General features: G+C 46.5%; 2 protein-coding genes and 1 pseudogene across 9 annotated transcripts; all 3 read left to right on the top strand.

Moving 5' to 3' along the window:
* The first annotated feature begins 31015 nt into the window (after positions 1 to 31015).
* On the top strand, positions 31016 to 66891 carry sparcl1 (SPARC-like 1). 6 transcript variants are annotated; one of them, XM_039752714.1, is made up of 12 exons: positions 31016 to 31115; positions 41970 to 42106; positions 48318 to 48382; positions 51335 to 51394; positions 52343 to 53077; positions 56473 to 56560; positions 58330 to 58451; positions 58587 to 58707; positions 62448 to 62584; positions 64529 to 64686; positions 66335 to 66483; positions 66628 to 66891. In XM_039752714.1, exons 3-12 carry the CDS (start codon positions 48329 to 48331, stop codon positions 66654 to 66656), a joined length of 1653 nt encoding a protein of 550 aa, XP_039608648.1. In that variant the 5' UTR covers positions 31016 to 31115; positions 41970 to 42106; positions 48318 to 48328; the 3' UTR covers positions 66657 to 66891. The 6 variants fall into 6 exon arrangements, with proteins under 6 accessions (XP_039608648.1, XP_039608646.1, XP_039608647.1 ...); XM_039752712.1 differs by having other exon boundaries at positions 42000 to 42106; XM_039752713.1 differs by having other exon boundaries at positions 42000 to 42106; positions 48321 to 48382.
* A 2627-nt stretch (positions 66892 to 69518) lies between these two features.
* On the top strand, positions 69519 to 80469 carry LOC120527061 (glycine-rich protein-like). 3 transcript variants are annotated; one of them, XM_039750095.1, is made up of 9 exons: positions 71093 to 71185; positions 71329 to 71424; positions 71680 to 71712; positions 74479 to 74520; positions 76633 to 76665; positions 78690 to 78851; positions 79244 to 79288; positions 80057 to 80101; positions 80187 to 80469. In XM_039750095.1, the coding sequence occupies exons 1-9, from the start codon at positions 71105 to 71107 to the stop codon at positions 80199 to 80201; spliced, it is 552 nt and encodes a 183-aa protein (XP_039606029.1). In that variant the 5' UTR covers positions 71093 to 71104; the 3' UTR covers positions 80202 to 80469. The 3 variants fall into 3 exon arrangements, with proteins under 3 accessions (XP_039606030.1, XP_039606029.1, XP_039606028.1); XM_039750096.1 differs by lacking the exons at positions 71093 to 71185; positions 80187 to 80469 and adding an exon at positions 69519 to 69607 and having other exon boundaries at positions 80057 to 80178; XM_039750094.1 differs by lacking the exon at positions 80187 to 80469 and having other exon boundaries at positions 80057 to 80178.
* Positions 80470 to 131823: 51354 nt separating this feature from the next.
* LOC120529124 lies at positions 131824 to 131948 on the top strand (annotated as a pseudogene).
* Positions 131949 to 144179: the final 12231 nt, after the last annotated feature.

Below are 144179 nucleotides of genomic sequence, written 5' to 3' on the forward strand. Positions count from 1 at the left end.
CAGCATAGATTGATCGGCTACATTAATAAAATTGTTTTTATCAAAAAGTTTGCTTATGTATAACCAACGTGTATCTTACATTATGTGTGTATTTACTTATGTATTTATTTATGAACCTGCCATGTCATTTTGTCAGCGCTACATCTGCTGGCTTAACCTCCGCACGTAACTTACCGGCAGCAGCAGACAGCGCCCTTGAATTCCGGGCCCGACGCTCTTTGGGTTCTTCAGTTAAGACAAACAAACAAACAAACAAACAAACAAACAAAGACGTTTAATTCTGCCGCGAAGTAAATGACATCCATTCCCAACCTGAGCCCCGGCGTACGAACATGCAGGTCAGCCGCACCACCAGATCACGCGTTTTTAATATCCTTACCAAATCAGAGATTCATTCGATTAAAACTTAACAGATAAGTTATTAGTAAACTTCGGTCGCGGGATCGAACGCAGCGCAAAGCTCTTTTCTGATTGGCTGTGTGATTGTCGGCGCACAGTCCATCGCGTTTGCTTTTTGCTTTGCACCCAATGCCGCTGCGATCATCCGTGGAGCCCCCCCGAGACACTAAACTGGGCTAATTATTCGTAACCCTCAGCACAAGCAGGAATTAATCTAGACCTGTGACTTTTGTTCGCTTCTTGTCACTTGAGTGCACGTACTTAATTTGCCAAACGTAAACCATCAGAGGACATTCGGGGCGCTTGTGCGCGTGCACGATGATAACCTACAATGACCGGCGAAGATCTTTCATGAAATAACATGGGGGGTGGGCAACGGCCACCGTCACTTCAGAACGTTACATTGAAATGCTGGAGAACGGGAAGAAAGAGCAACAGCTCAACGGCCTGCGCGGACATCCATGCAAGTTTTGCGGGAGATGTTTCCGGGGAAGCTGATCTCCCAGCGCGGTCACGTCGGGTGGTCTCTGTGCGACTTCTTCTCAAGTCGACGACCTCAAAACTTTGAAGCTCTCAAGGACGCCCTTGAAATGACCGAAAGAGTCGTGCGGGCGTTCAGAAATCATCTCGAAAAGAGGATCGCTAATGGTGGCCACCACCTTGAAGACTTCATTTTTTAAACGCACTGAAAACAGATCTATTTTGTATACTAGTTCTTGGGTCGTAATTCAATTGATTTTATCTTGTAGCGTTTTAGTAGAATAAACGTTTGAAATGTATACAGTATATTACTTTCACGGTTATGAGGAAAATAAATACATATCTATAAATACATACATACCCGCACAAATATATGCAAGGCAGGGACTTAATCGGGAAATGAAGGGAAAAGGAAACGAGCGAGTTGTGGATAAGCGGCGCTCAGCGTAACACCAACGGCAGCGTCACGTGCAGCTCCGTCATCCGCACATCGGAGGATTCAGTTCCCGTTTTTATGTTTGGCCAAATCAGAAGCAGTGAAGTGCGGAGAGGTTCGTGGCTGGTGAGGCACTGAGTCTTAGCAGGGTCAAATTTACAAATCGATGAACCCCAAAGAGTAGCTAATTCACTAATCAATTGGCACATTGGCTACTGGTTATGTTTCATATCTCATTCTTTACACACACATAAGACGGGTGAGGCGCATATTTGGCTGAGAAAGACAGAGAGAGAGGGAGTGGAGACAGACAGACAGACAGACAGACAGAGACAGAGAGAGCGCATTTGCTCCTCACCCTCCACGTGTTCTCAATTTGCCGATGCAATTCCACAATTCAAACTCATTCAATCCAAATAAAAGTATAGAGTGGTGTACAAAATAAACGGATTTCAATTTTGACTTTGATTGAAATATTTTGTTTTTAAAAGCTTTTCATTCTGACGCTTTAATCAATTTTAATAGAGACTGTCCCACAAAAGGATAACAAGAAAAACAAAAGAATATTTTATTTAAGGTCAAAATTCAGTTTTGAATTATTGGATTGTTTTGTTTTTTTTTTCCTAATTGTGATCCCATTTTATATACAATTGAAACCTGTTTCTGGTCTTAACCTTTATTTGTAAATGAACTCCATGGCGCCTGACCTTCTCCATGAGATCCCCGTCACTTTCTTGTAAAAGTCCCTCCTTATTTTCTTTTAGTTTTTAAAAGTCTTAATCTTCCATTTTGGCAGTCAGTCGGAACAAATAAATAAAATAAACGGATGGCTGCAGTGCCCTTGACTTTCTGATGTCGCTAACTTATCGGCGCCTCTGCGGAGAAGAACAGCAGCGAGGAGCGCCTGTCGAGCTCACACGCGCCCCCTTCAGGGCAGGACGGTACTGTCAGCCTCGCTCACATTGTGCCTTCTCGCTGCGGTTTTCTAAATATGACACACAGATTCATTAACGATATCAGCCAGAGTGTGGAGAGTCCTAGTGTGTAATAAACGTGTCTGCAGACTTTATATTGGTGACATACATACAGAGAGACAGCGACAGCGTCAGTGTGACAGGAGAGCGCAGTCCGAGGAGAGGTGAGAGTCGTCACTGCCGCACCTCGCGTTTCTCCCGTGTATTTGAGCAGGAAATGCGCCAATTCAGCGATTTGACTATTAAAATGATCACAATTATTGGAATCATACAGTGGACACATTTATTTTATGTTATCATTATTAGTTTTTTTTTTACTTTTCATGATGACAGATGAGGCTCTGCCTCACCTGACCGCACATCCCTGGTCAGAAGGTTTCTTGTTTCTTACATTTTAGTCATTCTGGTGTCTTGTATTCGTCTGAATTCCTTGTTTCTCGGTGCTAGGATTGCCCGCCAACAATGTCGATCACTTACACGGAAGATTAGTTAAATGCGTATTAGGATTAAAAGTTAAGACGGAAGTAAAAAGCTTAGGGGTGATTGTTGACTGTAATCTGAATTTTAAATCACATATTCATCAGATCACTAGGACAGCATTTTTTCACTTAAGAAACATTAAAGTTAGACCTCTTATATCACTGAAAGACGCTGAGAAATGAGTTCACACGTTTGTTTTCAGTCGACTAGATTACTGTAACGCACTCCTCTCAGGACCACCCAAAAAAGACATCAATCAGTGACAACGAGTGCAGAATGGAGCTGCTAGAATCCCAACTAGGAAAAGAAAATCTGAACACATTTCTCCAGTTCTGATGTCACTACACTGGTCACCTGTGTCATTCAGAACTGACTTTAAAATCCTGCTGATGGTTTATAAAGCCTTAAATAATCTGCTCCATCTTATATATCAGAATGTCTGACACCTTATATTCCAAATCGTAACCTCAGATCTTCAAATGAGTGTCTCCTTAGAATTCTGAGAACAAAACTTAAAAGAAGTGGTGAGGCGGGCAGGCAGGCGGGCGGGCGGCCTTCTGCTGTTATGCACCTCAAATCTGGAGTAGCCTGCCAATAGGAATTCACCAGGCTGATACAGTAGAGCACTTTAAAACACGGCTGAAAACACTTTATGTAACATGGCCTTCTCATAACCATCCATTATCCAACCCACTGAATCTGAACACAGGGTCACGGGGGTCTGCTGGCACCAATCCCAGGGCACAAGATAGGAACAAACCCTGGGCGGGTTGCCAACCCACTGCAGGGCACACACACTAGAGCCAATTTTTAGAATCGCCAATGCACCAAACCTGTATGTCTTTGGACTATGAGAGGAAACCCACGCAGACACGGGCAGAACATGCAGACTCCATGCAGAGAGGACCTGGGAAGTGAACCCAGACGGGTCTCCTAACTGCGAGGCAGCAGTGCTACCCACTGCGCCACCGTGCCGCCCGCCTTCTCATAACCTCACTTTAACTTAATCCTGATGCTCTGTGTATTCAATTCATCATCAGAACTGTTCATGATGGCTCTGAACTCCGTACTGACCTCAACTCTCTCTTCTGTTTCTCTTTCCTGCGCCACCACCACCTGCTCAAAGCATCAGGATGTTCCTACATTGATGGACTAAAAGCCAGAAGTCTAAGTGACCATCATCATCATCATCATCATCACTACAAAGACGACTGTTCACTGATGTGAGGTAGAATGTCCAGAGGGGACTGGGGGGTCTCGTGGCCTGGTGCCCCTGCAGATTTTATTTTTTGTCCTCTGGCCATTTGGAGTTTTTTCTGTCCCCCCTGGCCATCGGACCCCCTTACTCGTATTCGATGTTAATTAATGTTGACTTATTTTCTTTTCTTACTGTGTCTTTTATTTTTCTATTCTTCATTATGTAAAGCACATTAAGCTACATTTCTTTTTGTATGAAAATGTGCGACAGAAATAAATGCTGTTGTTGTATTGATAGACTCTGCTGGAACAGTTGGCGGTGATGATGAGGAAGATGAAAACATCGACTTACAATATCATGAAGAATATCTACAGCCGTTAACACCGTCTGGGCACAAATTACTGTTGAGAGAAGGACGTATCCAAGAAAGGTAATGCAGGGGTTAACAGGAGACAACAAAGGAGATCTCGATATGCCATTCGGATTTAAACGTTAACCGTTTCCCGTTAGAATCGCTTTTGTAACGACAATTAACAAATCTCAGAGACAAACATTCGAAAAAGTCGTTTAATTTAATAGAGAGAAAGAAACGAAATTCACGCACAGGCAGTTAGTTATACGTTGTGTTGGTGCTTATGTAACAATTCCCATTAAAAATAAAAATCTGTTTAAATTGTTCATCTGCATTCCAATACACGAGTGGCAGAACCTCAAAGAGGCCGTTGGGCGCAGTGCGGGCACGGGGGCGAGCAAAGAGGGCAAAGACCCCAAAAGAGGTTTCTTGTTTTTGATAATAAAATATTATTTATGAATTGATTTATTCATTGATTGACGTGGAGTGACGTAGTGACAGCGCTGATGCCTCCCAATAACGAGTCTCAGATCCTCCCTGCGTGTTCGTGGCTTTCCTCCCACAGTCCAAAGTCACGCAGGGTAGATGGATTGGCGAAACTAAACTGGCCCCGGTGTGTGTGTGTGTGGCGGACTGTCGCCCCCGTCCAGGGTTTCTTCCTGCCTTGTGTCCCTATGCTAACTGGGTAGGCTCCAGCAGTCCAACCCGTGACCCTGCTCAGGACATAACGGGTTGTTAAGTGACTGTTTATATGCTGCCAATACATCTCAGAATTACAGGACAGCGCCATCCTGTGGCTCTGAGTGGAATTACCAGTGCCCGAGCCCCAGGCACACGGATGTGACAACATACATGAAGCCGGTTAAAGCCCATGGTGGCACGTCTACAACAATAGATGGTATTGTATTGTAGGTACGCAGCACCTTTACGAAGTACCAGGCCCCTTCACTTGTGTCACATTTTCTCAAATCGTTTCCATTCATTTTTTTTTTTCCCACATCAAGCAAAGCTCAGGAGCTCAGAATGACAAAGCGAGAAGTTGATTTTTAGAAATGTCTGCAAAACCTGAAGAGCCTTTGCTGTGACCCTTGGACTTTGGCTCAGGTGCATCCCATTGTGTTGCTCCCCGCCCGCCTGTGGCCCCCTCAGCTGATCGGACCGCTGACCGCAGAAGGTCCAACATGCCAGGAATCCCCTACAGAGCTTTGGGACAGGACTGTGGCGAGGGACACAACTGAAGAAGGCTGCAAAAAATGAACGTCTTCAGCACTGAAGCCCCCCAAAGACACAGCGGCCTCCATAACTCTTCAAATGTTTAGAAGAATTGCGACTTTTCCAAGGGCTGGTCACCTGATCAGAGCTGAGCAATCAGGGAAGAAGGGCCTTGGGTTGGGGGCAAAAATCCCCATGTGCACCTGGCAGGAGGTGGCAGAAACATCCAGAAAGGCACCCATCAGTGCCACCCTCCGCCAATGTGGCCAGGCAGGGGTCTCTCCTCAGTAAATAAAAGAAAAATACAATGGGGGCTCACAAAAAAGCCCCTGAAGGACTTTGGGACTGTGAGAAACGAGATTTGGGAGCTGATGAACCCAAGATTAGCGTCCTGTCTGGAAGACACCCGGAACTGTTTTGTCACCTGTGTGCTGTCATTCCTGGGGTAACTAATGGTGGTGGCAGCAGCGTCAGGGACTCGGGGATCAAACAGGGCTGAGGGACAGCTGAACAAGGCCGAGTACAGAGACATCCATAATGAAGACCCCCAAACTGGGCCAGGGGTTCACAAAGAAACAAAGACAATGTGGCAGTGGCTCAGGGACCCCTGGGAATGTCTTTGAGTGGTCCAGCGGGAGTTCAGACTTGAAGCCAATCAAACAACGCTGGGCCGACCCAAAAGGAAGCCCACTGAGGGTCTCCATCCAACCCTGGCAGAGCTGGAGACGACCTGCAGAGGAGAAGAAGGGCAGAACATCCTGCAGTCCAGGTGGGCATCGAACCCAGAAGAAGGGTCCACAAAGCTCTGCCAGTGTGATAAGTCAGGTTTTTATTATTTTTAATAAATCATCCTTAATAATTCTGTTTAACTTTGACGGAGAAAATCAATTTAAATGAGTTTAACACAAGGCTGCAATGTAACACAATGAGAAGAAATTGTCTGAAGCCGCTGTGTGTGTGTGTGTGTGTGTGTGTGTGTCACACACCGGAGGGTAGGTGGCAGCTAAAGGGCTGTAATACCATATCAGACCAGGGGGTGGCGGAGTGCGCTGACTGTCTCTCTCAGTTCCATGCAGACCCTTCCTGGGAAATCCCACCGTCCCCCGGCGCCTCTGAAGATGTCACTTTCGACCCCGGGCCCTTAGTGATGATGTCACTTCCTCCACTGGCCTTTACCTCCTCACGGTCAGTTCCGTCTTGGACTCAAACGAGTGAACATCTCGTCTCGTTTTAAATAATACAGAATACGGGTGGCTGCCCCCAAATCTTTATGATGTCTGTGTCTCAATCCATACACACCGTGTGACGCTGTTTTCAAAGCCCACTTGAACCCGAGCCAATCCCAGCCAGCATCAAGTGCAATGCAGGACCACCCTCTGGGCATGGCGGAAGTCCATGGCAGGGTTAACACACACACACACACACACAGACATCAGGAGCCAGTCCACTACTGCATGTCTTTGGATTGGGGGAGGACATCGGAGCCCCCAGAGGAATCCCCCAGGAGAACATGCAGAGTCCACACAGGGGGTCCCTGAGATGTAAACCTCGGTCTCCTTGCTGCGCCACTGTATGTGTGTGTGTGTGTGTGTTGTGACCACAGGGCGGTGCCTGTGAGCCCCGAGCCCCCACAGCGCCCACAGCCCAACTCCAGTTTCAAACCAGCTTTGTCACCAGACACGTTTCTGACTGAGCGCCAGCCAAATCGACCCAAGGGTAGACACAAATGACAAATTGTGTTCTCCTTCCTTCTTCCATGTGACTTCTGCCCACTGTCTTCCCACTTTGAGGTGAGGCGGTGGGCTTCTTATAAGTTCCGGTGTCACAGCAGTGGTCATCTGGAGCACGTCTGGGTCATACAGAAGCCAGGACAATCCTCCCACCGGCACCCCCTTCTTGTGGCAACCAAGGACCCCGACAGGGCTGCTCTTTTACACTCCAAATCCCAGGGAACCCTGAGGGGGACCAGCCTGGATGAACACTGCCAGCTGTCATACGTGCCTGGCATCCATGTTTGCCCAGTCCATCCATTAGCCTTCTTCACTGACTGCAAAGAAAAGGTCATCGACCAGCCATCCCGGCTGGGTGGCAGCTCCTTCCACACTGTCCTTCCATTATGGCCAACCAGCCAGGTCATGAGTGGCTGTCTGTCCTGCTGTCAGGATGTCAGTCAGATATTTGTAACACACACTCACCGGCCACTTTATTAGGTACACATTACTAGTACCCGGTTGGACCCCCTCTTGTAATTCTTCATGGTGCTGCCCACACTCCTCGGGGCGTTTGGTCCACAGTGACAGTTGTTGGTGACTCTCCTGTCCCACCTCCTCCCCAATCCTCTCCTGGGTTGAGATCTGCTGGCTGTGAAGACCATTGGAGTCCAGTGAGCTCATCGTCACTTTCAAGACACCAGTTAGAGATGATCTGAGCTTGGTGACATGGCGGGCTATCAGAAGATGGGGACACTGTGGTCTTAAAGGGATGGACATGGGGTCAGAGATATGCTGTGGCATTTAAACGTTGCTCAGATGGTACTGAGGGGCCCAAAGTGTGCCAAGAAAACATCAACATAACCAATCACACCACCAGCAACACCAGCCCGAAGTGGTCATATAAGGCAGATGGACCCCTGCTTTCAAGTTGTTGACCCCCACATCTGAATGTCACAGCAGAAACTGAGTCTCGTCAGACCAGGTGACGTTTGTCTAATCTGTCTGGTGAGCTCGTGTGACATGTAGCCTCAGTTGCCTGTTGTTAGCTGACAGGAGTGGCACCTGGGGTGGTCTCCTGCTGCTGTAGCCCCCCACCTGCTTTAAGGTCGGGCGTGTTATGTGTTCAGAGCTGCTCTCCTCAGTTGTCACGAGTGTTTATTTGACTTCCTATTGCCTTTCTGTCAGCTTGAAGCAGTCTGGCCATTCTGGCCTCGGGCACCAACAAGGCATTTACACCCACTGGATGGTCTCCCTTTTTTTCGGACCACCCTCTGCAAACCTTAGAGATGGCTGTACGTGAAAATCCCAGCAGATCAGCGGTTTGTGAAATGCTCAGACACCAACCACCCTGACACCTTCAAAGTCACTTCAGCCCCCTTTCTTCTTCCCTATTCTGATGCCCGGTGGTCTTGACAAGGTCTGAGGATGAAATGCTGCGATGTGATTGGCTGATTAGATTTTTGTGTTAAAAGGCAGTTGAAGAGGTGCACCTAATAAAGTGGACACTGAGTCTTCATATATATATATATATATATATATATACTGTATACAGTAATGAGCCGCGCCTGCCTGATATTGTGTTGGTTCCCCCTCATGTCCTATTTTGGCACGGACTCCACAAGACCTCTGAAGATGTTAGCCGTGTAAGTTGTGAGTTGGGGGTTGCGGCCGTCTCTTCTCCAGGTAAACAACACACACAGACGCACACCTGGTGGTCCCTGTGATGTAAAACAAAACGCCACTCATCAGCCAAGACCACCTTCTTCCTTTGCTCGGTGGTTCGGTTCTGACACTCACGTGCCCATCATTGGCACTTTTGACGGTCACTTCGTGGTGGGCCGCTCTGCAGTGCATTCTTTCTTGTAACGCATTACTGTAACTGTTTGTGATGCACCATCTGTTGGAACGCATTTTATAGTTACCTGCATTACACAATACACCGCACTGCAGATGTTAACGCTCAGGTGTGTCGATTTCAACTCGTCCTAAATGGGCAGCACAGCTACTAAATAGTCCCGTGGGTCGTGCCATTTATACCCTCTCAGTTATTTCTTTAAATTGTATTTACATATTTGAGGGATGCCACGCACAGCATGACATAAGGCCTGTAATGAAAACTGTCACTTTCAATCATCAACACTGAGAGGGCGGGCCCTAGTGAGTACCGGTTTTTGATTGGTGCCTGCGCTTAACTTGACTTGCTCATTCGCCTGCTCAGAGCTGTGACTGTCACGTGTCACATACGAGTGCAAGAAAAAGTAAAGAAGTGACTTGAAATCAAGAAACTCCAAATGCATCAGTAGGTGTCTGCGGCTGAAGTGTGGCACTCGATGGCCAAGGGTGTGCTGAGCCCCCCACTGTGACCGTCTCTGTCATTAAATGGGCTGGTGACGCCACCGTCTTGGGCCTGATCCCCCACAGTGAGATGACAGAGAAGAGGCCAGCGCTGCCAGGACAACAATCAGAGCTGGGCATACCCTTGAGGAAGCAGCAGGCACAGCACACTTGGCATCTACACAGTGTCTTGGAGTGACCACCACCACTCTGATGGCCTGAAGTGGGCACAACACGTCTCAGCTCTTGTCAGCTGTTCTCAATCAGCCAATCAATCCTTTCCTTATCTTGCCCACTTTACAGTTGGCATCACTCAGCTAGAAACAGAATGCCACCCCATCTCAGGGGTCAACCAAAGTGCCACTTCTGCGATTTGCCAAATCAGACTTTGAAGGGGGGAAGAGCAGAAGCATCAGAGCTGAGTTCACCAGCAGCACTACCTGCTGTGCCAGGTTGGCACTCACCAGTTATTGAACCAGTGACTAGTGGGCCACCTCTTTGCTTGCTCCAGTTCCCACAGAGGGCCCCGCTCCTCATGCAAGGCGCTATATCGCCTCGTTCACAGTGCCTAGTTATGCTCAGTGCTTGTTGCCCACTATCTTCCTGCAAAGGGCTGTCCTGCCCCCTTTTATTCAGCCGTTCATGTTTATAGCGCCTTTCACGCTCGACGCTGTCTTAAATCATTTCTCATGCCCAGTGCAGCAAATCTGAACAACAACAGACATGTTTGTTTAGCAAAACGCAAAGCCGCTGAGGCTGGTAAATATCCTCCCACCACTTCCAGACATCCTTGGGAATTGTAAATAGTCTGGTTGGCCGTGTGGGCGGCTGTGGGACCACGAGGATTATTTTGGGAGTGACGTTTATGGCTTGAAGCCTAAAGGGCCCGGAGAAGCAAAACTGAGCTGCGCCAACACCCTGAAATGTCAGCCCTCAGTCACACTTCAGAATGAGGAGTTGTGTCTTGTCAATAATTGATTGTTCTTTATTTTATATAGCGCCTTACCTTAGCAAAGCAACAAAAAGGTGAAAAGACGAAGCAAGGCTCTTATTCTGAAGTGGTGACTTTCAGTCAAGCCAGTGGGCCTTCGTTTATCAGCCAGTGAGCACATAGTGAATATAGCGCCTTACATACAGCGCCTTACTCGGGTGGTACAAGACAGGCCAAGGCATGGGGTTCAGCTCCACCAGAGACAATTGTGCTCCTTTATTGTTACTTTTTAAAAGTGTACCTTCATTTATTTAATCATAAAACGTCTTTACCTGAAAAGAAGGAAGAAACGCAAGATAGTGTGACGTCACCTCTACACGAGGACAGTGTGACGGCTGATCAGGGTGACACAGTTAGTCATCAGAGGGGACAGACAGCATAGCTTTGAGATTTTATATTCAACAATGAACACCGTCTCAGGGTGCTATTAAGGGACACTCAGCTTGTCATGGTAAACAGTTAACTCAGGGTCACACGAGGAATCAGACCTGGCAATTCCATATAGCGCCTTTCTCAATGCACTGTACAAGTGAAATGTATTTTTTGTTATAGCCCTCCACCGTGAGTGATGGTACATGGTATACTCTGTATAGCGCCTTTCAATGCCAGCTCAAGGCACTATGCAGATGTGGCACATGTGGAGCTTCAACTTCATTAACTCAGGATTGTACTGGGACTCAATAGAGGAGAGTAAACCTGTGACTGTATGACTTTATATAGCGCCTTTCCTTACAGAGTGCCAGTCCAACACTCTCCGCCAGTCCAGGACCTTCTTCAGTATGGTAAGGAGACCACCTTCGGTTGTACAGACACATGGCAGGGAGGCCATGAGAGTCCATATAGTGTCATCAGAACTTCCCAGTGTGTGTGGGGGGACTCAGGGTCAGTCAGGTGACTCATTAGGGACACACAGAGATGTCACAGTGAGGGCTCGACTTGTGATCCTCTGATTTCATATGGCGTCTTTCAGTAATGAAGACCATCCCAGGGCGCTATGTAGGTACAGTACTTTGGTTTCTGTGTTTCTACAATGGGATCCCTGCAGGTGAGGTGAGTGAGGTGACTCCCTTGTGACTCCTTTGTGAATTCATATAGCGTCCTTCATTAATGGACACTGTGCCAGGGCGCTATACAGAAACAGCACCTCAAAATCAGCGATGGCAGGTGAAGTAAGTAACTCGGAGTCTTTCAGGAATTAGCATTGGGTTCTGGAAGTGAGATCCTCTGATTGTATATAGCGCCTTTAGCTAATGGCTAATGTGTCAGGGTGCTACATACGCACGAACAGGACCTTTGTGTCTGTATTTGTAAATCGTGACTCCTGGGAGCTGAGGGGACGTGACTCACTCAGGGTCACACAGGGCTTTTATTTCATATAGCGTCTTTCAGTAATGAACACTGTGCCAAAGTGACACACCACACTCGTTGGCATACCTCTCTAGATCTGTGATGTCATATAGCGCCTTTAAGTATTGATCGCCCTTTCAAGGCTCTATACTGGTACATGACATCTGTTACTGTAGTCGAGCGTTGTGAAGACTGGTAGGTGACGTGACCGCCTCAGGGTGACACAGGGAGAATGGCATGTGATCGTATGATTGGATATAGCGCCTTGTGAGACGTCGCCCGAACACCATCAGGCCAACACCAGCAGGGTTATAAAACACACATTTATTTTCACCCCCACACAGTCCCGCACCAAGCACCCCTCAACACGGGCCTCTCAAATGTCCGTGGGCCGCCTTTCGTCCACCTCCACCTCTCAACTCTTGCTCCCTGACTGTAGGAAGGCGTCCCCCCTTAATAGTCGCCCGGTCAAGCTCCAGGTGCTTGCTGACGTTCTTATGGCGGCACTTCCTGGTGTGGCGGAAGTGCCACATGATCCACCCGGAAGCAAACTGGGCGTCGCTGAAAGGTCCTTCCTCCACCTTCCCAGGTGTGGTGGAAGTGCAGATCTCCCAGGCTTTATGAGGCTTGGGACACCCCCTGGCGATAGCCATGGGCCCCCACGGGTTTGAGCCTCCCTGCTACTTCAAGGCGTCCCGGCTGGGTCTGTCCCCCAGCCTCCTGCCACAGCCTGTTACGACTGATTACTGTCCCAAGGTGCTATATGGGTCCTACACTGGGACTGCTAGGTGATAAAGTGAAGTGACTCACTCAACAGAGTGGCTTGGACTTGTGACCTTGTCATTTCATGGATTGTCTTCCAACAAGTGGCGCCTGTGCCAAGGTGCTATTCAGGTGCATCACATTTGTTATTACACCTCCCTACTGGGAGTGACGACAGCCGAAATGACAATGACAACTCGAGGTCATATAGGGAATAAAACAGAGGGGACTGGACCTGTGATTTCATATAGCGCCTTTCACTATCTCAGGACGCTATACAGACACATTGCCTTTGTTTGTCAAGTCCTACATTGTGTTTCATGGGGGGGTAAACTAAGTACCTCGGGGTCACACAGGCTCTCCACAGAGACGTTTAAAATTCATATGCAGTAGTGCCTTTCAAAAATGCGCTATACAGCCACTTTGGTTTCTTCCCTATTTCTCCATTGTCATCACTGTGCCCAAGTCAGGGTCACACAGAGACAACTTGAGTAAACTGTCATGGATCTGCCTGAAGGTTTGGGCTGCGCTCAGCACCCCCCATAGAGGAATTACTTCACTCATAGCATGGAGCGCTTTATATGGCGCCTGGTGACTATGCTGGCTGTGACAGACGCCATAAATAAGGACGTCTACTCAGTGACACTAATCAGTTCATTTTACAATCACAGGCTGAGTAGATGGCAGTTAAAGTTAAAACGGCTGATAGCCCCCTCATACTGCCCATTAGGATGTAAAAAAAAAATCAAGTGCTTCTAGGAAGAAAGAGTCAAACAATCAGTGTGCGTTATATAGCGCCTTTCACAACAAGCATCAAGGCAGGGTGATCCCCACATTGTCACAATGCTACAATACCCTATGAATCAGGCCTTCCTTTTGTCTTCTGAGCCCATGGAGCTCATTGTGTTTGGGGGTTTGGTGGTGGAGCCCAACCTGGCAGCACCGGGTACCAGGCAGGAGGTGCCACCCGTGTTCACCCAGGTAAGGCCAGGCAAGCATTTCTAATCATTCTGAGACACAAAGAACAAGCAAACCACCCACCTGCCCACCATGTCCCTCTGCGAATTCATCAGCCCTCATTTTATAAAGCGCCTTTCAAAGCCCACAGGGAATGAATGTAACTGGCTTACGAGACACCCAGGAGCAGACATCTTCTAGGGCCTTGACAAAGTGATTTAGATTCCAACAAAAGATAAATGAAGACAGACAATCAGTCAATCAATCCATCGATCAGTTGCCTTTCATAGAAGTGAAATTCTCACAATAGTAGAAAGCAAAGGACAGAATGACTTTCATAACTTTTTACAGTGCCGTGTAAAAGTATTTGCCCCCTCCTAGGTCCCCTCTATTTTTGTGTGTTTATCACAATAAATGGCTTCAGGTCTTTCAACAAGGTGTGAAATTAGAGAACAGGAATCAGAGAAAACAGAGGACACCTTTTGTAAGTTTTTATGAATATGAAATGAAGTTAGTTACTCAACACCTGGAGTTGCCCCTCAGTTCCTTCCTCAGAGAAATTGATTTGATTGTTTGACTCGGCTATTGGACAAAGTTGGCTCTGATGGCTCTGAAGCTCACTAGATGTTGACCACTAGACCAGGACAATGAAGTCAGCGTCACAAGAACATGACACTTCAATCAAAGGACATTCACAAACAGATGAGTAAAACTGGGTGGAGACTGACCAGCTAGTTAGGACAGGAGAGGGTGACAAGTCTAAGGCTCTGGGACTGCAGTGCACTACAGAGGGGGCATCTGGACCAGGCCAGCCTGCCAAAAACTGACCCCAAAACCACAGTGACGACCCCTTCAAAAAGTCTCACTGCAGGCCTGTTATGAAAACATGTCAGTCTGCTCTCCAAGAAGAAGATCAGTGCAGAAGACCACCACGGTGACCCCCCAAGCTTTTTAGTACAGGAGCGCTTGACTGACAGGGAGCCCACTCTGATCTATCTATCTATCATATAGTGCCTTTCATCTATCTATCTATCTATCTATCTATCTACCATATAGTGCCTTTCATCTATCTATCTATCTATCTATCTATCTACCATATAGTGCCTTTCTATCTATCTATCTATCTATCTATCTATCTATCTATCTATCTATCTATCTATTATATAGTGCCTTTCACTCTATCTATCTATCTATCTATCTATCTATCTATCTATCTATCTATCTATCTATCTATCATATAGTGCCTTTCTATCTATCTATCTATCTATCTATCTATCTATCTATCTATCTATCTATCTATCTATCTATCCCTGTTATATAGTGCCTTTCACATATCTATCTATCTATCTATCCCTGTTATATAGTGCTTTTCCTTCCCATTTACCTACATATCTATCTGTCATGTCTATTACCTGCTGTAACACGAGGTGGGACACTGGAAGGCCACCCAGGTGACACTACACCTGTTCTTGCAGACGCTTTAAAGTGATGTCAGTGGGCACAAGGGAGGAGGTAACCGTCTGAATGCCAGTCCAATGTTGGGTGTTGTCACAGCCTGGCCACTTTAGGGTTGTCCTTTTTAATCTGACATTCCTGCTTTGGCACTGTCACAAGGTAGCCGATCGATTCTGCAGAATTCAAAGGACGGGGCAACTTTTGGCCGTCAGTTTGGGGGCCTTGTTTGGTGTTTATGGGGCACTGATGCCATCTCAGTGCCTCAGCGGGTCGCCCTTTACGCAGAGGTTTTTTTGAGCCACACAGAGGTAAAGTGTTCTCGGAGGACCTGTAGGTGGCGCCGTGACGGCTTTTCTGTGCGAGCTGGGAAGCCCCGACTGTCCCCGGTCCTCCGTTGTCTCCCAGAGGTGGCCCTGAGCCCGACAGTCGTATCGATTATGAAGTGACACGAACGCTGCCATAAGCGAGGGGCCCCTGAAGCCCCCGGCTGATTGTTCAGATCCGCTTCCCTCCTTTACGGGCCTCTCCGGGCTCGACTAGCCGTGTAATTACGTGGGGGCGCTCATATAGCAGCGGCGCTTTTTTGGGACGCTGAATCGGGTGGTCATATTTTGGGAACGCAGCCGAAGAAAGTCAGACGTGGATTTGCTGCCGACGGCCGGATTTAGCCTGAAACAAGCGGCCGAGATTGCGCCATGTCTGTCCCGGCCAGCGGAGGAGGGCTGGTCTGCGGCGGCTGATAATTACGTGTGCTGCGTCGCCGGACCCTGTCATTTGTCCTGATTTAGACACGAGTAGGAAAACGAAGGGGAGGATGTGCGCTGGACAACTGCGACCTCGGAGGTGGCAATGGCTTCTGAGCGACGGCCTTAACGAGATGGCGGGATCAGGAGCTGCGCTTTAGCGTGAGGGCACCGAATCGGAAGTCCTTTAGAAGACCGGGCAACGGGCCACTGACAAGGGTCACTTCACTTTAGGACAGCCGAGCGTCCAGTCACGTCAATCAAAAAAAGGAATGGTCAGTTCAGAGCTGCACACTGCCACCCACATCCACCCCCTCTCCTCTTCTGCTCCCTTTGCCCCCATGGTTGCAATTTGTGTCATCCTCTGGACACTAAACAGCTGCTGTCATATGAAATGCAAGGCGGGGACACTGCAGGCTTTTATGTGACAAATGAACACATAGGTGCAGTGGGGGCCAGCTGGGCAGATGACCCTGGCTTTGGAACTCAAGTTGGCCCAGTGTGAGGTGTGGGCACCATGAAGAGGGCAGCTGTGCCCACGGGCTCTTAGTCATCTGCAACGAGTACAGCTAGTGCCAACTCTGCATCTGATGATTTATAGGGTTGTGCCACTCCACCCCAGGAGCAAATTAGTTTACCTTCACACTTCTGCCTTCTTCTCATTTCTCCAACCACCTTCATGCAAGGCGCTATGAAGATCTCTAGAGCTTCTTGGTCATTCATATTTACAGCCCGATGCCCTGAATATTCGGAGGGGGCAACATCAAGGCAAGACCCCACTGGAGTTTAATTAAGCATCGGCAGGCCTGTCTGTCAAACCTGCTAGGAATGTCAGGCCATGTACATGACGGTCACATGTGGCATGTTAGTCACCTGGCACAGGTGGCATCAATGTGCCCAAAGCAAAGTCCCGCTTGGCAAAAGTGTCATTTACTGCTAAAACACCACATGGCTGGAGCCAAACAAGATTTTAAATCTATCTATCTATCTATCTATCTATCTATCTATCTATCTATCTATCTATCTATCTATCTATCTATCTATCTATCTATCTATCATATAGTGCCTTTCAAATCTAACTTTATTGAGTAGGTCCAGAGCTGGATGTCACATCATGTTTCACATCAGGACTGATTTGGGTTTGGATGCAAGAACACCTTTGTCCTCCAGAGGTCACCCTTTCAGCAGGTCCTTGTTTGGTGCCCATGAGTGGGAGAAGGACGTTCAGCAGCCTGGCGCTGATAGAAGGTGGGAGGTCAGGTGCACCAAGGACAGGCAGACCACCTGAAAGCAAACTTGTTTAAAGAGGGGTGAAGGTAGAGGGCCCAGTAGGTTTAGGGTCCTTCAGAAGGAAGTATGAGCTGCTGGGATGAGGGCAGGACAGACAGGCCACTAATGGCAGATGTGACTGTGGGAGGAAGTGCACTGAAGGTCATTGGCAGGAGAACTAAAGAGGAGGAGGAGGAGGAGGAGGAAGAGACATTCTGTGCACTCCGTACACGTAACAATTAAGGACCCCACAAACCCATAATGGTGAAAGCAGGTTCAGGCAAAGGACAGAGTGGCAGTTGGACTGGTGGATGGAGGTTTTGTGGTGACTCTAAATCGGCTCCGTTGTTCCTCCCACACTGTAAGGACGCCCTGTTTGGTCCTGTGTGTATAATGATGTCCTTGTGCCAGTCTGGTGACCCCTGCTGGGCACACTCTCCCACTGGCTCTGTTGCTGTAGTGCTCAGCTAATGGCTCAGATCATTTGCATATGTTCACAGCTGTTACACCTGCAATTCCAAGGTACTTTATTTACACAGATGAAGATGTTTGGAATTCAGAAGGCATCTCCATGACTGGCCTGAGCTGATGACTGTGTGGGGTTTGGGGGGGGTGGAATGTGGATGGTCCAACCTGGGGGATCACAGACAAAACCTCAGAAGTGCCACACAGTGTGTGTGTGTGTGTGTGAGCAAAGGTAGCTTAGAATTAAAAATGTGTGAAGTAAAAGTGATGGTAAGGACGCTGTAAAGCAGTGGGAGGACAAGTGACACCTGTGGCACTGTCACCAGCACGAGTACCATAGTAATAGTGGGATTGTTACTAGTTGTAGTGGCAGTAGCAGAAATAGTAGGACTACTTGTAAGAGAATTAGGAGGAGGAAGTCAACGTGTTAGTAGAATTAGTAGTAGTGCTGGTAGTACGAGTAGGAGAAGCAGAAGGAGAGGTGGCAGTAATACTTCTAGTAGTGGTGTGAGGAGCCATATTAGTACTAGTCATAGTATCGACAATAGTAGAGGTGTGTGCAGCAGTACTACTAGTAGTGGCAGCAGCAATATTAGTGCTACTAGTAAAGAAAGCAGAGCTGGTATTAGCAGTAGTACCAATAAACTGTAAGTATTAGTAGGTCAGTAGCAGTGGTAGTATCAGTGAAACTAAAACAAGTAGTAGTAGTATTAATACATTTAGTTGCAGTAGTAATAGTTACCAATAGAAGTAGTAGAAGATGTACTAGCAGTAGAAAGGACTGATATTAGTAGTTTTAGTAGTAGTAGAGCAAATGTCCTAATAGCGGCATTAGTACTAGTATTAGTAGCATTGTTAGTATTATTAGTACTATTAGTAGTACTGGTTCAAGGAAAAGTAGTAGTCTTAATAGTTATAGTTGCATTATTATTAGTAGTAGTAGTAGTGGTGGTGGTGGTGTTAGTGGTAATTGGAGCAATTTTAGTAATATTAGTGCTACTAGTAGTAGAGGCAGAAGTAGCAGTAAGAGCAGCAGTAGTGGCATTGCCAGCACTAGCAGTAGTGGAAGTATTAGCAATTTTGGTAGCAGTAGTAGTGGTGGTAATAGTAGTACTAACAACACTCATAATAGCGGTAGTCATAGTACTAGTAGTACTGTGGGTGGCAGTAATGTTAGCGCTACTAGTAATAGAAGCAGGAGTAGTAACCGTGGTAACAGTAGTAGCAGCATCATTAGTACTAGTAGTAGATGGCAATAGTACTATGAGCAATGTTAGTGTCAGTAGCAGCGATATTAGTGTGACTAGTAACAGTAGTAGTGGTAGTAGTAGTAGTGGTAGTAGTGGTAGTGGTAGTGGTAGTAGTGGTAGTGGTAGTGGTAGTGGTAGTAGTGGTAGTGGTAGTGGTAGTGGTAGTGGTAGTGGTGGTGGTGGTGGTAGTGGTGGTAGTGGTGGTGGTGGTGGTGGTGGTGAGTAGTGGTGGTGGTGGTAGTGGTGGTGGTGGTGGTGGTGGTGTGGTGGTGGTGGTGGTGGTGGTGGTAGTGGTAGTGGTGAGTAGTGGTGGTGTGGTAGTGGTGTAGGTAGTGGTAGTAGTGGTAGTGGTAGTGGTAGTAGTAGTAGTGGTAGTGGTAGTGGTAGTGGTAGTAGTAGTAGTGGTAGTAGTAGTAGTGGTGTCAGCAGTTGGAGCAGCAGGCGTCCTGCTGTCGGTGGTGCTACTAGTTGCAGTGCCAGTGGTGCTCTTAGTGGTCCCACAGTAGTAACATTTCCACTAGTGGCAGTGGCAGTGGCAGCAGTCTCAGCACACGCAGGGTCATAAGTACTTTGTCACGATGACATCGGTGGGATTATCGTTGTCCCGTACAGCTCTGGTGTCTGCCCCCCCCACTCCAGGTCCAGACGCCGACTGATGTTCATCACCCTCCCTTGGTCTCCAAGCTGTCAGCACCCTCTGGACCGGATGTCACTTTGTCACTTTGTCATTTATGACTGAATTCTGTTATCTTTGTTCTGTTCCCTGGACTCCTGAATTTCTTTTTCCATTTTTTCGCAGGAATTAGCTGATCCAATTTGCTCTTCATCTCAGGTTGTTTATAGCGACGTTATAAGTGAACAGCACTAGGTGGTCTGAAGGTCGGTGCCAGGCACCTCCTGGTTGTCCCCGACTGAAGACAAACCCTGGCAGTCCTGCTCTCCATCTTCTCAATTTGCTTTCCCTGGTTACTCTTCCTCGCCGTCCGGTTTGGCTCCATTTTGGGTGACTTTCCCGCTTGTTGAATCTCGCACATCATTTCCTGAAGTAAAGTTTTGGTTCGGCCCACACTCGCTGATGGGACAGGCCCTATATCGCGATATCTGCAGGCTTCCAGGAGTTCCGGGGAGCAGAGCTGAACCAGTGGTGTGGACACAGGGGGTCCGCCTTCAGGACCCATTCCTGCACACATCTTGACGTTTAGAACAGCGGAGGCAACTAAAAGCTGGCCCTGTGAGAAGACTCTGCTCCACTGTGGGCACTCAGATGCCCATCAGAGAGCCCAGTGTGGATGTCCACTCCGTGTCCATCTGTAGTTACCCTTAATGATGTAAACAGCAACACAGAGCAGAGTTAGCAGATGCTCAGCCAATGAGTCGGTCTTTGTGTTATATAGCGCCTTTCACCGAGGACCCATCGCAAACAACACTGCAGATGAACGTGACGAGGACAAGGAGGGCAGCTGGCAGCACCTCAGAGCAGTGAAGCAGAGAAGAGTTTCACACAACCAACCTATTCAAACAGGTGGGAGCTCAGGTGGGGTCCACACTGGAGAGACAAATCAAACTGACACGCCAGTAGGGGGCAGACTGCAGGGCAGCTGGAGACATGTGAGGCAAGTGTCTCATTTGTTATGGGTCCTGTCCCCTTGTCTGCCAGTGGCCATTTTACAAGAGCTCAAGCCCACCAACCTGCAGATAAGAGATGGACGCTCTAAACTGGGGTGACCCTATGGCTTACTGTGCAGTAAAGTGGACCCGTCCTTTAGGGTCTGATGTGTGTGACAGGTGGATGCCCTTTAGACAGGGGATACTGGCCAAGTCACCCACACCTCCTTCACAAGCTGGCACCTCAAAGTAGTGTGACCCCTGATGGCTGCCAATGGCCTCCAGGCCCTAACCTGAGGTGTCTGCTCCATCTTGTGCTTCTCTTCATCTCCCGGCCCAGGGTCCCCACAGTGTGTGGCAGCTAAGGCCAGCCATTTAAAGGTCATGTTAAGAATTCCAACAGAGATAATTGCACCAGATTCCTTGGTTAACCAGTCATGGAGGGCTGCCAGTGAAGAGAGGCCTCCTGGCACTGGCCGAGCACTGACGTCAAGGGGCACACTAAACAGCATCCTTCAGCTGCCAGAGTGAATAGCGCGGCTTTGTCACCGATGTCAGGTCAACCGTACGACAAGTCGTCAAATCCGCCAATGAAAACTCTGCGGATAAGAAAAAAAAAATGCTGGAAATAACGAAGGAAAGGGCGGCAGTGCGGCGGAATGTGGGAATACGAGAGGAAAGACACAAAGTGATGGAGGGCGGCGTTCACCTGAGCTCATCCTGATCCTGGTCTCTGTGAGTGTGTGTGCTCAAGGCGCTATATTAAAGAAAACTGGACTGATTCTAATGACACCCTGACAAGCTGAAACGTTCTGAAATCTGAGCACGGAGAGGGAAGAGCGAAGGGCATCGCGTTTCTTTAAAAACATCGCCCAGTGGCACCAAAACCTGCGTCCAAACCAACCTGGGAAACTCACCCACCTGCCGGTAACCACCTGACATGTCCCAGGATGGCCACTTCAGGCCCTCTAATTGTGAATATTATGGGATGTTTTGGCTGAACGTTAGGACCCATCAGGGTGCCCCCCTGCTGGCTGCCAGAAGCCCTTCCAGCTGTGCCTTCTGAATGGAGATGAAATCGGGGCAATTTGTTTCAATTCATCCATCCATTGTCCAACCCGCTATATCCTAACTACAGGGTCACGGGGGTCTGCTGGAGCCAATCCCAGCCAACACAGGGCGCGAGGCAGGAACCAATCCTGGGCAGGGCGCCAGCCCACCACAGGGCACACACAGAGCACATACACTAGGGACAATTTAGGATCGCCAATACACCTAACCTGCATGTCTTTCACAGACATGGGGAGAACACGCAAACCCTCCTAACTGCAAGGCAGCAGCGGTACCCACTGCGCCACCGTGCCACCCATTTCAATTGAGTTTTGTGCATATAGCGCCCCTCACTGAGTCCTGGCCCAGAGTATATTCAGGGGTCGAAAACGGGACCTCGATACGTCACGGCTGTGAACGTCTGACAGGTTAGGTGACTTGTTCAGGGTCACACAGATCAGCCGGCTAACACTACCTAATGTGTGCAAAGGGCAACTTGGCACCCCTCGCCAACCTGACTGGGACGGCATGAAGTCCAAAAGAGAAGGGAAACACCTCAGAGTTGAGCGTGTGATCCGAGCAAACTCAACTTTGTCCTCTATGAAGTCCTCCTCCATGCAGTTTCCATCACGTGACATTCCCCTCGTGTCTTGTATCACTCAGCTGTCTCCAGGTTGCCCTCGGACCTCCAGTGTCCCCTCCATTCTTGTGCTCAGGTGTGTGCAGCTTTTCAGTTCTGCCCTGCTGAGCCTTTTAAGGTGGCCGACTGTTTGATTTTTGTGTGACGCCCTTTAAAGGTGGGTGTAAACGTCGGCTTCTCCTCATTTTCCTGAATCACGTCCGTTACTTATCTGTAATTTGATTGAAGATGAAGACGTTTTCTAGATAAATGGGATTCTGAAAAATTAATTCCTGCATTTATTTCTAGTAGGATTGACGACTGCAATGTGGTATTCACTGGATGTTCAGGCTGTTCTTTATTCAGCCTCCAGTTCATTTGCAAGAATTATTACAAGAAGAAGAAAATACGAACACATCACTGCAGTCCTCACGTCGTTACACTGGCGCCCAGTTAGGTTTAGGGCAGATTTTAACATATAAAGTCTTAAATGGCGGAGCTCCGGCTTACTGAACTTATCATGACTTACAAACCTGGGCGCACATTAAGATCTCAAGATGGCGCTCAGCTTGTGACTCCAAGGATTAATAAAATAACAGGAGGAGGTCAAGCTTTTAGTTACAGGAGCCCCCTAAACTGTGCGGTGGTCTGCCTGCTACTATAAGAGCTTTCAAAGACTCACGACTTCAGTTTAGGTCACCCTGACTAGAGCTGCTGATTAACATTAGCACTAAAACATCAGTAACATGAGAGTTAGAATTTGTTTCTGACCCTCCTCACCTGCTCTGTTTCTCTTCTCGGTACCCAAATGTGCCACTTGGTGCCACTGCCCACCTGCCTGCCAAAGGTAAAGTCATCTCTGATGGAGGAGCGCAGGAATCATTTGATAGAGGGGTCCTGTCATGGATTGGCTGGCCCAGCACTGACTCAGCTGTGGAGTGGCCAATAGGGGGAGGCGGCGTGATGGTCTCCAGGACTCTGAACAAATCCAAATCCTACTATGGGATGTCATCTCCTGTTGAGTTCTGCTCTGTACTTGTCCTATTTCTATTGTATTGAGGATGACTTGTGTTCTGTTCTGTGTGTTGTGTTGACCCCACCATTTTTTGACACCCACTGCATGCCCAGCCTACCAGGAAGGGGGTCTCTCTTTGAACTGCCTTTCCGGAGGTCTCTTCCTTTTTTATTTAGGGGGGGAGTTTTCTCCTTGTCTTCCCAGAGAGCCAAGGTTTTGCTGTCAAGAGGCAGAGCTTGTTAAAGCCCACTTCTTGTGTGATTTTGGGCTACACAGAAATAAATGTCTTGTCTCGTATTTAGCGCTTTGCCCGTTACCCAGAATATGGACATGTCTGAATGTTTATTTGCGTTCCCACTTTCAGAGTGGAGTACTTGAGGAGTCTCCTAATCCTCATCTTCATTTGCAGTGATTGGTTGTTCACTTGATACCCTCCTCGTCTCCTGAGCCGCTGGTACCCTCGTGTCTTGTCACATGTCTTGTGTCTCTCCTCGGTCCCTCGTGTGACATTTACTTTGAGCCGCCTTCTTCTTCCAGCGCTGACTGATCTCCCATGCAGTTCTGCCGCGTCCACCGCCTGCACATTCACGCCGTTGCTTTCAGCTCTGATGGCTCGCCTGTGGCCAGAGAGGTCCAACAATTCCATGAGCCGATTCAAGGTGGGCTCCTTCCTGAGATTCCCCAGCATCTCCTTCCCCAGGAGCACATCTCCTTAACCCCTCTGCAGAGTTTTGAGGTCTACTTTAAACACTTTTTCATTTTATCATTTTTTGGCTCTCTGTTGGGTGTTCCGAATGTCTGAGCCCTGGTACAATACAATACAATACAATCCAGTTTATTTTTGTATAGCCCAAAATCACACAGGAAGTGCCGCAATGGGCTTTAACAGGCCCTGCCTTTTGACAGCCCCCCAGCCTTGACTCTCTGAGAAGACAAGGAAAAACTCCCAATAAAACCTTGTAGGAAAAATGGAAGAAACCTCGGGAAAGGCAGTTCAAAGAGACCCCCTTTCCAGGTAGGTTGGGCGTGCAGTGGGTGTCAAAAGTAGGGGGTCAATACAATACAATATACAGAACAGAACAATTCCTTAAGACAGCATAATAAAAATTTTAGAATTACGGTTTAACAGTAGATGATATGACATAATTAGGTTTGGATATTTTTAGAGTCCTGGAGACCTCATCCATCAAGCTGCATCTCCATTTGGCCATGCCACGGCTGAAACATTGCTCCAATGAAAGGACCCCTCTTTCCCATGATTCCTGTGATCCTCCATCAGGGATGACTTTACCATAGGCAGGCAAACAACTTGGCAGGTGGGCCGTGGCACCAATGGCCAGATTTGGGTACCGAGAAAAGAAACAGAATAGGTGAGGGTTAGTATTCAAATATAATTATCATGTTACTTATGTTTTAGTGCTAATGACTAACAACAGAGATGCAGTCTGTACAGTTAATCAGCAGCTCTAGTCAGGATATGCTAAACTGAAGTAGTGAGTCTTCAGCCGGGATTTAAAGGCTGAGACTGAAGGGGCATCTCTTATGGAAGCAGGAAGACCATTCCACAGTTTAGGGGCCCTGTAACTAAAAGCTCGACCTCCCACTGTTATTTTATTAATCCTTGGAATCCTAAGCAGACCGGCATCTTGAGATCTTAATGTGCGCTCAGGTTTGTAAGTCATGATAAGTTCAGACAAGTAAGCGGACCTTGGCCATTTAATGCTTTATATGTTAAAAGGAGGATTTTGAAATCTGCCCTAAACTTAACTGGGAGCCAGTGTAAAGATTTAAGAACTGGGTTATGTGTTCATATTTTCTTGTTCTTGTAATAATTCTTGCAGCGCATTTTGGATTAACTGGAGGCTGTATAGAGAACAGTTTGAACAGCCAGTGAACACCGCATTGCAGTAGTCAATCCTACTAGAGATAAATGCATGAATTAATTTCTCACAATCCTGTTTATTTAGAAAGCGCCTTAATTTCCTAATATTTTTAAGATGGAAAAAACAGGTTTTGGACGACTTTGTAATATGCGCTTTAAATGACATGCTAGAGTCAAAGATAACTCCTAGATTGCGGGCTGATTCAGTAAAATTAATTGGGATTCCAACTGAGTTAAATGACGACAAAATATTGCTGTGATCAGCGTCATTCCCTCCAACAATTAACATCTCTGTTTTATCTGTATTTAAAGACAAGTAGTTCTCATTCATCCATTCCTTTAATTCACTAACACAACTAATTAAAGACAACATCGGAGAAACTTCATTTGATTTAAATGAAAGGTATAACTGGGTGTCATCTGCATACGAGTGAAAATTAACATTATGTTTCCTAATGAGAGATCCCAGTGGAAGCATGTAAAGTGAAAACAGTAAAGGTCCCAGTACTGAGCCCTGCGGACACCATATTGAACTTCTGTGTATAATGATGGAGTACTGTCAGCACATTTCTGTACATACTGGAATCGATTTGATAAATAAGAACTGAACCAAGCGAGCACGGGGCCTGTAAGTCCAACATCGTTTTCTAGCCTGTGCAGTAAAATAGAATGGTCAATGGTGTCAAATGCTGCACTTAAGTCCAACAACATAATTACAGTGGAATTTCCTTCATCAGAGGATATCAGAATGTCATTTACAACCCGTGTTAGTGCCGTTTCTGTACTATGACCAGTGCGAAAGCCAGACTGGAATTTCTCAAATAAATTGTAATGCGTAAGGTGTGACTGAAGCTGACTGGCGACTACTTTCTCTAGTATTTTAGAGAGAAATGGTAAATTTGAAATAGGCCTATAGTTATTTAGTATGTGTGGGTCTAGGTCTGACTTTTTAAGTAATGGTTCCGAATGTCTGAGCCCTGGTGCTTTTTTGGGTGCCATTTGACTGGCACGGCCTGTCTGGTCACACTTGGACCCTGCAGTCGTGCAGGATGAAGTTCTGTTTGCTCCATTTGGTTGTGTAGGCACTTCCAGGACATGGTGGGCTGTGAGGGGTAATCAAAACCACCACCACCCGCCTCTTTGGAGTGTTTGCATGCCCCCCCCCATTTAAAAACCAATGAAATCCGACCCCCATCAACCGTGGCGTCCGTTATTGAGAGCAGACTCCATGGTGACAGCTCACTGTGTCGGGGTACTTGAGGAATCTTCTGATCCTGCCCTTCGGTGGTGGTGGTGGTCCGATCTTCATTCTGTGTGATTTCTACCCATCTCATGTCTTGTCAAAGGTCCCTCACGTGAGGTTTACTTCACATCTCTTCTCTTATAGATCTGGAGGGCCAGGGGGGCCAGCATTGCTTCATTGTTCTTCCCCCAAAGTCATCTTCTGCTCTGAGGGAAACTGAATTGGGGGTTAGTGAAGGACAAGGTAACCGTAAAGAAAATGGGCTTCCCAGGAACGAAAAGTTCCAGAAAGGAATCAAAAGTGCCCACCAGAAGGGAAAAAACTTCAAACTCTGGCTAGTCACCAAAAAGACAAATGACTCAGTGCCATCCTAATGTATGGGCACTGGCCGGGGGTCCCAGGAGCATCCTGATGCCAACATATCTTTCTGCTTTGGGGGCCTAATGCACTACTTTGCCCAGGGGGCTATGATGCTGTTACTGTTATTAAAATAAGATTTAACACAGAAAACTGAAGCTCCACAGCACACAAAAAGCGAAGACCACCAAGACCACCACATCCCCAAAACACAAGCCAAGAATACGAAGTCCAAAGCAGAGCAGGTGGTCAAAAACTCTCAGTGGAAACTCAGCAACACCAGCCTGTTTAATGAACCACAAGGAACTTAGCATTTTATAGGGCTGAGGGTGGTCCCTTGATGGTGATGGGCAGGTGGACCACCCACAAGATACATGGGACACGCAAAGAGAAACACAGACATAAAGAACCCAAACAACAGAAATGAGACATTCGGACCCCAACAAGGTGGGAGAGCCCTGCTTGAGGCATAAACAGGGACCCTCGTCTGTGTCCCCGTCACCCTCGTCACCGCCGCTTGTGTGAGTGTGACGGTGGTTGCTGTCCTTACTTTTCTTATTCTCCCTCACCGGTGCCAGCACGGATCAACAGGCAGACCCCTAATTACACGATCCTCTTTGATCCTAAAAAGAACAATAGATCCAACTTCCCGTCTATGTGCATGAGAGCCAATGACCAAGAAACGTTCCTCCAGATGTAGGTGGGCAGTGGGTGGGCAGTGGGTGCCCGGCAGTAAGGAGATTGTGGGTTTGTGTCTGTGTGGAAAGTGCTAGAGAAGTGCTACACAAATCTAAACAGTCGTCATTATCACAACGCACAGAATTCAGCGAGCAGGAACGCCGTTATTCCAGACCTCACAAGTGGAAGCGAAGCTCGTCTGTCTGATTTCATGTGTTTTATGTAACACAACAGAAAGGGAACAAGAAAAACGGGATGAGACTGCAGTCGAACTTGGCATACCTGAGAACCCCTCATACGGTGCCGGCTGTCACAGAAACAGGCGACAAGGTCCTGTTTAATTGACGTGGTCCGGCAACTCAATCAGCAGGTCCGACACGGGACCCCACCAGCAGAAGTCAAACTATGACAGGTCAGGTAACAAATCAACAGCCACTCCACATTTCTCCAGAGAGTCCAACTGCAAATTCGCACCAAAGCCTTGATGTGAGAAGGTGGAACATCAGATGGAGGTCGGAAAACTCGGGCAGCGCGGGAGGGCACCGACCGTTATGCTCTTGTCGCCCTGAGATTGTGAGAGAGAGGTGTGAAGTTTGTCACATCCAGCCTACTTGTCACCAACATACACGAGACTGTGGCTGCAGCTCTCGGACGATGTGGCGCTTCACGCTAGACAGGAGACACGTGACCTCCGGGTTTGCCACGTGATTTTTTTTTTTTCCGGGGAGTTTAGGGTGTTGTGGGCGCCGTGCATTCCGAATGATGAATTTAAAGTAAAGGCTGGTTATGTGGGTGCCAGAATGATGGGATGAAAATAGCGGAACAGGTCATCAGGGCGCAAGGAATAAATATCGGAAGAGCATCACGTGGATCGCCCGCTTCCTTCACCGTTTCTCCTTACCTTCCATCAGCAGAGTCTCACTTCCTTAGCTGTGTCACATTTAGGTATGCGACACTGACCCAAAACTGCCACCTACTGACTAAGGGACTATCAGCACGCTGAGCGAACGGACCGCAACGAGCGCACCACAGTAGTATGAATGCGTGTTTAGCCTCAGACCGCGCGTGCGCTTTGCGTTGCGATCTGCGCGCCTGCTTCACGTTATACGCACGTAGAAATCCTTCTGCTTAGACTGCTGTAGTGTTCAGGTGAATCCATTAGATGGCAGCAAAGTCCGCGAGATAAACGCGCGCTCGCCGCCCTTCGCCCTTCTACGGTGAATTTAACGCCTCGGTCTCTGCCCGTCGTCACCGGAGATGTGAAGCTGACAGGAGAACGCGGTGACAATGACAATGAACAACCGCGTCAGCGCTGCCAAACGGCCTACAAATAGCCGGCGATGCCAGCAATGGTTTGCCCTAGACGGCCGCATACAGTGCGCTACCACGAGAGCTCTTATATTTTCCGCACTTTTAGAAATAAAAAGAAGTTTAACATTTTGTACAAAGTTAGTTTATTTATTTATTTATTTTTCTGAAAACATGTGGTCTACAACCATAAGGAGCCACGAAGAGTTAATCCACTGCGAGATTCAGGGCAAAACAACTTAACCTGGCAGTGGTGGGCACACAGTTATAATAAATCACGGACGAGGTACGAGCCCACTCACAGATAATTCGTACCCCCACTTTATCAAGTAGTGGGTCACAGGGGGCTGGAGCCGATCCATGCATCGAGGCAGGAGCCAACCCAGCGTGGGGTGCCAGTCCCTCACAGTGCCCACTCAAGTTCAGACACACACGGGGCCAGCTTACTTAACATACGGCCATCTTTGGGCTGTGATGAGAATTGAGGGGTCAGAAGGAAATCAATACTAGCAATGGCTGGCTGTGGCACTGAAACCCCAGATGTCTCCTCCATGGTGATGCCCTCTGGCTCACTCACTCACACGTCATGTCTTTTAGTGCTGTTGTTGCAGAAATGGCAGTGCAGACATGAGGAGAACACAAAAATGACAACTGGAGTTGGATTAGCAGATGTCATGAGCTGAGCCCCCCGAGAGCTAAGAGAGTCAAATGTCAATGACAGGCTTTGGATGTGAGATAACAGGGGCTTAACCCCTGACACCCCCCACATGATGCCACTGATTTAAACTCTGGAGGTGTGCAGCGGGTTTTTACCACCCATGGACCCCCTTTCTTTTCCTGTTCTCTTTTTTCCTGTGTTCTTGAAAGGCGCTATATTAGCTGGATTAGATAGACTGATTAGCTGGCAGGGCAGGGAGCTCAAAAGAGTTTGAACCCGAGGCCGCCTGACCAGCTTCTTAGGCTTTGCTTTCTTGTGCTGTGGCTGCTGACTGACCGGTGGAAGTGGACAGCTGGACTCGGTGACCTCTTAACTTGGTCATCTGAGGTGCGGCTGAACACCTGAGGTCTGTCACTTTATGCCACCAGGATGCCAGTTCAGTCCTGATGTCAGTCACCTTGTATAACAACAATTGTCTACCCATGAAGTAAAAGTATAAGGCAGACTACAGAAAGGCGCTATATAAAGACAGATTGTCTCCATGGCTGACCACTTATTGGACCCTCAGACTCCATGATATTCTCATCCAGACATTTCGGGTCTCACCTTTCACTGCCAGCACCTTGACAAGGCGCCAGTTAGGAGTTTGGGGTGCATTACTGGTCGCTCCTCCCAGATGACCGCTGGCTTCACATTTTGTGTTAACAGAAAGCTTGTAAAATATAAATATTTAAGTGTTAAAAGACCCATAAAAAAATTAAAGATCTGAACCACCATGGAAACGGTGCCAGTCTGTCATGCCAATTAGCTGAACATAGGAGGAAACTGGAATAGCTGGGAAAGGGACACAGAGAGAACATGCAAATGACAAATGACACTGGCCACCCCCTGTGTGTCACATCTTTATTCACCAGGGGGCGCTCTCGTCTGATGTGCAGACCCCAAAGCTGAGGGCTGAAATCTGCAGTAGGCCACCACGGCTCCTGATCTGACTAAGCCCCCTCAGCTTTATCTGCTTGTTGTGGCTAAAAACGTGAAAAGAAACCAAAAACAAAAGCAGAAGACCAAGGACAGGCAGACGAAGGGCAAAGATGAGCAGATGTGGGCCAAGGGAGGCACCCACCCACTCGGCGTCACTCATCGCCACAACAGAATTTAGCCGTTGGAGACCACAACCGTCATTGTGAATTAGAGGAGACACCCCTCTCTGGTTTATATAGCGCCTTTAATGATTAGCAGAATCTGCCAAAGCTTCAGCTGCAGACCCCTGAGTGACAACAGACAAGCGAGGGGGCAACAGTGGGGCCTCATTTCATTATTTGTGATGACATTTCAGATAGATAGATAGATAGAAAGGCACTATATGATAGATAGATAGATAGATAGATAGATAGATAGATAGATAGATAGATAGATAGATAGATAGATAGATAGATAGGACAATATACTGCAGAAAGCCATCAAAGGCCCTGTTTTATAATTAGATTTGAAAGGCGCTATATGATTGATAGACAGACAGGTCAGGCACTATATAATAGACTGACACAAAGCACACTATTTAATAAATAAATGGGTAAGAAAGGCACTCTATAATAAATAGCTTATAATGGCACTATATTGTCATCTGGCCTACTAATCTGTCCTTTTCTGGCCCTCACAGTCCCATCCACCCCCCGTGCCCCCCAGTGCCCCCCCGACGTGACGCCTTTCTGTTTTGAAGTTCTAATCTCCGCTCTCTTTTTCTAAGCCCACTCCAGCCCGCCATTTGTCTTTCCAGTTGGTGAAGCAGGAGCAGCAGAGTGTGTAGCTGACGTCCTCGACTGTCCCTTTGCCTGTGCTGACTGCTGACCCACCCGCTGTCCCGGCTTGTGGCCCCCCGCTCAGGTACGTCTGCTTCATGGGCTCCTGTGGACGGTGGTGTTAATGGCTGTGTGGAGGTTTGGTGTCGTCTCATTTGAAAACAGACATGAAGAAAGTGTCCGAGTGAGAGATGGGTGGCACTGGGTGATTATTGTGCCAGGTTTCAGTTCTTTCTCATCGTTTCCCCTCATAATGTTGTTTCCAGGTCACTTTTGATGGCTGTGGATGATTAATTTTTGTGTTTTCCTGATTGCTGCACTTTGACTTTGTACACAATGGCTGAAGGGTCAAAAGAAAACTGAGGAGAAGAAACCTTAGGGTGGCACCCTCAACATGCAACTCATCACCACACCGGGCTCATGTGTTTGTACTGCTGCCCCACTGACCTGGTGTGCTGGTGGGAGTTTTGTGCCAAGTGGTCATCAGTGTGGATTGAACATTCTCAGCCTGTGCCACATGGACTTTCAGCCGCTATGGTCTACCAGGAGCCCCCACCGCTAGAGAGTTTTGCCCACCAGGGGCCCCCATCCAGCCTTTTTTACCCTTATTGTTCCACAACTCCCCAGGATCCTGTGGGTGCCTCATTATATTCAACGGGCTGTGCTGCCCATCTAAGATGGGGTGGACTCTAAATAGTCAATGTAGACCTCAGCGTATTCAGCATTATCATTTGCAGTGCACCACCTGTGGGAATGTATTTGGTAAGGCATGTAGTAATAAAATGTACTGCATTTGTCATTCCAACAGATGGTGCATCACAAGCATTTTGCAATGATTAAATGCATTACTACAAATATTTGCGACGTGCCATCTGTTGGAATGACAAATGCAACACAAACATTTCTGTTATGTCTCATTTGCTATGGGATTTGTAAATGCAGTGAACATGTGTGTGATGCGCCATCTGTTGGAATTGCAGAGACACCCAGATACACAGACACTCTGCCACCTGTCCTTTTATTTAGGTGGATAATGGGGGCCAGACTTTGGTACGCCTGCCCACACAGTGGATATTAAATGGGGGCGCAGATATGACAGAAAGCTGGACAGATGTCTTCAGGGAATGTCAGCCAACAACGAGAACCGTAAACGTGAAATGGAAAACTTTTTAAAGGATTAAAGATCCCGAGGTGCTAAATGATTTGCTCCATGAAGCAGACTAAAAATGCAATCGTTGTGTTCCTTCTATTCTCACACAGTGGCACGGGGGTCGCGCTGCCATTTTGCAGTAAGGTTTGTGTCGTGGGGGCTCCCAGCATGGAGTTTGCATGCAGTGTTTCCGTTTGGTGGTCCGAATGGTTAGGTGGGCTGGTGGGTGACGTTGTGTGTGTGTGTGTGTGCTCGCCCTGAGATGGACTGGCGCCTCGTTCAGGTGTTGCTCCTGCCTTGTGCCCTGTGACTCTGCTCGGGGTTAGTGGGTTTGCAAGATGGACGTTCTTAAAGCTGATTGTGAAAATGGAGAATATGAACTGAATTGACGGTGGTCCAGTATTCTGGCTCATTCCCCCGGGGTCTTCAACTCGGTGACTGCAGGGTCGATAGGGGACGCTTTGCTCGCGAACGTCTTCTTTTTCTACCTCACGCTGCAGTTCTCAGAAGTCTCCAGCAGGTGTCCTCAGCAGCGCAAAGCTGCCGTTTCGCATTCTGAGTGCCGTTCACAAAAAAAAAATTACATGTAGTGTTTAACTTTGTAACGCGTTAATGGAAAACCTCTGGAGAAAAGGCAATGAAAGATGGCACCCTTAAAAAACGGAAGACGCTTAAAGGAAATGAAACAGGAACGAGTAAAAGCCGCCCGCTATAGGCCTTAAAGAAGAGGCTTCCGTGTTAATTCCGCCGGCCTGTCCCCGTCGTACTGTCGCATTGTCGCTTCCCGCCCGCCTACGACATTCCAAGGTGCCGCTCAGAACTGCGACGAGGGGTGCGCTTCGTCAAATAGCGGGATTTGTCTTCTTCAGAAGTGCGCATTTCAACTTCACCGTTACCGTCTTACGTCATCAGGACATCGAAAATCGGCGAGTCCGGCGAGTCCACTAAAACACTTAGAAGTCCGAGGGGACCCGCAAACGAATCGACGATTCAGTGTGAGCTCTGCAGGTCTGTGGTCTCAAGATGGCCTCAAGATCTCCAAGCCTGATGGCAGAACGCATTGATGTCCTCGCTGCTGTGCCCTTGCGGTGTCTCCCTGATGGTCACTTTGTGGGTGACTTGCGTCCTTGAGGACGTTAAGGGCCCTCCTGAGAGCTCTGCTGTTATGGACGTCCTGCAGTGCAGGGAGTGCCATTCAGATGATATCTGGTGCCAATGTCACCACCTGCTGTAGAGCTTTGGGGTCTCGTGCTGTGCTGTCCCTCCACCAGACTGTCAATTGTAGAAGTTGATGAGGTCGCTGCTTGGCATGCCATACTTCCTCAGCCATCTCAGACAACACAAACTCTGCCAGGCTGTCCCCACCAGGTCTGTGATGTGGCCACTCGCTCCACCTCAACCTCTCCAACGGACAATGACCTTTCTCCTTCCGTGTGTCAATTAATCATCTCCTTTGTTTCACGGCTGTTAGGAAAGACCTTACTGTGCTGACCGCACTTCACAAGGACGGCCACCTCCATCCTGTACGCTGACTCGTCACCCCCGGGCATCGGTCCAGTGACGGTGGGAAGTGACACAGTCCTGAGTGAAGAGCGGGTACGTAGGGGGACTCGAGACACATCCTTGTGAGGTTCCTGGGGTCTGCCTGTTAAAAGTCCGGAACTCTGTCACCGAGAGCAGGTGGCACACTCAGAGTGGAGGAGGGCATGTTGGTGAACTTAGCTGGCATCACAGTGTTTAATAAAGTGCAGTCGGGCATAATGTTCTCCAGGTGTGTGAGAACTATAATAATATGTGCTGCTGTGCCAACTGCGTCCTCTGTCCACCTGCGTGGTCTTTGTGCAAACTGCAGGGGGTCCGTCATGCCAGGTGTGAATGTATGAATGTGGCACCTCGAAGGGTGGCATCACTATAGGAGTCCGTGCAGCGGGCCCATCGGCATTAAGTTAGCTTTGCTCCTTTTGGCAGTGTTAATTTATTAAATGCAATATGAATTAATATATTCATTAATATTTCATTTAATAGTCATGTATTTTTATATATTATTATTAATTCATTCATTTTAAATTAAATGTTAATTAGGGTTAAATTATTGTTAAGTTAATGCTCATTAATAATACTAATAATAATACATTGGATTTGTTTTGTGGCAGGTGGGGTTTGTGACTTGCATTAGGCTTTTAGGGTCCGTATGTCACCCAGAACATCAGTCAGGGCTGCAGCACAAGCTTTGAGGGCTCGCTCAGTGCTGTTATCAGGGCTGGCTGCCTTCCAGGCGTTTATCCTCCTCGGAGACTTTTCCACATCACGGGTGATACTGTGAACGGGGGCACTGAGCCCCTCATTAGCCCAATTCCTGCCCACTGACTGGGTGTTAGCGTTCGTCAGACTCATCAGGAGAGAAGTGGCTGTCAGTGGTCGACCCTCTGCTTCGCTCTCTGTGTTGTTTCCCTCGCCCTGCCACATCCTCTGAGCGTCAGGAGTAGCGCAATGACCTTCCTATTTAAATCTTGGCGTCTCAAATAGCTCTGTGCAGGTGGTCTCTGGATTTTTTGAACTTGCATTTGCTTTTGTGCCCGCGTGACATTTCGCTATTCGGGACCACCGATTACCTCGGGGGTACTTCACACACACTCCTTGAAATCACGTCATTTTTATCAGGCATAATAAGACTTTTACATTGGCGGGACAAGAGATGACACAGTGACGTGTAATGTCAGGCTCTTTTTAAATGACGTCACAAAAAACCCGCCAATGGGTCACTTGAAAGGGCTCACCTACCGGAGTGCACCTCACTCGCCGCTTCACACGCAGGACATCCTTTCATTTATTTTAGACACGTCGAGTGATTCACTCGGGGACAGAGATGGCGATTGGACTTGCACCCTGGGGACTTCATATAGCGCCACATCAGGTGTCCTGTATTCAGGGGGTACGTTTTATATTTCCTGAATTTCTTCTGTTGCCACATCACTGGGGAAAGTGAAACATTGAGAATCAGGGGTGGTGACTGAACCCGCACCCTGGGGATTTCATATGGCACCTTTGCATATGCCCTAATATTATGCCCCTCTGTAAACACTGGGTACGTCTCTTTGCTGTATCTGTACAGCTGGAGAACCAACAGATGAAGTGGTAGACTGATTTGTGATGTTATATAGCGCCTTTCCATAACCTTAACACCATGTCTGGACCCCAATGACATCAGAGAGTACAACATCTTATTGCATTTCAACAGCTAGAGCACCAGCAGGTAAAGTGACCAGTCACAGACAGTCACTGGGAATTGTATATAGCGCCTTCTCACGTGACCTACCTCCCAGCCCTAGACCCCCAGGCTGCGCCAGTTTGTGTTGTGACACCAGCCTTGAAACTGAAAACAAAGAGAGCTGGACGTTGAACCTGCACCTTCATAGAGCGCCTTTCCATATGCCCCAATGCCACGGCCAATCCCCTGTATGCAGTGGGCACATTTATTTCCTGTATTTCAACAGTTGGAGCGCCAACAGATGAAGTGATGAAGTGATTTCCACAGATGGTGGTTTAATATAGCGCCTTTCCATATCCCCCAACACCACGCCTGGCCTCTAACTGGTCAGTTTCTACAGTGGGAGCACCGGCAGACACAGTGGCCCAGTGAGAGTCAGGGGAGCCAAATGAACTGGCACCCTATGAACGTTATATAGCGCCTTCTGTGAACACCAACGCCAGCCTTTACACCGTCAGAGCGCAGCAGTCTCTGTTGTTTTTATTGTGGCAACACCAAGATGGCGACTGGACCAGCCCCCTTGGGACTTCATATGGTGCCCTGTCTATGAATGCCATCTTTACACTGTGGGTGCTTCTGTTTCCAAATATCTGCAGGTGGGACAACAGCAGGCAAGGTGACTGACACTGCCATTCCGGTGCTTTACAGTCCACTGGGGGTCCTTAACTAAACCTGAATGTGACCCAAGGCCCTGTCCGGCTCTGGAGGTCTGGCCAGCGGTCATCACTGCGCTCCTTCGCCACAAGCAGGACATTCGAGGCCCAGAGGGCTTCGTTGACCCCTCGTTGTTTTGTCCCAACTGAAATCCCAAAGCAGAGTCCTCAGGCTGCCTGTCGGGCCCGACTTCACCTGCAGGCTCCCTCAGGTGAGCTCAGGTGAAGCTGCGTGTTTGAGGGCTTCTCCAAGTCGCTGCCTGTCAGCCCTCATGTGTTTGGACGTCCTGAGGGGCTGACGGCGGTGAGGCTGACTAAATTCCTGCTCAGTGAGAGGCACTCGGGGTCGTGTTGTGGGAATTCACCCGCCCGGGAGTGCCCGTCTGCACCACATCAGCCCGGCGGGGCTCCACCAGTTGCTCAATGCAACCCTTGGGACGTGAGGCACAGCAATGGAGTTGTTTATTGAGCCTTTCTTTCATTGATGAAAAAGTCAACAGGAGAAAATAGCAAAGAGAAAAGTCGGAATTGTGAGCCGAGCACTTGGATCGGACGACGGGAATCAGATACACTTGAATGGGCTCAGTGCTCCCCCCTCAGTGTTATCGAGCACGGCCTGAAAAGATTAGGATTCAAGTGTGACAATTACACAACACCACTGGGTATAACTGAGGAGGGGCTCAGCCGGCTAGTAAGACCCCAGTGCTGGCCTGGACAAGCCGTGGGGCCCCCTAGTGGTTAAAAGGTTAAACGGTAAAACACAGCGCAAGCCCACCACTGACTCAATTAAATAAGACACTTAAAATGCAGAAAGGCACAAATGACTCCATTGTACCCCTAAAGTGAGTATACTGAAAGGCGCTATATAAGAACCTGTGATCCGCTTGAGTCACTTTAATATTAGAGCACACATTGTGGAAATATAAAAATAAAACACACCACCACACCTGAAATTAGTCTTAAGGTGACAGTCCCAAGCTGAAAGGCGCTATATAACGTGACAAGAGTGGACCAAGTCAGGCATTTAGACGCCAGAGCTCATCGTGTACGAGGTGAAGCTTCACTCAATGGAAATCTAAAACATCATTGATGCTGAAAGGCGCTATATGCCATCACCTGCTTTCTCAATTAGTCTTCACCACTAATTGCAGCCTAAGCTGAGTGAGTCACTTCAGTGAGAATGTGAGTTTTATTATTACAACTCTCAATGGCTTTAGGGTGGCACTCATCACAAAGGGTGCCCTATAACACCACACGCCTGCTGGGTTAGTCATCACCGCTAATTATCAGTATGAGCCGAGCAAGGCATTTTAATGGCAGGTCTCACCAATGAAGAATGTGAAAAATATACAGTATATATCATATCTCTGAAGTGTTTATGGGGGGCATTCATTGGGAAAGGCGCTATATAACATCACACGATGACACGTTAGTCCGAGTGTGAACCAAATCACTCATTTAAACACCAGAGTTTATCACGTAAGACGTGACAAAAATGTCCATCATACCTTTAAAAGAGTGGCATTCACACTGAAAGGCACTATATAACGTCCAAATCCTGATCATTTAGTCCTTGGCACTAATTCCTAGTATGATCTAACTCAGCCATCTCAATGCCAGAGCTCATCATTTAAGATGTGTAACTGGGTTCATCAATCCGCTACAATGTGATAGATAGGCATTCACGCTGAAAGGCGCTATATAACATCAGAGGGTCACCAAATTGGTCTTCACCACTGATGTCCAGTGTTAACTGAGTGAGTCATTTCAGTGCCAGAGCTCACCAATGAAGAATGTGAGAACAGTTTAATTGTACCACTAAGGTGCTTTAGGGTGGCATTCATTGTGAAAGGCGCTATATAACATTACAAGGCCGAGTGTGAACCGAATCACTCATTAAAATGCCAGAACTCATGTCAGATGTGAACATAGATTCAGTATACCTTTAAAATGATTAGCATTCACACTGGAAGGCGCTATATAACATCACAGGGTCACTGAATTAGTCCATCCATTTTCCAACCTGCTGCATCCAAACACTGGGGTCTGCTGGAGCCAATCACCAATCCTGGGCAGGGTGCCAACCCACCACAGGACACACACAAACTAGGGCCAATTTAGAATCGCCAATCCACCATGTCTTTGGACTGTGGGAGGAAACCCACGCACACACGGGGAGATCATGCAAACTCCACACAGGGAGGACCCAGGAAGCGATCCCAGGTCCCCTAACTGCGAGGCAGCAGTGCTACCCACTGCGCCACCATGCCGCCTCTCTTAGTCTTCACCACTAATTTCCAGTGCCAGAGCTCAGCAATGAATAATGTGAGAACAGTTTAGTTGTACCACTAAAGTGCTCTAGGGTGGCATTCATTGTGAAAGGCGCTATATAACATCACAAGGCAGCACATTTAGTCCTCACCATTAACCCCTAGTTGAATGCTGGTACGCATTAAATGGGATGTGATCATTATTCCTCCTTGTTATTATAATTACTGTGTTGTTCATTATAACTCTAAAGTGGGTTAGGGTGACATTCTCACTGAAAGGCGCTATATACCATCTCGAGGTTTCTGGATTAACCGTCACCATTAATTATTGATTTGAGTCGACTGAGTGTATTCAATAGCAGGACTCCCAATGTAATAATCCTACCACTAATAATAGTATATTGTGTTTATATAGCGCCTTTCCCAAGAATGAATAAAGTTATTACCTTTATTGTCTGTCACTTATACTGCAAATTTAGTTGTTTTTAACTAATGGCTCATCATAGAGGTGACTTCACTACCTGAGCTCCCATTGTAGAAAGGTGACGACGGCTCCACTAACCCTGTACGGTACTTTAGGGTGCCATATACTCTGAAAGGCGCTATATAACAGCACACCCAGGCATGTTCAGTGAGCCTTTACCTCCACCTGAGTAAGTCATGTCATCACCAGAGCTTACACAGTAAAAATATGGAAACACGTCCATTACACATGTCAAGTGCCTTAGGCGTGTCATTCCTTCTGAAAGGCGCTATATAACTTTAGAAGGCTGCCGAGGTTGTTCTTTCCAGGGATTTGCTAAGTGTCCCCAAGGGAGTCCCCACACCATCAGGGCTCACACTGAAGTAGTGAGGAAACATTTCTATTATATTTGTAAAGTACCTAAGGATGCCATTCACACTGAAAGGCGCTATATGACATCACAACCCTCATCATTAGCTGTCACCTCTGCTACGCTGAGTTTACCTGAGTGAGTCACTTTGCTGATAGACGTCACCAAGTAAAAATATGAAGCCATTTCCATTACACCTGTCATGTGCCATTCTCCCTGTAAGACGCTCTATAGACCAGCATCACAGTTCTGGGTATACCCAGGTGAGTCACTTCACTGCCCACCAATCACGCTGTGAAAATATAAAAAACGTGAGGTCACACCTGGAAAGGATGGCATTCATTCTGAATGGCGCTATATGACATTAGCAGGTTACAGGCTCTCTGCTGACTCGTGGTGTGAGTGTCACGATTTGTCACATTTGATTTCTACAGTTGGCCACCTGAATGAAGGAAGTCTGGAGAGCTGGTCCATTGAGTTGGCCTGCCAATCAGATGCGGCTCACCAGAGGGACCCAAAATTAAAAGAGCCCCCTGTAGGTGACAGGACTGGACCACCACCACCACCACTCAGAGCCTTATCATGTAAAATAATGAGAGGTGACCAGCAGGAAAGGGACGAAGCTTAACATGGACTTCCCAAAGCCCACCTCAGTCCAGGCCTGCAGGGCCCTCACATGAACAAGTCAGACATGGTGCCCACTTTCTTACTTCTTATGGCTTGGCAGTTTGTGACTTGAGTTCACTTTGCACACATGTGGCACCATCAGTACTCTACCTGTAAAGATTTCCAACACTTTGAAAGGCGCTATATAAAGCATGTAGAATCTCCATACTGATTTCCAGTGAACCACCTCCTTGACAGCACCCACCCTGAGGACACATGTGATCAGGAGGGCCATTCCTGGAAAAAAACCTGGAGTGATGTTTGATCTGAAAGGCATTATATAACCGCGCAAACACAGACCCCCTGCATCACTCTGAGCAAGTCACCCACCAATATGAAGACCATTGTGCTGTACTTATGTACCACCCTTAGAAAGGCGCTATAAACCAACACAAGGTCATGAGGTGCTCCAGTCACAGCAGTATGGAGAGGCTGGCACTGTTTTTGTGAAAGGGACTCTGCCAAAGGTGTTATATAAAAGCACAGGAGTGACCGCCAAGCCATGTCAGAGGTCAGTGTCCACCCGAGTACAAATGTGCAGTCAAGTCGCCACACGGGCATCTCTACTGCCATGCAAACCGATGAATTCTCAGAATGCCCACCTTCTGGGCAGCTCCTCTGCATGATCTCCAGGGGGACGTATGCACTTCTATTGGGAATGGTGCCCTTAAAGTCAATACTCAGCAGGCACAAGAAGGAGGCACCCAGGCTGAGAGTGATAGTGCATTAACACCCACTGTCATTAGAGGGAGCTCTTGTCTGGAAGTCATTATGGGGCTTCACCTGCCAGAGACCCTATGACAGGATGGACTGACGAAAATGGAGTGTGAACGAAAAAGAGACAGCTGTGTGGCGGGCAACTGGACAGTCAGCGGGCAGCTCCAGATGGGTTGGCGCTTCTCTATGGTGTCAGGAATTTGATGTGTCCAAAGCTGAACTTCTCATTCACTGATACATTCATTCACTTCTCCAAATCCCACTTTTTCCAAGACACAGTCAGGGAGTTTGGCATCTATCCCAACAGTACTTGGGTGCCAGGCAGTGCCAAGCTGTGAGGGACGCTGGACTACTTTGAAGTTCTGTTGGTTTACTTAATGACTTCTGTGCTTCATTTGCCTTTATTACTTTGGTTGCTTTCTGTTGGAATTTATGTGGGTGTGCGACATTGTCTACAGCAGGTGGCGCTGTCCAGTGCCCCCTTTCGGCATTCAGTGTGTTTACTCCTGCTGAACACTGATTTTCAAACGTCACCATCTTCTTGTCTCGGGTATAGCAGGAAAAGCTTGCTGTGAAAGGCACTGTACAGAATAATGACATAGTATTATTATTAGTGGTATTAATATTATTATGGCAGCTTATCTGTCCTTGAAAATGAGTGACAATGATAGCACTGGATTGGAGCTGCGAGGACTCAACAGTCACAACGAAAAGAGAAATCCGATGAGGAGCCGACACCACGAGATGAAGCACATGGAGCGGCGCCTAACAAGCAGTGTGTGTGTCTCAGGAGTCAACACTGTCACTGTCAGCCGCTCTCCAACCAAGAACGAGGACGTCTGAAACTTGAGGGGTCAGCAATGATGTGTGGAATGACATTAGTGTGTCTGAGACGAGAAAAACGACTGACGACAACTCATCAGGATGACTAAAGGGTCCCAGGCGGCTCGGAAACGCTGCAAGTGTCCATCTCAAGAGCCGAATGGACGACTTTAGAATTGTAACTCTAAATGCACTTCCTCTACTGTCCACTAGGTGTCTCTGACCAGTAGTTGTACTGATACAGATACTGACACTGAGCAGAAGGCATGGAAAGTCAGAAGAAACCATCAGGCGCTATATGACTGACAGAGAGATAGATAGATAGATAGATAGATAGATAGAAGTGAAAGGCACTATATGATAGATAGATAGATAGATAGATAGAAGTGAAAGGCACTATATGATAGATAGATAGATAGATAGATTTGGTAGTCATCTGGCCTGCTAATCCGTCCTTTTCTGGCCCTCACAGTCCCACCCAACCCCGGTGCCCCCCAGTGCCCCCCCCGACGTGACGCCTTTCTGTTTTGAAGTTCTAATCTCCGCTCTCTTTTTCTAAGCCCACTCCAGCCCGCTGTTTGTCTTTCCAGTTGGTAAAGCAGGAGCAGTAGAGTGTGTGGCTGACGTCCTCGACTGTCCCTTTGCCTGTGCTGACTGCTGATCCGCCCGCTGTACCAGCTTGTGGCCCCCCATTCAGGTACGTCTGCTCCGTGATCTCCTGTGGACGGTGGTGTTAATGGCTGTGTGGAGGTTTGGTGTCGTCTCATTTGAAAACAGACATGAAGAAAGTGTTAATGAGAGCGATGGGTGGCACTGGGTGATTATTGTGCCAGGGTTCCCTTCTTTCTCATTGTTTCCCCTCATGCTGCCGTTTCCTGGTCACTTTTGATGGTCAGTTTTATGTTTTGTATACAATGGCTGAAGAGTCAAAAGAAAACCTCAGGGTAGGCACCATTACCATGCAACTCAGGCTCTTGAGTGGCATCACATCACCACCCTGGACCCACCTATGTATACTGTGTGACAGTGGGTGACAGTATGTTGAGCTCAGCTGACCATCTCCTTCTGCGTGTTTTGTGTTCCAGAGCTGCAGTATTTGTTGTCCGACATATTTTCATGGATGCAGATTCCAGTGAAACTCTTACCTTCCTGTCTGACTAATGTGTAACATGTCACCTGTCCCCAATGCCATGACAATTATTAGAACACAGACCTGCTTTTTGATTGGCAAACAAATAGAAGAAGAAATACATTGATAGACAGAAAAGGCGCCATCTACGTTGACAGAGCTGAAAGGCACTATATAATAGATGGCAGTACTGGCCATAGGATTGTCAGGAGTCAACACACAGTGAAAGTCAGATGACGGGCCACACGTTGCCTGATGAGCAGATCATTTTTAATGAATGAATTAATGCTTGCAGCTCCACCTTAGTTTCCAAAAGGTGACACACTTCATTTACAAATCCCTTACCAAATGGCATACATCACAGACATATTTTTGTCATTCCAACAGATGGCGCATCACAAACATTTGTAGTAAGGCATTTTACCTGACAAATGTTTGTGATGCGCCATCTGTTGGAATGACAAATGTACTGCATTTCATTAATGCATGGATGACTAAGTACATTCCAATAGATGGCGCCCTGCAAATGTGACGGCCACATTGATTATTTGAGTTTCAACAGATCTTAGATGGGTAGCACATACATAAATAAATAAATAAATAAATAAATAAATCGAATTTACTTGAAATGAGATCAGCAGCAGATGTCTATAAAGCTGAGTTCTTTCATTGCACCGCATGTTGTTGTGCTTGAATTTATTTATTTACTAGCCAAATACCCGCGCTTCGCAGCCTAGAAGTAGTGTGTTAAAGAAGTAATGAAAAAGAAAAGGAAACATTTTGAAAATAACGTAACCTGATTGTCAATGTAATTGTTTTGTGACTGTTGTGAGTGTTGCTGTCAGATATTCACACACACATATATCTACATATTTTCATGTATGTATGCACACTACACCTTTTGTGGTGCGAGCAGCTGTAGCTGGGGGTGCCAGAATCGATCGAGGAAGAAAACAGAAAAACATTATTTGTACAAATTCTTAATTTATTTATCCATTCTTAAATAATTAAATAAGCAGGCTATTTTGTATCAGTGCAATACGCTGCTTGTTAAAACGGGTGACTCGTAATCTTACGTGCACTTAGTGCTGTGTGGGTATTATGAACTATCGTATCTGTTCAAGTTCTATTTAAATCTACACTAATAAAAGGCCAAGCCCTTACTGACTCACTCACTCACTCACTCACTCACTCATCACTAATTCTCCAACCTCCCGTGTAGGTAGAAGGCTGAAATTTGGTACTTATGTCGGTGGTATGACGCCACTGTTGGCCGCCATATTGAACTTTCCAATGGTCTTTGTTACTTATGGGCCCATCTTCAAGAAATTTGGTACACGGGTTCCCAGCGCTAACTGAATCCTACTTACGTACTTATATACGTCCATAGCCTGCAGCTCGGTCACCGTGTGAGGCGGCGTTGAGTCCCCCATCCCAACGCCTCCCATGTTGTTAGCTGCCTGCCTATTTAAGGCCGTCTGTCACTCCGGTCTCTACATTCCCTTCCTTGCTTCGCCACGGGATTCACGTCTCCCTGCTGATAACTACGGCCTTTTTATTTAATCCACGGCTTCTCCGCTGTTTTACTGTTCATTTATTATGATTATAGTTATTGTGTAGGTATTTTAGACTTACTTTACATTGTTCAGGTCCCCATTTCCTTTATCATTCCAACCGTACCCCCATTAACATGTCTATCGAGGTGATCACCAACGATCAAAGAACTGTCACTTACCGAGTGGTGTCCATGCCCAGAGATGCCACCTGCCTTTTCCATTCTCTGTGTTACATATTGCACGGCCATATCAGGCTCACTCTTGATATCCATTGTGTCTTCTGTATTGAATGACTGGACAGGTTCAAGGTGTGGACTGATGACGTACAGGAGATAATTAGACTACACAGGAGCACTAGAAGAGTCAAATGCTTAAGCCCTTCACCTGTGGATCTGCATGTGAGTTGTTCGGTTGTCGCTTTCAAGTGTACTGAAATGGCCAAATATTTTACACCTTTGGACAACCGCCAATGCCTCTTAAACATCTTAGATTGACAGGTGACGATTTCAGTAGTGGACACTTTGATGTTTCTGAATGTTTAAACTCTCAAAAGCTGGATGTGAAGTTATCGATGAAACCAGTTGTGTGCTTACAACGCTTGACAGATGCCGAATGTCACTTCAACACAAGTCCTACAAATACTGTCGTCATTGAAACAAACCATGAAACTCAAACCGATTACGACAGCAGCAATCCAAGCTGTGAGATTTGAGACAAGATTACTGTTCACATGGCCGACTGTACGTTACATGCTCAAGAGTAAGCTCAGCGCACAGCTTGGTCAGATTACAACCGGAGGGCCGAACTGACAACGTGGCATACAAAGAGATCCTTCACAAGTAATTAGTGGGATATTTTACCTCAGTTTAAAAGGTTTAATTTTCTTCTTAATAAAAAATTTAAGGCAGTACTTCGCCACTACGAAGCGCAGGTATTTTGCTATATATACTGTATATATATAGATATAGATATAATGTGTGTGTGTGTATGTGTGTATATATATATATATATATATATATATATATATATACAGATATATAGATATACAGATAGATAGATATAGATAAATATAGATATATATATATATATATAATGTGTATGTGTGTACAGTATGTGTGTGTATATATATATATATGACAGCAACACTCATCACTCACAACAGTGACAAAACAATTCCATTGACAATCATGTTACGTTATTTTCAAAATGTTTCCTTTTCTTTTTCATTACTTCTTTAACACACTACTTCTCTGCTGTGAAGTGCAGGTATTTTGCTAGTTTTAAATATAAGTCATTTTTTACTCGACAGAAATCTCTTTGGTAGGAATGTAAGTTGAATTTAGTTGTCATGGCATAAATTTTCTTCACCATAGAAATGTAAAGACTAAATTCAACTTGCATTCCTACCAAAGAGATTTCTGTCGACTAAATAAAACCTACTTGTATCCAAATAGAACTTTTTTCGAATCTGAGCGCACATTTTAGATCAACATAACGCATACTACATCGAGCCCCGTGCTGTTGTGCTCTGGCCTGCCTGCCTCAATAAGTCACCGTCGCTTCGCTCTTACTTTTTTACTATTCATTTAATCATGGGCCTCTCTACAGTTTTGTTTATTTTCAGGTTGTAATGTTCATTAAATTTACGTATCATCTGGTCCATTGGCAGGCCATGCATCTCACACCTAGGCCTTCTGTACTGCTCCGTCTGAATCAACCCGCCCCTCAAAAACTAATTTATGGTTATAAAAACCATCTTAATATGCAGAAATACAGTTTAAAGAGCCACTGCATCGTAGATAACTCCTGTAGCCACAATAAATGCCTTTATTGAACAGACAAACCGGGGGTCAACAAGTTCCTCTCTACTGCAGCCACAGCCGCGACACACACAAAAAACATAAATAATAACTCAAACTTGCACTATTATTTAGGAAAATCGCAACATTTTACTCACCAAAAATTCGGATTATTTGTAAACAAAATCCATCCTCCTCTCTTCAAAAACAGTTCAGTCACTCTGTTGTACGGATTATCCGTGAGCCTCAGTTCCACCAAAAGTCCCTTTCTATCGCCATCGAAGCTAATGCTGAAAATCGAACCTGCGGCTTCTATCCAATCAATGGGTCTGAATATGGTGACGTCGCCGTACGCCTGCTAGAGGGCCGTACTAACACCAAGTCAACATCTGATTGGTTGAAGCAACAGGTTAATCGACATTTATTCTGTGTTAGAGTGCCTGCACAACGGATTGTAAAGTCCTCTCTGCCTGGCAACAAATGATGGCTGAAATGTGATTGGTTAAATGTGAAACTACATGCCTGGAAGCAGCACAACCATCAGAAAAGCTATGAAAGGAAGCGGACAGACTATTTGGAATTATTAAGTATTCATGGACCAAATATAATTAACATCAGTTTGTGATTCCGGTATTTTTACTTATGAATATGCTAAGCACAGTCCTTGACCCTCGAATATTTACCTAATATGGGCAGGCACTCAATTACGTGGGAGGCGTGATGATGGGAGACACAACTCCGCCTCAGGCGGCCATCGAGCTGCAGTCTATTACAGTATATGGACGAAAAAATAGGCTCCAGTTATGACCGTTACGCGTAGAATTTCGAAATGAAACCTGCCCAACTTTTGTAAGTAAGCTGTAAGGAATGAGCTGCCAAATCTCAGCCTTCTACCCACACGGGAAGTTGAAGAATTAGTGATGAGTGAGTGAGTCGGTCAGTCGGTCAGTGAGGGCTTTGCCTTTTATTAGTATAGATGAGGGCAGCGGCCATTGTGGTCTCTATGTGTGGACACCTTTGGTCATGACTGTGACATCACCTGTCACACATTGTCATATAAATCCCTTAGTAACGGTAACAACAAAAGTGGCCAAAAATGTCAAACTACTTGAAAAGGAAACCAAAACAAATGAAACATCCTTGGCAATGAAAAGGAGCTGGAAATTCAAAACAGGAGCTCGTCGTCCCATTGCTGGCCAGGCGTCCTCTGCCTGCCACCTGTAGCCAACCACAGAGCCACTTCACAGAGCAGGTGGCTGCCTGGAGGACGCCTTCTCTCCCTCAGCATATGAAGGTGGAAGAAGCCCTTCTGGTACAAAGCACGTGGCCCCCTAGTGGTGACGGCTCTGAGTAGAAAGTGTGGCCCCCTAGTGGTGACAGCTCTGAGTACAAAGTGTGTGGCCCCCTAGTGGTGAAGACTCTGAGTACAAAGTGTGTGGCCCCCTAGTGGTGACAGCTTTGAGTAGATGAACTCCCCCAAATCCTTCAGCCCACCCATTTCTTTATTTCAAAGGAGCCCGAGCTCTGCTGTGCTCAAACGCTGTTGTGCACATGAGGTGCCCCCAGATGGCGCTCTTTCTTCAGTTGATCTTCATCACCTTCACTGCTGCTGAGCCTCTTTGTAGACGGCCAGGGCTAAACTCAGATGCTGTCTCTCTAGCGCCACCTAAAGTTTGAACGCACTCGTCATATCCGGTCACAGAAACACGTCATCGCCTGTTTGCACTCCTTCAGCCGGCTGGCTGCCAGCAGTGTGACAAGGACATGTGACAGTAGAATAAGTTAGCAGAAGTTACCATCAGAATGTAACTTGATAGGACCGGTCAGCTCTGTTGTGCCGAGTGGCCTCTTCTCATCTCAGTTCTTCTAATGTTTCTAATGTCGATGTGGACCTTGCAAGTGTATTTGGAGTTTTTGTGGGTCAGCGTTACCCATCTTGTACCCTCCACTTTGTCTTCCTTTACCTGCTTCTACCACCTGTTTGTCCACTTTGCATTTTTGTCATTGTCACTTGTTACCACTACCATCATTGTCTTCAGGTTGCACAAAACGCACACAACAGAGCTGATGTGACTTGACAAAAGGGTGACGGGCTGAGGACGGATCACCCCACTGAAGACCCACTCAGGATGAGGACCTCCAGCTCCCTGAACCCGCAGAGTTCCACACTTTAAACTGGTGGCTTTGGAAGACATTGATGCCCTGGCATGGGACGTCCCAAAGCCTTGGAGCTTCTTTAGATTTCACCCATTAAAGGACCTGCAGAATTTGGTCCTTTCATTAGGGCAAGGCACCATTTAATAAAGAATGGCTTGGTAATATTTGTGGGTTGGTATATTGCTGATTGGTCACAGATGGTACCTCCTTAGGATTAGAAATAAAGCGACTTGACAAACGAATAACGAGCTTCTCTTTCAAACACAGCAGGAAAGAAAATGAAAGACAAGCTGCTGGCGCTTCTGATCATCTGGTCTGCTTTGTGTGTCCTGGTAAGCCTTTAATCAGCTCTCTTCTACTCTGGCCGTCGTTGTTCTGCCTAATTTTTTTATTTCACTTTATTAATCTCAAAAGTTGGAGTTTGATAATTCACTTTATGAAGTAAAGCAGAGAAACGCAGAGCGAGTCTTTACGACAAAGGCAGCGCGTGAGCCCCCGGGGCCACCCCCAGAAAATGGGGCCTCGCTGTACCCCTCATCTTGAGTGGGATCGTCACCGGCATTTAGAAACCTGCAGGCCTGAAAGACGAGCCGCCGCTGGGCTGAGCGCAACATGGAGGGGGCAGACATCAAACGGTGAATTGACGATGTTGGGATGTTAAATTAGCAGGCGTCATTTCATTGTTTGTTAATTTAGAATTTAACGTTTCTCTTTTAGTTAGCCAATAAAATGTGTCATTCTGCTTGACTTCTCATTGCATCCATAATGGCAAACACGGTGCAGTATCTGAATACAGTAGTACATTTCTCTAAAGAAAAGATATAAATAACTCCGAAACCTGCACATATAGAGCCATATTTAAACTACTAGATTTTTAGGTACCTTACCATGGTGGTGATAATCTAGTTGTAATTTTTTATCAAAACAGCTCAGAGAGAAATGTATATTTCATTTAAATTCAAGATAAATTGTAACTTGAAAATATCAACATAATCATAAAGTTCAACGAAATTTAAGCATACAATATTTTTAAACGTTTACTCTGATTTCAAGGCTAGTCCAGCCTTTAATATGCAAATCATTCAACATCTATCCAATCAATTCACGGCTTAAGAGCGCACCCGCGCGGAAGAGAGAGGCGGGATGGAAAGACGGACGGACGGACGGACTGTGGAGGAATGTATTTATTGATTTGTTTTTAGGGCGAAAAGAGTGAATACCACAGACGGAGAACGATATTTGCCAAGTTGGATTATATTTGGGTTTTAATCAACCTTTAGGAATACATTCAAGCGCTGCAGTCCTCTTGCATTTTGATCGTTTAATTTTTATATTGCTGCGTGTGTGTCCCACCAGTTACCAGGGGGTTTTCAAACTGTGGGGCGGCCCCCCCCCTAGCGGGGCGCGAAGTAACAAAAAGGGGGGCGCGAAAATGTGAAAAAAAAGAAGAATCGAAAATATGAAAAATACACCTATTGAAACTAATACAAATTAACATCAACTACATTCTGATACTAGAAAAATAAATCTGGAGTTAGATAAATGTCGATAAAAGTTAAGTAGGTGTAATAAAATATCCGTCTATGATAAATCATTAATTAGAAAAGAACAAATTGGTATTAGTGAGCTTCTTTCAAAAAAACGTTAGGGGGCGATTAAAACTGTTATGAAAACTCGGGTCGCAAATACTTAAAGGTTGAGAAACGCTGAGTTAGAGGGATATTATTATTAGTATTAATGTTCATTTTATTGCTGGATTATCATCAGTACCGTTGCCTGTGATCTTTAAGCCCAAACTGCGCATGAAAACAAAACTACAACTAAGAAAATGCACCCGACATTTGGAAGTCCGGGACGTGGAGGTCGTCAGACGTTAAGGCCAAACCTCGCTAGTAGGCGATTATAATGGAACAGTCATACTGAGTGCGGAGGGTCGTAGCCACGCGCGTACCTGTGAAGTGGACTCGAGTGACAGGAGCTACGCAGGGCCTCGCACACTCCTATTGTTTTATTTATTCTGTGAGATGTTCTTGTTAATTTGTCTCGTGGTAATCCGTTTGATTTTTACTACCTTTGAAATGATGACAAGTCCGGTAAAATGTCCCCCTTTATCGACAGCTTAGGCCGCTTCATCATGCAACTGGTATCACGACAAAGTGGATAAATGCAAATGAGTTGTGTGGGCGTGTCTATATCGGAATATAAATGTGGGCGTTATTTTAATGTAAATAAGACGAGTCTGTTATTAATCATAAGGTGGGCGTGTCTATATGCTAATATAAATAAAGGGTGTGTCTGTGTGAACTACGAAATGGGCGTGTCTATATTGTCTTATAAACGAGGTTTCTCTCTGTCTTACTTACCTACAGAGTGTGTGTCTGGACTTTAATGTAAATGAGGGGTGCCGCTTTGTTAATTACAAAGTGGGTGTGTCTATATTGAGGTATGCATTAGGGGCGTGTCTAGTGGTCTACTGCTCCTTGTCAGCCCCTCTCGTGGCTTCTATGCATCAGTCAGATCATTCTATGAGGCGCCTCGTGACATTAATTGGTCCAGCTGATCACTAAATCAATGGATCAATACACCTTAATCCTTCATGCCACCTGCTGGCTGATCAGCTCTGTCAGCCTTTTGTGACAATAGATGAGCATTAGGTGGACACACAGTGGTGGCACCAGAGCCGAGTGACCTGCTCAGTGAGTCTCCTGCGGCATAGCTGCAGTTTCTGGCCTTTAGTAGTCTGGGTGAAGTGACTCGTGGGGACATCAAAAGATGACAGGCAGACAATGGGCTGACTGAGCAGCCGCACAATACAAGGCTTAAAGACAAAAGGCTTCAGCCCTGGCCTGGCATTCCTCTGTCCTGCTCTGTTTGCCTAGTTCACTCCATCAAAAGACTTTCTGAACCACTGAAATGAATATTTGTGTGACATGTGAAGAAATTATAATGAAAACGATTTAAAAGATGTCATCAATAAATCCTGTGTGTTTATGAGACAGGATCAGTCTTAGTCCCTCTGACCATTGAGAGCCCCCCACACCCCACCCCTTACTTAATCCAGCCTCTTGCTCACTGTTCTTCTATGTGTAATGCACCTGATGGGGACCCCCACACACACACACATTCCTTGATGTTTCAGAATCAGAGTGGGCTGGGGGGGGCAATGTAACTGGGTGCATCCCAGTCCATGTAGTCAACGGGACAAATGGGGCACCTCAGACTCAGATGCTCATAGTTGACCTGACCATCTCTGACAATGCTGATTTATTTTCATCTCTCTTTAGGGGAAACAAATCCACCAAAGACCCCATCAAGTCAGAGCGATGGTTCAGAATCCACTGAAGGTAACCAACCCTTATAAAAAATCATCTGATTCACATTATGACATCTGTTTAGTTTTATTTACTGGTTAAACTTTAAGACTTCTTCATATCATTAAAAACCACCAGTTTATTATCTTATGGAAAGATAGATAGATGTGAAAGCTGCAATAGATAGATAGATAGATAGATAGATAGATAGATAGATAGATAGATAGATAGATAGAGTGAAAGGCACTATATGATAGATAGATAGATAGATAGATAGATAGATAGATAGATAGATAGATAGATAGATAGATAGATAGATAGATAGATGTGAAAGGCACTATATGATAGATAGATAGATAGATAGATAGATAGATAGATAGATAGATAGATAGATAGATAGATAGATGTGAAAGGCGCTTTATATAATAGATAGATAGATAGATAGATAGATAGATAGATAGATAGATAGATAGATAGATAGATGTGAAAGGTGCTATATTATAGATAGTTAGATAGATAGATAGATAGATAGATGGATAGATGGATAGATAGATAGATAGATGTGAAAGGCGCTATATAACATATAGATAGATAGATAGATAGATAGATAGATAGATAGATAGATAGATAGATAGATAGATGTGAAAGGCGCTATATAATAGATGTGACAGGCACTATGTAATACGTAACTAGATAGACACTCACACGCGCACACACACAATGGTCTAAACACACTCCAGAATGGCTATAAAGGAAGGTGTTGAAGGTGCTGAGCCTCCCTGTGACCTCATGACAGGCCACCTGCTGCTAGTAGATCAGTATTGCCTAGCAACAATAATTACTGCGCCCTGAGAAGTGGGCGTGTCTGAGGGGGGTGACTGGCCAATCAGCACAGAGTAGCCTGGCCTGCATTAAATATGGACATTTCTGGACTGACCACCTTGTGCCTAAACTCTTCCTCTTTGTAATTTGAACCTTAAGGTGCTGGACACTGAGGAGCCCCCCGGACAGACACAGAGAAGTGAAGAGAAAATGGATGACGTGAAGATAGAAGATGCATTAGAAACGGGACTCCAATGGCCCCAGAACTGGACAAATGATGACCTGCTGTCTGTCCTGAAGGAGGAGTTGATCCTTGAGAGCCAATCAGAGGAGGCGGTTGGGTCAGATGAACGCGACCTGCTGTTTGAAGGCAGTGCCAAGCAAGTGGACGTCGGTGACATGGATGTTTATCAGAGAAGAGGCGATTCTGTGCAACAAGTGGGTGTTGAGCCCCTGCTAGAAACTGAAGATGAACCAGAAATGAGTGAAAGAGTAGAAAACACGTCCAGGAATCTCCAAGAACTTGAAGAGGACCGAGGGGCAACTTTGGAAGAAAATGACAATAATGTCAAAGAGGCTCTGAGGAGTGGAGGTGAAGAGTCTGTGAAACGTCTTGACGCTGTTGAGGAAGAAAAGAAGAAAAATAGAGAAAGTGAAGAAGGCAATGGACATCAAGAACAAAGAGATAATCAGCCGACCGTGACACTCGAGGGAGCGGAGGAGGTCATTGAAAGTGACCTTCAGGAAGGAGTGGGCACCACACATGGATTGGCTGAGAGTAACGAGAAGCCTGGGACGAGTGGGCTGCCATCGCTCAGAAGGAAGTGGGCTGACAGAAAACTTAAGAGCTCAGTCTATGAAGTCCAGAAAAACAGAAGGAAGCTTGGAAGGAAGGTAAGATGGCGGGGTGGTCAGGTCAGCTAGGAGCCGGCAGCCCTGAGGTATCCATAAGATTACTTAGTGTATGCCAACCGAAAATCGTGAGGGGCACAAAGTCAGTGGATGGCAGGGGTCCGGGGGCCACATGATGGAGATCTCCACAGCTATTCACATACCAGAATGCTCTGAGTCAGGCCTTGTCTGCTCTGAGTTGGTCAGGGCACTCGGCTCACCGATGACTCATCAGGACTGATGTCATTGAAGTCAGGTAGGAGATTGTCACCGTAAAAGGGTGGTCATGTTTAGAATGGCGCAGTTTGTGAATGGAGCGCGAAACAGGAGAATGACTTATGATGCCACGGAGACAGCAGGGCGCCGTAGTCAAAGTGCAGGGCACAAAGCACTTGCTGCAGTTGTTCACAATGAACTAAGGCCACTCTGGTTGGATACGTCCCCAAACCACCCTCGTCTGAGGGGCAGTGGTCATAACGGTGTGGACCATCAGGGCCCCCTTAGGTTGAGCTCCTCACTGACTCAGGGTGCAGGGCTCTCAGAGATTGGAACCCTCGGCTCCTCCATGGTGGACTGGTGAGGTGTCACCGCAGCTCAACTCAGCTGCCCGTTTGCAAAGTGACCCCACCAACTGTGCCATGTACTGCTGGGCTTTGTGCAGACCCCGAGACCCTCCACTGGAGGCACTTGGACCTTTTCGGTGACACAATTATAATGAATCATTTTTCTTCTTTCTGTACAAAGATTGCATGTTCTCTGGGTGTTCATGTGGGGGTCCCTCCCTGGACTCTGATTTCCCTCCCGCATCCCCAAAGGGTCCACAAGTCACTGGTGCTATGATAACTGGTGAGTGTGTGTGTGTGAGTCTCATGATGGACTTGGCCCCCTCCAGGGTAACCAGCACTGCCCACAACTCCACCCAGGTCAGCACTTGTGGTGGTCCGCAAGTGAGGGCTGCTGCTGCTGACTGGACTCAAATCCAGCAGGCATTCGGTTTCTGTTACATCCGACTCTGGGAGTTCTGGGCATTCTGTTAGGAAGACTTAACAGGACAATCGGATCTCATTGTTTTAAAATAGCAGCTCCTCTCACACATCTCATTTATGACACCACTAGCTGAGCCACCCGTCTAAGTAATCAAGGCAGAGCTCAGTGGTGCACCATCTGTTGGAGTGCATTTCGTAATGCGTGTAGTAGTAATGCATTCCTGTTTTTCTATATGGTTGTGAGACCGTGGGTGCTATCCAGTGACCTGAGATGGAGACTGGACTGCTCTGTCTCTTCAGAGGGTCCTTGGGTGCCACTGGTTTGACTTTGTGTTGCTCACGGAGTCCCAAATGAGGCACATGACGTGCATGGTGAGGGAGCGTCAGTTACGAGACTCCAGCCATGTGGTGTGATTACACGAGGGTGATTCAGCTTACAGGACCCTCATTGCTGAAGACCCAAGAGGCTGGACCAGGCCAAGGGGACGCCCACGTAACATCTGCCTGTGCCAGATAGAGGGTGGGACTGGACCACATGTCTGCCTGGGGGGATGCCAACCGGGGTCTCAAACTGTTTCTTTGTGTGGTGGGTGTGACAACGCACTGTACCAGTGTGTGCTCCCCAACCTGACCTCACCTGACCTGACCTGTAGTAATGAAATGCATTGCATGTGTCATTCCAACAGATGGCGCATCACAAGTGCTTGTAGGAGTAAAATGCACTACTAGAAATGCACCTTCTGTTGGAATGACAAATGTGATGCATGTGCGTCGGTTTGGTTTTGGATTCGTAAAAGCAGCGTTTCACCCCGTGGGCATTTTTGGAAAGGCTTTTGGAACTCCTTAGTGCAGGGGTACTCAGATCTGGTCCGGGGGGTCCACAGTGGCCACAGGTGTTCATTGCAGCCAGTCTCACAATTAGAAGGCAGACCAGGCAGATCGTGAAAGTCGGTGTTTATCTCGTTTTCTGAGGTTGTCATCCACATGTGTTGTGACTTTGCACCTCATTGGCCCTTCATGTCATCGTATTAACAACACAGAACTTCATGATGGATACGCAGGTTTAAATGGCAGCACACTGGCCGGAGGGCTGCTGGTCCCTTTGTCACATGCACCTCATTGTGAGCCGATGGCTGGTGAAGAAAACACAAACCAATTAAAGTTAAAATCAGCCATTAAGGGATTTTAATCATAAGAAACTCAGATTAAGACCCCCCAAAAATGTACATTGCTGTCGTAGTAAATAATGGGGTGCTAATTTAAAAAGTGCTAAAGTAAAAACCCGCAGTGACTGTGGACCTCCAGGACCAGAACCTTCGTGTATCATAACTGCAGACCCTCTCATCCCCAAACTTCTCGACTGTGTGACACAAGTTCAAGTAAATGACACCAGTCACAGCATCGTCACCACAGTAAGGCTCAGGTAAGCCCGGCGGTGACAACTCTGACTGTCAAAAGTGGCCAAGACAGGCTGGCATGCCGGCTGAGATGACTGGTGCCCTCTTACTCTGCCAAGACATCCATATTGTAGAAGGAGAGCGGGAGGTCATCTCCCAGGGCCATGTGCTCCTCCGGTCCACCAGGTGGCAGCACCCTTCTAAGCGTAGCTCCCATACGGACACCCAAATGGCTACATGGAAGCTGAAGTTCCAGCAGGCAGCCTTGTTGGGTCCTTGGAGGGTCCACTGGAGAGAGTCGTCCAGAACCTTAGAAGTACACGGGTGGGGGTCCCGGTCTAAAAAAGAAGCCCCTCATCCATAGCTGAGTGGTTTGGAGTGAGGAGTGCAGTGGTGGCAAAGCTCGCCAGGAGAGGAGAAGGAGGAATTGCGTTGCATGAGTCGCGGAGAAGAAGCCCGTGTGGCGGTCAGGAGAGAAAATCTGAGGGTCCTGTGTAGTGCTGGACACCCCTAAGAGGTTTCACGAATGGCTGGCATGAGGAGCACAAGTCAGCTTGTGGTCATTCAGGCCGATGGCCAGTTGGTGGTGCTGTAACAAGAGGCTGCGCTTTTAAGGTTTGACTGCCACTGGACATCTGAACGCCACCACTGACCAGTCGTATCCTTGCCTGGCAGCAGCCCACCTATCTTTCAATGGGTTTCCACAGCCAGATACTCTGGAGGAGTTGTAGAAAGACAGCAGAATGTGGTGGTCCTCCCAGGTGGTGCAAGTCTTTGAGGTGAGAAGGTGGACCAGTATGTGGACTGGAGATGATCTGAGGCAGCTCTCTGGTGCAGTGATGTTGACGTGGACTGCAGTGCCCATCTCCGGGGTCCACTGGGGGTCATCTCACTCTAAGGTCTCGGACCTTCGCTGTTTTATTTGTATTCACAGTGGGAGGCTGGTAGGATTTTAGAGGTGACACAATCCCACCGCTGACACTACTTTTTGCCTTTTTTTTGTTCTCCTGCATAGACATCCCTGAGGACCCCTGTGCTGATCAAAGCTGCAGATGAGCGTCCATCCCATGCTGAGAAAATAAATTCTTTGGAGGCAAATGTCGGTGAGCATCACATCAAGCGGTGGGACAACAACTGCAAAGGGGGCCGGGCTTGGTGGTGGGGATCAGCAAATCTGCTGATGTGACAAAAATCTGCTTCTGTGCGTTCCGCTTTGCTTCATTAGCCTTCATCACTTTGGCAGCGGGTACCGTCGCGCAGGGCTGAACATGCTGACGGTGGAAAAATCCAGAAAGCAGGCGAGGATGGCAGACTGGAGCTATCAAATGGCTATACTTGGAGTTCTGGTTCTCCTTGTCGTCTGTCTTCACGTCGGTCCATTATGGCAGTTCCCCTATGAAAGTCGCTATATGAAGAAAAACAAGTAACTGACGGCCCACCGCCCTCTTAAACTAGCGAGTGCACTTAAGGCTGCTGTGTCTCGGACCCGGGTTCAAATTTGTACTCACTTATTGTGTTTTGCTTATCCCCCAGATACACACCAGTTAGGCTGACTGGTACCTTTAAGTTGCCAGTTTAGTGCCTGTGCCCAATGAAGTGGCACTGAGTCCAGGGTTTAAAGGGGGCACCTTACATTCTCAAAGTGACTGCGTTGGAGGGTATGCTCTCTGCGAAAGGCACTATCTATAGTAAATCAGATTTCTCTCCCTTTATGCCCATCCACAAAGTCAGGTAAAGTGCCCGGCCCGGACACCTCTGATTAGGGTGACATGTACACTCGCAGCTGCTTGAGATGGCATGAACTCAGACCCCTGTTATTACTCAGCCCCCTTCTCATCCAGCTGTGCTACAGGAAGACCCCATCAGCCCAATGGCCACTAACTCACATGGCAGCAGGCGCTCGTCTCTCCTGCAGCCTCCACCAGGTCAACTTCCTGCCTTGTACCCAATGTCGCCAAGACAGGCTCAAACCTCGCCACCCTGAACTGGATTACACAGGCCTGACAAACGTCTGCTCTCTTAGGGTATGTGAAGTTCATCGTAGTGACCCATCCATCCATTATTTAGACCCCCCTTTAAAGGTCATGGTGACCCAAACCAGTCCTGGTGTCCCCTCTGAGGCTCTGCTGGCCTACTGGTGCATCCACACCGCATCACGGATGAAGTCACTTTGTAAAAGTGATGGGATGACGACACAAAGTGAAAGGCGCTTGATGTTCTGTGAGCTTCATGATAGGCAGGTGGACTGGGGCATCAGTCACCAGGTAGGGGGCACCACGAGAACTGCCATCTGCTGTAGGAAGTACTTTACTGTGGTGAGGCTTGTGAAAGGCGCTATACAATGGAGACTGGCTGATTGATTCTTGTGAAAGGTACTATAAAATGGAGATTGGTTGAATAATTCTTATGAAGGGAAATAAGAAATACTGGTTGATTAAGGCTTGCGAAAGAAACTTTAACAATGGAGATTTGGTGATTGGTAGTTGTGAAAGGCGCTATAAAATGACCATTATGTGACTGATGTTTGTGAAAGGCGCTATGAAATAGACTGGTGATTGGTAGTTGTGAAAGGCGCTATAAACTAGACTTTGATCGATTGGTGCTTTTCAAAAGCGCTGCTAAACAGAGAGTGATTGTTTGTCAGTAAGGCGCTATAAAACAGAGAGTGGATGATTGACGCCTCTAAAATGTGCAGTAAACCGTAGTTTAATAGACTGATGTTTGTGAAAGGCGCTATAAACACACAGGTGAGCTGAATGTCCTGAGCTCTCCGTTTGGGGCTGTCAGGTGAGGCCTCCTGCCGCTCTCTGTGTCACTGTCACTTATTCAGTGGCTATTCTATCCCACAGTAATGAGACATGTCATTTTTCAGCCCCATGTGAACATTTCCGCTGCAAACGAGGCAAGACATGTGACATCACGGAGAACGGCGAGCCACGGTGTGTGTGCCAGGATGTCACGCTGTGCCCACTGGCAATGAATGCGTTTGACCAGGTGAGAACATCCAGGAGGAGCACCTCAGTCTGTGGGTGCCAGCCAGCCTGATGACACCAAAGTTAAGCTTGTTGATGTCAGTGGCCATGTTGTGTCATTTTAATGACCGACCTCTTCTCATTCCTCTTGTTTTAGGTTTGCGGCACTGACAACAAAACCTACGACACTTCATGCCACCTGTTTGCCACCAAGTGCCAGCTCGAAGGGACTAAAAAGGGCCACCGACTCCACCTTGACTACATTGGATCCTGTAAATGTAAATATGGCCTTCCATAACTACTTGCTGTATTGGCTTATGAAGGGTGGGGGTTTTAAACTCCGCCCCCTTGTGTACCACCTGTTCTAGAGAATGAAGGTGGGCCTGGGGGATGGAGTATGAGATTTGACCCCAGGTCCCTTCAGTTTATCTTTATATAGCAGAAACCCCACCAGGCAACTGACAAACGTCCACCGTCACCTCCACTGTGCTCAAGTGTCGCCCCCTAGTGGCCAAGACAGGTTTAATCTGCACTTCTGATTTCCTGGATTTTGATACCCGCACTCAGCCACAGCCTTTCAGTTCCTTCTTTCAATGTCTCCAGAATGTCATTGAGTCCCAACTTCTACTTTAGATTTCACTGGCATTCCAGTAAAGCCCCACCATATTGACCCCTTCAGCCCAATGCCCTCCTGTGTTATCCTTACTTATCCATTTATTTTATCTTTACTGGTCATCATCTTTTCTACGGTTTAGGCTGAAGTGTTGAAAGGTGAGCAGGTGGCCGGTGCTCTCTTGGTAGAAAGGCAGAAACAAACTGTGCTGCTCCAACATGCATGTGGTGGTCACTAAAGATGGAACTTTATTAAAAAACGGGATTATAATTTCAAGCATCCATTCACTAAAATCACATCCTCAAGACTTTTCAAATCAAGTCTTGTGCAGAGTTTTGGTCTTCATTTTAAAAATTAAAGACACAGAAGAACATCCAGAAGAGAATAGCTGGGCCGAATCAGAGCTGAGGAGGAACGCGTGAAGGAGATAAAGGAAATGGAGATTAAGGGGAGGGCTAAGAGTGTGTTAGGTTATATATGGAGTGTGAGGTCAAACTACGGGGGGCTCGTCTAGGGCACGGTGAGCAGTTTGGTGTCCCCAAAGCTTTAGGAAGTGCAGAGGGGAGCAACCAGGCTGATTCAGGACCACAGAGAAGACATAAGGACTGAAGGAGCTGAGCCTTTGCAGTTTAGGGTGAGGGGGATTAAGGGGTGACCTGACCGAAGTGGACTTATAGGCTGTTAGGGTATATAGCGCCCTGTAGGTGTGGCGTACAAGTCATGTTGGTTATATTGAAGATACAGAAAGCATTGATGAGCTGTAATCTGGGGTGAGGTGCACTCTTTGGGTCTCCATATTACAAAAAAGACAGAACAGCACCAGAGAAAGTCCAGGGTGATTCAGGACCATGGAGAGCGGAGGGGACAGAAAGACTGCAGGAGTTGAGCCTTTCAGAATACGAGGTGAATCAACAGAATTAGCACAGTGGATCCCAATTGTTATTCACTAATCTTATGGACTGTAACGCGGGTTATTCTTAAGATATAAAAATCACAAGGTGGGCTGATTTGTAGGGTCCCAGGGTGACTCTGCTCTCCATTTCAGACTCTTTACTGCGTAGACTTGGACAGAATGCCGCAAGTCCCAACTACAGTCCTCATATTTTATACTCCATTTTAAATGTATAACCTCACGCAAACTGATAGGCCATCCAAACAGGCAGGAGGGAAGCTTTAAATTGTTAATTGTAGATAGTTTAAAGTAAAAGTGCCTAAAATGTAAACAGAGCATAATAAGTTTTGGCAGAATAATAAAACCGGACCAGTAAGCCATTTATCTTGCCTGCTTAGGGTACCCGGTGGCTCTCTGCCCGAGTGTATTGATTGGTCTTTGGCCTGAGGTGGCCTGGCATGGGAGAGACGCAGTAGGACCTCAGCAGAGATGTCTCTGTGAACCTCAATCTATCTGGCTCAGGTGGTCTTTGATGCACTTCTTGGATTAGTGGGGTGTCATGTTGTAAGGACCCCACTTTTTCATTTGAGTCCAGTTTAGGCACAGTGGAGCCCCAAATCATCCCTGGCCATTCTTTTCAGCTGCCTGTATTCCCCCAGGCTAGCAGGCCAGATAATAAACCTTCGTGTCTTTTGTCTCCCACAGAAGTCTAGTGATCTTTAGTTATGTCCTACACAAGAGCTGACTTACCTGGTTAAGACACTGTGCCATTAAATAGTATTTCTTAAAAGAGAACAGAAACATCAACTGATATGCTAGATAAGACTCTCCATTACACCTGCAGTTTAGGTCTCCATATTGCAAAGGTGACACAACACCTCCAGAGAAAGTCCAGAGAAGAGCAACTGGGCTGATTCAGGACTATGGAGAGCAAATGAGGAGGAATAACTGGAGGAGATTAAGAGGTGACATGGCTGGAGTGTCTGAATGGGATGGGAAGGTATATAGCAACCCTGATGTGTGTGGCACATGTCAAGAGAGACTTTCTTAACTTATACCAGCGTTTCTCAACCTGCGACCCGAGTTTTCATAACAGTTTTAATCGCAAACATTTTTTTGAAATGTAGATGCATATTTTATTATACCTACTTAAGTTTAATCGACATTTATCTAACTCTATATTTATTGTTCTAGTATCAGAATGTAGTTTACGTTAATTTCTTTTGGTTTCAACAGATTTGTTTTTTCATATTTTTGATTCTTGTTTTCTTTTTTCACATTTTCACGCCCCCTTTTTGTTACTTCGTGCCCCCCTAAGGGGGCCCGCCCCACAGGTTGAGAACCACTGACTTATACAACAGACTGGTGAGGCTATGTCTGTAATATGATGTGCAGGGTGGTCTCCAGTTTACATGAAAGACACAGTAGCACTGGAGGAAGTCCTGAAAAGAACAATAGAGGAGGATTCAGGACCATGGAGAGCAGCCTATGAGAATCGATTGAAGGAGCTGAGCCTTTACAGTTAATGCAGATGGAGATTAAGAGGTGACAGGACTGAAGTGGTTTACGTTACATACGGGGTTGCCAGGTCCTGAAAACAAATTTCCAGCCAAATGAGGTCTCAAAAACCACGTAGTAGTGGAAGAAACTACATAAAGTGACAACGCCAGAAAACAGAGAATCGAAACAACAGATTAAGTGCAAACCATCGAAGAGTGAGGGGGATCCCCTTCGGAGACGTGAGAGTAATAGATTGGGTATATACCATCGAAAAGTGTGTGTGTGTGTGTTTGGGGTGTGGGGTGGTGTCCCCTCAGAGATCAACAAAGTGAATATAAAAGTTTGAAGAGCAGGGCAGAGGGTCCCCTATGTTTCAACCAGAACCTTTTTTTTTTCCTGTGGAAGGAAAACCGTGGACTTGGCAACACTGCTGACGCATGTAGCACATGTTAAGAGAGGCTGTCTTAAACTGGTGAGGTCTCGGCTGCAGTACTGTGTGCACAGTGGTCTCCATATTACAAAAAAAGACACAGCAGCCTAAGAGAAAGTCCCGAGGAGAGCGCTAGTGGGTGATTCAGGACCACGGAGAGCAACCAACGTTAAGCGACTCTGTTGAGTTTACGAAGACGGACTGCGCTAATTCAGCACCACGGAGAGCGAGCAAGTAGGAAAGACTTAAGGAGCTGAGCCTTTAGTTTGTGCAAAACGAGTCTGACTGGTGTGACAGGGCTGAAGCGTTTAATGTTATGAAGGCGATCAGTGCAGTGGATCCCAAGTGTCCTTCCAAACTGAAAATTTTAACAAGAAATCTTGGGATGGAAAATTATGAAGAGGAAATTTTGCAATGGACAAGTGGAGACAAGTCTAGGCAGTGTGGGCCTCCTACTGGCCAAGAACTATAAAGCATCTTTGTGACTTAAGTGGGTCACCATGTTGAAGCTCCTCCGGTTCCTGGGTGAAGGCTTTCCCTTCTTTCCTTCACCTGATGTTTCTTGTCAATTTCTACTCTGCAGACATCGCTCCCTGCCTGGATGACGAGTTTGTTCAGTTCCCCCTTCGCATGCGCGACTGGCTCAAGAATGTCCTGCTGCAGCTGTACGAGCAAACTGTGAACGGCTCCACCATACTGAATGAGAAGCAGAGGGCCAGGGTGAGTAGTGAAGAGGAGCAACTCCTCCGCTTTATCTTCATAAATTATTAGTTTTAAATATTCAGGACAAATTATTCCAAAGAAAGCACACTCATACATCTCCTTATCTGACATTTCCACTTTTCACAACCTGTCAACCATTTCTGGGGAAACACATTTGACTCTGCAGAAAAGAATTAGCTCCTTGACGGTACAGTGTGTCCTCCATTTCTGAACCCATTTCATCCAGTAATGTGTCATGCAAGGCTGCAGACCGTCCACCAGGGGGGCAGGAACCAAAGCTGAATGGGCCATCCAAGGACAGAGTCCACCAAAATCCATCATTGTGCACTGCCTTGGACTTCATTTCCCAGCATGCCTTCCTACAGCTGGGGCCAATCACTTAATGGTGATGGACAGATGCCCCGCCTCTTGGGGAACCACCTGCAAAATACAAGTAACATAAGAGAACCAAAAAACAAACACAGAGAAAAACTAAATAGGACAAAATAAGTAGATAAGACATCTATCTATTATATAGTGCCTTTCACTCTATTATATAGTGCCTTTTATGTATATCTATCTATTATATAGTGCCTTTCATATCTATCTAATATAGTGCCTTTCATGTCTCTTATATAGTGCCTTTCATATCTTTCTATTATATAGTGCCTTTTATGTCTATCTGTCTATCTATTGTGGAGCAACCCGGACACAGACAGGCAGACATTTTGTTTTTCACCACCGCACGTATTTATTATAAACAATATTTACAATAATGGTCACTCAGACCCAGCCCAGAATCAGTGCACAAACCCCAATATTCAGTCCTGGCCACTCAAATGCCTTTCTTCGGGTCGCCTCCACTCTCCTCTCTTGCCTTGTCCTCTTCCACCCGACTCTAGCCTCGAATGAAGGGAGACGGCCCTTTTTATACGCTCCCGGATGAGCCCCAGGTGGTTTCCGGCATTTCCTCGTTGGCTACACCCCAGCGTGGCGGAAGTGCCGGCTGTTCTCCCGGCAGCTCTCCGGGTGCCTTTCTAAATCTTCCCCCCAGAACTTCCTGATTTTGCGGAAGTGCTGAGGTCACAAGTCCCCAAGGCATCGGGGCGCCTCCTGGCAGCCCCCACGTGATCCCAGATGGGCACACGCCCACTTCCGGTCCTCCAAGGCGTCCTGCCCGGGTCGTCGCCCCTGGCATCTGCGACACTATCTATCTATCTATCTATCTATCTATCTATCTATCTATCTATCATATAGCGCCTTTCACTCTATCTATCTATCCTTCATATAGTGCCTTTCACTCTATCTATCTATCTATCTATCTATCTATCTATCTATCTATCTATCTATCATATAGCGCCTTTCACTCTATCTATCTATCCTTCATATAGTGCCTTTCACTCTATCTATCTATCTATCATATAGCGCCTTTCACTCTATCTATCTATCCTTCATATAGTGCCTTTCACTCTATCTATCTATCTATCTATCTATCTATCTATCTATCTATCTATCTATCTATCTATCTATCTATCTATCTATCATTGCTTATTACTTCCCTGCCATTTTTATCCAATGTGACTTCCAACATTTGATTCCATTCATTTGATTTCTTTCAGTTGGCAGGTGAAGTGACTTGCTCGGGGTCACACAGTGTCAGTGGTGAGGTTGGGTCCCGCAGTTCAAAGCCTTAACTAATATGCCACCCTGTCTATGAGGATGTGAAGGACTCAAGTGTTTATAGCGCCCTCTAGCTACTGATTCACAGCAAATGAAAAGGAGGCCACTTATCACAAAGAACGCTGTGTTCTAAAACATGGCCTACAAAGTGCCTGCCGTATTTTGGTATCTGCCAACCGTCTTAATATTAATGATAACAATAATGATACATTTTATTTCTATAGCGTAATTCCCATGCTCAAGGCGCTTTGACACACTGGCACTGACCGGACTTTTTTACAGGTGCAGAAAATCTACGAGAGCCAGAGGGTCCTGCGGGCCGGAGAGGGGGACGAACACCCAGTTGAGGTCCTGCTCAAAGACTTTGAGAAAAACTACAACATGTACATCTACCCGGTGCACTGGCAGTTTGCACAGGTGGACCAGCACCCTGCTGACAGGTGGGCACTCTTAGGAATCAGTCGGGGGGTGGGGGTCCTCAGAGGGCTTTGAGTAGATTTTTGTCTTCTGTTTCGTGAATATGAATTGTTTTATGAGATGTGATCTTCTTCTTATTATTGTGTCAGTTGGTTTCCTTGTCTTTTATATGTTGAGACCAGGGAGACGGGGCCTCCTGACATCACTGTTGAGGTCCCACCCCCAGCAGACCCCACGACTAATGTGATTGGTCCTTCGACTGACGCTGACTGTTGACCTCAGTTTGCTGTTTCAAGCCATCTGTGGAAGTTTCACATCAAGTGTGCGTCTTTCCAGAAGTTTCATAACACAAAAAACTCATTTGGATATTTGTAGAACGGTTAATTCAGAAGTCATAAATGTTTTTGTGTTGTTCTTCTACATCATTTTATTTAACCATGGATGCCACCATTTTGTGTTTTTCTGCCAGCTCTATTGCTGTGGCATTACTCACCAGTAGCTGTGCTGCCCGTCTAATCAGAACAATCAACGTGCGCCTCAACGTGTTCAGCATTAACGTTTGCAGTGCACCATTTATTGGAATGTATACCGTGAAACATGAAGTAATACAGTGCATTAAAATTGTCATTCCAACAGATGGTGCATCACAAACCTTTGCAGTAAGAAGACGCATTACTAAGAATGTTTGTGATGTGCCATCTGTTGGAATGACAAACGCAATGCAATTTATTTTTGAGAAGAGCGACTGGCCTGATTCCTGGGCTACAGGGGTGAGTTATGAGGGATGAAGAGGAGACCTGACTGAAGTGCTTGAAATGATGAAGGGAGTTAGTCCAGTGGATCAAGATGGTGACTTTAAAATGAGGTCATCAAGAACACAGCGGGGGACACAGTTGGAGACTTCATGGTGAATTTCACACAAACCTTTCTTCACACAGAGGAGTAGAGACACGTGGAATAAGTGACCAGGTATTGTGGTGGGCAGGAGGACTTTAAGGACCCTCAAAACTCGACTTGATGCTCTTTTGGAGGAGTTGAGTGGACAGAATTGGTCAGCTTTGGTGGGCCGAATGGCCTCTTCTCGTCCAGATGAGAGGGTGTGAGACTGAAGGGGGCCGAATGCTTTCTGAATCCACTGCATTTCATTTGTGTTTTTATCTAAATTTGTTTGAGATATTCCTCCATAGCACTCGTGTCATTTGTTGGTGTCATTTTCTTGTCACAATTCCAAGGGGACACACAGGTCAGAAGTCCCCAGTCCTCAGTCCTGTGAGCACATGGCAATAAACTTGAACCTGAACTTGAAGCTCAAACCGGAGGGCTAAACTGTTTTATAAGACATTAAACTCGCAATATTTAGAAAACCACAAGGGGGCGCTGAAGAGCCGATGCCTGAGGGCCTTACAGAGCTCTTTAGAAAAACTCAAATTGTGTCAAATATTTACACACGGGGGCCCCACCGGTGGTCCAGTCCTACTACAAGCGGTCTGTCGGGCGGTAGCCACTTCTAATCTTCACAATCTGCAGATTACTCTTCAAGTTCAAGTTTATTGTGATCCGACTGGGCGTCGCTTTCTGGACAAGCAGGTAAAAGGAAAGGAAGGCGAATGTCACTGTTAGGGCGAGTCAGGCAAAAATCTGATGAGCTGCTGTCTGTCCCCCTCGCTGCAGGTCCTTGTCCCGCTCGGAGCTCGCCCCGCTGCGCCTCCCACTGGTGCCCATGGAGCACTGCATATCCCGCTTCTTCACAGAGTGCGACGTGGACAAGGACAAGCTCGTCTCCTTCCAGGAGTGGTGCCGCTGCTTTGCCATCAAAGACGGTGAGAACACCATCAGGCACATGGGGGGTATGGGGCTCAAAGAAGTTCAAAGAGAGTGGTCTGTCAAAGGGTTAATGGAGGACGAGGACAGGGGGTCTCAGCAGCCTTTGTCACACAGGGCTGTCCTTCTCTTTCTCATTACAGATGACATTGACACCAGCCTGCTGTTCTAGACGAGGGAATCTGAGAAGGGGTGCAGCATTGAGAGCCAACAAGTGATGGGGGGGGGGCACTTCACCCATAAAGTAATCGACTGGTGGTCCATTAGGGGACCACTCACAGTCTGAGATGACCTCAAGCTGGCGGACACCACCCTCATATATCGGCCCTGATACTCTGGGCCTCGCCCTGACAGGCAGCCACAAGCATGTGCATGGCAGTCCTCGTGTGTGACTTTGTAATCTCTAATAAAAGAACTCTGATGTCACTCTGTGGGGTCCGAGTGGTCTTTAACAGTCCTGATAGATCTATCTATCTATTATATAGCACCTTTCACCTATCTATCTATCTATCTATCTATCTATCTATCTATTATATAGCGCCTTTCACCTATCTATCTATCTATCTATCTATCTACCTACCTATCTATCTATCTATCTATCTATCTATCTATCTATCTATTATATAGCGCCTTTCACCTATCTATCTATCTATCTATCTATCTATCTATCTATCTATCTATCTATCTATCTATCTATCTATTATATAGCGCCTTTCACCTATCTATCTATCTATCTATCTATCTATCTATCTATCTATCTATTATATAGCACCTTTCACCTATCTATCTATCTATCTATCTATCTATCTATCTATCTATCTATCTATCTATCTATCTGTCTATTATATAGCGCCTTTCACCTATCTATCTATCTATCTATCTATTATATAGCGCCTTTCACCTATCTATCTGTTATATAGTGCCTTTCACCTATCTATCTATCTATCTATCTATCTATCTATCTATCTATCTATCTGTCTATCTATTATATAGCGCCTTTCACCTATCTATCTATCTATCTATCTATCTATCTATCTATCTATCTATCTATCAGTTATTTAGTGTCTTTCTTTTCTCTCTCTCTATCTATCTTCATTGTTGTTCCTCTTGTCCCCGAGTGATGACATGTTAAGTGCCAGCTTCACATGCAAGTCAGTTTTTGACAGGACCCTTCATATGTGGCACTGTTGCATTCCTCATGTTGTAGACTTAGGAGTCCCAAAACATTAAAGTCCCCAAAAGCCCTTCCAAAAATGCCCACTAGAGGGGGATATCACCATGAAACCCTGGCTAGTAATAAAGGCAAATGCAGACTGATAAAAACTAAAAGTTTTATTCTTCACAACAGTTCCCTGTGACATGTGAGGCTCCCATGGACTCAGACAGACATGAAGGATTTACCTGAAGCCACACCACAATCCAAGCCAAAACAAAAATCCCAATGCAGAATTCCAAGCCAAAGTAAAAACAAAGCGGAATGGCAAAAAAAAATCCATAATTCCCAAAATGTACAAAGTGTAGCAGAAACACAGCGACTCTCCCACAGTCTCCCAAGCACATTTTTAATAAAGCGCCAGGCACTGTGAGAGGCCCTCTGATTTTTTTTTTTTTTGCTGTTCCTGGCAGTGATTGACAGATGGCTCCGCCTCTTGGGGGACCATCCAAAAAGCACATGAGCCATAACTCAATCAGCTTTCATACAAAAACAAAATGAAAAACAAAGAGCAGTGCACATAATCAACACAGCAACCTTAATAAAATAAACGGCACCCTGACTGGACCTCGACACCCAGATGTGGGCTCCTGCACTGACTCTCTCAGGAAGTCCATATGTGTCTCGTCTTTGTCGCCACCCAGTGGCTAAGTCAGTGAAATTTATACAACTGACTGTGGAGCGGTGGCAAAATAAAAAGAGACGAGTCAGCACAAAGCATTGGGGCACCACTGTGGAAACCCCCCTTTAATAGTGGACTTATAAAGTTGTAAAGGAAAAGCCACCCAACGGTGCCAAATAAAGGGGCAAAGTCCCCAGTGAGGCGGACCTCCATCACACTCTGTCTCGGCTCTTCTTCCTTTGACCTCTTGGTCTTTAAACGGCAATCCTGGACATTTTGGGGGCTTTAATGGAGGACACAGAAGTGCAGTCAGTTGTCTTCTCAGGACGGACTCAGGATGGAGTCGCCCACCTTGTTGGAGCCCAGAATTCCTCAAAGTGACCCACCTGACATGTTACATGTTGGGCTCCCAGTGAGACTCTCCTGTGGCAATCTGACTGCTAATACTACTGGAGGGGGTGGGCAGTGCCAACCATCGTCCAGATGTGTGTGTGAGTGAAGACACTGCTGCCCCCTACGGGCTTATTCTGACTGCACTGTAGCTTTGAGCTCTCCAGGCCACTAACATGCAGGTAGAGATAATGGAGGGCTGAGGGGTCTCCTCTCAGCCCACTCTGTGCCAGTTGCGATTTGTCTGATTTATTTGGTGTTTACTTGTGCCCTTTTGAGACCCTCAGTAAAGGGACCCACAAGACTCGACCTTCTCTGTACACAAAGACGTCTGGAGTCTGGAGTGCTGCAGTGTCCCCTGGTGGTCACAGCACATCAACGTGACATTTTGAGGACCCCATAGACTGACCATTGAGTGATGGGATGACGGTGGGCTCACTTAACTTTATGGACAGCTGACTTAAGGCTGTCAGCACATGGAGACTCCCGAGACACTCCATGATGCCACCCATGTCAGCTGCCCACCTCTGTCTTGAACTCTCATCATAAACCCCTTCAGGACTCCCAACTATGAAGTCAGCTATCAAAGATGCCAATGCTGAGAGGAGACACTCACTTGTTTTTCATTTTTCTTTTTTTATTTCCTTGAGACAAAAGCTGATTTGAGTCTGATGGGCCGTGATGTTTGCGTTCTGGAATCTTCCGTCACTCGCCTCGGGACACGGGAGCACCGCGGAATTTGGCAGCTCTGTGAATTGGCTGTTTGTACCGTAAACCAGAAGAATGTGCCTCCGACACTTGCGGCTATCGATTACCTGCCACGACACTTTCGGCGGGCTTTAAATACGCAAGGGGCGAGGCGGCTGCTCATTTCTGAAACACGGAGCCTGCAGTGAAGGTAATGGGACAGAGCGTGGATGGGGAGGGGGGGTTAGATATGAATGGCACTATATAAAAGATAGATAGATAGAGTGAAAGGCACTATATGATAGATAGATAGATAGATAGATAGATAGATAGATAGATAGATAGATAGAGTCAAAGACACTATATGATAGATAGATAGATAAATAGATAGATAGATAGATAGATAGATAGAGTCAAAGACACTATATGATAGATAGATAGATAGATAGATAGATAGATAGATAGATAGATAGATAGATAGATAGATAGATAGATAGGAAGGACACAGTATAACTAACAGAGTCCATTGGGTGAGCTGAAAGGCGCTATATAATGTTAAGATATTGGCAGATGAATCTTGGGGTTATAAATGGATGCCACCTTCTTTGGGTTGTGCTGGTATCTGAGTGCCCTCTGAGAGTGCCAGTAGATGCCATTTATGTATTAATAGACGTAATGATGGACCTTTGAGCAGCGCTATATAATGTGACGTTTTAGTCGTTTTAGTCAGTCACACTATGTGGCACTGGGGACTGTAAATGTCATTTTCATGGAGTTGTTGTGAGCATTCAAGTGTTTTGTGAAGGCGCTATATTCAGTGAGAAGTAACCTGTGAAAGGCACTATATAAGGTAATGGTTATTTCAGTCATAGGAGTGTAATTGCGTGGGACATTCTTTGGATTGTGTTCTGCATCAGAGTCTCTAAGGCGCTATATATGTCCAGCTTTAGCCATTTCAGTCAGGCATGGTGCTGTTAATAAACAAATCTGCATTTGATTGTTCATCTGCGTGTTCTTCATGTAAAGGTTAATTTTAAGTCGCCTGTGGCATCTTGTGATTCTGAATGGATGGGGTTTCATTGGACTGTGCTGTGTATCTGACTGTTTTGCCGTAAGGCGCTATACAAATTAAGGCGTGGCCTGTCAGCTGCACTAGATAAGGTAAAGTCAGAGTCAGTCATTGCGTCACTCTGATGTCAGTCATCTGTCTGCTGCTATACATCTGAGTGTTCTGTGCACGCAGTCGCAGTGAGGCGCTATATAGGACTGACCTCTGAAACGCACCGTGTAAAGTGGGATTATTCATTCGTCTGTTGCATTGTGGTACCCTAAATGATGGTCACTTTCAATGGATTGTGTTGTGCATAATCTGAGTGTTCTGTGCTGCGCTATATAAAATAAGGAGTGGCCTGTCAATCACACTATATAATGGGGTGAATGTAATGTCACCTTTACCTTTAATGTCATCAGTCATCTCTCTACTGTTATACAGCTGAGTGTTCTGTCCAGCCGCAGTGAGGCGCTATATACATCAAAGAGTGGCCCATCAGTAACACGTCATAATTTCAAATCTGAGTCAGTCAATTTCCTGATATAATTTAACTTGTAAATCGGTCATTTATCTGCTGTGTTATGCAGCTCAGTGCTCTACGAAGCCACAGTGAGGCGCTATATCAAATAAGCAGTGGACGGTCAGACGCCCCTCATAATGATGGTGGAGTTTATTCAGCGATCTGTCTCATCTTGGGACTGCGCAAGTGCAGTCATCTCAGGGGACCGTGTGGTGAATGTGAGTGTAGGGTGATGTAAGGCGCTATATCGATTCAGCTTACGGGCTCCTCCTTTCACTCCACGACTCCCCGCGTGTCTTCCTACCTGTAAAAGTCTTCAGTCATCTTTATTTTTAACAATCTGACGGCTTTCTTTGTTTAGGAACGCAAAAAGACGACGGCCGGCCTGAAGATGCAGCCCCCTCTTGTCCTTGTCTTGTGTGGCCTCCTGTCAGCGACCCTCGCCGTTCCTGTCCCGGTACGTGTCGCCGCCTACGTGTCGTCTCCAGATGTCGTGCTGTCCTCTTCGTTGAAGTCCAAGGCGGACGGAGTCCTTAAACTGGGTTGTCATCTGCGGTGGCGGTGAGGAGCCTTGGAGGAGGTCCTTGCATTGCCATCCCAGTCATTGTGTCTTTTATTTAAATGTTTATTGATGAAAACTTCTGTTTGGAAGTAGCGGTCCGTGCCGCACTAATTCTTCTCTTTTCTGATTTCTTTTATTCCACACGCACAGCTGGCACAGATGAGTGGAAGCGACAGCTACGAGGTAAGAGTGACGACGTGTTGAAAGGCGCTATATAACAAATAAACGCTGTACTACACCGACCAGACATTTTGATGGCTTTTGAAACTCAGCACTTTGAGCCTGCATACAGTGAGGGGCTCTATATAAAAATAATTGAAATTCAGAGACAAGACCCTTAGTGACAAGGGCGCATTTCTAACTTAGAGCCTCCATTTTTCGGACTCCTTTAGTTTCGTTTTTAACTAAACCGGAATTCTGTGCTCACTGGACTTGTGAGGGGGCCGTCTGGATTGATGAATCGATTGATTTTAGTGAAGGACGGGAGAGCGCTTAGCAATTACTGTGCAGCTTTATCGATGACGACGGGGACGCGCCTCTCAAGGGGCTGCCAGTGTCGCGCTCCTCGGCCGCACCGCGCGTGCGCACACCGGAACAGCCTGCGCGACGCGCGTGCACGATGTGTGGGGCTAACGGTGTGCGTATCGCGTGTGGAGAAATGGAACTGGGCGGTGGGCTATACGTTCAGGGTCACGTTTAATAACTGACTCTTTTGAGAGGACTGCTATGAAATAAATAAATAGATGAGCAAGGCTCAGCACACGAACGCTTGTAATAATCACAAAGTTTATAAAGCGCCTTTCACGCCTTCAAAAGTTCATTTCAAGCACCGCTGAAGCTGAGGCCAAAGCAGGACCACTGAGTCAGAGATGGCGACAAAATAAGGTCCAGGGCTGTACCCAATGGGCTGGTGGCCTTCCACAAGTCAGTCACTCGCTGTCAGTCAGTGAGCTCGTCAGCCAATCAATCGGTCATTAATCCAGTGCATTAGTCAAGTAATTGATAGATTTATTGAGCCAGTCAGTTAGGGCATCAGGTGTAAAATTTATCCAAATCAATATCCATCCATCCATTTTCTAACCCGCTGAATCCGAATACAGGGTCACGGGGGTCCGCTGGAGCCAATCCCAGCCAACACAGGGCACAAGGCAGGAACCAATCCTGGGCAGGGTGCCAACCCACCACAGCCAAATCAATATGCAGACAACAATTGTAGATGATCCGCTGTGGCAACCCCTAACGGGAGCAGCCGAGAGAAGAAGAAGATTGAGCCAGTCAGTTAGCGGTTTACACAAATAATCTTAGACAATCAATCAATCAACCAATCAATCGATCAGTCAGGCAGTGAATGAATGAGCCAATCAGTGAGCCAATTAGTTAATCATTTAGCCAATTAAGTCAGTCGATCAATTAATTAAAGTATAATCAGTTGGTCATACATTCAATCAATCAATCAATCAATCTGTCAATTAATTAGTCCATCACTCAGTCACTTGCTCAGTCAGCCAATCAGTCAATTAAACAATCGATCATTCAGCACAGCCAGTTAGCCAGTACATCAATCAATCGATTTAATGAACCAATCAGTTTGTCACTTAGTCAGCTACTTAAACACCTAGACAATCGATCAGAAAAACTGTGACTGTGAATTAGTGAGCCAATTAGTCAATCACTCAGTCATTTGTTCAGCAAAAAAATCGATTAAACAATCAATCAATAAGTCAGTAACCCATTTACTTAAATCAGTCAAATAATTAGTCAATTAGTCAATCACTCAGTCACATTTTTAGTTTGTAAATTAATCAATTAATCATTCGGACAGTAAATAAATATGTCAATCAATCAATCAATCAATCGGTCGTCCAATAAGTCAACCTGTCAATCAATTTGAGAATTAGTCAATTACTCAACCACTCGGTCAGTCGACCAGTCAAATCAATCATTTAATGACTCATACAGTCAGTCCGTCAAGCACTCAATTATTCAGTCAATCATTGAAAAATAATAATAATAAAAATAAAAATAATAATAATAATAATAATAATAATAATCAGCCCCTCAGTCAGTCAATCGAGGATGTAATCAGACAGCAGACGCGTGCCATTCCCTTCCTCTGCGCGCTCGCGCTCTCACAACCTAATATGCAGTTCCTCTTATTCTCCACCAGATGTCGCAGTTTTCATGATTTCACTCGGAGACCCTGCCGGTATTGACTTTGATAATGCGCCAGTATTTATAATATAGCGCCTTTCAGAAAACTTGTACTTGCCCCAAACCACCACACACACTTTGACCTTTGAACCGCTCCTTGCAGATGAGGAGAGTGCAATTTTAGGGCGTCATCTGCTTTCTTACCACAGCCCGCTTCACTTATGTGTATTGTTTGTGAGCTCCCTGCACCAGTTAGCACTGGGATGTACCTTTATGCTCATAATGGGAGGCTGACTATGCAATACATTATCTTCAATATTTGAGCGTTGCCTTGGCAGACACCTGCTCATAGCTACAGGCACCTGGTTTTGAACCCCAGTGTGCTCTTCTCTTATCTGATAGTTTCCTGCCACACCCACAGAGGTGCAAGTTGTGTTGATCAATGGGCAGCAGTGCCCCATAAGAGACTGGCAGATTTAGCTTCCTTCTTGCACATGAAGACAAAGGAAGGGAGACGCTTGGTTGAAGTGCTGGCACAAGCCTGCAGCTTTCCCTCCTCCACATGTTTCTTCTTGTGCCGCTCCTCCCAGGTGTTGTGTTTTGCAGACTGGCATGCTGCTGCCTGCCTACCCCAAGCTCTGGGTGGGATGTAAGTTTCTCTTTGTCTTTTCATGTCTCTTTTGTGGGTGACTATCCAGCATTCGCCCTCTGGTGATCTCCTTTAATCTTTAGTTCAGCAGACACTTGAACTCGATGTGTGCCATCCTAATTAACACTTTCTTGTCATTCTTCTCACAGGGTATGGGCTACAGTCCCATGTATCAAATGCCAATCCCACAGGTAATGTTTGCTTTTGCTTCACTCTTGTGGTTTTAAAGCTTAAAGTTGACTTGCATCAGATTTGGTGATGCCAGGCTTGAAACGCCCCTACTTAGTGTGCCACCCTAACCCAGTCCTCCTATGTGCTGTAAAAGGGGTTGAACTCAGGGGCTGTGATTACCATCATAATGTCATAGTGCAGGACTGGTGACAGTAACAATAGACCACTGTCAATAGGGGGCAGTATAACCAATGTTGTGTATGCAGTCCTGAAGTTAGAGACCCCTGGGACATCAGTCCAGTCAGGTGCCTGGCCCTTTATTAGAAGGCTGGGGTCCATGATTGCACAGATATTTGGGACCACTAGGGGAGATTTGATAGCCATGTCCGCACCCCAGGAGTGGCAGCTGGGCTTCACCTATAAACAGTCACATGGAGGGACTAAAGGCCTCACCTTGGTGGTCTTGTCACTGTCTGTAAGAATACCAGGCAGAGCTGCTGGTACCCTGTGTACTGACTGAAGTCTGGAGGTCAAGTGGTGCCAAGGGTCCCGCTGGCAACAGGAAAGGCCAAGGGGAGGGGGTGAGCAGGAAGGGATAAGTAAAGGGAGGCCCAGCCATCGTAGCAGCTGGACATGCCGTGACCCCCATGAGGTTTGGTCCTGGATTCTCGAGGGCTTCTTATCTTGTCCCTCAGATTTGGTACCCTCATCTTCAAAACTCCATACCCTTCTGTTTTTGACATTTTGTTATAATGAGACCCCTTTGTTTTGGTGGGCACCTTGGCTTTAGTTTGAGTGAGACGTCTGCTCCTGACTGCCCCCACAGGTCACATACTGATATTTTTGGTCCAAATCTCTAAGGCTTCCTAGAGGGGGCATTGAGCCTGCCAGGCACTATACAGAGCAACCACTGAGCATTTTTACAACGACAGAGTGGCAGTGGATGGCACCGAATGTCTTACTCTGGCAGCCTTCTGACTCTAAGAATGCCAGGCAGAAATGCCAGCACTTTCTGGGCTGACTAAGCTTGCCGTCCTCAGTGCCATTTTAAAGCTGGTTGCCATCACTGGGACCCCTGCTGCCTTTTCTGAGATGCCAGGATACGCAACAGAATGGGGTCACTGGAATGGAGTGATGACTTAGTGGTGGTAAAATATACTGGGACATGATCTGAAAGAAAAGGCAGGGACAGTGGAAGGCCAGGGGCACTCCTACTGAGGTGTAGAAGGGGTGTCCTGGGTTCAAATCCTTTCATGTTCCGCCTGTGGTTTCTTCTCCATCTTTCCTAACAAAACAGTACAATCCGGCCCCAAACTCAAAGAGCAGGCCTCATGGCTTTCACGGGCCTAAAGGACTAAGCTGAAGAGCCCCCTGCCAAAGCCGTGCAGCTTATGTTAGCTGGGGATTCTGAACTGGGCCAATGAGACTTTACAGGAGCCCAGCTGCACCCCAGGAGGCTCTCTGTAAGTTCAAACAGTAGGTGCTGACCAGTTAGATGACCTTCAGTGTCCTCCTCACTCCCTGTGCTTACAAACCTCTGGGCTTCATGTCAAAACCACCTCAGCCCGGCCCCCTGAGATCCAGAAGCGGGCATCACGGCGTCCACGGGCCAATAAGACAGGACTGAGCTCAGAATTGTCCTCTCAGAGCTGTGCAGGTCAGTGGGGATTCAGCGCTGGTCTAGAGAGAGTGGGCTCTGTGGTGGGCTCCTATCTTGTGTCCAGTCACGCAGGGATTGCTTGTGCTGGTTTTAATGGGACAGAGAATGATGTCATGATAGGATTTCTACGCACTTAGGCCTGCTACCCCTTCTTGGGCACAGACCACCAATAAGTGGCAGCTCTGAGACTGGGCATCCTGGTCAACGCAGGGCTACCAGTCTTGTGACTTCCAAATGAATCTTTTACATGAAGGACCTGCCCATCCATTGACCAAAGCATTGTGACCTTCTCATGGTGTTTCCAAAGCTTTCGATTTTGCAGAGTGGGCTAGCTAATCCCATGCCCACCTCCCTGCTCCTTCCTCAACTGGGCTTAGGACCAGCCATGGAGTGGAGTTCTGAACGGCTGATGTTCTGTTTTTTCACATTCTGAACATCTTCTAAATGCTAACATCCTTCATTCTCTTTGCAGCCAATCCCAGTCCCAGTGCCATATGACCCCATGGTATGTGTTTCTATTTAATTTTGCTGGGCGTTAAGCTCTGGGGTGGGCACCGTGGCTCAGGGGTTGGTATGGTGGGCTCATGGTAGCAGAGGTGTTGCTTCCTGACCTGGTCTGTGTGCAGTTTGCATGTTCTCTCCTACATGGGCAGCACATCCCACCCTTTGCATTTCCATTCATTTGCTTAGCGGGCGCTTTTATCTCCAACATAATGGAGTTAACCGTTTGGGAACGAGTGTGACAGGACAAGGGGACAAAGTTGACCATCGCAGGTCATATTAGGTCAGGTTGGGGAGCCTGCACTACTACCGTGCATTACTGAGCCCACCATACGACGAATCGGCTCAGGATCCTGGTTGGCAGCCGCCCGGTCCAGTGCCACCCTCTATCTGCCGCAGCCAGGTGTTTTGTTTGGCATCCCCTGGCCTGGCGAAGGTGAAGAACTCCAAACAAAATAGCAGCCAGTTACAGTTGCTTAGTTACAAAAACGTATCAAAGCCCCCTGTAAGTTAGACAGAAACTGACACACCAAGAGGGTCTTCAAACGCCTCTTAAACATATGGAAGGAGTCAGTCGATCAGAAGGAGATGGGCAGCTCAATCACCAGCCAGGAGCCACACGGGCAAACTGTAAGGACTGAGACGTCATGGCATGCAGAATCGGCATCAGCAGATCTGAGTGATTGAGGGGGCACACAGAACGGTCACAAGGGTCTCCATATACATTGGCACTGACCCATCGACTACCAACAAGGCAACCCCTGAGCTTAATACGTGCAACTCCAAGAATCTAAGCAAGGAGGTGACATGAGCTTGTCTCGGCTGATGTATCTCTGGTGACACAGCTTGGTGACACATGCGGGTAGCTCCTGCCTGCCAGCTAAGAGTTGTGGTAGTCCAGACGTGACAGGACCCTGAGTGGTGCTACATACACGGTGGCCTGAACTGGTGGACGATGTACAGAGTGAATATACCAGACCAGGAGTCCGGAGCACCGTGGTCTGTGGAGGACAGCTGGTCATCAGTCGTCACCCCGAGGTTGTGTGCTGACATGACAGCTGATAGCTGAGCTGATGGAGGATGAGCTCAGATAATGAGAAGGTCCATCTTTGCTAAAATGAGCTGGAGATTGTGCTTCTTCATCCGGGTTGAGATTTCTGGGAGACGTGCAGAGATTCCACCAGCTGGTCCTATGGAGGGAACGACTGGCACAGATGTGCACCCTTTACAGGATGATGGGGCGTAGTGAAGAAGTGAGGGCCCAGCACCAGTCCTTGGGGGCCCCCGGTGTTTACCTGGTGCACGCATGACATCTGTGCATGCCAGTTCTGCTCAAGGAAAAGCACTCAGTCTCAGTGATGCCAAGGTCAGAGAGGGTGACAAGAAGGTTCTGGTGGTCGAGGACAGAGAGGAGATCTAGAAGGAGGAGGACAGATGACATCTTGGTAGCCTTAGCTACGTGTGAGTAGAGCCACCTTAGTGGAATGGACCCTCCTGAAGCCCAACTGATTTGAGCCAAGCAGTGTGTCCTGCAGAAGGAAGGAAGGGACTTGTCTGGTGATGGAACCGTCGAGAGTTATGGGTAGACTGACCGACCTATAATGACCGACTTGTGACGGGTCACGTCAGAGGACCTGTTTGAACAATGTGGGGGAAAAGGGTCTGTGGAAGGTGAGGTGTCGGTGACACGTGTGAAACTGCAGAAGTGAGCGAGGGAGGGACAATGTGAGGGGACGGGGGCCCAGTGGACAGGTAGTGGGACGATGAGAGAGGAGGTGGAGAGGAGAAGAGGGGGGAGCAGACCAGCCAGGGGCTTCCTGGGACAAGAGTGTGGACTCAAAGTGATGCCACATGGAGGTGGGCTCACCGCACGTCATTCATTAGCGGACCTGAGCGGGTAAACGTGACCGAGTTCTGGCCGTTCCGTTACTCGAAATCTCGACAACCTCCTTCTGTGTGAGTAAATATGTTTGTACTTTTTTTGCTTTTGTCCACCCTGACTGACTTCTTCCTAAACTCTCAATTCAGGGCACGGCCCTCCTCGGTTATGGCAACGGACTTGGAGGCTACGGATATGGTGGAGGATTTAATGGATATACTGGATATAATGGATATAACGGATATACTGGATATAACGGCGGCATGGGGGGTTATGGTGGATTCTTACCCTACGGCCTGAGAGCTCCACAGGTAAGCATTTCATGGGGGCACACGTGTTGTTGTTGTTCTGTTCATCTCAAATGTGGGCATCAAGTCAACTCTGGTGGTTCCAAACTTCTTCCCTGTTTCCCCGTTGGCTGTTTATTGTGCATTTTAATGGCTCTGTTATGGTGGATTCACAAAGCACTTCCAGACGGCCATTCTGTGTATTTCATTTTGCTGCTAATGAAGTAAACGGGAAAAATCAGGAACTGAGCAAAGACCTCGAGAGTTGGGGAGAGTAGAACTTCAGGCACAGAGATGCTCAGAATCAGCCAACACTTTCAGAAATAGCCAATGCCCCTCATCACAGGGGGCACCAGCCACTGGCATTCAGCACCAGTCCGCATGTCACTAACAGGTTGTGAAACTTTTCATTGCAGCAAATGAGGCGCCCCTACAGGATTAGAGCCCGCCGGGCATTAAAGGTAAGACCACCATGTTTCTCTATGTGTTTGTTTTAGTGAGACTTGATATGCAGAGCTGCAAGTAAGAAGTACATGGGGGTGTGAGTGTGGGTGGGGGGGTGGTGTTGGTGTGGCACCTCCTCGCTGTGCTCGACCCCAACCTCTCAAAGGGTCTCTCTATGTTCACGGGGGTCCAAAGTTAGGCTGAGCACCTCAAATAGAGCACTCTGTATGTCGGGTATTCTGTCATAAAATATATGGGGGGTTCAAACACAAACATCTGCCCCTCCCCATCGGATGGGCTCTGACTTGGCACCCAATCAATCGTTTACTCTCTGCCAGCCTCTTGGCAGATGTGACTCGGATTACGGGGTTACTGCTCAGAATTGTGACACTAAGGTTCAGACTCAGATCAGCAGGTGGACATGGAGCTTTGCAGATGAAGTGACCGAGCAGCAGCACTATGAGGGTCTTCACTTTGCCACTTGATGACATCCTCCATGTTTTAGATGAACAGAGACTGAGGGGCTGCTTTGGCCTGAGTGAACTGCCCAGCTGTGCCACTCAGCACCACTACTGCCCTGGCCAGTGTATTCCTCGCAGCCTTCAATGTGGAGGTCTCTTCAGTGTGCCTGTCATTACAAGTAGGAAGGCCAGGAGGAGGTGGGCAGCCATTTGGGTGGGCTCAGCTAGGCCGCTTGACTGCATTCGCTGTCCCAGTTCCGTCTCCGTGTCTGAGACTTTTCCCACTTGAGTTTCTAATGGAGGCTTTGTGTTTTGTGCCAACAGGAGCCAAATGGCACACAGCAGATGTCAAACATCAAGAAGCAGCTGGTGGGTATTCAGCACTCGGGCACCGGCAGCAGACATCATCGGTGTCTTCACACCTCTCAACTCTGATCTGCTCTTCTCTGTTTAGTCTCAGCAGTCCTAAAGACAGAAGTGACACACACTGATCTGTGCTGGGCCACGGACCACCAACCACTTTAAAAACCAAAAAGAAGATGGGAATGAGGAGGAGGAGGAGGAAGAGCAGCTGAAAAGAGTTCAGAGGAGACCCCCTGAGCTTCAATGTGACATGGGATGACAATGGAGAAAACAAGGGCGAGTGACAAGTGACAAGTGGGGCAGGGGAGGGAGGGGACATTACCATAGGGATATGAAAAATAATCACAAACATAAATAAATACAAAAATAAAAAGCACTTGATTGATTATTTGTATCATTGAAAAACCAAAGGCACCGAGACACTGGAGGAAACATCTATCTATCTATCTATCTATCTATCTATCTATCTATCTATCTATCTATCTATCTATCTATCTATCTATCTATCATATAGTGCCTTTCACTCTATCTATCTATCTATCTATCTATCTATCTATCTATCTATCATATAGTGCCTTTCACTCTATCTATCTATCTATCTATCTATCTATCTATCTATCTATCTATCTATCTATCTATCTATCTATCTATTATATAGCGCTTTCACATCTATCTATCTATCTATCTATCTATCTATCTATCTATCTATCTATCTATCTATCTATCTATTATATAGTGCCTTTCACTCTATCTATCTATCTATCTATCTATCTATCTATCTATCTATCTATCTATCTATCTATCATATAGTGCCTTTCACTCTATCTATCTATCTATCTATCTATCTATCTATCTATCTATCTATCTATCTATCTATCTATCTATCTATCTATCTATCTATTATATAGTGCCTTTCACATCTATCTATCTATCTATCTATCTATCTATCTATCTATCTATCTATCTATTATATAGTGCCTTTCACATCTATCTATCTATCTATCTATCTATCTGCTTGCCCAGGCAGGCCCCCACGTTGCCCAATCCTCACATTTCTCCAGCTCCACTAATCCTTTAATTTCTGTGATCCTTTCCTAATTTTTGTCTTTTCCCACTGACGGTTCTCACGCCCCTCATTATTTATTTTTTAGCTTTTTTTCTTTTGTCTGCCCTCCTCTTGTTTCGTGGGTTGGCTGCCCCTGCCTGTTGTAATGGTGGTCTTGTTCATGCCAGTCTGGTGAAGGCTGAACTTTTTTGATCCCTGGAGCTCACTGAGTTAAAGCCCTTTGTTCTCTTTGGGTATCTTGGGCCCCTCCATTAGGACATTGGTTTTATTTGTTAGCCCCCTTTAATGTCACTTGAACGCTGTCTCTTTCATTTGTGAGGAAGGCTGTGGATGTTAATATCTGCAGTTAGTCTTCCAGACCAGTTGGGGTCAGTAGCTCCTGTCTTATTTTCTTTTGATTTTTTTGGTTTGTTCTGCCTCTTTTTTGTGTCTTTTTCATCAGATGTTTCATGCGCTCCGCAGAGTGGACTGTAAAATATTTCAGTCATCACTGGGATGGCATAACAAATACTCCCCCATGCCAGCAATGTCACTTCACTGGGCTCTGCTGGTGTGCTGCCACCCTCTTCAGACTTGAACCCGTGATCAGCTCATTGCATTTACAGCAGGGATGCTGACGTCACTCCTCTTCATTTCAAATTGTAATGGATGAGTACAATTGTATGTCATTGACCAACTGGAGATGAGTGGACTGAGTAGATGGTGGTCCCTCAGAAAGGCGCTATATAGCATGGCAAGCAGCAACTTGAGCGCATTTCTTTCAATTCATTCTGCATTGCACTTTTTAGGCTTCCACAAATGAACCACTGCAACACAAATCACTCGTAGATGTAAAACAAATACAAGTGAGATTAAACTTGCAAGAAAACTGCAATTCCTGAACAGGCCATCTGACAAAAGTCCCTTGATATTGGATTTGACCCCTGGCCGGTTGGCAATGGAGACGAGGGCCATCCCATGCCAAATAAGCCTCATGTGACCCTGAAGGGTCTGCCAGCTCAAACAAGGGCCACAATGGCCATACTGAGCGTGCAAGGTGTGAGGAGGGTGTTCAATATGAAAGGTGCTATATACCACATCACAGTAATTCCCTTCAGTGACCCAAGGGAGTCAGTCCACCCACTGGACAAATACAGGATAAATATACAGTAGGAATGAAGTGCTTCATGGCAGCACGGGGTAGGAAAGGCACTATATACGTCTTCAATTACGTCACAAACACTGACACCCTGGTAGGGTCACTTCAGCTTCTCATCCTAACCAGCTTACTAAACAGGTTTGATGCCTCTAGATGGCGCTATAGAGCATCACAAGTTACCACCTCCCTTCATTTACTGGACGACCCTGAAGGATTTCATTCACTCAGCAGAGCTGATATTTTAGGATTACAGAAACAGTCCCTCCATACATCTAAAGTGTTGATAGCAACTAGTAAGGTGCTATATAGTAGGTCACACTTACTGTGTCACTGTAAATGGGGCTGACAGATCAGGCCGGCCACTCAGCTCACATGCGTAAAATGGACGGGTCTTAAGTTTAAAGTTGGGGTCTAAGTGGGTTTCTGAATTTCTGATTTTTACACTTTTTTGTCAAAACTCAAACTGGAAGGACTGACCGGTGACCCCGAGGCTGTCAAGCACCTTATGTTCTTAAATAAAGTGAAAGGCGCTATATATAACACAGAAGATGCTGTATTGCATGATTCTTAGAAGACATTGCATTGTCCAACTCAGAGAAATGAAGTTGGGGTTGGAGCTTCTCCTGGTCACCTCAGGTCCATGGCAGGAACCAACCGGGGCGAGGACACCAGCCAGTCACAGGGCCAACTGGCCTCACCAATGCATCGAGGAAATCCACACAGACAATGCACTTTCATTGCGGGAAAAGGCGCTATATAAAAATATGTGTGTGGCTTCAGTCCTTCATGGACTTGCACCTTCTCCAGGTCTTCTTCTTGCCTTCTGCCCTATGCTTGCTGGGACTGGCACGAGATGCCCTGTGGCCGTGCCCTGGATAAGCAGGTCAGGAAGACAGAGTGATGATGATGATGATGATGATGATTACAATGTGCAGTCTACACATTGGGTAAGAAGAGTGTGCGAGATTTAAAAGGAGAATCTGTGTGCCACCTGCAATGCCCAGTGGTGGCACCGATCTGCAGTTCAGTACTTGAAATGTATTTAAAGGTCATTTTGGCGAGGAATTAACACCGCAATTAATACAGAAAATGAGGGAGTGGGTAACCACGTGCCTGGGGGGGACACGATCCTCAGGTGGCTGTGCGAAGGAGAGGGTATACCTGGTGATTTAGATCATAAGGCAGACCTTAAAAACGAATTTAATTTAAACAGGTCATTGAATTCCCAGTGTGGCACCCCAAGCAACCACCTCTAGTCTAGAACAAGAAAAATGTACAACTGCAGTTCTGCTGAGTAAGTCGCTTTGGATGAAAGTATCTCAAATGTTCCCTCCAACACACAAGACAGGATCCAACTCTGGAGGGGACGCCCACACGGGGCCAAGTGAACCTAACGGGCTGAAAACGGAGAGCACGCAAACTCCATGCTGCTGACTTGAGGCACCAAAGAAGACATCTTGGCGTGGCATTCCAGCCAACACAAACGGGAAGGGAAAGACGAAAAGATACAAGAGTGAGGATAATCTGCTGAAAAACCCTTCTGTGATGAAAGAGCGCTGATGACGAGAAGAAACAAATCCACCATTAATGCCCACAATTAGCGACATTAGTGAGCCTCATGGGAGGGCACAGCAGACAGCAGCGTGGTGGTGAAATTCGGACTCGTCACGGACGGATTGGGAAAGTGGGCAGCATCGACAATGAAGGAGCCGAAGCTTAAATACGAGAAGGTGCGCGGAGCCCACAGTTTGAACGGACGAGGACAAGCAAAGGTGAGCATCTGACACGACATGAAGAGCGGCCGGCACATCCAGATGTGGCTGGGCGTCACCGAACGATCAGATGTGACTTCCTTCACATGTCTGCCTGTCCTGCAGAACACGGTAGCAACGTCCGTCCATCGTCTTAACGCTCTTAGCCAGGGCTCGGGCACAATTAGACAGAAACAACATCGTGGACGGGGCGGCAGCGCACCGCAGGGTGAACGCGCACACGCGCGCGCACTTGCACTCGCACTCGCACCTTTACGTCTTTATGTTGGGCGAGGAAATCCAAGTAGGCACATGAAACACGCGAGCCAAGAGCCCCAGTCTCCTGGGCAGCAGCACTACCACTGCGCCACCGTGTGCCCACTGCGGTGTGTCCCTATATCGATTATATGGTTCCCGTCCATATCACCGCTCGCGTGGGTTGTGTATTATTATTATTATTATTATTTTTATTTTAATTTTTTTTAAAATATTATGCCGCAAATTTCTGCAAAGTGCTGCTGAGAAACACCTTGGCACGAATACCCTGATCCGAGTGTGGCACTTCAGTCAGCTGCAGACCGAAAACGGGAATTGTTTGTGAATTCTGCATTGTTCCACTTTGTTATATTATAGCGTCCCCGGGTCCGAATCATAGAGGGGCGCGTTCCTCAGGTGGCCGAGACCTGTCCGAGGAGCAGTCTACACCTTGAGAAGCCAGTAATAAAAAGAAGCCGTGGCATGGGAGGGGTGGTGCAGGGGTGCTTCTTCTTGCACGTCTTGGGGTCTTGGACCCCTCTAGGTTTCCTGGGCGGGGGTTTTGAGCGCTTTCCTAAATCGAAGAGTGGAGTTGAGGGTCCCTAATGTAGGTTTTACGCGAGTTCTTTAAAGTTTTTAAAATCGAGGCACTTGGGGTGGGTGTGGTGTTCCCCGTGGGGTGTCACGTGCGCTTGCGCACTGAGATCAAATTTATCAGGGGCTTCATCTTATCTGATAGAAAAAAAAAATCAATGGCTTAAACCTCCGAAGCCACACCCTGTAGACGTCACTGGGGAGGAGCAGATGCAGCACTTAGGGGACTCATCGGAGCCCATCGGACGTTGGCCGGTGCTGGGGGGTCTTGCGATGGTTTGGCACTCCGTTTTGCGCCCGATGATGTCAGGATAGGGCTCGAGTTTGAATTACTCGCCGAATTGTCTATGTGGAGGCGACATATTCTCACCGTCAGCTACGGTGGGCTTTCCTCCCACATCACCAAATATGCTGGCGAATCTGAATTGAGCCTGAATGGATGTGTGCGAATGGGCTGCCCAAACTGGGTTCTAGCCTTGAGCCCAGTTGGGTAAATGATTTTCACGTTTATACTTTTGTGTTGTAATTATTCTAGAAAAATGAAGCTGGTTGTGCTGGTGGCGGCTCTGCTCGCGATCTCCTCCGCCTCTCCAATTCCGGTGAGTATGGAGCGCTGAGGTTCAAACGAGATGACGATCTAAGGGTCGATTCCTCGCCGTTTCCTTTCTTTAAAACTAATAAAAGTATTTTGTATTATTATTATTATTATTATTATTATTGTTATTATTATTATTATTAGTAGTAGTAGTAGTAGTAGTATTATTATTATTATTATTAGCACTGATGCCTTGCAGTTAGGAGACCCAGGTTCGCTTCCTGGGTCCTCCCTGCATGGACTTTGTATGTTCTCCCCGTGGGTTTCCTCTGGGTACTCCAGTTTCCTCCCACAGTCCAAAGACATGCAGGTTAGGTGGATTGGCGACTCTAAATTGTCCCTAGTGTGTGTGCTTGGTGTGAGTGTGTGTGTGTGCCCTGCGGTGGGCTGGCGCCCTGCCTGGGGTCTGTTTCTGCCTTGCGTCCTGTGCTGGCTGTGATTGCTCCAGCAGAGCCCCGTGACCCTGTAGTTAGGATATAGCGGGTTACATAATGGATGTTATTATTATTATTATTATTATTATTATTATTATTATTATTATTATTATTATTATTATTATTATGCTAATGAGCTGTTGGACATCCCATCAAGGAGCAATAGCTCTATACCTGGCCGGGTCACCTTTTCAATGGATGGCATCTTGCACAGAGTGGATAATTTCTAACATGGTGAAAAGGCTGCAATAATATATGGATTTGGGGGCTTCATCCTGGGGTCATTTACACCCCCAAAATGAAGGGTGACAGTATCCCTCTGGTGGCTCCCCCTGTTACACCCCAGCAAGGCCTCATGGGAGTTGTAGTCTATTATTTCGTGCCTCTCCCAGTTCTCTACCCATCTGTATGTTTGGTTACCCAGACAGGCTGTCAATCTGCACAATCCTCTGATTTCTCCAGCTCTGCTAATCTTTTAATTTCTGAGATGCTTGCCTAATTTTCATCTTTCCCATTGATGGTTCTCATACCCCTTTTTATTTGATTAAGCCTTTTATTTTCATGTGGCCTCTTGTTTTGTGGGTTTTACTCACTAAGTGGATTGCGTCAGCCCAGTCTGGTGCAGGATGAACCTCAGGAATCCCAGGAGCTCAGGTAGGGCTGTTCAGTAAGAGCGCATTGTCGCTCCTTTTGTATGTCGTGGTCCCCTCCTTTACTACTTTGATTTTATTTGTTAGGTCCCTTCAATGTCACTTGACCGTCTCTCTTGCTCTCATACTTGATTTGTGATGAAGGCTGTGGTTATTTATATCTGCAGTTAGTCTTTCAGACCACTTGAAGTCAGTTGCCCCTGAAGACCCCCAATGCCTTATTGATGTTTGGAATGTTTGGCTTGTCCTGCTTTGTTGTGTGGTTTCTTCATCAGATGTTTTGACCACTTAATGTCCTCCATAGAATGTACTGCATACTGTAAGAATCACTGCACTTTAACGTGTAAAAATATTATTATCATCCCACTGCTGCCACCAACGTTACGTCACTGATCTCTGTGGGTTCTCTGTCACCCTATTAAGACTTTAATCTGTGACCTGTCCATTTAATTAACAGACAGGGCGCTGATGTCACACCTCTTTATTTCATATTTCTGTACTGAAAAGGCAGACTACAGTTATACAAACTGCGTTAAGTGTTAATGGAGTGACTGGGACAACTGGTGCACCCTCAGAAAAAGAAGCCACTTCAGTGCATTTACTTCAAGTCATTTGTGGATAACATATCTGTGTGCATTATATAGTCTATCTATCTATCTATCTATCTATCTATCTATCTATCTATCTATCTATCTATCTATCTATCTATCTATCTATCTATCTATCTATCTATCTATCTATCTATTATATAGTGCCTTTCACTATCTATCTATCTATCTATCTATCTATTATATAGTGCCTTTCACTATCTATCTATCTATCTATCTATCTATCTATCTATCTATCTATCTATCTATCTATCTATCTATCTATCTATCTATCATATAGTGCCTTTCACTATCTATCTATCTATCTATCTATCTATCTATCTATCTATCTATCTATCTATCTATCTATCTATCTATCTATCTATCTATCTATCATATAGTGCCTTTCATATCTATCTATCTATCTATCTATCTATCTATCTATCAATCTATCTATCTATCTATCTATCTATCTATCTATCTATCTATCATATAGTGCCTTTCATCTATCTATCTATCTATCTATCTATCTATCTATCTATCTATCTATCTATCTATCTATTATATAGTGCCTTTCACTATCATCTATCTATCTATCTATCTATCTATCTATCTATCTATCTATCTATCTATCTATCTATCATATAGTGCCTTTCATATCTATCTATCTATCTATCTATCTATCTATCAATCTATCTATCTATCTATCTATCTATCTATCTATCTATCTATCATATAGTGCCTTTCATCTATCTATCTATCTATCTATCTATCTATCTATCTATCTATCATATAGTGCCTTTCATCTATCTATCTATCTATCTATCTATCTATCAATCTATCTATCTATCTATCTATCATATAGTGCCTTTCATATCTATCTATCTATCTATCTATCTATCTATCTATCTATCTATCTATCTATCTATCTATCAGCAGTACAGTGTTATTAATGTCTTTATTTTAGTTTATTTTTTATTGTATATTTTTAATATTTTACTGTTATTGTTTACTGCTCCTTTTCTTTCTTCTAGGAGGATTATAAAGTTGGAAGTTCCACTGAAGAGGTGAGTATCGGATTCTGTCCAATGGCTGCTGTCATTCTCCCGTCCACTTCTCGCCCACTTACCAAATGTAGCCCCTTGAAGTCTCTGGAGGCTCCCTTGTGCTGTAAATGAAAGTCACAAATTTACCAAATATGAATGTAACTTTCCCAAACCTCCACTGGAACCGCAGGCTCTAACACAATGGGTTCAGTTTTAGAAAGTGATTGAAGTGTCAGCCCATCTTTACAGGACGAAATGCAGTTATTCAGATTTTTGAGTGTTTGCACCTCCAGGGATTTCTTTTTAGCTGCCACCGAGAAGTTACAAATGGCCCCCAAAACCACCATCCTGCCTTAACTCCCACACCCCATTTGCTTGGAATATTCACTATAGAGCTCTACGTTGAAACCTGCAGACATCAGAGAGGAACCTGGGAAGTTTGGATGTTTTGGAATCAAAAAATCGAATTTACAATCTGGGAATGTCGAGAGGACATCTCAGTCCGACGTTATTTTCGAGACGCCTTTTTCGGTGCCTGTCCGGTTTTATACTTTCTGTTGTTGAAGACGACCCTCACAGCATGTGCCTTGACTCCCCTTCGTATATCCCACTCGCATTTTCTCTTTTTTTTTGCGTCGCCAAAGCCAAACTGACCAATCAGATTGATCTCAGGGCTGGGCAAGCGGACTTTTGTGTTTTATTAGTAAACAGGGTAGCCAGATTATTTTTTATTATTATTATTATTATTATTATTATTATTATTATTATTATTATTATTATTATTATTATTATTATTATTATTATTATTATTATTGTTGTTGTTGTTGGATTGTGTAGTCATCAGATGTCAAGACCAAACTAAAAAATGCCGCCCCTCCCCAAATTTTGCCGCCGTAGTCCATCGCCTTCCTAAATGGCAGAGCCGGTCCTGCTCACAAGTAAAGCTTTCCGCTCTTCTTTAAGCCATTAGAAGTCTCAGTTGTGTTACTTCGGCGCCTTTTTATGGTTCACTCATATAAAAATTGAAAACCGCCACCGCCGTGTCCGCCTGCCTGCAAAGCACGAAGCGACTCGCCTTCCAGCGGACCGTTTCTGTTGAAGGCGTTGTCATTTTCACAGCCACCAGCAGATGGCGCACGGATGTCAGCGCAATCCTAATTCGCCGCCAGTCTATCTCGTTATTTTCTATCCCGATTATCCAAGAGCACCTGGCTGCAGCCACTGTCAAGCAGCCAGACCCCTCTCCGATTATCCGCGATCCGGGGTCGCGCTTTGGAGGGGGGTGCCGTGGCCCATCCCAGCATGCTTAGGGAGCAAGGGAGGGGGAAACACTGCACAGGGTGCCAGACCTCAGATTTTTTACTTTAGTTAGGAGTTTACGAATATTACAAAGTGGGTAGGGTGGTTTGGGGTCGGAAAATGGAATTCGAATGACGCTGCGTCTGTGCACGGGTTCAAATCATATGAACTCCCAATGAATGGACGGTAATCAAGCCAACTCATCCTTGAGATTAGAACTCTTTGTGTTTCATTATACATTGATAACACTTCCTTATTATTATTATTATTATTATTATTATTATTATATTTTATTCATTTTTGACAGTCATCAGTTTGTATTTCTTATAGTTCCTTATAAAGTTATCCACATATAATCAATGCCTCTAAATCTCTCCTCCATCAGACTTTTCTCCACTAAGCAGATGACATTTGTTAACAGCAGGCCACCAGTACTCCCATTAAGCTTATTGCTTCTTGTCCTGTTGTTCTTTTCCCCACAGATTTATGAGATGCCCCCAACCTTTCCATTTCCTGTGAGTTCAGCATTTTTTTATTTCTTTATTTTTTTGGTATTCTCAATATAGAAGACCCCCATTGATAGCCCCCTTAAACATTTTAATAATACAAACACAGGCCCACCACTTTATTCTGATGGGTGTTGCTAGGACTTGACTTTCAGCTCACAGATAGGAAGAAACCAAAGCGCCGCTGACCACCAGTGCCACTGGATATAGAAAGCCCTCTGTGCCCCCCCCTTGATGTCCCCCTAACCCTTAACGTGAGGGTCACAAGATTGGCCTTTCTGTCCCTTTCTGGTGGGCGAGGCTCCCCCAAACTCCAGTCCACCACCTGCACTTCCTCCCACTGGCCTGTAGAGAGCGTCGCCCCCTACTGGTGAGGCCTTCGATTTGTAAGCCCCAGGGTGCAGACTGGGGTGTCGCCACTGATGCCCGGTCTGATGCTGAGATGTCTGCCACTGCTGGCATCGAGGAACAACAGGAATGGGCCTATAGTGGCAGTAATGCTCCTTTACAGAAAGGCGCTATATAGACACACTGCGTGGCCAAAGCTTTGACCATCAGGCCTATCTGAGCTTGTTGGACATGCCACTCCAAAAGCCTGGGCATTCATGTGGGGTTGGCCCCCCTCCATTACGGTCTCCACTGGTGGGGACTGGTGGCCATTGAGCCAGAGGAGCCTTTGGGAGGTCAGGTACTGATGTCTGACTCACCATCACCACTCCAGTTCATCCCAAAGGTGTTCAGTGGGGTTGAGGTCAGGGGGTCTGTGCAGGCCCTCCATGTCGAGATGGACCAAGGACCTTCAGCCAACTGGGAGGGCACCATTGTCTAAGGCGGCATTAACAGTACCCTTCACTGGAATGAAGACACCTCATCCAAACCCTGTCATGATCCCACCTCCAGCAAACATTATAGTGTTATGCTGACATCCACCAAGCCCAGAGTTGTCCGTCAGACCACCGGATAGTGACGTGGGATTCCTCACTCCAGAGAACACGTCCAATGGTGGGCGGTGGGGTTGATGCCACTCCAGCCAACACTGAGGCACTTGGCACTCAGCTTTTGTGCCAGCATCATTCCCTGAGGCAGACTGACCCTCTGGTGTGAATGATGCCATGCAGGATGTGCCATTTTTAGCCACTTCAACACTTGGCGCTGCCACCTTGTGAGTTTGTGTGGTGTGCCACTTCATGACTGACCACCTGTTGCCCCTCAAAGCCCCCACTTCATCACAATAGCAGGGCAGATCTGGCAGAGCAGGAAATGTCATGTACTGGCTGCTGGCAAAGGTGGCATCCTATGAAGTGTGTTTATCAATGGAGATTGATGGGCACATGTTGAATGGACGCCCCCCCCCCAGCCTTGACTTTTGTAATAAGAAGACAATTTGGCGCTTCAGCTGGTGACCCCCCTATAACTGGAAAACAACAAAGCAGCTGAACACCATCGATGAGAGACAGGGGGTCTTCACAGATATGGACTGAGGCAAAGATGGCAGAGGAATCGGAAGATGTGGGCTCAGAAGGCTGGGACCCGGAAGTGACGTCACTCGTCCTCCTGTTGTCACTGGGCGACAGCGCCAACCCTCAACTTGGGGTGGAATTGCCATCAGACGAGTCTTGAAGCTGTCTGCCAAGCAGGCATGTGTGTGTGTGCCACACCTGTCACCGCTGGTGGGCCATCCTCATACCTTTTGGACATGTCGTGTGTGACACAATTTATGGGGGTGTCATTTGTCACTGGTGCAGTCACACGCAGCCTTCAGTTAACTGGTAACCCACAAGGCCTCACACTTCAGCACAATGTCGCCCCCTTAGTGCCAGCAGGAACGTTAAAGAGGAGCGTTGGGTTTGTTGAACGACAGAGCCGCCCGTCATCATGCCCTTCCTAGGAGAGTTCGTAGCGCGTCTCCCACCAGAGTAAGCAAACACATTCAGCAGCAGGTGGGCGGCGCGGCCCCCTCATGAATCCCACATCCTAACTTTGACTCTCCGGGTCAAGTCGGCTTTCCCTCCAAGATCCCTGAAGACCTGCAGGTTAAGCTGATCCTTGGTGTGCTGGTGTGTGTTGGGGGTCCTGCGGTGGACGCTGTCCATGGAAATTTCCTGCTTTGTGCAGAGCTGCCAGGACAGGCTTTGGTGCCAGGCACCCATCAGACCTTGGCACTTGCATCACAAAATGTTATGAATATTCAGAAGGAGAAGAGCTGGTCTCAGTCTGTGGTGCGTCTCACATTTGGGGTCACTCTCTGGGACTCTAATGTGGGTTTCTTTGTGCCTCAGGGTCCCTCCACTGCAATGGCGTATGAAGGAGCTGACGACGGGGGCTTTGGACAGATGAGTCCTTATCTCCAGGTAGGTGACAGCATTCGGCAGACCTCTGTAGCTGGGACGCCATACTCGTCACTCGAGATCTTTCTGCCGGCTTTGGCTCATCCTGCTCTTTATTGTTACCTGATGCTCTGTGAGTTTCTGTCCTCGGTGTCGACGGCTTGCTTACCTGGGGGCAGGTGAGGCCACAAGTGCTTACTAATTTCAATCTTAGACCCTGCTCATATTTTACACATTTTATTTCAGCCTTCATGTTTCATGTTGAGTGATCTCCACTTCTCGATCATTGGGTCGTGGGCTGCTGCCGGTGGGTCACGACTTGCTGTTGTTGATTTGGGGGTCACGTTTTGAGTGGTGAGACCCCCCTGGCTCTGATTCCCAAGTTCAGACTTGGAGGTTCACAGAGTCTGCAGGTTTTCATCCCAACCAGTTTAGGTTTTAACTGGACTTCTAACTGGCATGGATTTGGATTCGCACTTCCCAAAATGCCCACTAGAGGGGGATTTCATCACCAAACCCCGGCTAGTAGTAATGAGGGCAAGCACAGAGTCTTCAAGGAGAAAAACATTTACTACCACAAAAATCCTCTGCCTTTATATCTTAGACAGTTTTCATCAGCTGCTGCATTTACATAGTTTTTTAAGTTAATTTTTTTTAATGTACACGGTCATGAAAGGTACTTATAAATAAGATGTGTTATTATTATTATTATTATTGATTATTACTACTGTAACTGTGCGACCTGTCTAAGGCGGCTTCAGATCCTTTTAATTAACGTAGACCTCAGCAGTAACGTTTGCAGTGCACCATCAATTGGAATGGAATGTTTCATAATGCATGTAGTAATGAAATGAATTCCAACAGATGGCGCATCACAAACATTTACCTTTGTTTGTGATGCGCCATCTGCTGGAATGATTAAAGTAATGCATATCTCTCCTCTGGGGGTGGACATCACTCGCGCTCTCACGTCCCCAAGGAGGTGCCCAGGAAGTGCCCACCTGTCATTTTATGTGATGTCCCCCATGTGCTTTGTAATTTCTGAATTGATGACCTGCCTATTCCCGCTCATTCATTGGTCAGGGGTCTTCTCCTCAGTCCCATGTGACTTGTGCTTCCTGTTTATGCCTTGCACAGATTTTTATATAACGATATAGCCATGTGGGCAGCCGCTTTGTGTCTTCTGCTCTTTTTCACGCCGTCGCCGTCCTTCTGTGATCTCCTTTGACGCTAACATAAGTGGTCTTTGACTTTCGTCTCAGGGTCCCTCCAGCCTGCTGGGGTACGCAGCTGTTGCCGATGGTGGTCTTGGAGGGATGGCTCCTTATCTTCAAGTAGGTGAAAGACTTGCATGTGACTTTAACAAACGTCTGGGATGGGGTTTTGGGGGGGCCGAGAGTGAGGGGGTCACACCAAGTTGTCTCCTGGCATTCAGTAACGTTATTGAGATGACTCAAGGGGGATTCCTTCAAAGTTAGACTCTACACGTAGATGTGCCTCATCATAAAATCAATTTGAGGAAACGTTTGCCACCCTGAAACAACAAAAGTGCCCCCCTGCCAGCCCCTTTACTCGCTCAAACTCGGCGTCCTCGGTCACCCTCCTTCTAACGTCTTCTGAGCCAAAGCGACTCTACATGGAGCTTCATTCTGTCTTATCGTAGCTGGGCTCTGACACATTTCTCAACTTGGTTTCCTCACTGAGAGCCCATTGGCAGTGCCAACTTGCATTACAGCTGTACAACATCCCAGGGTTTTTAAAAATGTAAGGCATTGCTTTAATAAAAATATATTTCAAATTTATCATTTTGTGTGCACAGCACAATAATATTCCTGTTTGCCCACAAGACCAATGGGCACCACCATGATGCCAACTTCCTTATCTGGCACCTGAATTTCACCAAATCTCCTCCTATTTTCTGAGAATGCTTCTGCTGGTGAGGCTGACGGTGCATTTAAAAAAGAACATCACGAGATTTAAGAGGAATGGAGTCGAGTTGCCCTCGGTGTGCAACTTGGCAAAGCCGATGCCACGAGTCGGCTCAGGTGCCAATTTAGAGTTTCTAAGCAACGAATGAAACAGACTTGAGGCCTCATCTGTTCTGTATGCCCACTTAAGACGCGTCGATTTCTCAGGCAAGGTTCAACATCAAAATAAACGGGCAGAAGAGAAAAGATCAAAGGCTAGAGAAGACCCCCAGTGAGACCCCTGGTGCCACAGCTCCTTTCAGATTTGCTGCCCATTCTTGATCCTTTTGTTTCTGTTCATTTCATTTGTCTGTTGATTGTATGTGTTTCGGTGCCTTTTATGGGCGGGGCCATCTTGTCAATCACCAGCAGGACATGCCCCCTGCTTAGAAATCCGGTTCTTGGTGGTTCATCGTGAATGCGCCCTGCAGTCGGTGAGCCCACTGGTGTTTGTCTGTCCTTCTGCCTTTTGCATTTGTTTGGAGTTTTGAGCCTCCTGCTGCTCTCCGGGTCGGGAGCTCATTTCACTCCTTCATGCCTTTTGTGTTCTTTTGTTCTCTTTACAGAACAATCAGACGTTGTATTTTATTACAGCCCCGCGTCTGCCTTTATTCGAGCTGGGAGTCTGGCTCCCTCTAGTGGACATTTTTAGAAGTCCAGTTGAGGACGACTGGGTAAAAAGCTGCAAAGAGTGAGAAATCAAAACTGACGTAAAACGTGGTGTCGAGGACAAAAAAAAGAACATCTCCCACTCTATGTCACCATCGTCACTTTGAGTAAATGACAAATCCAGAAATGAGGCCTGCACTTGACCCAGCACTGTCTGACGTGTGGACAGACATCAGGCGTTGATCTCAGAGCGGCGTGCTGGCACACTCTCTGATGGCATCAGATTCTGTGGGGTCCTTCCTTTATGACTCATGTCGCTGGCTTCAAGGTTTTACGTGCACAATAAAGATTAGAACGGCCGAGACGTTTCACTGGAGAGCCCCCCGCTTTCATACCCCCATCCTCAAGGTGAGCAGCCAAAATATGACGGTGACCTGGCGGCCACATGGCAGGTGACGTGTGAAGAAGCCCAAGTTCTTCTGTTCTTTCTAAAGGGCACAGAGCGTTGCTTTCCTTCTGTGGTCTCCATGGCCGCTAATGCAGGTTTTGCTTTTGTTTTTGTCTCAGGGTCCCTCCAACCTGGCAGCTGTTGACGGCGGTGGCCTTGCAGAGGTGATTCCTTACCTTCAGGTAGGTGACTTTAGCAGATGTCACAATGAGCCTCTCCTCAGGCGTCCCCTGCTGAGACACTTTTCCATCCAGATTGTTTGCTCATTTCAGGTCACCTAGTTGTGACATCCTGAGTCTTAAACGTGTAGAGCAGCATCTGCAACAGGAACTTCGTGAGCGCACGTTCATAGAAGACCCCTCGTCTCGTCTCGTCTCACCTCATCTCCTGATCTGGCAGGTCCATCCCGACGTCTCCATCCCCAGCCACACATTCCATTGCCTCTCTTCAATGGGAATTCCCAGACCTTCCTAAGCCAGCCGAGAGGTGGGATCTCCCCAGAGTGTCTGGGGGTCTGCCACAGGGAAAAGAAAGACAGAAATAAATACGTCATTACGGAAACACATTCTTACGTGCAAACTCCGAAAAAAACATAACAAATAACAAGTTAGAAAATAACGTAAGGTTCATCTACGGACACTGTAGCCCCCACCCCAGTGGACTGTGGTCAGTGGGCAGCTTCTGGAACCTTCTCAGTTCATTTCAGTGTTTCTGGGGCCAAAGGTCGTCCCAGCAGGATGGGGCAGGAGGCTGAAAGCAGGCCTGGAAAGACCCCCCAGCCCGTCACAGGGACCACTCTGACTGTCACACAGCAGTGACATTCAGGTGTCTGGTGACTCTTCCTATGAAGTCAGTCAATGGAGTGGGAGAGCATGGGGGGGCATCATGAGGTTGCTGGAAAAGGGTGTGTGGCGCAAAAGGACAAAGGTCCAAGTCTTCAGAGTCCTGGTGCTACCTGTTTGTGAGACATGGACACCGTCCAGTGACCTGAGACCAAGACTGGACTCCTTCTTGTGTGTCTCTGTAGAGGGTCCTTGGGTACTGCTGGTGTGACTTTGTGTTACTCATGGGGTCCTGAGGGAGGCACATGACCTGCTGTGTCAGTTGTCAGTGGCCATGTGGCACCATTACCCGAGGATGATCCATCTCATTGTTGGGGACCCAAGTGGCTGGACCAGGCCAAGGGGACGCCCACATAACACCTGGTTGTGGCAGATAGAGGGTCATTTCTGGGGGGTGGGACTGGAAACTGGGGGGCTGCCAATCCGAATCCTGAGCTGTTTCGTCGTGTGGTACCAGTGCCTGCTCCCCAACCTGACCTTACCTGACCATTTATAATTGGCAATTGGCATAACCCTAAAGTGAATTAATTAATTAATTAATTAATTAATGTAGTCCTTCAGCGTCCGGCCACGTTTGGCCGTAGTCATATTCACAGAATGGCACTTTCAAAGCTGTTCAGTAATGGCGAATGTTAAAGGCCCACTCCATTACAGTGACATCAGGTGACGGTGGCACCCTGACAGTGAATTCTGGGGTGACCAACCGGGACACTTGTGTAGCAGGTCTGCACCCTCACATGAAGCCCATCGTCGTGAGTTTAATGGCTGCCTTATCGCACCCTCACCACTGAGGGTTCAGGGCAGGAAACACGAGCCCCCTTCACAAATGAATGGCTAAGGAGCCCACGCAGTGGAAACAAATAAACGGCAGTGCCATCTTACTTGTGTGTTCATCTTGGCCGTCTGCGTAATGTTCTTCAAACTGAAGACGTGTTCTTAATGAAGACCCCCCTCGTCGGCGTTCTGGCCGCTCTGTTATTCTGGACGTCCATTCCTTTAAACTGGGATCTGGGGTTTGGGGTACCCTTTGGAGTTTTGTACATGCTATTCTAAATCTGCTGTGAGGATGTTTGTTTTGGGCAGCCTGTTAAAACATTTCATGTTCTTCAGTTATTGATTGGGACACAAAGATCACATTTGTGACTGTCCCTGTCACCTGAACGCCTGGTCCCCCATTTAAATGACATTGACAGTGAACTACTGAATCATTACAATCCACTTTAATAAAAACATTAGGGTCTGTGTAGTCCCTATGTCGTTGTCATTCCAACAGATGGCGCATCACAGTAATACACTTAATTAGTTCAAATATTTATGATACACCATTTGTCGGAATGTCAAATGCAACAGACAAATCTGTTATATACAATGTGGCATGGCTTTCCTAGAAGTGTTAACGTCTGATGCTGTGTTGAACTGATAAATACAATGCATATGTCTCTCTTATACGCCATTTGGTATGCTATTCATATAAGCAGTTTTAATGTTTGTGATGTGCCATCTGTTGGAATGACCAATACAATGCATATCTATCTATCTATCTATCTATCTATCTATCTATCTATCTATCTATCTATCTATCTATCTATCTATCTATCTATCATATAGCGCCTTTCACTCTATCTATCTATCTATCTATCTATCTATCTATCTATCTATCTATCTATCTATCTATTATATAGTGCCTTTCTATCTATCTATCTATCTATCTATCTATCTATCTATCTATCTATCTATCTATCTATCTATCCATATGTCTCTCTTATACGCCATTTGGTATGCTATTCATATAAGCAGTTGTAATGTTTGTGCTGCACCATCTGTTGGAATGACAAATGCAATACATTTCATTACTCCAAATGATTCTGGTGCAGCATCTGCTGAAGAGATAAACACCATGCATACTGAATGCCTCTGTTATTTGCTATTTGGCTTGTGACTCATGTTTATGATGCACCATCTGTTGGAATGACAATGATATAACAGCTAGATGGACACAGATACACAGACAGTTATCCTTTATTAAGGTGGAAGATGTACTTACTAACTAATAAACAGAGATATCAATGTAAGCAGAACTTACATAGAAACATGACAAAATAATTCAAAAATCAACAATCAAAAGGAAAATGCATACAAAACTTGTCTGTAACATACCAGTCCACTGACAGTGGCGTCCCATTCACAGATGGTCCCTGCCTGTGCTCAGTGCTGCCCCCTGTGGCCTGAACTGGACGTAAACCATTTAATGTTATGCTATGCATTTCTAACTAGTGACATCATTAAATTGGGGTCTTCCAATTAAAAAGGTGAATTGTGCGCTTGAGGACATCTAGTGGAGACTAAGGGGAAGTGCAATTTAGGACTGAAACCGGGAAGTAAAGAACAAACTGCCGAGCCCTGAAGCTGAAGCAGGAATGTCGAGAACCTTTGAGAAGGATGTGGATGAGATGTTGGATGAGCTAAACAAGCGGGCCTGATGGGCTGAGGGGTCTCCTCCCGCTGGTCTCGTGTTCTTATAAATACAAACATGAACACTCAAAGTCTCCCTAAACGATTCTTCTTTCTGTTGCATTTCAGAGACTCGCGGCCGCTGTTAACTCAAATGTGCCTGATCAGCAGAACCCACAGGTAAGAATTGGGATTTCTGAGAGCCTTGAAAGGTTTTTGGAGCCTCTGCCCACCTTTTCTTTCTTTCTTTCTTTCTTTATTGGCAGAGTAAACACACAGGTGATACACCAAGAGCACGTGCCGTGGATTTTTGATTGTGTTGTTTCATTCTGAAACAATTCAAGTGCCTCAGGCCTCATAAAACCAAGAAAACAATCCATTTAGAAAAACAATAAAGACGTTAATTAAGCAAAGAAAGAAATCAGCAATGAGTGACTTGGGAGGTGATGAGCACATCGGAGCATTGAAGTGCCGACGCCTGCTGATGGAGGAGCCTCCATAGTTCTTGTCCACAACTCTTAGCTAACAGCAGATGCCATTTGTGTTACATTCTGATGTGAAAGGCGCTATATTACTATTAGGGTGACATCTTTATCCAAGGAATCTCACACCCTATGAGACACAGCTGGTTCCAGTTCCCTTTTGTTTTATCAATTAGAGCCCAACTGACTTGCTCAGGTCACAGAGTGTCAGTGGTGGGATCTGAACCCACAACCTCAGGGTCTGCAGTCCAAAGTCTTAACCACCAAACCACAAGAGCTGTGCCATAGAAAGTAAAGACAGACTGATTAAAACGTGATACCCATACCAATGCTGGCAACTCACTGGATCTCCCTGTCTCGCTCAATTCTCTCTCTTGCACAGATTTTCCTTTCTTCTGAAGAAGCAGAGGATTCAGAACCACAGGTGAGTGTCTCATTCTGTTAATGCTGTGCTTTACTCACCACAGGGATACTGTTACTGCCAGATTTCCATGATGTCAGTGCTGGTGGGCTCCACATTTCATTTAATGTGACACAAGAAATCAGCGGTGAGGTCAGAACCTGAGAGCTTCAGATCTGCAGTTCAGGGAAGTCACCACTAGGGGGCCACACTATACGACTGAGGCCTCCTGGTATCATTCGTGGGGACTTAAGGCTGTCCTGGAGCAGCTTGGTCTTTTCTTTATGAGATTATAGTCATGTGAAAAAGAAAGTGCACCCTATAGACAGATAAATAGATACTGTAAATAGATGAAAGCCACTATATGAACAATAGATAGCGTAGTTGGCAGGACTATGATAGATAGATAGACAGAGTGAAAGGCACTATATAATAGAGAGATAGATAGATAGCATAGTTGGCAGGATTAGATAGATAGATAGATAGATAAATAGATAGATAGATAGATAGAGTGAAAGGCACTATATAATAGATAGATAGATAGATAGCTAGCATAGTTGGCAGGATTAGATAGATAAATGAAAGCCACTTTATTAACAATAGATAGGTAGATTATTTATTTAATATAAAATGAACAGATCCACCATTTTGAATTCTAGACAACCCGTCACCCCTTTTATCTAGCATTGCCCCTCAAGTTGCTGTTTCCTTGAGCTGTTAAGCCATTTCTGACATTGACACAGCATGTCCGAGCTGTGACTGGACCATTTCAGGACCCTCCATGTTTTTCCTTTCAGTCGTTCCTTGGTGGAGGTGCTCATACATTTCAGTTGATGGTCATGTTGCCAGGTTCACTTTTGGCTGAGTTTCAGTCTTCTGTCAGATGGTTGCCCTCTCTGGTCCGGTGGAGAGTTCCCAGTGGGTTCTCTGATGCCGAGTTGCCCAGGTCCTGATGTAGCAAAGCTGCCCACACTTTTCCACCACCATGCTTTGCCATCACTCTCAGCTTCTTCAGGTCAAATGTTGCCTCTGGTTTGTCTTCTGGGACTGGGGCCACAGGACTCTGTCTTTGCCTCGCCTGTCCAGATTTTGTTGTTCTAGAAGTTCTCGTCTTTGCCTGGGTGTTCCTGGGCAGACTTTAATTTGCCCTGATGCCCTTTCTTTTGCCCTCTGGCACACATCTCTTGTAGCTCTCACTTGTGCCCCCATCTAGTGATAGATGTCCTGCGCAGTTTGGCATCAGAAGTGACAGGAGTGACCTGGAGGTTCTGTGCTGAGACTCTGGGTTTCTGAGGGACTTTCTTTAAGCATCTTATGGTCTTCTCTTGGACTGAAGTTGCTGGGGGTCCTGGCCTGGACACCTTAGCAGTTGTTTGAAGCCCCTTTTAGACAGTGGAATGGCTGATTTCAAGTTGTTTGGATGTCTTTTTAAATTCCTTCCAGGACTTGCAGACATCTCGAAGCTTCTTTCTGAAGGCCCCTCTTTTGATCTTGGTATGATGAAGACACACACACACACACACACACTTCCAACCAAACTAAATGAGTTCTTTAAAATAAGAAGGCAGGTTCAGACGAGGTCCTCTCTCATGATGTTCTCAGAATCTCCACCTGATTCTAATTTGAGGTATCTGAGGTTGTGACAAATGAATGGGTGGACTTTTCAACTTTTTCCACATATTATAATTTTCATTTATGTTTATTTAAATTACACAAGGGACTGCAGAATGTAAATGTGGCTTGATGTCTGTTGTATTACATCACCTTTATCCACAGATGAAGATCGAGTCTTAATATGTCCATAGGAAAAAAAACTTGCCATGGGTGCACTTACTTTTTCACACGACTCTACTTGCACTCTCACTGGCGATGAAGATTCAGGCACTTGAAGACAGTAGGATGGTTTCCATCTTCCTCTCTTCGTCACACTGACCAGCACCCCATGGCGCCCTCATTTGTTAAAGTGAACGAGTCCTGGCGCCATCTAGTGGTGATGTTACTCCTTCATATTCCTGTCTGCTTCTTTTGGAGAGCGCCATCTAGTGGTGTTATTATTTGACTTGCTGATTCATGCGTCTTCTAACCACCGGCCCCCAGATGGGCACTGGTCCACAGAAATTAAAATTTACTGAGACCCTGCAATTTACTGCAGTCCGTCCCCCATCACCAGTATGTGATAATCATGGAGGGCACATCGTATGTTCTCTGCTGTTAGCAAATCCAGAAGCTAAAAACACTCATATGGGCAGTTAATGTTAATAAATGCAGACATTTGAAAGGAGGACCACTCCCCTGCGGTCCACGATGAGCTTCTCAAACTAACAGCGGTCCAGAAGTTGAAAACCACTGGGGGTGGGGGTCAATGTTTTCTTCATCCCAGTTTTACCCTGATGAAGAGGTGATCAAGTCAACCAGCATTCGTTTCACGAAATGTTTGAAAAGAGTTGTCTGTCAGTCTGTCCGGGTGAAGAACGGGGGACACTTGGGGTCCGAGGTCAGAGGACCAACCTTAAAGCTGATTGGTTGAAGACGAGTGACGGTCCTGGGACAACAGAAGCTCAATGACATCCCATCTGCTGCACTTGCAGGCGACTTTAACCAAAGGACGTCATTCTCCAGACTCACTTTGAAACGGGGGGCCTGCATTTTGAAAGTCCTGCTGTCTGATTTAACTGACACACCACGCCAGCAGTGGAGGCCACCAGACTTTCATGTCCTTCTGGCTCAGTGAGGCGCCATTCCTCAGTTTACTTTGTGACATCTACTGCCGTGTTTTCTATACAATGTCTGGTGATGGCGCTTGGTCTGAAAGGTGCTATATCATAATGAACACCTCACACTGGAGTCCACACTCTGACCGTGTTGTTCAAATTAAAAAAGTGGGACATTTAAAAAAGTGTGCTGGGCTCTGCCACGTGTGGGACTCTAACTTGTCACTTTTGTCATTTTAGGATTACGTGCAGTAAAGAATGACCAGCTGGCCTTGTAAGTACAACGCATTTAATGAGGGATGTGCGACGTCTCATCAATTCTTAGTTATCAGATCTGTGTGCTGTCATTTTACAGATCACAGTGGCACAGCGTGTCACCACAAAGCAGGGACCCGAGGTCAGTTCTGCCCTCTTTAGCTAATAGCCAGATGTTCAGAGATCAGCGAGGCTGTGGCATGTAGGCAGGATCAACATGCAGCATGGCATCACCCGCTGGTCTGAGGTGGGCATAAGCCCTCTTCTGGTCTTCCGGGGCGTCCTGGCTGGGTTGCCGCCCCAGCCACCTGCGACACTATCTATCTATCTATCTATCTATCTATCTATCTATCTATCTATCTATCATATAGCGCCTTTCACTCTATCTATCTATCTATCTATCTATCTATCTATCTATCTATCATATAGCGCCTTTCACTCTATCTATCTATCTATCTATCTATCTATCTATCTATCTATCTATCTATTATATAGTGCCTTTCACATATCTATCTATAAAGTGTTTATTATACCAATATATTTATATTTAGTATAGCGCCTTTAATTTCTTTGTATTATATAGTGCCTTTTCATATATAGTGCCTTTCTAACATAGCTATCTACAGTATATGATCAGAGGTTTCAATAGCAATACAGCCACAGCACATGATGCCGACTGATGCACTGATGTATTGACTTTCTTATTGATTAACTGATCAATTGATTAATTGGCTGCAGCTCCTGAAAGATTTTCTTTCCTTTTCACAGATGAGAGCCATCAACTGACTTGTCTTCTTCTGCACAGAATCAGTGACTTCACCTGCTCCCATCACACTTTAGAACCCAACTCTATAAAATAGTAATTATAATAATAATGATGATGATGATGATGATGAAGAATATCACCTTTCCTGTTCTCCTTCATTTTGCTCTCTAAATGCTAAGTCACATACACCCTGCAATAAAAGCTGTGACCTGACCACTCTTGAAGTTGTGCTCATTTGGTGACAAACTCCACTTGGTGACATGTGTGACATTAAACAATCACTGTGCTCTTTTCATGTATAAAAGTCACTCGAATGGAGAAGACCAAAGCTTTTGGCTCCCTGGCTGTTATTGTTCCCATAAACATCAATCCTTCCATCACTTCCAGAGGTACCCTGTGGTCTATCTTGTCACTTTCGTTTAGGTGGCTTTGCCTCGTCATTTTGTTGAGCTTTCATTCAGTTTCTTATTCTCTTCTGCCCCAGACAGCCAGGTGTCACTTTATGTCCTCATAACAGTCTCACTTGTCATTAACTCTCCCATAATATTCACTCAGCCATTGACTGCAATGCCTTATTTGTGCTGTTCAGGGTCACTGGGTCTGGGAACCTACCCTGGCAACCTTGAGCACAATGCAGGAGCTGCACCTGAAGGGGAGGACAAGATAATCCATGGACCCCTCACAACAACAACAGGCAGTCATTGAACTGTGGAAGAAAAGCCGAAGTCTGCCCAAAAGCCACCACATCTGGGCATTAAATGGAGTCTAAGGAGACTGGGCATCCTACTGTGCTGTCAGGGAGCCCTCTGCTTATACATTTTATTCATTTTCTTTGGGGTCACAGGGGGAGTCTATCTCGGTAGCCGGTGGAATTAGAGGGGCTGACAATCCATCTGAGAAAAAAAAAAACACCTACAAAGGATAATTAAGGGAAAACTCACAAAAATTAAGAAAGAACACGCAGCCAGAGGCATTGGGGTGGCAGTGCCACCTACCAGATAGATAGATAGATAGATAGATAGATAGATAGATAGATAGATAGATAGATAGATAGATAGATAGGTGATGTGAAACATGCTATATAATAGATAGATAGAAGTGAAAGGCACTATATGCAACCAACTGTCATCTTGCAAGTCCTTGGTGGTGACATTTTCACCCCTCAATGGCTCATGCCAGGCTGTTTTTCCCCCCGAGATGTTCTCACTTTGCAGACTGAAGTGGCTGCAGCTCAGCATTGCCCCCTAGTGACCACTGGATTTTTGGCACCTCGATCTCCAAATGCTCTTAAAGACCCCAATGCCACAGTCCACACCCCAGCCACACATAACAGGCTTCAGTCCTTTAGTGCCCCCTCAACCTAATTTGGTTATTTGGTGTCTTCACCCCTCTTCACTTCTGTTTCCACTCCTCCTCCTCCTCAGTTGCCCGTGCCAGTCCCTGAGTATTACGCCTCTCAGATGGAATGTCTGTGTCAGGCATTTACCGTCCTGGCACGTCTGCCTTGTGTTGTTGCCAGGCTTTAATGGCTCTCATGTGGCATCACGTCGATGAAAGGCTTAACCACCGGAGTTTCTTGTATTGTTATTTACTCCTTTGCTCTCCCTTCCTTTACTCAGTTGCTCCTTCATGTGTTGACTTTATGTGAAGTGGCACATGACTGACTGACTGACTATGCCATGATGGGTGCCAGTCTGCTTCACCGAGCCCTGAAAAGGAAAGGGCACATCCAACACTTGGCGCCCATATACTGTACATACAGAGGGGAGGGATGAGCAAAGGGAGAGCACTTCCAGGGCTGAGGACAGTTTTTCACACATCACTTGAACTACTAGAATGAGTCTCAAGTTAATTTATTTTTCTGGTCCTTTAGCCCACCTGCTTGCTGCCCAGCCTGCCCACATAACTGGACTACTTATCCTCCAATGCATAAAAAAATACCCAAATAAGAGAGTCCTTCATGCCAGTGAAAGTTCTGGTTTGCATGTTGGTGGCTATGGGACTCAGTGCTCTATAGGGTCACCACGGTCTCCCAATTGTCCTTTAATACTCTTAGGAAGGGTGGCGCCCTCTACAGGCACAACAGAGTCAATCATGAAGCCTGAAAAGAAAATGAAAAGCTAAAGAGCATCGATAGCCACTCATACAGTTCAGGATTACAGGGGGTCTGTCTGTGTTAGACATGGCAGCACTGGGCACACAGCAGGAAACAACTCTGGACGAGGTGCCAGTCTGTCTCAGAACACATCACCCAACACACACACACACCTCGTCAGCTTAGAGACTCTCATCTGCTTGTGCCATAAAGACACTGGGAGGACATGGAAACTCCACTAAGAAAGCAGTTAGAAATTGAGCACACAGTTGGACCCCCTGAACGAGAAAGTCATCTGAACAAAATCACAAGTGTGTGCCAGCCTGCCATCCTGCACTCGGTGTTATAGGAGGGTGACATCAGCAGGTCTCTCCAGAGGTCACAACAGAGGCAATGCTGCAGTTACCACTGAGCCAAGGAGGTCATTGTCATAGCCCTGTTGTGACCAGACAACACTACCATGTAGTGACCCCACGTGACAGTGCACTTCTTGAAGACAAAAGGCCTGCTGCGCCCACTATAATGCCCATTAGTGGCCTACCCAGTCAGTGCAGCATTGCTGTGACAGACTGAACACACAAAGTCCACCACATCAGCAGAGCATCTAACAGTATATGCTGTGTGAAAAGGCACTATATAACAGATAGATATATAGATATGAAAGGCACTATATAATAGATAGATAGATAGATAGATAGATAGATAGATAGATAGATAGATATGAAAGGCGCTATATGATAGATAGATAGATAGATAGATAGATAGATAGATAGATAGATAGATAGATAGATAGATGTGAAAGGCACTATATTGATAGATAGATAGATAGATAGATAGATAGATAGATAGATAGATAGATAGATAGATATGAAAGGCACGATAGATAGATAGATAGATAGATAGATAGATAGATAGATAGATAGATAGATAGAAAGGCGCTATATGATAGATAGATAGATAGATAGATAGATAGATAGATAGATAGATAGAAAAGCACTATGTAATAGATAGATAGATAGATATGAAAGGCGCTATATAATAGATAGATAGATAGATAGATAGATAGATAGATAGATAGATAGAGAGATAGATAGATAGAAAGGCGCTATATAATAGATAGATAGATAGATAGATAGATAGATAGATAGATATGAAAGGCGCTATATAATAGATTGATGATGCCTTTCCTAATTAATATACAGATATCAAAGGCTTGTAGTTTTTATGTAGCTGCATAAACTAATAGATTGTAATGAAAGGCGCTATATAATTAACAGCCCGATTGACCCCTTCAGTGTCTTTCATTTTCTTTCCCCTCCTCAATCAACACTCAACCCCCAGAATTTCAAATCAAAGAGAGGATTTTATGAATTTTTGCACATTTTAAAAATAAACACCTGACCCAAGTATTCAGACCCTTCACTTCGTGTTTCGTTGAAGCCCCTTTGGCAGCCTGGCATCTTCTTGGGTGGCACCCAATGAGTTTAAGAGATGCCAGGTGTGTCTGGAGATGTGTGATTGGCTCTGCGTGGGCCACTCGAGGACACTCCCAGAGTTGTCCCCGTGCCACTCCTGTGTGCTCTGGGCAGGTTTTGCTCGGACTCGTCTCCCACAATGGTGCCCCCACTGTGCTTCATTAATGGAGTGATGCTCTGCCAGCGACGAGCTCTGCCCGCTTTCTTCCAGATGTGACACTTAGAATCGAGGTCAGACAATTCAACGTTCTTTTCTTCAGACCTGAGTGTCTCGTTTCTCGTGGTGTGAGAGTCCGTCAGGCGCCTTTTTGCCAATTCCAAGTGGATCTCGGTGTGTCGTTTCCTGTCTGGCCACTTTGCTCTAACGCCCAGTTGAATGGACTGTTGTTGTGGTGATTGTCTTTCTTCACACAGATCACGGCGCTTGCCCAGAGTGACCGTTGTGTCCTTGGTCACCTCTCTTACTAACGCCCTTCTACCCAAGTTGCTCAGGTTGGCCGCCTCAAGCACAAGCTTGGAAACTGCAGTCTTCCTCAGCTCAGCGCCGCGACACAAATAAGCTCAGTGGGGAACTGCGTGGACCTCCTGGCGCCCCTGCGGACCTTCTGCAGACAGGCGTGTGTGCGCACCTTTCAAATGAACTGGCCACGGATGGGCTTCAAATATCTCAGTGATGATCAGCAGAATGGGAGGCACAGAGCGGCCATTCAGTCGACACCCCTGAGACCCTCCAGGCCGAGGTGTCATCAGCTAGTCAGGCCGTCACATGTCCTGCCATATAGCGACTTTGTTTTAAGCACAGAACTTTAAAAACTTTTTTTCCCCCTCTGTTAGGTTTGTGGGGATGAGGAAAGTTTATCTGACAGCCACGGGTGCAAATAACAAAACATTCCAGTAGGGTGTGCTAGTGGGACCATCGACAGTGGACTGCTGAGTCAGGGTACAACGTGAAGGACCCCGAAGAGGACGGCACGTCAGCCAGGAGCCACCAGTCGACCCGATTCATGTCCGCTAACCTCATTCAGGGGCGTCACGGTAAAGAAACTCTCCACCCCCCAAATATAACTTAGGGTTGTGGGTGGAAATGAAGCCCCCATCCCTCCATTTTGTCACCCGGGTAATTCAATTCAGGGTTGCGTGAGAAGCTAAAATGGCTGTCTGTCTTTCCATCCGTCCATCTTCTAACAGAGTGAATTGAAATCATACTTATGTGTAGAGAAAACTTCCATCCATCCATCTGTCCATCCATCCATCTGTCCATCAACCAGTTTTTGAAACCTGACATTGTTGCAAAGCTAAATAAAATGAAATAGACATTTCAGGTGTAAATTACTTGTCCATCTGTCCATCCGTCCATCTCCTAACCCAAGTAATTCAGTTCAGGATCTTGCATGTAAACAGCACACCCACCCACCTGTTAGCAGTTACAAAGGTCAGCACGACAGCCCCCTGCCCCACCTGTCACCTCACCCGGCTGACCAGTTCAGACGCTCAGGTGTGAGTGAAGTGTCCACCAGTCCATCCATTTTACAAGTTTGGCTAATCCAGTTCAGAACCTTCAGGCCATCCATCCTTCTATCTTCTAGCAGAACTCGTTCTTCAATTCGGCGTCATGCGTGTAAATTAAACATCCATCCATCCATTTTGAGATGTGACCTGACTGTCCGTCCACAGCTTGATTAGTCCATCCATCTCCTGGGTAGCCCACTTAATAAAACCAACCAGACATCCATTCACACGTCCGTCCATTTTCTAGTTTGGCTAATCCATTTTAAACTCTCAGTAGGAAATAAGTTGTCCATCCATCCATCCATCCATCCATCCATCCATCCATCCATCCATCCATCCATCTTTTAAGATAAATTTGTCCAGTGAGGGCCTCGCATGTAAATAAAACATCCAACCGCAAGTCAAGTCAAGTTGGCGAGCAGGCACTGGTACAGCGAGTTGCCGCACCCACCACACGACAAAACACCTCGGGATCCCGGTTGGCAACCCCCCAGGCAGACACACGGCCCAGTCCCACCCTCCAGAAATGACCCTCTATCTGCCATAGCCAGGTGTTACGTGGGCATCTCCTTGGCCTGGTCCAGCCACTCTGGTCCTCAACAATGAGAGTCCTGTAAGTCGGATCCCCCTCGGGTAATCGCGCCACATGGCTGTAGTGCCATAACTGATGCCCTCACCATGCAGGTCATGTGCCTCATTTGGGACTCCGTGAGCAACACAAAGTCATACCAGTGGCACCCAAGGATTCTCCAAAGAGACACAGAAGTCCAGTCTTCATCTCAGGTCACTGGATGGCGTCCATGTCTCACAAACAGGAGGCACCAGGACTCTAAAGACTTGGACCTTCGTCCTTTTGCTGAGATATCTGGAGCGTCACACACCCCTTTGAAGTGGCCTCATGACCCCCGCTCTCCCAATCCGTCTACTGACTTCATAGGAAGAGTCACCAGAGTCACATGAATGTCACTGCCCAGGTCACTAAACCTCTCGATGACAAGGTTGACACTCTCTCTGCACAGACAGACACACTTCTGATGGCCGTGCCCAAGAGGTCATTAAAGGCCTGGCTGCTGGTTTTTATCCGGACCCTCGCAAGCCCAGACACTCAGACCCCTCACTCAGTCGCTCAAGACCCCCAGTCAGAGCCTCCATTAAGCATCATTGGCAAAGTCAAGATCCGCGAAACTCTCTTCGCCAACAGATGCCCCACAGCCTTGCCCATCCAACTATCTAACAGCCCTGGTTTTGAATGTATGGTTGAGAGGGGGAAGACAATAGCCGTCCATCTGGCTTACTGTGCCGAACCCAAGGCAGAATCTCTCCTGCAAATTAGTTGTCCATCCACCTCTCTATTTCTTAACCCAGGATGGCCACCAGGGGGCACACAGCTCCCCAAACACCCAACCTAACAGAGAGGGGCACAAGCTCAGTACACGTGTTTTTATTTTAGTTCTTTTTTCCATGTGGGAAACGCCCTCCCCCATTTCCCCCATTTCCCCCCGTTTCCCACCGGGACAGTTCCAACCACCAATGCATGACACAAATCACTTGTTTTCTTCTCTTTCTTTTTCTCTGTCCACCTCCTCCTCCTCCTCCTCCCACAAGCTTTGCCCTCCACCTCCCGACTCTGGCTGCCTGAATGGAGTGAAGCGGCACCTTCTATTGGGCATCCTAAAGCGCTCCAGGTGGTCCAGCTGCACCAAAGGGCTCAGCAATTGTCCAGGCGCCCCCTGGTGGTGGCCGCGGGCCCCAGCAGGTTGAACTTCCATGCTCTAAATACTCAAGCTGCCCTCTAGAGGTCTGGAGGTGGCAGTGCCCTGAAGTTGCTGTTCCCTCTGTCCTTCCATTATACCAAGGGCCCTGACCGCCTGCCCCACCAGCGAATATAATTCAGGGTTTTAAGTGTAAGTACAAAATACTCGTCCATCCATCTTAATTCAGGATCACACATGGAAATAAAACCTCCACACACCTGCTTTCACATGTAGTGGCTGTCGCCGTCCCTCCAGACCTGCCACCTCACCAGGCTGACCAGCTCAGATGCTCAGGTGTAAATGAAGTGTCCACCAGTACAGCCAGTTACTCAACGGGCCAGTCCAATTTAGACTCTCAGCCATAATAAAGGATCCTGTAGGTCTCCCATTGCTCCAATTCATCCATCTTCTGCATGTGCTAACTAATTCACTTGTTGGCCATGCATGTAAATAAAACATCCATCCACTCATTTTCAGACCTGACTTAATTGTTTGTCCATCCATTTTGTAGCCCAGCTAATAAAACTAATAAAGACAGCCACCCATGCATCCATCCATTTTATATCCTGGCTAATCCATTACAGAGTAAATAAACTGCCCATCCATTCATCCATCTGTCCATCTTCTAAGATAACTAACTCAATGCAGACTTCTTCATGTCCATCCACCTGTATTTACATGTATGGTTCTGGAGGTGAATAAAATGGCTGATTATCTACTTTGTCAAATCCAGTTCAGAATCTGTGGTGAAAATAAATTGTCCATCCATCCATCCACCCATCCATCCTTCCATTTTATAACCAGCTAACAGAATTTCCAGGCTGTCCTTGGGAATAAAACACTCATTCGCTCATCTGCTCATCCATCTATCTGTGCACTAATTTGGAAACCGTTATATTTGGAAAGATACATAAAACAGACATTAACATTGGAATCTGGCGAATCCAGTTCAGAGACCCAGGTGTAAATTAACTGTCCGTCCATTTTCTAACCCAGCTAATTTAATTGAGAGTTCTGAAGATGGATGGTGTAAGCAAACATTCACTTATTTGTCGGCCCTTCCGCTGCGTTCCACGTCAGGATGTCTGATTGATTTCAGCGCTCGCCCGACTTTCCTTTTCTTTTCTTTTCAGGTGGTGACGCCTTACACAATAAACACACATTTTATATAAAAACAGAGCGCTGCGTAACAGGCCGGCCACGTCTAATTAGCCCTGCAGCGATGCGCGTGCGGTTTGAATGTCATTAATTTGCGGCTTTCATGTCCTAACAGCGCACGGCGTTTCTCGATGGCTTTTTGAGTCGTCACATTGGGCGCACCTGATGATTCTTATTTATTAAAATCTCATTTGATTGTTTTCTCCCTCTTCATCGCGGTCATCTCGTGTTCCTCCTGCCCGGCCACGTCACGTGCGTCGCTGCTCTTATATTGCGGTCCCCTGCAAGTCGACTCCGCTCAGGACTTCACTTCGCCGGCTTCACCTGCTGATCTTCAGGGCGTTGAGGTAAACGGCGCTTCGCTCGCACTCGCTTCCTGGCTTTGCTTTATTGCAGCATTCCGAGATAAGAGGCTTCTCTCTGCCCTGGTCTGCTCGGTGGAAAGACGCTATAAACATTGAGGATCAGCTGACGCTTATATGTACGGAGCCGAAGGGGCTGCGTGGGTGCCATGGAGTTCATTACTGTTGGCAGCCTTACGGACCGCCTGCCCAAGGAGCTGGCCTGACGGGATTGAGAAGACGCTATATAAGGGAGATATCGATCAAGGGGAAGGAGCCGAGAGCTCCAAGAAAGACACTATATAAATTAAATGGCAGCCAAGGTGGCATAGGCAACGAGTGGGCATGACTGGGGTGGCGAGCTACAAAGGCAAAAAAAAAAAAATTGGGTCTAGAGGACAAGGGCAATGACGGGGTGTCAAAGGGATGACATTGCTCGATGAAAGACACAATAAAACTGAAATATTAATCAATATAAATCAATTAGTCAAGGGGGCAAGGGTAAAGATTGGGCATCACTGGAATGGCAAGCAACGTGAAAGTTACTATAAAGATGAAATATCAGTCTAGAGGGCAAGGCAAAGATTGGGCTTTGCGAGCTCCAAGAAAGACACTATATACATTAAATGGCAGTCAAGGGGGCAAAGGCAAGGAGTGGGCATCACTGAGGTGGCGAGCTACAAAGGCATAAAAATAATATTGGGCTAGAGGTCAAGGGCAATGATGGAGTGTCAAATGGATGGCATTGCTTGATGAAAGGCGCAATACAACTGAAATATTAATCAATATAAGTCAATTAGTCAAGGGGCAAGGCAAAGAGTGGGCATCACTGTGACAGTGAGCGTTATGAAAGGCACTGTACAAGTCAAATATGAATCAATGGGCCAACATTGGGCTGCACTGGGGTGCCAAGGTCCATGAAAGACAGCATGTAAATGAAATATCAGTCAAGGGGGCAAGGCCAAGAGTGGGCTTCACTGAGAGGGTACGCTCTATGAAAGGCGCTATACAAGTGTTAGCAGAATGGGATGGCTGGAACTGCAGAAGCCTGTCGGGTCGTCCTGTAAGATCCAGTAATGGACTTGCTGCCTGGCACTGACAGACTTGTCCTCTCTTTATCTCATCTGCTTTAAATGGTGCACTCCTTTAAAATCTCATCTCATCAGGCCTCCGTTCTGGGCGAGCACTCCAACAGGATGCCCCTTATGCCAGGCAGGTGGCCATCAGTCTGCATGCCACTTGTGTGAAGTCAGTCAGCACTCCATCTAAGCTGGCAGAGCTGGAAGCTCCATTTTTTAGAGTGCTCCTCCCTCCAGTCAAACACTCACTGGTATGTAACGCTGCATGTGAACTGGGACCACTGCGCCCCTCGGTGGCAACATGTGACCTCAACTGGGAGTGAAGCTGAAGTACAAGAAGGAAGGAGCAGCAGGGTGATTAATAGACAAACGAGGCATAGCGGTAACATGGCCAGTGGTCACCAGGGGGCGATAGAAAGTGAGATGCTGCCAGTGCCAGAGGTGACGTCACACTTGGATTCGAGTGGCGGGCTGTTTGACCCAAGGGTACGACGGGAGGGCACTTGAAGTCCAATTCCTTCTTTACAGATCTTGCTTGTGTCTTTCCTCTTCAGACGAATTTAAAATGCAGAGCTGGATTCTCCTCATGTGCTTCATTGGCGTGACGCCTGCGTTCCCAGTGCCTGTGAGTGTGTTTTAGCTTGATATAGCGCCTTTTAACCCCGGCCTGTGCCAGTCATCCAACTCACTAACCACGGTGTTTTCTTCTGTTTGAAGTCCGAACTAAATGGAGGAGAAGGAGGTGAAGGAGAAGGAAACGGAGAAGGAGATGGAGAAAGTCAAAGCTTTGAGGTACCCGCTGGGCTTTAATGTGCTTTACAGTAAAATGGCATACTGAGGGAAAAGCAAAGTGATAGCCCAGACACTGGGGGGGCTGGCTGGTGACATTAAGGGGTCTTAAAGACTATGGGTGACTAAACCTCAAAGGAGGGCCCAGTGGTCATCACCATTACTACTGGTCACTGCGGTTGACACATTGAAGTACCTGGGGAGAGTAAAGTGAGGGTCAAGGGTCACTGGTGACCGAGGTCACAGCAGCATCAGGTGCCGAGAAGTGACGGGTCATTTAAAGAGTCAGCTGTGTGCCAACCTCTGGTGAGTTCACAAAGTGAGTGCCGCATGTCAATGCCATCTCTGATGGCGGGCTGTGCTGGCAGTTTGGCACCATGTGTCATCTGTGTGTGGGACTTGATTATGACTCGTAAAATTCAGGTTGCTTCCCACCAAGGGGCCGACAAGGCTTAGAGCTCCGAGCTGAGGGTCTGAGGGTCTCCTGAACTTCCAGTCAGATCTGCACCAGGTGCTCAGACTGGGTGGCATCACTTGCTCTATAATCATAGGAGCCACCCAAAGACATAAACAAAGTCCTCTCCTACATGGCCTCCACACCCATGACTGTACCAATAGGAGGGGGTCTAACATCACTGGGACATTTACAGAGAGGAAATCGGGACCCTGACACCTGGGGGCAAGGAAAACTGCCCCTCTGCCATTGTGGCCAAGTCAAGTCAGGACATGTCACTGTCTAACCTGCCTAACCCAGGCCAGGGCTACAGGGTGAGAACAGAGGGTGCAAGGTGGGGGGGCAAACCTTAGGTGGGATGCCAGTCAATTAACGACACACACACACACCAAACACACTCTAAGGGCACAAAAGCAACACCAATTCACCGAACCTGTGAGTCTTTGGACAGCACAAGGAAACGAGAACAAGTCATGTGACTCTATTGTCACTCCATCCATACAGCGTATTGCAGCTTACAGTGGCACAAGAAACAGGACCGCAGTGTGACAGAAATACAGGACATGTGTGAGACAGGCAAAGAACTGCTGAACACGACACCATCAATCGAGAAAGTCGTAAATAAATAATAGGCATGTGAAGAGAGTGTAATAACCTGAAATAGAAAGGAAATAAATCAATCCATACAGCGCATTGCTGCATACAGTGGGACGAGAAATAATAGGACCACAGTGCAACATATGAATAATATGATGATGATATGATATGAACTGTTAATGACAGATAGATAGATAGATAGATAGATAGATAGATGAAAGGCACTATATAATAGAAAGATAGATAGCGTAGTTGGCAGGATTAGACAGATAGATAGATAAAAGGCACTATATAAGAGATAGATAGCATAGTTGACAGGATTAGATAGATAGATAGATAGATAGATAGATAGAAGTGAAAGGTGCTATATAATAGAAAGATAGATAGCGTAGTTGGCAGGATTACATAGATACAGTAGATAGGTAGGTAGATACGTAAGTGAAAGGTGCTATATAATAGATAGCATAGTTGACAGGATTAGATAGATAGATAGAAGTGAAAGGTGCTATATAATAGATAAATAGAGAGATAGATAGCGTAGTTGGCAGGATTAGATGCATAGCTAGATAGATAGATACTGTAGATGAAAGTCACTATATAATAGATAGATAGCATAGTTGGCAGGATTAGATGCATAGATAGATAGATGAAAGGCACTATATAATAGATACTGTAGATAGTATAGTTGGCAGGATTACATAGATAGATAGATAGATAGATAGCGTAGTTGGCAGGATTAGCTAGATAGATAGGTAGGTGAAAGGTGCTATATAATAGGCAGATAGATGAAAGGCACTATATAATAGATAGATAAATAGATGGCAGATGGGTGAAAATAGGCACAGTAATGGTTTCTGATTGGCACACCTCCTATGGCACCATGAGGCTGATAATGCCACCTGGCTCAATTTCAGATGTCTTGTTCTGTGTCCACTCTACATGCTTCCTTATTATTTCTTACCTGCATGTCCCTTCAGACCAGTGACAGTAATGGGCTAGAGAAAAAGTCACCTTTCAGTCATGAATGCCATGCCAAGGGGCTGTATATTTACACCCGTGTTTCTTTGTGTCTTTTTTTATTTCACTCATACTTGGCACACAGGCAAGCCAGGTGACTCCCTCTGGGTCTGCCAGGTGGGTGCAGTGAGAGTGGAGGTCCGATCCCATGTTGGTTTTAGCAGTGAGGATGGTGATAGTGGTGTTCTGTGTGACAGTAGGGATGGCATTGACTCAGCCAATCAAAATGGCACAGACAGCTCAGGTAGTAAAACATTGACTTGCCAGCTTTTGTCACTCGTGCCTCAGTTTGGTGACAGACTTCAATTGGCACTAAAGCAGTGACATGAGATGCGCTGTGTCAAAGATCCCAATTGAATTGCACACACTAGTAAGTCATTTCATGCTGCTTGGTATTCATCCAGGTGTTAGCGTGTGGGTTTGGGGGTCTTTGGCCAAACTGGATGGGCTCATCATTTCTTTTATGTTTTTTTATTCTAGCAAACCCAGACGATCCAGCGGATTCCTCAGTATGTCCCGCAGATAATCCCACAAGTCATTCCACAGATAATTCCACAAGTAATTCCACAGTATATTCCTCAGGTGATTCCTCAGGTGATCCCTCAAGTGATCCCTCAGCACATTCCTCAGTATGTCCCACAGTACATCCCACAGGTCATCCCGCAGTATATGCCACAGCCGGTTCCACAGGTGAGTGATGCTCCATCTTTTTTTTTTTTTGTATTGCCATTTTAAAGAAACGAGAGTAGGAGTGCTGGGGAGCTGGAGAGGTAGGGCAGGGGGGCACCTGCCACCAGATTGGCCCTCTAAAGGGTGTGCACTTACAGTGTGGTGGTCCTGGTGCCAGATTACTTTGCACCATAGGCCAAGCTTATTAGTGTGCCAACTGATTGTTCTGTAGCTAACCATGCACCTGGGTTTCCCCCCCATCTTATGATCTGGGCCCTCGGCGAAGCCTAATTCACCTTAATGGTGGCACTGGAACTGCCTGGTGCACAATAGAAACGTGACTGAGTCTGGAAAAACATTTAAGAAGTAACAAAAGTGAAAAGTAAAAAGAAAATAAGAGCAGCCATGTGATGAGAAAGTGGCATTTGGTGGCATTTGCTGCTCATCTGAGTTCTTTTGTCGAGTGATAATTTGACCAAAGTGCTTTTAGGGTCACCACAGACTGGAAGAGTCCTGGCACAAAGGGAAAAAGAAATGGACTGGTAAATCGCTCAGGGGGTCCTCTCTTATAGACAGAGCAGAACAATCCTTACTGGGATGAGGATGGCAGAAATTGTCAAATAAAGACCACCCGCAGTGACCACCTGACGTTTGTGGCTTTGTGGCTTTGTGGCTTTGTGGGAGGGTGAGGTCAACAGTAAAAAGTGATGCCACTCACTGACCCGGCATCCTGAGTTTGAATCCTGCGCCTTCGTGAACTTTTCCAAAAGATCACCATATGGATGCCATGTCTGAGCCCATTGGCCTGGCAGCATCAGTGTGGCATTTGCAGGTCTTCACCTGACTGTGCTAGCTTTGCTGCACTGTGCCCTCCTCTTTTTCAGCTCTCTCTGGTGATATTTTGTAATAAAACACAACACTTTCTTATTACATTTGACCAGCTGAAGTACCCGACATTGTCTCACTACACTTGTGGCACAAGGAAAGAAAGCAAAGGTTTATGTGTTTTTAAAATGGAGACCCTGGTGTTATTGCTGGCTGCCCCTCCATCAACGTCTCTGCTCTCGTGAGTCGAGAATTTCTTCTTTTTGGGTCCAAGTGGATTTCAGAATTGTGGTAACTCGTCGCTGATCCTCTTAGCGCTCGTGAGCAGTTTGTAGTGTTTAAGGTACGAGGACAAGCCGTCAAAGCAGAGCTAAGCCCTTTGATTCTCCCTCGTGTTGTCCTGCCCTTCCACTCTCGGGCGACTCTCACACAACAACTCCCTGTCAAAGCGCGCGACCCTCCATTTAATATCCCAGTCCTCGTAAGTGAAGTTACGCGCCGCTCACTTTGTCTGCGAATCTGTCTTCGGTCTGTCCGGATGTGCCACTTACTCTGAGCCAGCAGGTGGCACTGGTGTACCATACAGGGAGAACAAAAATTGGGACCGCAAGGCGGACATTTTGGCCTCCAAAGTACTCAGTTTGGTCAACAGGGTACTGGAGATCCACAATGAAAAATGTGGTCCGTCAAAGGGTGTCGGGCTGTACAGGGGCCTGACAGATATATTAAATTTTACTAGATGTCCTGCGCGGCTCCACCCATGTTGAAGTAAAACAGTACAAACTTGAAAAATTAAAAAAAAAAACTTAATTCTGGCCAATCGGAAGGTGGCAACGCTACAGTGCAAAACGTCGCCACTGTGTCTGATTGTGTTGAACACCGATGGCAGAAGATCACGTGGCCTTGATATCTCAGCTACCCTCTAAATCACACGGAGCTCTGATCTCTTTCTCAAAATCGTCAGACGTTACTCCTTAACAATCTGTAGATGATAATAATGTCTGCTGAATCAAACAGGTATCGCTAAATAAGAGGAGGCCATGAACACTCCAACACGTGGCGACAGGTAGAGCGACTGGAACAGAGGCTGGCGCGTGAGTGAGGCGGGGCCGCCCGGCCCCCTAATCCTGAGGTCCCGCCCACATCCTCCTCCCCGCAGCCTCTCTGTCGGAGTCGCGCTAATAAATCGGTGCTGCAAGCGAAGTCTGATATTTAGCGCGACGAGAGAAGTGGCAAAATCAACCAGAAATGTTCAAGCAAACTATAGATAAAAATCCGATCTAAATCCGTTAATTCGTTCTTTCATGAAAAGCGGACAGACATAAATTATATTATCCATCCATCCATTTTCCAACCCATTGAATCCAAACACAGGGTCACGGGGGTCTGCTGGAGCCAATCCCAGCCAACAAGGCAGGAACCAATCCTGGGCAGGGTGCCAACCCACCACAGGACACACACAAACACACCTACCAAGCACAATTTAGAATTGCCAATCCACCCAACCTGCATGTCTTTGGACTGTGGGAGGAAACCCACGCAGACACGGGGAGAACATGCAAACTCCACGCAGGGAGGACCTGGGAAGCAAACCCGGGTCTCCTAACTGTGAGGCAGCAGCGCTACCACCGCGCCACTGTGCCGCCTATATTATATTATATTATATTATATTATATTATATTATATTATATTATATTATATTATATTTCTGCAGTGGGCTGGCGCCCTGCCCGGGTTTTGTTTCCTGCCTTGCGCCCTGCGTTGGCTGGGATTGGCTCGAGCAGACCCCGTGACCCTGTAGTTAGGATATAGTGGGTTGGATAATGGATGGATGGATGGATATATTATATTATATTATATTATATTATATTATATTATATTATATTATATTATATTATGGCCAGCACACTCAGGGGCTTTACAAATCCAATACTCAGAAATAAAATGCATTACTGGAAAGTGTCAGGGTAGAGTTTGCATGCTCTCTCTGTGACTATGTGGGCTTATCTATTTGCTTTGATACTTTGTGTTATATAGATGGATGTGTAAGGCACAATATAATAAACAGATCAATGTGAAAGGCGCTATATAAAAGATGGATAGGTAAAAGTGAAAGGCACTATATAATAGATAGAGAGAAGATGTGAAAGACACTATATAATAAGTAGATAGTTGTGAAGACACTATATAATTGATAGATAGAAGTGAAAGGAACTATATATGACTAGCCATGTGCGCCCAACTACGTTGCGCGTGTTAAAGTTGTCTGTGAAGGGCTCCCTGTTTAAACGCGGCTGCCAGTCGTGAACTGGGCCCTTCGCACAGCATTATGATTTTTTATAAGAGAAACAAAATTACATAAGAAAACCCTTGGACATTGATTCAATAGGAACGGCCTACTCGGAATCACTGTCCGAATTGTAATTATGTGGTGGTGTAGGAGCATTTCTGCTTCTGTCCGTTCACAGTCCGTCTCATTTTCACGACGCTGTTGTTTCCTTGTCTTCTCAACTTTTCTCCAATCTCGCAGGTTGCTTTGTGGCAATCCAAAGAGTAAGGCAATATACACGGAGCAATGGTATAAAAGGGGGACACATAGGTATCAGGGATTGTAACATTTAGTCCTTTCATTGAATGTGGAACGTGCTGTTACGTTGTCATTCATTGTACCCACTGTCTTCCTTTCATTCATATGTTACGTAGGCACGTACCGCTTATCTTCGGCAATCTCATTCTCTAACCAGCGTAACACTGTCCACCACCCCTTTCGTTATTCCGGCACAATGTTGACATCCGTGAGTAACAACGACGTACTAAACTGGAAGGTGGTCTACGCATGCGTGGAATTCACGGACAAACAAAGATCAAGATCTACATGAAGATCTCTTTAGTTAATTTAAAGCACAACAATCTGTTTAGTTTGAATGTCTGTGTTTTGAGGTGTGACTGGCGTACTGCAGTCTTCAGTAGTGTAAGCCTGGAGGAGATTCTTAATGCAATGTCTATGTGTTTGCTGTCTCTCTACTGCCATCTAGTGCTGCTTCTTCTAATTCATTCACAGACAAACAAAGATTAAGATCCAAATGAAGATTATAGATAGAGATAGATAGAAGTAGACGTGAAAGGCACTATATACTAGATAGACAGATAACTGAAGTCATCAAGAGTGACACCCCTCCACCTGGATGTCACTGAAAGGTGATTTGGGCTTTAAGCCGTATTTGTGACTGCGATGGGCCTGACCACCACTGCCAGCAGGGGGCGCTCTAATGCCTCTTCTGTCTTCTGTCCCCACAGCCTGTGCCGGTGCCCTATGACCCCGTTGTGGTAAGTTATTCAAATCTTCTTTATTGAGCCACATGAGGCCCGTGTGCTGTAGAATGAAGTTGGCCCAGTAGAAAGTGAAATACAAACACCAGAAACAAGGAATGTGATATAAAGAACTAATCTGTAAAGTTTGAAAATGTCCTGAGAATTCAGATTTATATTTAACAGTGTATCCCTTTGTGTTTCTGTGTGTGACGTCACGTATGTCACATGTTAATATTCATGACTGTTTATCATTTTGGCTGCTTGTCTTGTGATGTCCTCCCACTGTGAAGGCCAAGATGAACCTGAAGAGCCTGGCATTTGAGTTTCCTTTGGCGATGACCGTCCCTTTTTTTCTGATTCATATTAATGTCACCAATTCCGATTACATTAGTAAAGCGGGTGAAGTTCTCAGATGGCACTAAAATTGGACGGATGGCAGACACCGAGGAGGCAATTCAGAAAGACTTGGATGAGCTTCAGGACTGGGACAACACTCAGGAAATGGAGTTTAATGGAGAGAAGTGCCAAGTGCCCCAGTTAAAGACACAAGATGGCAGACACTGAGCTACAGGAAGGAACCTCTGAGAAAGATTTGGAGGTTTATGTGGCCTCCGCATTTTCATCATGTAAGCCATGTTCAGAAATAACAAAGGGCAAATTAAACGATCGATTCTCTCATTTCAAGTGTTGTGTAAATGAAGGGACGCGCTTGGGCCATATGACACACTGGTGACACCACATCTGGAGTTCTGGACTCTACAAATAAATAAAAAGAGAAGAACAGCCAGGGGCATCATGACGTCCTACTGTGACAGGACCACAGAGCTAGAGGTGTTCAGTGTGAGCAGAGGAGACAGCGTGGGGACCTCACCAGGTCTTCTGAATCCTCAAACACATCGATAAAGGAGATCTGACCAAATCAACTTAACGGTGAATCGCGTACTCAAGGACGCCATTGGAAGAGCATTTTGGAGTGAAGCCTGGAAGAATGTCTTTGCTCGAGTAGTCGTGGGAATCGAGAAAGAGAAATTGCCAAGACATGGAGGTGAAGCAGAAACCTCAAACAGCCCTTTGAGAAGGTTCTGGATGAGATCTTAGCTACTGGCTTAACAAGCGAGTGACAAATGGCCTCCTCTCATTGGCCAGATGTTCATATATAATTCAACAGGATCACAGAGTTCGAGGTGTTCAGTGTGAGCAGAGGAGACAGCGTGGGGACCTCACCAGGTCTTCTGAATCCTCAAACACATCGATGAAGCAGATCCATCCAAATCCTTTCAACTGAACGGAGAATCGCAGACTGGAGGACACCAAACTGGGAGAGCATTTGGGCCCAAAGCTGGGAGGCACTTCTTAATGCAACAAACTAGAGAGACATGGAGGTGAAGAGGAAACCTTTAAGAAGGACCAGGATGAGAGGCGATTAGCTAAACAAATGAGTCTGATGGACTGGAGGGTCTCCTCTCGTTTTCTGAAGTTGCTTTTCATTTTGTGTTTTTTGTGCCCTCACTCCCACTCATTACGTGTCTCTCCTTCTGTTCAGAATGTTCCTTATGTCGGCTACGATGGCTACGGAGGAAATGGAGGGGTGAGTAACATGTCTCTGAACGAGCCGACACCCTGAACAAGCCCCCCAGCCATTATCAAGCCCACTTATACCAGTTATGGGTCAAGGGCAGTGGAGACCCCTAGGAGGATGGGTTTATTTCCAGGTGCGAGACCACTCATCAGTTCGTGCAGTGCGCCTGTCCTGGGGACCCGCAGAGTGGGGAGAACATGCGGACTCCACACAGACAGTGACCAGGAGGGGATCAGAGGACCCTGGGGGCAGCAGTGGCTCACTGCGCTCTGTGACACGACGGTGGGCAAAGCTTATCGAGAAGCAGCGGGTGTAGAGGGGGAGACCTCAGGGTGGTTCACAGTGAGGGTAACAAGCCATGCAGGCAAATAGCAAGAGATTAGAAAACCAGGGACCTTAGAGTCACCGTGTCACACTGGACACACAAGCTGCATGTCACCCAGGGCCATCTTAGCAGCATCATAGGCCCCCCGAGAAAAGTCGAGCACTGGAGCCCCTGTTTTAATAGCAAAACAGAAACATACGTAGGCATCAGAAAAAAATGTGTGCCCCTATGCACCTGGGGCCACCGGCCAGTGCCCATTGTGCCCATGCGTTAAGATGGCACTGATGTCACACTTAACAACTGCACCGAGAGGATGTCACATTACACCACCAATGACGCGACTTGGTGACGACTCTTCATTGGCATATCCAACGTATTGGGGCAGTCGCTGAATTTTATACACGTCTCCACCTGGGTGTCCATGTCTCGTCCAACTTGTCCAGCCATCCATACGTCCTCCATTAATCAGCCTGTCGATTCAAGCCCACTTCAGTCCACTAATCAATCGACGTTTCAGTCCTGCTTTCCATCCATCCGCCTGCCCATTCACCCTTTCACTGATGTATCCCTCACTTCCTTCCTCCTTCCACTCACTCATCCATGTGTCACATTCAGCCATCCATCTGTTGATCCCCATTAATCTTCTCATCACTTCACACGGCCGTCTGTCTATGAACTAACACATCTGTCCATTCATTTATCCAACCATCCATGTATCCTGCAATGCATCCATCCACGTTCTAATTCAGTCTACTCATCCCTCTACATGTCCATCCATCCATCCCTATAACCGTTTATCTTCTACCACTCCATAGAACATTCCATTCATCCACCCATCCAGGTGTCCTTCAATGAGTGCTTCCATGAATCCATCTATCAACTCATCCACCCTTCAGTCCACTTACCTCTCCACCCGTGACTCCATCCATCCATTCATCAGTTAATGTTTCAATCCTTCCTTCCATCCATCCACCTTTTCATTCACCTTTTTCATGCATTCATTGATCCATCTCTCCATCTGTTCATTCTTCCTTCCACCCAGCCTTGCACATATCCACAGACATCTCCATCCATCCATGGATTATTCAGTGTGTCCTTCCCTCTGCTGATCCCCCCTCATGTCATTTGTCACTCTGCGTGTGTCTCCATACAGCTCTTTATCTTTACCTCCACCAATGCATGCATCCGTTCATTCATCCACCCATTCGTGTTCCTTCAGTATACCCATCCATCCATGCCTTGAGCCGAGGACAGGCGCTATATAAATATAAAATGTATTTTTATTTTCTGATCCCTGTCATCAGTTAATTTATTGCTCTACGTGTCCCTCCAGCCCTGCAGTCATTTATCCATCCTTCCACCTGCCCAGCACCCAGTACACTTGTCTATTCAGTCGTCCACTCACTCTTCCCATCCATCCATCCATGCAGCTCTTCACCTTCCCATCTATCTGTCCATCCTGAAGTCCTTCCATGCGTTCATCCATGAATTCCTCCTTCCATTCCCCCTCCCTCATTCATTGCTCCATCTATCTGTCCCATCCATCTTCCCACTTGCACTTGATAACCTCAGTGGTATGAACAGGGGGTCTGTGTGTCTCACCTTCAGCCTCAGACGGGTGGTCTGTGTGAGTGGAGGGTCTCCTGAGCTCCTTTAGGCAGGAGATGGAGGGCTGGGCGGGGACGTCCACGTCTTTGTATTTCTGGTTCAGACGGCGACTGCCTGAGATGTTCCACCAGCTGACCCTGATCTAAACTCTGCTCTGTTTCAGACCTCTCCATATTACGGATTTGAGGGGTATGGCGGTTACGACGGATTCAGTGGAGTTGGCAATGGAGGGGTAAGTGGCCTTAAAGGAAGCCTACTGAAGGACAATTCTGTGTTTGTGGTCTTGTGCAAATCTGTCCATCTTGTCGTGAAGGTCACAATGATGACACATGGACAGGTCAGGTTGATGCCCATAAAAGGAGAGGTATATTTGGGACTTTGTGTTCCATTTGAGGGGTACAATCCCTCAGGTGTGCCCTGGCTGGGGGGAGGGGGGAAGTCTACTCCCCCTGTGGACTCTTTATAATCTGGAGGACCCCCTGTGATATGCTAATGTACTGTGGGCAGCCAGCAGCTGACACTTGGCCACCTGAGGGGCAGCGTCACATCTGTCCCTTGTACTAGAGCCCCTAGACAACCAATTCCTGTCCTCATCGATGGCTGTAAACGTTCAGAAGGTTGTAAAATGATAAATAGATATGTCATGTAAGCTGACACTGCAATTGGGGGTCCTGAAGGGTCTCAGCCAATCCTGGCAGCACTGGGCATGAGGGACAACAGCCAGTTTAGAGTGGTCAGTTAAATGAATCTGCATGTGAGGAAGAAAAACCAACAGAGACACAGGAAGAACATGCAGACATCACACAGACACCAGTCAGGAGCACAACTGGAATCCAGGACGTGGGATCGGCGAGGTGTGTGTGTGTATGTATATATATATATATATATAGTGTCACAGGTGACTGGGGGGCGACCTTCCTGGTGGCTTTGGCGGAAGTGCTGGGGGAAGAAGACCAGGGACACCCGGAGTGCTTCTGGGTGTGCAGCCGGTACTTCCGCCACACTGGGGAGTGCCGGCGGAAGATAGTCGGGAGGCACCAGGAGCACATCCGGGTGAGGATAAAAGGGGCCGCCTCCCTCGTTTCGATAGCTGGAGTCGAGAGAGACAGACAGACAGACAGACAGACAGACAGACAGACAGATGTGTGCACTTTATTGTAAATACTACATTATGGTTAAACGTGTGCTGGGTGAACCTTCGCTGTCCGCTATTTGCTATTATACAGTATAGTATATACAGCAGTAATAAACCATTTTGATCTTCAGTTTTACATGCAGCCCTCACTCCCCACCCTGTAGCATTGTGTCACACTTGTGAATTTCAGTCCAATGATCACTCCATCTTGCACGTGTAAGAAGCCTGATGATCTACTGGAGCCACTGAAAGACGCTATATAACAGCAGCCGGAATGTACTGAAGGTGTCGCCCTGCTGACGCGTGTCTTTGTTCTTCCCACAGGCTGGCGAATTTGTCCCGTACGCAAAGAGAGCTCATCGTTATGTAAGGACATGCTTTTTATTTCTCTTCTTCTTCTTCTTCTTCTTCTTCTTCTTCTTCTTCTTCTTCTTCTTCTTCTTCTTCTTCTTCTTCGAGTGGCGTAGCTATGGGGCGGGCGGAGGAGGCGGTCCGCCCCGCATCCGAACATTTTTGGGGACGGCATTATTGAACAAAAGGCTCAGTACAATTCGTGTGTAAGCAGCAGGTTCAAAAGAAATATCACAAATTCTCTGATTTTTATCCATAAATAATTTTCAGACTGTCCTGTGCGACGGCATCAGACACAGCAGTTGAAATCTATGAGGCAATAACATAAATAAATAAGCATTACACCGATGCGAATTTCTAGGAAAATAAACAACGAACAGAGAACTAATTTACAACTTATAATTTCGTTTCGTTATTAATCCTTATGCGTTCTTGCTCTTCCCCACCTATCACTTGTATGCTACACTACTTCTGGTTGTCGCAGCGTAATTATATCCATCCATCAATTTTCCAACCCGTTGAATCCGAACACAGGGTCACGGGGGTCTGCTGGAGCCAATCCCAGCCAACACAGGGCACAAGGCAGGAACCAATCCTGGGCAGGGTGCCAACCCACCGCAGAGCGTAATTATATTAAACTAATAATTAGAACACGGCTTATCAGGGCTAGTTGATGCTTATAAATAATTATATGTGAAAAATGATTGCTGTTTCTCTATATATGAATAAATCTATAAAAAATGTATCTTAATTTTTCTATATTCGTCATTTTCATTTTCTGTTTTAATAGGTTAACATATTCAGCCATGTTGAAAGTCGGCAAATTGAAGCCCCGCCCTGCCCTGAGCGGCACGAACTCCTAGCTACATCACTGTCTTCTCCTTCTTTATCTTCTTCTTTAAGTTTTCATCCTCCTTTTTGTGTGACGCGCGCTTGTTCTGCTATCCTGGCCCGTTTAAGTGACATGCCACTCGCGTGGTCCCGTGGGCTCGTCCTCGTGAACCTCAGAGATGTCAGTAATTCTTCAACTCGTTTGTCCCTGCCGTCAAAGTCGCCATTTGCACCCTTGTTGATGAGTTGCGTGGGGCTGTTGTGGATTTGGAGGAGCCCAAAGTGCACCACTAGTGGAGATTGGGGGTCATATGGTCGCGGTGAAGTCTCCTCCTCTGGCCGTCCGCTCAGTTCGTTCATTCGGACTCCGGCGCAGTCCCCGCGGCGCGTGACCCGCTTTAGTGACCCAGCCTGCCTGCTACCTTAGCTTAATTAGTGAATTAATTGTTTATTTACAAGCCATATTACACATATACGCAATAAAATATGTCTTCCCTGTGATGTATGTCAATTTACTGTACGTCTAGTGATGAGAAAATGTTACAGAATAAGACCGACATTAATAAAGTCCGTCAGTCCCCGCCTACCAAGGCCTCTCTGAAAGTCCGATTTCGATCCTGAATGTCGCTGGTGGTCCCGTCCCTGGATTTGCTGGCTGTGCAGCTGCGTCTTGCTGAAGGGAATGTGAAAGCAGGCGAGACAAGAGGACAAGCAAACCTAAAGTCAGTGACACCCCGCCGCTAGCTGTCCTCTTAAATGTAAAAGGTGCCAAAGTAGCCCTCCAGACATACCCTCCTGGCATAAGGGTCCCTTAGAGCGCCATCCCCAGGAAGAACTTTGATTTATTTATAACCCTAACCCAGCCTGGTGGAAACCAAGCGACTTCCTCATTTCAAAAGGACTCCCGCTGCACAAGCGTAATAATAAATAAATTACATTTACATGTCGCTTTTCTCGCTACTCAGAGGGTTTTACATAGACACCTGGGTGATTACATTACAGCGCCTACGCCCACCACATTGGCACACCCGAGCTTCTCTCTCTGTCTGCGGCAAATGACAAAATCTTAATGTTTAGAAATGTCACATCTCAAAAGGGGAACACCAATCGTGAATCGGACCCGAGGCACAGACGACCCCCCAATTCTAAAGAATGGGAATTGAGAATAGGAGGCGGAGGAGGAGGAGTCTTGAAGCATGCGCAGATTACAGCGCGTTGCTGCACCCACCACACAACAAACCACCCGGATTGGGACCCGAGTGTATAGAGGGTGACACCGCAGCACCACACTGAACAGTGGGAGGGTTTTTTTTGTTGCTTTTTTTACAGTGCCAGTCCTGCCACCAACACCCGAGTTTTCCCTGCAAGTTGGACGACCTGCTTATAGAGCTGGGTGCAGATTAACGTCACACCCAGAACGGAGCAAAATCCAAAATCATCATCATCATCATCATCATCATCATCATCATTGTCCTGTTCTTTGGGTTCTGTGATATAATTCTAATACAGTTAAACGTAACACAGAAATAGTTATCCATCCATCCATCCATCCATCCAATATCCCACCCGCTATCCCAAAAACAGGGTCACGGGGGTCTGCTGGAGTATTTAAAGAAAACTTTACTAATTCAGTTATCAAGTGCTTCACTTATAGGTCAGATATCCATTCCCGTTAATTAATTTTTAGGGAGCATCCCCAATTTACAATAAGTAAACATAAACTGTTATATAAGGGAGTGTTTGAAAATGACTTATCTTGACAATCATTATCATCATCATCATCATCATCATCATCATCATCATCTCTAAATACAACCAAACCACCAAAAGTCACTTCTGGCTGCGCTTTGTATTTCACATATTGAAATATGGCGAGAGGTCAACGTCATGTCACACGTTTATGTTTTTAGATGGCAAAGTTCGCTCCAAATTGTCCCACTACGACTAGGAAGGGCATTCACGTGAAATTTCTTTGGAAATAAGTCCCATTGCACAGGAATGCAAGACGAACTTCAAATCTACAACACGAGGCCACCCATCGCGTGTCAAAATAAAGCCCTGCAGATATGCACCTACGGTGACAAGTGTCTTACTCTTCCCTAAAACACTTGAAGTGCATTCAGTCTGTTTAGCTTATGAGGTGTAGAGTTTAGCAGGAAGCCACCAAATTCTGAAGCGTCACGGAGCCCACCCCGGCAACATTTCCTTTGTCCCCGGTGAGGTCATTAGAAAGAGAGAAGGCGCCAGTGGTCACGTATCTTCGTGTCTTTTACTGAAGTTCTTCCATTTTTTTTTTTCAAGGGGAACGGATTTCTACCTCACAGCAGGAGGAGCCACCGTGTGAGTATTTCTTTTTATTTCTTTTTATTTCTTTCTGTTCTTTGCTGCCTTTTTATCCCCCTCGACTCCGCCCACTCCCGTCACCCCACGCGCCCCGCTACACGACTCTCCTTCAGAGCCGAGAGTCTTTCCGTGATGTCACGGGCTGTGTGGCCCCCTAGTGACAGACGTGGGGTACTGCAAGCGACAGGGTGGCCTGTTCCGTTGTTTTTTTTTTTATTCCTGACGTGTGACTTGAAGCGCTGTGCCGAAAAGGAGCGGCCTGTTACCGTAAATACACCTTCATCTTGTGTCCACGGTACAAAGGCGCTATATATGACGTCATCGACAGGTCAGCCCCCTCCATTTCTTCTGTTCCCCCTCATGTGTTATTTTTGCAGCTTTATCTCGCTTACTGAAATAAATGAGAACAAGTCCACTGTTCCTGTAAAACACATTCAGCTTGTGCTGACTATAAAAAGGCGCTATAAATGACAACACTGACAAATCAACCCACCACCACTTCCTGTGTCACCCCTGATTTGCTGTTTCTACAGCCTGATGTACAATAAATTAAAGCAAGTCATCAACTCTTCCTGTAAAACTTTGTCACTTGGAGTGCATTATAAAAGACACTATAAAGGGGACAGTTCAACCCCCTCCCCTCTTACCCATTTCTTGTGTCACCTTGGGAGGGCATCCCTTCAACCAACACTTTATTAAAATAAAATATCTGATAAAACACCTTTTGTTCAATATATGCTTTGTTGAAATTGTCTTGTTGCAAGACCTTTAGGGGCCAACGATTGTACAGCAGCCCCGGAGCAGTTTCCAGGTTGAGGGTCCTGCTCAAAGCCCCAGCAGAGTAGAACCCTCCTGGCAGTAATGGGATCTGATACCAGTGCAGATCCTGAGCCACCGAGCCACCTTAAGGTGGCATATGCTACAATAAGGGGCTATAAAGGCCAAACTGGCATTCGACACCCCCATTTCCTGTGTTACCCCATAAGCATTACTTCTACCACTGGAGCTCCTTTTCTAAATCAAATTAAAACACGTCGATTGTAAAACACCTTCCTTTTGTATTTGGCATGAAAAGGCGCTATAAACGAGACAAAGCTGTTAATTCAATACCATCAGATGTCATCCACTGAGCGCATCACTTCCTCCAAAAAATGAAAATTGGCCCACCATACTTGTAAGACGCTATAAAGAGGTGCTATATAGTAAAAGACAAGGCTCTGGGCTGCCTGTGTGACCCTGAGTGTGTCACTCTGCACAGACCGGTGTACCACCTGTGCAAATGTTAAAGCAAACAGAACTGACAGCAGCCAGGACGTGGGCTGGAGTTTGGGGTGGAAAGGCGCTATATAAAGCTGAGCTGCCCGTTCATGGTGATTGTTATTTAGATTTGGTCCAAACACGTCTCTGACTCACTTTTGTGTGACTTCATTCAAGTGTTTCTGGGCAGACTAAAGGATCCTAATAATTATTCTTTATTTTATTTTTTGTTCTTCTCTTCACAGTTAATGAGTTATTTGTGAGGCGTCAACATTTTCTGCAGGTGAGAATTTCAAGGTGGGCTGAATGACGGGGTGACGGTGCCCCTCATGAAAGTCTCATCGGGGGGGCGTCACATGATCTGCTCTGGGCTTTGCACACTGGAGGGGAGACGACGTCTCTCAGGGTGGGAGGCACATTCCGGTCAGGATGGCTGATCTTTAAATACCTCCCTCCATCTTATTGCCTGTTTATCCATTCGAGGCTCATGAGGGTGTGTGCTGCCTCTTCTATCACCATCAGGGGGCAAGGTAGGACTGGGGGGGCTGCCAGGTCATCTCATTGTGACACTGAACTGGATTCACATAAAGAAACTTGAAGGGCTGTTTGTTTTGGTGGGCTCTCAGCCCCTGGACGCGGCTTCAGCTCTCATCTGCTGTTTCTTCCAGGTGTGAGCGAATGTGAGGAGATGCTGGCGTCCCATCCGGGTCTGGTCCTTGCTTTCCCACTTTTGCTCCCTCGTACCCTGGACCAGATAAATGGGTCCTGAAACTTTGCTGTCTTTTTTTAGTTTGCGCAGGTCTAGCCAGTAGGTGGCGCCATCACTCACACTGGTGTGCCAGGTGGCTTGAGACTAGCTGGTGGGGTGGATGCCACTCAGGGTTTTTTATGCTTTATTAGTCACTAGCCATGTCACCTGTCACAGAAAGGGAATAGAAATCATTGAAAACATTTGATATCTCCTGTCCCTCTAGACCGGTGAGCACGTTCTGATAAAGTCGGCCCCTCTGGACTCTGTCATTTCGAGGGGCTTTGCTCGGCTCCTGTCTACTTGTATACACCCCGTCTCTGATGGCAACTCCCAGCATGCCTCCTCAGCCTTCACTCCTCCTGGGGGGTCTCATTCACTCGCACTTCCTTCATCAATTGCGTCACCAAAGCCAAACTGACCAATCAGATTGCTCAGAGATTCAGGACACACCCACAGTCCTTAGCATTTGATTATACAATAGGTGACTTTTAGAGAACTGCCATCTACAACGTGAATGACCAGAAAATAGGAGATGAAAATTATTTTGCTACATAATAAATATTGCATGTTAATTTTTATTAATATTTAATAATATGTTGACATATTTAAATATTGTATTTCCTCAAGAATATACTTATTGGATGGATAATTTTTAATATTTTTATGTAAACATGCTTCTATAGTATGGGCATGTATGGGCACAGCAGGTGGAGCTGCTGCCACACAGCTCGGAGACTTGGGTTCAAATCTTCCCTGCTCAGGGTCAGTGAAGGGTTTGCCGGTGTCCTGCCGGAGGAATATTTTAAACGAAGTGATATAAATGAACGCATTGTGAAATAACAGACATATGATAGGTCAGCACAATCACTTTGATGTGTCACAAAGTATGCTTCTGTCCCTTTTTATTTGTTCATTTATTGTTCTTTGAATGTAATGCTGTCACTTTCACCCATCAAAGCTGAGGGGGCGGGCTCTAGCGAGTGCTGTGTTTTGATTGGTGAGTGGATGGCTGTGCTTTGCTGAACTCGGGACTCCTGGGGCTCAAAGGTGCAACAGTGTAAGTAAAAGTTACCCACAATTCCTGTGCGAAGCAGCGACGTTAATTCTGTAAACTCCGACTTCATCAGTAGGAGGCGTCAGAAGTGTCTGCAGTAAATGTGCCGTTTGGTGGCAGAAGGCTGAAGTCCGCTGTACCGGCGGCTCACCAATCAAAACCCAGCACTCGCTAGAGCCCGCCCTCTCGGCTTTGACGAGGTAAAGTGACAGATTCACATTCAGGCTGCGCACTTCGTGTTGTTTACAGTCATGCCACCCTGAATGCGCCCGATCTTGTCCGATCTCGGAAGCTAACCAGGGTCGGGTTTGGGCTCGGTTAGTACTTGGACGGGAGACCGCCTGGGAATACCGAGTGCTCTAAACATCCGTCCTGGGTATGACGTTAATCGGCGTTCATCCCTGCATGTATGCCCGCCGACCTGCAACGAAAAACTTGGGGGGTTGGTGGCAGAATTGGCACGCCAGCCACCATAAAATACCTCCCACTGTTCTACTCTGAACTCGTGTGGTGCTGGGGTGTCACCCGTCGCATGGCTGCACTCGGGTCCTAATCTGGGGCTCCTGAGTTGCTTTGTCGTGTGGTGGGTGAGGCAATGCGCTGTATCAGTGTGTGCTGCTAGTGGCTGGCTGGCACTTCATGTTGCGTTTGGAGGAATAAATGTTACGATACATAAAAAAGTCAATAAACACACAAATAGAGAAGCAACAAAAAACCTATTCCGTTTATTTACGCTCACATTCCATGTTCTTTTGTTTATTGATTCTCACATTTCAGTACTTTTATATATTTGAATATTTATTAGTTCATTTATTTTTGTCCGTAAACGTGAGGATGTCAGATTACATGATTAAGAATAGCAGGCGGATGACAAACTCAACGACCTGGCGCCAACTGTCCCAAACAGTTCTTGTTCCCCGTAACTAGAAGTGACAGAGGCATCAGATTACGTCAGTAATGTCTGACACTGAAAGTCCCCGAAAACACTCGTGCAGTGCGACACAGCGTTAATATGCCACCATCTTAAGTTGAGTTTGTGAGACTGTTCACCTGCTGATGGACTGGCGCCCTGTCCAGGGATTGTCCCAGCATTGTGCCCTCTGCTTGTTGGGATGGCTACAGCTTTCCACGACCCAGCGGGATTGAAAAGGGATGGATGGGTGAACTTTAACTTCTTCTTTCAGCTGCTCCTGTTAGGGGTCGACACTGCGGATCATCTTCTTGCATATCTTACTGTCCTCGTCATCTCGCTCTGTCACCCTCATCACCTGCATGTCCCCTCTCACCACATCCATAAACCTCCTCTTCTCCTCTTCCCTGTCAGCTCTATCCTTAGCACCCTTCTCCCAATATCCTCCTCACATGTCCAGACCAACACAATCTCGCCTCTCTGACTTTGTCTCCCAACTGTCCCACCTGAGCTGACCCTCTAATGTCCTCATTTCTAATCGTGTCCATCCTCGTCACCCCCAGTGCAAATCTTACCATCTTTAACTCTGTCACCTCCAGCTCTGTCTCCTGTGCCACCGTCACCAGCCCATATAACACAGCTGGTGTCACTACCGTCCTGTAGACCTTCCCTGTCACTCTTGTTGATACCCGTCTGTCACTAATCACTCCTGACACTCTTCTCCACTCACTCCACCCTGACTGCACTCTCTTCTTCACTTCTCTTCCACCCTCGTCGTCACTCTGTACTGTTGATCCCAAGTATTTAAACTCCTTCACCTCCCCTCATCCTCTCCATTCCACTGACCTCCCTCTCATTCACACACATGTATTCTGTCTTGGTGGTCCTACTGACCTTCATTCCTCTCCTCTCATACCTCCACCTCTCCAGGGTCTCCTCAACTTACAGATCACAATGTTATCAGCAGACATCACAGTCCACGGGGACTCCTGTCTGATCTCGTCTGTCAGCCTGTCCATCACCATTGCATATGAGAAAGGGCTCAGAGCCGATCCCTGATGTAATCCCACCTCCATCACTCCTACCGCAGACCTCACCACAGTCACACTGCCCTCGTTCATATCCTGTGCCACTCTTATGTACTTCTCTGCCACTCCCGACTTCCTCATCCAATATCACAGCTCCTCTCAGTCACCCTGTCATTTGCTTTCTTCAGGTCCACAAAGACACAATGCGACTCCTTCTGGCCTTCTCTCTACTTCTCCATCAACACCCTCAGAGCAGACATCTCATCTGTGGTGCTCTTTCATGGCATGACACCATCCTGCTGCTCACTCCCACTCCACCCTGCCTGTACCCTCTTCTTCACCTCTCTTCCACAATCCCCATTACTCTGTACTGTTGATCCCAAGTATGTCTTGACATGAAACCATCCTACTGCTCACTGATCATCACCTCACTTCTTACTCCAGTACTCTTTCTCATAACTTCATGCTGTGGCTCATCAGTTTTATCCCCCTGTAGTTATTACAGTCCTGCACATCCCCCTTATTCTTAAATATCGGCCCACCAGTCTACTTCTTCTCCACTCCTCATCATCCTCCCACTTTCCAAGATTCCATTAAACAATCCTGTTAGAAACTCCACTGCCATCTCTCCTCAACACCTCCATGCTTCCACAGGTATCATCTGGACCAGCGGCCTTTCCATTCTTCATCCTCTTCGTTGCTGTCCTTTCTTCCTCCTTGCTAATCCGTTGCACTTCCTGATCTCCACATCATCCAACCTCTTCTATCTCTCTCTTGTTCTCTTCATTCATCAGCCTATCAAATTACTCTTTCCATCTTCTCAGCACACTCTCCTCGCTTGTGAGTCCGTTTCCATCTTCATCACCCTAACCTGCTGCTCCTCTTTCCCAGCTCGGCCCCTCTGTGTAGCCCACCGGTCCTTTTCTCCCTCCTTAGTGTCTCACCTCTCATACAACTCATCATACGCCGTTTCTTTTGTCTTCGCCACCTCTCTCTTCACCTTGTGCCTTATCTCCTTGTACTCTTGTCTACTTTCCACATCTCTCTGACTATCCCACTTCTTCTTTGCCATCCTCTTCCTCTGTATACTCTCCTGTATTTCCCCATTCCACCACCAGGTTTCTTTTTCCTCCTTCCTCTGTCCAGATGTCACACCAAGCTCCCTTCTTGCTGTCACCCTTTCTACATCTGCTGTCTGGTGACTCTTCAGTGCCACCCAGTGCCAGTCTCACCTCCTCAACCTTGCAGTTTTCCTTTTTCAACTTCCACCATTTGATCCTTGGCTCTGCCCTCACTCTCTTCCTCTTCTTGATCTCCAATGTCATTCTACAGACCACCATCCTATGCCGTCTAACTACACTTTCCCCTGCCACCACTTTGCAGTCTTCAATCTCCTTCAGATCAACTCTTCTGCATAGCATGTCATCTACCTGTGGGCATCTTCCTCCACTCCTGTACGTCACCCTGTGCTCCTCCCTCTTCTTATATATATATATATATAATCCACCCATCCATTATCCAACCCGCTATATCCTAACACAGGGTCACGGGGGTCTGCTGGAGCCAAACCCAACCAACACAGGGTGTAAGGCAGGACACAAACCCTGGGCAGGGCGCCAGCCCACTGCACGGCACACACACACACAAACCAAGCACACACTAGGGACAATTTAGAATCGCCAATGCACCTAACCTGCCTGTCTGTGGGAGGAAACCCACGTAGACACGGGGAGGACTTGCAAACTTCACACAGGGAGGACCTGGGAAGCGAACCCGGGTCTCCGTATATAAAACAGGAGGAGCAAAAGTAGGTTTACGGTTGTGAGAACGCGAGGCCGGCCATTTGAGCGCTTATAAGAGTGTATCTAAGTGCGCTGTGCTATTGGGATATTCCTTTGAGTTAGTAAACTTAATAAAGCTTTTGCAAAAATGATCAAATGCATGTCTTACTCCATACGAACAACAGTGCAGTGGAGTTTGCATGTTCTCCCCGTGTCTGGGTGGGTTTCCCCCCACAGTCCAAAGACACGCAGGTTAGGTGGACTGGCGATTGTAACTTGTCCCTGTGTGTGTGTGCGCCCTGCCCGGGGTTTGTTTCCTGCCTTCCGCCCTGTGTTGGCTTGGATTGACTCCGGCAGAACCCCGTGATCCTGTAGTTAGGATACAGCGGGTTGGATAATGGAGGGATAATGGAGTTTTATATCCATAAAACTTTACAAAACAAGAAAGCAGAACAAGTGACAGTTATGTGTGAACCTTGGGAATTACTTCGATACCCTGCAGTTCCTTATTTCTATAGAACTTTTACACATTTTGAGAAATAATCTTTCCAGTATTAAACATTCGCTTGGTGCGTCAGAAAATGAAAACGACGCATGCGCATTTGCAGGCTGTATATTCTCAGGTATTGGCGTTCATTTCCACAAAGCGTGTCGCGTTTATCCTCATCATGTCATCTGGTAACAAGTTCTTTTTTTGCAATGTCATTAAGGTGTTAGAATGTTTGTTAAAATGTCTCAAGCACACATTATGAATGAAACAGCTGAGGTTCATTTCATATTCAATCTCGCAATCTCAAACTCTACTTTTTTGTCTAACAGAAGTATAGTGAAGTAATTGCACATTTTTATTGTTTTTATTTTCCAGAAAAATGTATTATTTATTTAGACTATGTATTCTTTTCTTATCATTTACTGTACTTATTGTTCCAAGGATGCACCTAATCATAATGCCCGTCCCGCAGTATTTATATGGAGTAGGAGTATCATCTCAAGTCTGGTTAGGTTATCTATAGGAAGCCGGTGCTATTTAATGCCTCTGCCCTTTATTTCTGTGTGCCCAGCCTATAATGACCTGTCGTCCGGTCACGTGTTTGTTCCTGCTTGGGATCGAATTCCGCAACCCATTTTCAAAATAAGCGTTTTTGGAGAATGGAGCATGGATGAAAACTCCGTTTCCCGTTGTTAGTCCGGTGTTTCGTCGGTACAGCAGACTTGCGCGGCCGCAGCTTTCCACACACCAATGAGCCGCGGTCAAGCAACAGGACCAGAGGGCAAGAAAATGTCGTCGAGAATTGCTGCAAATTCCCGCATGATTCGTTCTTTTCGAAAGGAGACTTTTCAGTGAATCATTTGTATCGATTCGGTAGCACAAAAAATAAAATAACGATTCGTCGGTGCTCAACGGAGTGCTGCAGCGCATGCGCGATGTCACAGGTAGGCGTTTAAACCGCGTGTGCTAATCACTTCGCTTTTGATTCTTTTGAGATGCGAGAATCTCTGCCTCTAATGATTCTCTTGATCATCAAAAAGTACAAAACGGTAAATTCTCCGTCGTCCCTGCAGGTTGGCCTTGCAGTGGGCACTTCTCCATTTCTAGCTGATGGCGCACTGGCACATCTCCAGCATATCTCACGACTATTCGATCGAATGTTAGAGTATCGCAGCACCCGAAGCACCGGGGTTGGCTGGGGGGTTGACGGTGGTCGCTCTTCGATCGAATGAAACCGGGAGCCCCTAAACTTCCATGGAACCCCCTTCAGGCGCTGCTCTCGGGTGTCTGCTGCCAGTTCGATCTTAAAGTCGCGTTACACGACTTCTAGACAGCGTGGACTAAACAGGCGCCGGGATGTGTTTTAGAGTCGCGCAGTTTGTCATCGCCCTGCGATCCCTGGCCGTGTAATGCGACGAGCTCAGCAATGGCAGTTTCTTAGCTGCTCTCTTTGCGAAGCCCTAATCTGAGAACACCACACACGGCGGACACGAGCGAGTGAAACAAACAGCTGTAATCCAAGAAGCCCCAAACTCCTAATCAGGACTCGGTGTCTGAAGATTTACGCCCACTCTACCGAACATTCACCAATGAAAAAGCAGTACTCGCTAGAGCCCGCCCTCCTCTCGGCTTTGGTGGGTGAAAATGGGAGGCGCGCTTCATGTGGCGTGTGATGTCACTGAAATATGCGAATGAAGACACAAAAAAGAACGAAGTAATGCAAAAACATATTTAGAAAATATTTAGGTATTTATGCTCTCATGTTTTTTACCTACTGTCACATTTCACAATACCTTTATTTATTTGTATTTTAATTTATTTAATTTTGTCTGAAATGTTCCTCCATAATATTGAGGTCCTGGCTGGCCGGACTCGAGGGCGACCTCTGGTGGAGTTTCAGGGTCATCAGCAGAGTTCGTTTAAATTGGAAATGTAAAAAGAGAAGAAGGGCACCACAGCTCCTCAGAATGCCCGACTGACTGTCCTGTTAATTGAAGTTTCCTTTCATTTTCAGATGTAGACGAGCTGCACCTGCTTTGAAGAATGCCCCCCATCGCAGAGGACAGGCGCTATACACACACACACACACACACATATATATAAATATACACACACTCTAACTTATTGGTCTGATTTGATGAAATTCTTGCTGTTGCTTCACTGACCTGAACAATAAAAGCCTCCCGTTTACTTTGTGTGTGTGACTGACGTCCATCATTGACACGAGTTCAAGTTTTTGTGTCCTGTGGGCAGAAGGGGATGGGGTGGGTAGGTGGCACCCAGCTGGTGAGCTGGCAGGCCTGTGGCACTGGGTGAGAGAGCCCAGTGTGTTCATCGTTCACCCATCAGGTGCCTAATGTGCCCCATCATGGCTGACTGCAGTCTGTTCTGTGGTCTGGTGGGCTGTCGTAAGTGACAACCCCCTGGAACACAAACAGAGCTTCCAACCATCCTAACATGGCAGTCTTTTGAAGTGGCACATACAGCTTCCGCACATGCCAGTTAATCCTGCTCATGGTAAGGGCACCAGTGCCCAGGAGCATTCTGAGCCACTGCATAATGCCAACTGTGCACACAAAGCAAAGAGAATTGAAGACGGGGTACAAAGTGAGAGTGCCAGGTCTGTGACCACCGGAAGGACCTCTTGAGGGCTGGGCATGGCAGAGCCCACCCTGACATAAAAACAAGAATGGGGAAGAAGAAAGACGAGCACAGGAGCAAAAGGCTGCCATCTGCCAAGACACCCAGAGGCCTCAAAGCAAGTGGCTCACGTGAGACGTCCTGCGCCAACACGCCTTCGAGAAATGAGCCACAAAAATGAAATTGCAGTGTGCGGCTAAACCATTGTGGGCAAACTAAGCTCTGGTGTGCCGTGACGCTCTGTCAGGCGGGCGAGTCTGTGGCGTGGAGGGGCGTGTGAGGGCAGGAGGCCATCAGTGACAGCAGCGTCTGAGCATCTCAGACAAAACAAAAGAGAAAGGCCTGAGGCTGCTCTGACCAAAGGGCCAAAATGAGCAGGAGACCACCAGGCCTTTGAGGGGTCCAAGTGCCATACAGGAGGGTCTGTCTCCAGAAAGACTGGGGCCTCCTGCTCCTGTTTTGAGGTCACTTCCTCAGTCTGTCCCAGTATCGGGTGGGACTTCATGAGAGTTTCCCCAGTTGATTAAGGCGCTATATAACTCACAGGCTCGCCCATCCCCTGCCCTGACTGTTTCTCTCGGTTGGTCTTTGCCACCTCTTTGCTCCTCTTTGATATGATGACTGTACCATCTTGGACCCTCGTCCTGAGCCTTACTGTGACTCACATAGTGGCCCTCCAAGTCTCTATGAATGGCTCTGGTCACTGTCACACTCACGCTGGCATCGGATCATATCGCCATTCACTGCCACATTGGCACACGTTTGTCATTTGTGTTCTCGTGCCAGTTTGCATCCTTCACATTCCTACTTGAAGGAAACTCTTGATTTCCAGTCCTCATCATTCCTACTTCTAAAAGTAACCTCCGTGAGAAGTCTTGATGTGTCTTCATAGCACAGGGAGCCGGAGGCTACCCTGGCAGCATGGAGCACAAAGCAGGAACATACCCAGGATGGGACATGCCCAGTGGCACACATACCCGCCCGCTTACAGTGAGTAAAAGAAAAATGGGAACAGCCCAGTAATACACCGTGAGGAAGATGAACCACCGTTTGAGGTGTTGGGACCACCACAGCCTGAGCTCAGCCGCTGGCCTGGTCACCTCCTCTCTGAGCGGCTCACATGTTCTCCTCATGCCTGTGGTGGAGGAGGATTTGCTCGACTTTCTCCAGCTTCCTTCTGCATCCAGTCATCCATTTTATAAACTCGCTTATCCAGAGGAGGGCCACAGGGAAGCTGGAGCAAAACCCACCAAGCATCGGGCACAAGGCAGGAACAACACCTGGATAGGATGCCAGTCCATCACAGGGTGACAGAAACACACACACATCGGGGCCAGCTTAGCGACACCAATCCACAGGTCATGTGGGAAGAGACTGAGAAACACAAGGAGATCACGAAAACGACACACAGGGACCATCCGGGACTTGAAGCCAGTCTGCTTGTTGTGAGGCATCAACGCTACTGCTGCCCACCTAAAAGATGTCTCTGTTAATGTAGTGGTTAGATGTGAAGCTGGTCAGTGGGAGTGAATGTGCCCTACAATGGCATGGCGCCCAGACAAGGAACCCACCCAGTCCTGCCAGGACAGTCCCTGCTGCCTGTGACTGGATGACAGGGGTCTGACAAAGAATTGGGGGGCAGAAAGTGACAGGCTGAGTGACCAATGAGCCTTCAGAAGGTGCGACAGACCAGAGGTGTTGCTGTGCTGTGCCATCACTGGTGAGAAAACGGACTTTCATCTGCGTCTGTTTGTGGTGGGACCCTCATGTTGAGAGCTGAACCTCCACATGTGAGGCGAGTTGGCCCCTCGGGCTTGTGGTGGGCACAGTCCTGCCAGCTGAACCACACAAAGAGCTCGCACATACCCAGAGAGCTTTCTTTCTTTCTTTCTTTCTTTCTTTCTTTCTTTCTTTCTTTCTTTCTATTCTATAAAGCACCTTTCAAACAATACAATTTACTATTTGTTTTATTTCTTTCTCTGGGGTGGAGTCCACTTTAAGATTAAGGATGGAAGTGATTGAAATGAGAAGACTCAAATATCAGTGTCAGCATAAAGAAAGAAACAAAAGAAAAATATCACAAAGCTTTGGGCTTCAAAAGGCAAACCCAATATAAATCTATTTATTATATAGTGCCTTTCACACTATCTATCTATCTATCTATCTATCTATCTATCTATCTATCTATCTATCTATCTATCTATCTATCTATTATATAGTGCCTTTCATCTATCTATCTATCTATCTATCTATCTATCTATCTATCTATCTATCTATCTATCTATCTATCTATCTATCATATAGCGCCTTTCACTCTCTATCTATCTATCTATCTATCTATCTATCTATCTATCTATCTATCTATCTATCTATCTATCTATCTATCATATAGCGCCTTTCACTCTCTATCTATCTATCTATCTATCTATCTATCTATCTATCTATCTATCTATTTACCTTGATCATGGGAAAAGATGCTATATAAGTAAAATGTATTATTACCGGTATTGTTATTGTTATTATCATCATCATTATTATTATTATTATTATTATTATTATTATTATTATTATTATTATTATCTAGAAAGCCTTCCTGAAGTCACACATTTTGTTCAGTTTGTTGATTGTGTCCATTTCAGATGAAATCTACAGCACAACAAAGATCGTAGAAAGTGAGGGGGTCTGATGAGTTTCCGAGTCCGCTGTCCGTTTATAATCCTTTTGTTTTCTTTATTCCCAAATGTGAATTGTTCTCAGTCAGGCACCTTCTCAGGTGAATTGCTTTGTGTGCAGGTGGCGCTCCTCCAATATGAAACACTCTGATGGCACCTCCACTCTCAGACAGACTGAGTCACCACCGAGCAAAACAATGAACTACAACTCAATAGGAGAAGACATGGAAGAGAAAAGAAGAGAACAAAAGAGTCAAACACACCAGTTGAGAGTCACAGGAAGTCAGAGCTCATCCTGTCAGCCACAGTCACAGTCACACTGGAATTAGTTGGACGAACCAGTTAACTTGATGCACATACCTGTGGGGATCTGGAGTAAAAACTGGAGTACGGGGAGGAAGATCCACAAAGACATAGAAAGAAGATGGAAATGTCACATAAACGATGACACCGTGCAGGATCCAGGGCTGGGACGCAATCTTCATGATGTGGAAACAGCAAACATAATATAATATGATGGCCATCAAGGCATTCGAACCCAGAGAACTGGATTTGTGAGGCCTCTGTGCTTCCTGGCTATAATATAATATAATATAATATAATATGTGCAACATGGTGGTTTCCTCTCACAGTCCAAAGAGCTGCCACTTTGGTGGACTGGTGACATTAACCGGGCCCTGATGTGTGTGTGTCTGTGTGTTTGTTCATCCTGCAGTCCTCTGCTGTCCTGTCCTGTGTTTTCTGGGATGAACTTCGGCCCCCTGTGACTCTGCTCTGGCTTTGAAGTTGGTTTAATGTAATCAATGTGTATATATAATAGAACGTCTGTCTGTCTGTCTGTCTGTTTTCTAGACCACCCTCCACTCTCTGACTGATCTGGACCTGCTCTCTAGGACCTTATGGACCAGACAGACTAGTTTGAAGCCCAAATCTTTCCCCCTGGGGGTCCCAGCCTTATTGTTATTTTGTTTCTCTTTGTTATTTCCTGTGTGCTGCACTTTGCACACCGGTGCCACCTGCTGGCACAGAGCGAGAGAACGATCTGAACAGACTGATGGCAGACTAACCAGACAAGGCCGCGTGTGTTGCTTCTGTCTGCTGTAATTTACAATGGAGTGCCGTGTGCCTTTTAGGGGGTGTTGGGGGCACTCGATCGAGACTGGAATTTGAGTGCAACACAAAGTAGAATCAGAGGCTTGTTGTTTGACTTTACTTCATGGTTTGAGCGCCGTGAACTGCACACCTTCAGCTCAAAAGACGAGCCGCACATGACGGCCTTCACGGTTACCACAGCTCTGGGATTCACTCGGACAATAAAAGAACAAATCACGAGAGCAGAGCAGCAGCACAAATGACAGAGGGGACGGCCAGCAATAACAACAGGGTCAGCATTTCAAAAACTGACAAACCTTTGCTTCTTTCCTTGACCTGCTCTACAAATATATCTGGGCAGCACTGGGCACCTCAGCTGGTCTAATAGAATACGGAAGTGCGGGCACCCTGGTAGTGTGACAGTCCGGGGCTTCACCACCTACACCTGGACATGTTGTCCCAGTGTCCGAGTTGCTTTTGGATTCACCGCTGTGTCTCTTTGTGTCAAAGGGGCTTGTGTTGTGTGCTGGACTGGCATCATCTCCATCTCCATCTCCATCTCCATCTCCATCTCCATCTCCATCTCCTCCTTGTTCTCTGTGAGGCTCTTGTTCTCTTTGTTCCTGAACAGCAAATCTGACAATTACCAGAATGAGGAGGTCTGAGAGCCACTCAGACGTCATGAAGCTCCCGGACCCCCCATGCTGCTGTTTGTTTGTTTGTTTGTCTGCTTGTGCCACGGCGGTGAAAGCCCTCAGATCAGCATGACAGGGCAGAATCCCAGAGCAGCCGGAAGTGGCCGTTAACAGACAGCCATGAGCTCAGACGTCAGCGAGCCTCCTAATCCCTGACGCCATCTTTGTGGTCACCTCTGAGCCGTCCTGTGGCGTGCAGGTAAGAATGAGGTGAGCGGACCCCCCTGGTGACTCAAGTCACTGCTGGCCTCTTATTGGCTCGTTCCTGGACTACAGCTCAGGTGAAACGACATAAAAAGGTGGACGACGCTGACAGTCGCCATCGGACTCGGGATCTGCGAGGTGAAGGTACGGAGCGTCTTGGTCTGTTTGTACTGAGGGGGCCGAAGGTGGGAGAGTGAGAGAGAGAGAGTGAGAGAGAGTGAGAGCGAGAGAGCGAGAGAATGCTTTAGGTGCAGTCGATGCACATCTAGAGTATCGAAATAGAAATGAACAAATTAAAAGGACGTTACTTTGATATTTTTATGTCAGTCAGTCACTGTCCAACCCGCTATATCCTAACACAGGGTCACGGGGGTCCGTAGGAGCCGATCCCAACCAGCACAGGGCGCAAGGCAGGAACAAATCCCGGACAGGGCACACACACCCACTGCGCCACTGTACAGCCATATTTTTATGTAGAAACAAATACATTAACAAAAATCTGAAATCACGAACTATTTATAAAAAAGGAAAAATATGAGCAAAAAAACGCAAGAACAACAGGAGTCCATTTTTATTCAATGACGAAAGACAAGCCCTAGGCATCCAGCGGGGACCGCAGCGTCATCTGGGGATCCGTGTTCAGGTCCTGAGTGTGTTTAGCTGGCTGAGTGAAGAACGTCTATCTCGTAGAGAGGGAGAGACTCACAGACAGGGGGAGCCACTGAGTTCACTCGAGCTCGACTTTGGGAAGGGGACGTCACCCGAGTGTCACAGATCTATAGTGACACGGCGGAGTTTGGGGGTAATTTATAGCTTGGGATGGGACTGATTGCGGGTGGAAGACGAGCCTGTATGACATCAGCACCGTCAGGCCGTATGAGCGAAGCGGGGGGTCTTTAGGTGAACCAGGAGCGTTTGAAAACCTCTAAGCGTCTTAGCGGAGAAATAAAAAGGGTGTCCATCTGAGATGGGGAGATGTGTTAGGAGTGAAGAAATGCAGCAAAATGGCGTAGTCGGCAGGATACAGAAGTCAATGGGAGTATTGTAGTCCATAATGAAAAATAAAGGCGTGGTCCTAAAAAAAA

Source organism: Polypterus senegalus, chromosome 4, assembly GCF_016835505.1.
Source record: "Polypterus senegalus isolate Bchr_013 chromosome 4, ASM1683550v1, whole genome shotgun sequence".
NCBI lineage: Eukaryota > Metazoa > Chordata > Cladistia > Polypteriformes > Polypteridae > Polypterus > Polypterus senegalus.

What these genes read in the sequence shown, in the direction of transcription:
- sparcl1 (XM_039752714.1), top strand. Translation starts at nt 48,329, where the DNA reads ATGAAAGACAAGCTGCTGGCGCTTCTGATCATCTGGTCTGCTTTGTGT. An exon ending in CAATGAATGCGTTTGACCAG is followed by an intron (nt 58,452 to 58,586) that starts GTGAGAACATCC and finishes CTCTTGTTTTAG; the next exon opens with GTTTGCGGCACTGACAACAA. An exon ending in CTGCTTTGCCATCAAAGACG is followed by an intron (nt 66,484 to 66,627) that starts GTGAGAACACCA and finishes TTCTCATTACAG; the next exon opens with ATGACATTGACACCAGCCTG.
- LOC120527061 (XM_039750094.1), top strand. Translation starts at nt 71,105, where the DNA reads ATGATGGTGGAGTTTATTCAGCGATCTGTCTCATCTTGGGACTGCGCA. An exon ending in CCCTCGCCGTTCCTGTCCCG is followed by an intron (nt 71,425 to 71,679) that starts GTACGTGTCGCC and finishes CCACACGCACAG; the next exon opens with CTGGCACAGATGAGTGGAAG. An exon ending in ACGGCCTGAGAGCTCCACAG is followed by an intron (nt 78,852 to 79,243) that starts GTAAGCATTTCA and finishes TTTTCATTGCAG; the next exon opens with CAAATGAGGCGCCCCTACAG.